This window comes from Schistocerca gregaria, chromosome 11 (genome assembly GCF_023897955.1).
Source record: "Schistocerca gregaria isolate iqSchGreg1 chromosome 11, iqSchGreg1.2, whole genome shotgun sequence".
NCBI lineage: Eukaryota > Metazoa > Arthropoda > Insecta > Orthoptera > Acrididae > Schistocerca > Schistocerca gregaria.
In genome coordinates, this window is record NC_064930.1 from 39334033 (window position 1) to 39478211 (window position 144179).

Genomic DNA, 144179 nt, shown 5'->3' on the forward strand with positions numbered 1-144179 from the left:
CTAAGGAAAATAAGCAGACGGCGAGGAGAGTATTAGCTTTCTGCTAACTAAACCATATGTAAGAAGGGCTCAGAAGTTTTATTATAACATTGATTTACTCAGACATTTTAGTGTAACACTAATTTACCACGTATTTTACGTCTACTTGACTGTTAAGGGTCGCAGATTGCGCTAGGCAAACGTATACAAGTGGCGTTAGAGTTCACCGTCAGTATCACTTTTCCTAATAAAACGTATAAAAACTGCTACCTTCAATGTAACGAGCCTAAATGACATTAATAAGCGTGAATACTGAGCATCCAACACTAACTTAACCTGATTAACCCTCGTATTTATAATGTAAACAAACGTTCACATACACGCGAAAAATGACCTAATAAAATGTATAAAAACTGCTATCTTCAATGTATCGAGTCTAAATGACACTAATAAGCGTAAATACTGAGTATTGTGCCCTACTTAATTGATGATACCGCGCATTTTACAATGTAATTTAAGAATGTAAATAAACGTTTGCGTACACGCGAAGCTGTCCTTCGCTTTTCCTATTCAGACGCAAATAAAAACTGAAACTTTCAATTTATCAAGTCTATTTCGCAAGAATACACGCAAATACTATAGAAAATACATAAAAAACTATTAATTACATATCTCGTAGCACTCACTGAAGAAGACGTATAATTCTGCTGTTGGCCACACGAGCGACAAGATTCACGCTGGTTTTGATTGCATGTGCTGGTTCTGCGATACTGTCACCCTTCGTGTACTGTGTAGTCAGCAGCAACATCGTGGTGTTGTGGAAATTTGTGTGTGACATTCTCCAAGTAATTTATAAGCGTTTATAAACTGCAAACAAGAATAAGCGAAGAAATGTGTTTCGGAAGTAAATTAACATGGTACTTAATTTCTATCACAGTAACAGTTGAGTTTGATGAGAGTAATAGTTCGCGAATATCTTGTGATGACTCTGCTGTTTGAGGCTGCTGTTTCTTATGTTTTAATTTTTAATGGGTATATAAGGATGAGATTTTATTCCGTATTTAATTGTGATCACATCAGCTATAGTGTGCTTGGTGACAGTGGGTGAATGTTGTAATTTTTCAGGTTATGTTCATAACAACTAAATACCTGAGTTGTTAGTGCTTGTTTTTGGCCTGACCGGTAAAATCGAGACGTGTATCTTCGTAAAAGAAACGGCTTAGTGTGTGACGTGCTGTCAGGAGAAGTTTGACTACGAGGTAATCTCCTCATATACTTCGTGGCTAACGAGAAAAGGCGGACAGTGAAATACAAAGGTTGTCCATGTTAGTACGGTTATTTTGACTTACTTAGTAGTAATAATGATTGTGATGATAATTATCTGTGATGTGATGTAGATATATAGCGGCTCCAGATTTTAGGGCTAACGTAAGCATTTTTTAAAGTGCCCACAGTTACTACATCATTTCATGGTTTGAGTATGTTCGCATGAAAGGAAATAATGTAATTCTGTTGCATTTTGTTAGTTTTCACTGTGCTTTGATTATTCGTGTCGTTAGTATTCGTGTAATAATATGTAAATACCAGTTTGTTGCAGTGTGTGGGTTTTAATGGAGTTCTGTATAAGAGTACTGTAACATCATTTACGAACTGGCGAAATACACTGTACAGATTATCTATAATCTGTCTAACATAAAGCATTACATGTCTTCAGAACTCAATAGATCATTCATCATATTTACAGTTAGTATGAAGTTGTTTCAGTAAATCAGTTTTGTTAGAAAATGCTAACCAATGTTTAATCTTGATGGTAATCAAGAATGAAAACTTTCGCATTGCAATGTTCAGTCTACAGTGCAGGTATTGGTTTCCTGTAATCGCAGGTAAAGATTCCAAAATGATGACGCTTCCTGTAAATTGAGCATACATCCGTGAATGAATACAGATGAAGTAAGTTTAAAGGTAACGCCTATGTTGAAAATGCATATTCACTGATAAACAATCCGTATGTCCGGATTTTCTTCATGTCCTTATCACACTGCAATTAACACAATGAACCAAGTATAGAATGAAATATTTGATGTTATTAAGTAATATCGCTGCAATCTATTGACTGCTGTGATTGTTTGTAATGCTGAAGTTAATGCATGCACACAAAATTACACATCTTCCATAATTGTCACAACAGGATGGTATCCATGAGACAGTGTTACAAAGAAGCAGTAGCAACTTTAAATGCTCAGTATCCATTGCATGTTATTTTGTTATTGTTCTCACTCTTCATGACCTGCAAAATGTGAATGAGTTTATATCAATGAACACACTTTTCCTCAGCCACTTTGAATCCGATTCCTGTGTAATCACCCATTTACTGCACTCAATATATGAGTGAAAATACTACCTTTGAGCTATACCTCATGGTAAAAACGGAAACAGAGTAGGCCAAAAACTTTTCTTATCGGATTGCTTTTTCTTTTCAGACTGCAGAACTGAAGCGATGGACCAGGAGCCAACTAAGTGGTTAAAAAAAGAGGAAACTGATGAAGTAAAAACTGAGTTTCACTTCATAGTAAGTGGTTTACTTGTAATTCTTAACAGGGTTTCATTAATTTCTGTGTGCAGTGTGATGCGTGAATACATACAATTGATGTCATACAGCTGCACACATGAATAATTCGGTTTACTAAATTGATGAACTTACTGTTTTAAATATGACATTTCACACAGTGCATTGAAATAAGCCTTGTATTAAACCTCACATAGAATTGAGGAAGAGTTTCAATTTAATCTTTAGTAAACTTGGAAAACTTTTTTAATGCACAACCCAACTATACTGATAAACTGGTTGCCATAAAGTGGGTATATTCTGCTCTAAAACACTTCTTTTAAATGACAACCTTAATGTGCAACTTAAGAAGAATTAGACTGTAGTGAATCTTAGCACTGCCATTAAATTTATAAATGGTATGGCTGCAGTTAATGCATTGTTGCAGTGTATCATGGTATGGGATGAGAATTGTAATTTATTTACTGATAATGTAAAATTCTGTTTAGCAAAAGTGACAAAAAGCAGATTACAGAGTACCTGACGGCTCAACACAAAAGTTTTGTCTCAAGTACAGATAGTGTTGAGGATCAGTGGACGAAGTTCAAAACCATCGTACAATATGCGTTAGTTGAGTATGTGCCAAGCAAGAACGTAAGAGATGGAAAAGAGCCACCGTGGTACAACAACCGAGTTAGAAAACTGCTGCAGAAGCAAAGGGAACTTAACAGCAAACATAAACATAGCCAAAGCCTTGCACATAAACAAAAATTACGTGAAGCGAAATGTAGTGTGAGGAGGGCTATGCGAGAGGCTTTCAATGAATTCGAAAGTAAAGTTCTATGTACTGACTTGGCAGAAAATCCTAAGAAATTTTGGTCCTATGTCAAAGCGGTAGGTGGATCAAAACAAAATGTCCAGACACTCTGTGACCAAAATGGTACTGAAACAGAGGATGACAGACTAATGGCCGAGTCTTCTTCCAAAGCTGTTTGACAGAGGAAGACAGCACTGTGCTTCCTTCTCTAGATTGTCGCACAGTTGACAAAATGGTAGATATCGAAATAGACAACAGAGGGATAGAGAAACAATTAAAATCGCTCAAAAGAGGAAAGGCCGCTGGTCCTGATGGGATACCAGTTCGATTTTACAGAGTACGCGAAGGAACTTGCCCCCCCTTCTTGCAGCGGTGTACCGTAGGTCTCTAGAAGAGCGTAGCGTTCCAAAGGATTGGAAAAGGGCACAGGTCATCCCCGTTTTCAAGAAGGGACGTCGAACAGATGTGCAGAACTACAGACCTATATCTCTAACGTCGATCAGTTGTAGAATTTTGGAACACGTATTATGTTCGAGTATAATGTCTTTTCTGGAGACTAGAAATCTACTCTGTAGGAATCAGCATGGGTTTCGAAAAAGACGGTCGTGTGAAACCCAGCTCGCGCTATTCGTCCACGAGACTCAGAGGGCCTTGGACACGGGTTCACAGGTAGATGCCATGTTTCTTGACTTCCGCTTGGCGTTTGACACAGTTCCCCACAGTCGTTTAATGAACAAAGTAAGAGCATACGGACTATCAGATCAATTGTGTGATTGGATTGAGGAGTTCCTAGATAACAGAACGCAGCATGTTATTCTCAATGGAGAGAAGTCCTCCGAAGTAAGAGTGATTTCAGGTGTGCCGCAGGGGAGTGTCATAGGACCATTGCTATTCACAATATACATAAATGACCTGGTGGATGACATCGGAAGTTCACTGAGGCTTTTTGTAGATGATGCTGTGGTGTATCGAGAGGGTGCAACAATGGAAAATTGTACTGAAATGCAGGAGGATCTGCAGCGAATTGACGCATGGTGCACGGAATGGCAATTGAATCTCAATGTAGACAAGTGTAATGTGATGCGAATACGTAGAAAGATAGGTCCCTTATCATTTAGCTACAAAATAGCAGGTCAGCAACTGGAAGCAGTTAATTCCATAAATTATCTGGGAGTACGCATTAGGAGTGATTTAAAATGGAATGATCATATAAAGTTGATCGTCGGTAAAGCAGATGCCAGACTGAGATTAATTGGAAGAATTCTAAGGAAATGCAGTCCGACAACAAAGGAAGTAGGTTACAGTACGCATGTTCGCCCACTGCTTGAATACTGCTCAGCAGTGTGGGATCCGCACCAGATAGGGTTGATAGAAGAGATAGAGAAGATCCAACGGAGAGCAGCGCGCTTCGTTACAGGATCATTTAGTAATCGCGAAAGCGTTACGGAGATGATAGATAAACTCCAGTGGAAGACGCTCAGTGGCTCGGTACGGGCTTTTGTTAAAGCTCCGAGAACATACCTTCACCGAAAAGTCAAGCAGTATATTGCTCCCTCCTACGTATATCCGCGAAGAGACCATGAGGATAAAATCAGAGAGATTAGAGCCCACACAGAAGCATACCGACAATCCTTCTTTCCATGTACAATACGAGACTGGAATAGAAGGGAGAACCGATAGAGGTACTCAGGGTACCCTCCGCCATACACCGTCAGGTGGCTTGCAGAGTATGGATGTAGATGTAGATGTAGATGTAAATTATTTATAAATAATTTTGAAGTTACACTTGCATGGACACTAATCTGAGAAGTACATTTTGTTTACTTTGAATATGTGAACCATATGTAAGTAGAACTCTCAGCAGTAAAGTTAAATTTTAGACAAATATCACATGGGAGTATAAATTGTTACACAGCAGAATGACTTTGTATGTTGGCAGCAAAGTTTTGATGAAGCCATGGGCCTACACATCAAATATTGACAGGTTTGTTCACAACCACTTTCTGCATTTGCTGCACATTGTTACGCATATTGTTTGTGAAACTGTCACAATGTTACAGTTACTGGTGTAAATAATATTACATACACGTCACTTGAAATCTGATGTAGTGCAACCGGTTGTCGGGCATTCACCTATCAGCAGCAAACAAATTCACTTGGTGCCACTAGTATTTTTATCCTGCAAATGAGAATTGAGCGCACTGACACAATCACACAAACTACTTGTGAACTATTTGTGCTGAAAAAATCTGTTTCAACATCCATCTTGAGTGCAACTGCAGAAGTACTGTGATAGTATTAATGCAGCATTTGCATTTGAATATATGCGAGTACTTCATTATAGATTATACGAACTATGTGAACAGCTTGCAATTCATTTGACAAGCATTATCACAACAGTAATCCTAAACAATCACTGTGAGGATATGATAGGAAAATAAATATACTAAATTTTATTAAATACAGTAAAAGAGTGGTTAGACCCAACACAGTTCAGGCTTTGGCTTTTACCCCTGATGTAATGATGGTTTGGCATTCAGGATGATATGTATGCACAACACACATCATGTAAATGAAAAGCAGTTTGAAGATCCATTGACTTTGGACCTAAACTGGAGAACTATTCAAAGGCTACAAGGTTAAAATGTGGTTCTAGACCCACTCCCCCCTTGTAACATTGGTTGTAGTGGGAGTCTGATTCATAGTGCATCAAGGCTTAGCCTATGTTCAAAAGTGGCAGTGTGGCTGTGAGCTGACAAAGTCTAGAAATGTGAAAGCCAAGTAAAGGATATGGTAACAAATTGATCAGTAGCACAGCCTAATGTTAACCAAAACATCCAAATGGTGCCCATAACATAACTTTTTACTACAAGAAGTCTTCTCATACACTGTGTGCTATGTTAGTTGATGGACTGAACTTCCCTATGACCTTAACATTTTATAATTTGAAAGCCACCTTCTTTGCCAAATTAATTAAATGTTAATTTTTAATTGGTGTATATTTTGGGCATGAGCACATGCTGGAAAGTAATGACACACAATTTCTATTCAGAAATTATTGAAGCATTTTAATTAAAACAAACTTAATATTTAACATATTTATTCTTCGTGTTTGTATATTTATTTCAAACATAGTCACCTTGGCACTGAACACCTTTCTCCCAGTGAGACACCAGGTTGTTTGTGTCATCACTGTAGAATGCTTGACTTCGTTGGCAGACCCACAGCCTCACCTACGCCCACACTAATTCATCACTATCAAAGTTGAGTCCCTGAATGTGTTCTTTAAGTTTTGCAAACAGTTGAAAATTCATTGGCTCAAACCGGGTCAGTATGGAGGATGATCAATAATAATGAATCAAAGGCGTCAGACTGTTGCAAGTGCAAAAAAAAAAAAAGTTGTGTATAGTCTGGCATTGTCATGCTGAAGGAGAGGGTGCTCCACATGTTGATGAACTATTTGAATTGGTGCTCTGTTGTCTGAGGGTTTTCTCACATGCTGACACAGTTACATAAAACAAACACACACACGCACACACGTTACACCCTGCAGTTCAGAACTGTTCATCATGAGGGTGCTGCATACTGTGTCAGCAAAGTGGTAACATCAACAGTGTCATATGCATGACAACTGATATTAAGAACAGAATCAAAATTATGGAGGCATTATTTTCTGGCACACCCTTGTAATAAATTGATGCATTTTACAATTGTCTCAAATGTTGCAGAATGGTTCCCTTGGCATTGCCCAGCATCCACTTGGAAGTCATAATACCAAATCCATGTACAGAGCAGCCAAAACATTATGATCACTGATCTTCTATCAGTATAAACTCATCCAGGCAATAGCATCTCACCTTGTCTTCTGGTCAGACACACACACGTTGATGGAGTATCAGTGAGCATCTTGTCTTGTTGTAAAATAGGAAATGCGCACAATCTGAGTTTGACCAAGAGCAGATTTTGATGGCCTGAAGGCTTGGTATGAGCGTTTTGGAAGCTGCACAGCTTGCCGGGTGTTGAAGTAGTACTATGGCAGTTGTCTTCAACACATGGCAAAACAAAGGTGAGACCATGGCCAGACATTATGGGGTGGGCAAGTACTCTTCATCACAGATGGTAGACATCATAGGCTGGGCTGACTGGTGAAACAAGACAGGCAACAAACTGTGGTGTAACTAACATCAGACATTAATGCTGGGCATAGTACAATTGTGTCTGAATGCACAATGCTCCAAACACTCCTAATGATGAGTCTGTGCCTCCGATGACCCACACCATGACATCGACAACAACTGAAATAGGTATGTAACTATTGGCACTGGATGTTGGCACAATGGCCGAGCACTGCGTGGTCTTATGAATGCTGATGCCTTCATCGTGCCTTTGGGAGGGTGCATATCCGTCACCCACAAGGGGAACAGTCCCTTGAGTCCTGTACTGTTGGGGCCTCCATTATACTCTGGGAAACAACCACGTGGGCACCCATGGGTCCAGTGGAGTTCGTGTGAGGCACTGTATCACAAAAGAAGTATTGTAAACTGGTTGCAAAGCACATCCACCCCTTCTGTTGTTGTTGTGCTCTTCAGTGGCAAGACTGGATTAATGCGGCTCTCCATGCTACTCTACCCTGTGCAAGCTTCTTCATCCCCGAGTAACTACTGCAAGCGACATCCTCCTGAATCTGTTTAGTGTATTCATGTCTTGGTCTCCCTCTGATTTTTCACCCTCCACCCTTCCCTCCAATACTAAATCGATGATCCCTTGATGGCTTAGAACCTGTCCTGCCAACCAGACCCTTCTTCTATACGGTGGCACACAAAATGTGTTACCATTTTGTTTTTGAATATAAACTTTATCGTCAATACAATCTGAAAGGAACATATACTACAATGAAGAGCCGTCCATGGAGATTTGTTCTAACTCAGTACATGCTCAATATGTCCACCATTTCATTTCCTAACTTTCTTCAAAGGAACGTTGAAGTTAGTGAGTACCCTACGGCACATATCTTCCCCAATTTCACTGAAAGCTTAAAGAATAAGTCTTCTGAGCTCCATTAAATCACATGGACGTTTCTGGAATTTTTTTTCCCCTTAGGTACCCCCAAAGAAAAGAGTCACATGGATTGAGGTCTGGACTATTGGGGGGCCAATTTTGTCTGTCATTGAAGCGACCTGGAAACCGGAGTGAAATCATCTGCATGTCGAAATGCTCGTGTAAAATCCCCAACACAGTGTTTGCAGTATGTGGCCTTGCTCCGTCTTGCATGATTCACTGTGTGTTGAAGGGCGAGGCAGTAGCAGAATCTGTGGAATGAATCTATTGCGAAGCATGCTCAAATAACGTTCGCTGTTCAGTTTCTTCAAAGGAAAAGGGTCCAGTAAGTCCGTGACTGGAAATTACTGCCCACACTGTAATCCCTGGAGCATAATGTCGTTCATGAACCACTTGTGGTTGTTCAGTGGCCCAAAAGTGTACATTTTGTTTGTTAACCACACCATATAAATGAAAATGCGCCTCATCTGAAAACCAAACTTTGTTGAGAGTTTCTTCCCTATCCTCCACCCACTGGGCAAACAGTAGTCTCTGCTGTTTGTGTTCTTCAGTGAGCTTCTGTGCACAGGTTATCTTGTATGGGTACATGTGGAGGCCATTTTTAAGAATGCATTGAATGGAGCGACTGGATATTCTTAGTTGCACTGCTGCGTTTCTACACAATTTCCGCGACTTCTCTGTACAGCAACTCGTACTGCTTAAATATTCTCTGGCGAACAAACAGGCTTAGGCCGAGGTTGCTTCGGATCCAATACTGTTCCTTCCTGTACAAATTTATCGTACAGCCCGTGAATGGTCTTCTTACAAGGGACCCATCGTGTGTTAAACTGCTGTCGAAAACGCCTCTGAGTCACAACAAGGCTTTTCGTATCATGAAAAAGTAACACAATTGCTGATCGTTGCTGTGTCATCTGTCTTCCATTGTCAGCCATTGCTGGTTACTAGTCTCCTTGTGGCAGTATCGTGAATTGCATGTCATTTCATAACTTATTTGTTTTTCCAAGCTCTGCTGGTACTGCTGTAGAGATCCCAGAGGAGTATCTAACGTGCGGCGTAAATTGTAAAAGAAACAATTGGTAACACATTTTGTACACCACCCTATAGTTAAGTTGTGCCACAAATTCCTCTCCTCCCCAGTTCTATTCAGTATCTCCTCATTAGTCACATAATCTACCCATCTAATCTTCAGCATTCTTCTGTAGCACCACATTTCGAAAGCTTCTGTTGTCTTCTCGTCCAAACTATTTATCGTCCATGTTTCACTTCCATAAATGGGTACACTCAATGCAAATACTTTCAGAAAAGACTTCCTGACACTTAAATGTATACTCAATGTAAACAAATTTCTCTTCTTCAGAAATGCTGTCCTTGGCACTGCCAGACTACATTTTATATTCTCTCCACTTCGACCTTCGTCAATTATTTTGCTTCCCAAATAGCAAAACTTATCTACTACCTTAATTGTCTTATTTCATAATGTAATTCTGTCATCACCACCCAATTTAATTTGACTACCTTCCATTATCCTTGTTTTGCTTTTGTTGATGTTCGACTTATATCCCTCTTTGAATGAGCTGTCCATTCTGTTCAACTGATCTTCCAGGCCCTTTACTGTCTCTGACAGAATTACAGTGTCATTGGCTAACCTCAAAGTTTTTATCTCTCCTCCCTGGATTTTAATTGCTACTCAAAATTTTTCATTTGTTCCCTTTATTGCTTGCTCAATATGCAGACTGAGTGACACCAGGGATAGGCTAAAACGCTGCCTCACTCCATTTCCAACCACTGCTTCTCTTTTGCTCCTCCCCTTTTATAACTGCCATCTGGTTTCTGTACAAATTGTAAATAGCCTTTCAGTCCCTGCATTTGACGACTGCCACCTTCAGAATTGAAAGAGAGTATGCCAGTCAACATTGTCGTAAGCTTTCTTTAAGTTTACAAATACTAGAAATGTAGGTTTGCCTTTTCTTCATCTATCATCTAATATAAATCATAGGGTCGGTATTGCCTCACATGTTCCAACGTGTCTACGGAATCTGAACTAATCTTCCCTGAGGTCAGCACCTACCAGTTTTCCCATTCGACTGTAAAGAATTCATGTTAGTATTCTACAGCCATGACTTATTAAGCTGATAGATGGTAATTTTCATGCCTGTCAACATTTGCGTTCTTTGGGATTGCAATTATTATATTCTTCTTGAAGTCTGGGGGTATTTTGCCTGTCTCGTACATTTTTCTGGCCAGATGGCAGAGTTTTTTCAAGGCTGGCTGTCCCAAGGCTATCAGTAGTTTTAATGGATGTTGTCTCCTCCCAGGGCCTTGTTTCAACGTATGTCTTTCAGCACTGCCAAATTCTTCATGCAGTATCGTATCTACCATTTCATCCTCATCTACGTTCTCTTCCATTTTCAAAATATTGCCTACAACTGCATCGCCCTTGTATAGACCCTCCATAGATCTCTTCAGTATTCCAGTAGGCAGTGTCTGTTCTACCCTAGTCATATATGCCTCTACATCCTTAAATTTGCCCTGTTACCATCCCTGCTGAGCCATTTTGCACTTCCTGTCGATCTCATTTTTGAGACGTTTGTATTCCTTTCAGCCTGCTTCATTTAGTGCATTTATATATTTTCACCATTCATCTACTAAATTCAGTATCTCCTCTGTTACCCAAGGATTTCTACTAGCCAAGTCTTTTTACCTACTTGATCCTGTGCTACTTTCACTAGTAATCTCTCAAAGCTACCCTTCCTCTTCTGCTCTTCTGCTGTATCTCTTACCCATGTCCTTCTTAATGGTTCCCTAGTGCTTTCTGAAACACTATACAATCTCTGATCCTTTCACTTTATCCAGATCCCATATCTTATAATTCCTACCTTTTTTGCAGTTCTTTCAGGTCTGGATAGATATCTGCCTATTACATATTACAACCTTCTCCAAATGTCGGCGGTATCTTTCAGTCAGCAGACAAGATTGGCCTGTATGCTTTTGTGCTGCATGTGTCCCTTCATGCTTCTACTTAACTATCTCATCAGAAACAGTGGATGTAGGAATGTTCAGGAGTGTGGAAAGCTCGCATACAGACATGTGACACCAATGACACTCTATCACCTGACCACATTCAAAGTCAATGAGCTCCGTGGAGCGCCCCATTTTGCTCTCTCACGATGTATAATGACTACTGAGGTCTCTGTTATTGAGTAGGTGGCAGCACAATGCACCAAATATGAAAAAGTAAGTTTTTGGGGGTGGCCCTATGCTTTTGAGCACATAGTGTATGATGAAGTTGTGCTCTGTACAAAATTCTACCAGACGGCTTCCCCTTTCATTCGTTACCCACATTCCATATTCACCTCCTACTTTTCCTTCTCTTCCTTTTCCTACTATTGAATTCCAATCCCCTACGTCTATTAAATTTTCGTCGCCCTTCGTTATCTAAATAATTTCTTTTATCTCATCATACATTTCTTTAATCTCTTCATCTGGTGACCTAGTTGGCATATGAACTTGTACTACTGTGGTAAGTGTGGGCTTTGTGTCTATCTTGGCTACAATACTGCATTCACTATGCTGATCATAGTAGCTTACCCGCACTCCTGTTTTTTATTCATTTTTAAACCTACTCCTCCATTACCCCTATATGATTTTGTATTTATAATCCTGTATTCATCTGACCAAAAGTCTTATTCCTCATGCCATCAGACTTAACCAATTCCCACCATATTTATCTTTACCCTATCCATTTCCCTTTTTAAATTTTCTAACCTGCCTGCCTGATTAAAGGGCCTGACATTCCATGTTCCAATTTGTAGAACAAAAGTTTTCTGTCTCCTGATACTGATGTCATCCTGGAGATCTGAATGGAGGACTATTTGACTTCCGGAATATTTTACCCAAGAGGACACCATCATCATTTAATGAACAGTAAAATTGCATCCCCTCATGAAAAATTACGGCTATAGTTTCCCCTTGCTTTCATCCGTTTACGGTACCAGCACAGCAAGGCTGTTTTGGTTAATGTTAAAAGACCAGATCAGTCATTCATCCTGACTGTCGCCCCTGCAACTACTGAAAAGACTGCTGCCCCTAATAAGGGACCACATGTTTCTCTGGCCCCACAACAGATACCTCTCCATTGGGGTTGCACCTACAGAACGACTATCTGTATCGCTGAGGCACGCAAGCCTCGCTACCAGTGCCACGGTCCATGGTTCATGTTAGGTCCACTCCTTCGTGACGATCATGTTTCCCACTGGCAGTGGCATTTTTCGTGAAAACAATGCACCATTTCACAAGGCCATGAGTGTGTGATAGAGTGGTTTCAGGAACACAGTGGTGAGTTCCAATTGATGTGTTGGCCACCCATGTCGTCAGCCCTGAACCTGATCGAACAGATGTGGGATGTGATTTAACATAACGTCAGAGATCATCCCCCCTCCCAGAATTTATGGGAATGAGGTGACCTGATTGTATAAATATGGTTCCAACTTCCTCCAGTGATCTATGAAGGCCTCATTGCTTCTGTGACACTATGTCTCCCTACTGTTGTCTGTGCCAGAGGTGTACATACCAGCTTTTAGATGAGTGATGATAATCTTGGGCTGATCAGCCTATGGCAGTTACTATTATTGAAAGAAGATTGTTTTATTGTAATGATTGTGATGGTATAATGATACTGCCACACAAAGTTCGCCTAAACAGTACGTGCTGCCCACGAGCCCTGCATGAATCACCCTCCAGTCCAGCTTCAAGGCACCGACTGCCCGTGAGATCCACTGCTGTTCCTCTACACCCATTGTTGCTTCACAATGCCCACTGGTGCCACGAGCTCTGAGCTGTGAGAAGTGACATCTGCGAGGCACATGGGGCTCGAATTCGAAGAGGGAGCCCACCATGGTTCAGCCTCCTCCTCCAAACCAAAATCCCCCTTCCCCACCATTAAGGAGCCCCTTACACATGCTTCTCCTTGATATGAATAATGTGCATGTGTGAGGCTTTACTCATCTATAAATTCAGAACCAGGTGGTTTGCCGAGCTGACCACCCTGACAATCTAATAGGGTCTCAACAACTGAGGAGCTAGCTTGCTATCGAACCCTAAGTCCCCCTTTTCAGCAATATTAGGGTTTCGGACTAACACTGTTTCCCCAGCCTTTCCAATGAACCATTTAGCCCATGACTGTAACAGATGGATAACAAGTGACAGGCAATTTTGGTATTACGTCTAGCCTGGCTCCAGTTGTGCTGTGTTACTGCTAGGGAGACTTGTTCTTGAAGCAAATCATTGAGTGACTACAGGTTGACAAGAGGAAAATTTACTGGATGTGATAACATAAGGGATACTGGCGCAGCCTCCAGGGACTTGGGTTGTGCAGTGTTAAAGATAAAATTGAGCCACATTGTCTGAGCCTTGTTGTGAAAGATAAGCACAGCCTTCAACTTGCAGTTCACCTGGTCAGCAAAGTATGCTGGGAAAAGGATTTGTGGTCACATCTTTAATTCCATTGTCAAAGCAGAACCTCATGAATAGCTGGGAAACAGAAGCTATCAAGCATCCTCAGTGGCCTGGAAACAGAACAAATTCATAACAAATGCTGGCTAGCTACCAGGATGGTCATTTCTCTGCTCAGAATGTGTCAAAGAAACGAGAAAAGTCGTCCATGATAACTAGTAGGTGCCTAATACACACACACACACACACACACACTTGATGAAGTGGACCTATATAATCCATACAAAGTTAATCCATCAGGCATTCATAACTGGTAGACTCTAAAAGCCACTTGAGGGAATTCGAGTTGGGCTCAGCTCCCTTACGGCTCTCACACTCCTCCACCAACCTCTGGACAGCCTTATTCAGGGAGGACCAGGTGATGTGTTATCTGATCATGACAACAGTTTTATAAATGCCTAATAGGGTATTATGGAAATAATGAGCCAAAACCTAACTAAGAGCTTGATTGTCAGTCTGTAAACAAAATTCCTGGTATTCAAAATAAAATCTGAATTTCTTAAGGGCAAACATAACTGCCAAGGCTTCCCATTCATACATAGAATATTTCATCTCCGCAGGTGAAAGTTCCCAAGGTGCATTGCTAAGGGCATCAACGTGCAACAACTCCCCTGCCATTCTGTTCCTGCAGGACGACAGCTACCACTTTCTACTCCAGAAGAATTAGGTGTCTGTGTGCAAGAAGATTGTGACCTCAAAATTTGGTATGTCTAATACTAGTGGGTCACTAAGCACCACCTTAATGGCATCAGATTCTGGATGACTATCATCCCATATGAAATTTCTTAAATTGTGAAGGCACCCCACTAATTTAATAAAATTCGGCACAGACTTTCGAAAAAAATTGTCATGCCTATGAACCGTGCCACACCTTTCTTATTTCTAGGAGCTGGAAATTTTAGCAAATCAGTAGTATGCTCCTGGTCAATTTCAGTCCAGTCAGTGAAACTAAGATGTCCCAAGGATGAAACCTATGTGCCAGTGTCATTTTAGATGCTTTTACAGTAAGTCCCACCTGCCTCTGGTGAACCAGAACTGCCTCAATATGTTGCAGGTTTTCAGACAGACTAGAATTGCAAACAACCATGCCATCTAGGTAATTAGACACACACTTGAATGTGAAATCACCAAAAACACAATCTAGAAGGCAAGACATAATGGCAACTCCCGTTGAAAAACCAAGGGGCACCCTGTTAAAATTGTGGAGGTTCCAATCTGTACAGCAGGCAGTGATATACTTGGAATCCTCTGTTAACATGATCTGATAATATTCGAGATTGAGACCCAGGACAACAAAATACTGAGCCTGACTGAACCAAGTAAAAGAATTATGCAGATTGGGAAGTGGCACAGATTCCAAAACTCTGTTCTCATTAACTGCACAATAACCCACAACAAGATGAAACACCCCACTGCTGTCCATAGATACTGAGAATATGGTAGAAGCATAGGCTGAAGTTGAAGGCCTGATGACCACATTGAACAACACATTATTAATCAAAGCACATACACATTTCATCTTTGATGGAGAAATCCTCTCTGGAATGTCATTTGTAAGGCAAATCTTGTACTGGATTTTATTGGTGATGTCCAATCTGTGAGTTAACATCTGTGGTAACCGATGAAAAACTTCCAGTGCCTGCATCACCTCTACTGGATGAAGGTGACTGAGCTGAAATGCCAAACATTGTGGTAACACACTATGAATTCCTGTGACAACCTGACAGGAGCACAATGTGAATGTTTCAGCTGGGTTGAATTTAAAATAAACAACCTTGCCTTGACAAGGTAGCAAAAACCCACTACCACGTACAAAAACACACTGTAAAATTAAGTTCACTGAAAGATTTTTAGTTACTATCCACTTCACAGGCCAAGAAAATTTTCCAATACTCAGTTTTGCCAACCAGAGGTAACATGTGCCCAGTGAGAGCTCAACATTGGTAGGACGGATGCAAACAAGGCAATCCACAGGTATGGCGGAACTTCAAATGCCACAGATAATCTAAACAAGAAACTGAACTACCAGAGTTGAGGAGGGCGCACATTCGTTCCTGGTTAAGTTGTACCCAAAAATAAGGCAGGGGTTCCCGTACTTCGGACTTGGTACAGATCCAGCCCTTAGGCAGTAGAACTCTACTGTGCCTCTTCCATTCTGTGTGATGTTGGCTGTTTGATTCTCCTTCCATGTAACCAGACATCACCATACAAAATGCCCCTCTTTGTTACACTGGAAACACATCCTACACTTTTTCCTGATAGGTGGTCCCCTTTTAAATTGCTTGGAATCTCAATCCCCGTCCTGATAATGACACTTAAACCCACATCACTGCTGGTCTGCGAAACTCAGACTTCAATAGCGGACACCAAAGCCTCTAAATCAGTAAAAAATGTGCATTTATTAGCGAAGGTAATACATGAACAGTCCTGTGGCCGCATTTTCTTTAATATATTAAAGTATTTGTATCTTTGTGACTTGAAATTCCAGGTATGGAATGGTCATATGTATTCATGTATGAACCTAGGAAAAGGTTCATGAGGAAACTGCAATAGCCAAAAATGTTTATGCCTGAGTAGCCTCTTAATATGAGGTGACAATTTCAGGCCAATAATTGATTTTTACAACTCCCTTGATGTTGCACTTTCATGTAAAATTCGATTGAAAACATGTCTTAAGACAGGGGGGTACAGCGTCTGAACAACAAGATTGTCAGTGATGGCCAAAGTGTCAACATGAAACATAAATTTGACCATGATCCATATGATGGATTTTACCTGTCTTTAAATTCTACATTAAAAGTTCCATTATAGCTTGCAGCAGTAAAATTATTTGATATGGTAATTCCCCAAATGAAATCTCCTGAGGTCCTTAAAGATGTCCGTAGCATTCCTGCTACTTCCAGCAGTTATATGTTGGTGGGAGAATCTTGTTCACTACCTATTGCTCCTAATTTGTGTAAATAAAGGCAGCTGTCCCTGTAACTGCAGAGCTAATGTAATGTGTTCAGAATAGAGATTACATTGTGCAATACCGCAAAGTGATTATCCCAATGGATCAATTGTGCCTGAATTATATGTATTTGCTTATGATGGGGCTGACTACTTTCTAAACACACTACATTCTGACACAAGATTGTCATGGCCGGAGCTCAGGCAGCTAGTGCAACATATACATCTATGGTGCAGTTCGTACTAATCACCAAGGGGTCGTCCACAAGTTTGGTACCACTGCCCTTACATGGAAGCTGACAAACTTTTAATTGGTAGATAAACTTGATTTTTCAATGAGGACAAACTGGGACAGTTGTGGGATCCCATGTTCCGTAGTGGATACCTGCAAACACACACCTCGTGGTGAATCACAGTATGACACCTTCCCCCTTTACTTCCAGGAAAATAACCATACTCTGTTACCAACCAAACATCCAGCAGGAAAAAGGGGAAATTAAGTGGAAGGATTGGATGGATTGGGGTTCACAAGTCTCCATTGTTTATTAAAATGTTTTTATTTCAGAAAAATAACTAAAGTCAAATACATTAGCAGGATTACAAACACCACTCCGAACTTTCGAATGTAAGACATTACGCACATTAGTTTAGTGACAATTTAAATAAGGCAATAGTTAACGACCAAAGCTGTGTCTGACACCAGTTCTTAGATTTTAGATTCAAAATTTCCATCTTCACAAACCGCAAATGAGAAAATGCTTCAAAAAATCGAACAAATAATTATCTGGAAACGTGGCTCTTTAAGACAACACAGAAGCATAACTCATCTCAAAGGTTAAAACTGAATAGCTATACTGGAAGACAGAGCTCTTTATAGCTGCCTTGGGACCCCTAGAAAAAGGAAATTCTTAAAATACACCTTCTATCTGCATCTACATCGACATGACTACTCTGCAATTCACATTTAAGTGCTTGGCAGAGGGTTCATCGAACCACAATCATACTATCTCTCTACTATTCCACTCCCGAACAGCGAGCGGGAAAAACGAACACCTAAACCTTTCTGCTCGAGCTCTGATTTCTCTTATTTTATTTTGATGATCAAGTGCATCTAGATAATTTAATAAAGTAAACAGGTGCACTGATTCCAAGAGCTACCTTCAGGCAGACAGACAGAGCAAGTCTCTTTAAATCTTGCACCATTGAGCAGTTAAGTAATTAACAAGAGAATGAGCGTGCATAAATCGATATAAATGGCTTCAGACACAGTGAAAATTCTATTAAGGCATACTGTAGAAAATCCCTAAGTAATTCAGTACGTGAATGTGCATGCATAGCAGCTCAAGAACACCCTTTAAAAAGAAAAACCGGTAATTAGTAGTGAGAACCTACTTGTAGCAGTAAATAAATAACAAGTGAGAAAAGCTCACTCCATGACAACTTTAAAATAACAAACACTTGAACAATTAAATCTGGTAAGCAGTAACTCACCCTGAGACGGAATCAATTTCTTTCACTCTCCACCTCACAAATGGCCAGTAAACGAACACAAAAAACATTCAGAGCTCAGTAACACTTGATGGTTTTACACACTTTTGCTTGTTCCAGTCTCTGAGCGTCAAATGTGCCTGTTACTTACCAACAGGCTATATTTTCACAAGTATGGGTGACATCTGAATGTGACGTGTGATTCACATAGACATGATCAGCATGTGACCATACTAACAGTGCTTGACAGTATATACAGTAAAGGCACTCAACCCAACAAACCCCTAAAAATCAAAATGTACAAAATTTTAGTACAAATTTCTAATAGTGATTTACATAACTTGAGTGAAGGCAGCCTATCGGTAGCTGGCAGTGGTGAATTCCTTGAGGCTGATATACAGAGGTAATGTTAACAGCTACAGCATGATAAGCATGCCCTGAGTCCAAGTCCAAAACAATCAAAGTGTGCCACAACAGTAGAAAACTGGAGCATACTAAGGAGCATCTAAATTCCACTGTCATTCTCACTTAATACAACTGCACGGCCATGATAGTTGGCTAGATCAATGGACTCGTCAGATGAATCTCATCAAAAACTCGGTCTAAGGCTAAACATGGTCACACTTAAAACAGTATTCAGGATTACCAAATCATCGAATCCACTGCTGAACATGGGGAATTGAATAGCAATAACAAGCTTGTCTCGTTGCTAGACACTACCCTAACCCCTTCCAAGGCAATGCCACAAGGTATTAAGTCATGCAACACAACTGAAATCGGGCAGTTTTTCAGATGAGAAAGCTTGTTGCATAATGTGACTTCCACAGAGAAGAACAAATAGCAAATCCAGATAGCCAAGACCACACCAATTTACTGTCTTTCATTAACACCTGTGCCTGCAATTATTAACTTGACAGAACTTTTGAAGGGCTACTAGTCACTCCATTCTGTCAATTGTGGCTGAATGGCAAATACTGTCGACGTACCCTGTGTAGCTCTTATCGTGCCCCATGGCGCCCCGAGCTCCAAGCCAAAGAAGTGACATCATCAAGTGCAGGATGGGAATTCAAAGAGGTAGCCCGCCATGCCTCAGATAGTAATAATAATAAAATCATAATAATCATTATTTGTACTAGTATATTAGTATTATTGTAGGCAGTTAATTAACACAAAGATTAATTAATAAGATATTGCTGCATTATTTCTATCTTTTGCCCAGCATCTCTCTTCAAGGCATCTTCTTTGCGTACACCATTTTGCTTCATTATTTTGTCAATATACTCTTTCTGAAAGTTAAGTGGTATACTTTGTTTCTATCACTAAGATGATTTCCAATAAAAAAATATTTTTTGGCTGCTAATTATCTAACATCCTCAACAGATCCCAATATCAGATTAATGATTTTCTTCCTATGCTATCAGTGTTTCATTTGTTCTCATTCCAGCACTGCCTTTGACATAATGGGTTTTTCGGTCTTGATATGCTGGTGCTGTTCCATAAATAATCTTCCCAGAACTTTGTCTTCTTTTGAGATCAGCAAGCAAAACCCATAGTTCAGATCCACAGAATAGGACTGGTGTAGCCTGTAGCCTACTCTCTCTTTTCGTTCTGTTAGAAACGTGTTTGTCCTACCAAAAGGAATTCATGAAGTTAGAATAGTATTAAGTAGTGTGCCAATGTAGGGTGTGTGCATTTAATAATTTTATCATCAATAAGCATTCAGTGCAACAAGGTTTTGATGCAACTGTTCTAGATATTTTATTATTCTGATCATAAAAGTAGTATGAGTGATGTGGCACTTGGCAGTTCAGTTTCTGCTCCCCCACACAGTTGGTGTAAACTGCATTGTAACTTGATATGAACAACATCGATATTATGAACAACATTGAAGTCATTGTTTCAGGTAGTAGCTGCATTATTTTACTTCATTACACTACCATTATATGCATATGTAGATAATGAAGCTAGAAAATATGATTGAAAACAATAGCATAGGGAGAAAGCTGAAATAAAAGATCATAATGAATTTTCAAAGGTGTTGTCATTAATCAGTCTTACAATTTTTTGCTGCCTTCCATTGAAGTATACCATAGTGAACTCATCACTCAGAATTTTGAACCCAAAAGAGAACACTTAACAATAACTACTATTTAGTTGTAAAGTAGTATGATGGTTGGGGTTTATCTTTGTGATACATTTTATGTAATATGGGAGGACTGTGACTGCTTAAAAGTACTTATTACAGTTTGTTATTTTTGCCACAGGCCCAAGATTATCCATGCAGCATGAATGTAAAAGAAGAGTTGGAGGAGGGTGTGAATAAAGAGGTAATTTTAGAATTTATATGACTACATGGAAGTAATCCTGTTGAGCTGTGGTGAAAAGAATGAGATGGTAATTAATTGTGTGTGCATTCACTTTAGCAGTCCTGTTTTTACTTTAGGGTAAAGATAACAAGGGTTACAGTATTACAGTATGCTCCAGATTGGAAACAAGGAAACCGCTAAAATAGAATATTTTGTTACACTTTACACATACGGATTTAAACATTATCTTCAAGCAGCTGAAGTAGTTTAGCTTTTGAGTTTGTAGAATTGCTTCTTTACATTATAAGTACAAATAAAAATTAAATGAGATAGCATTGATGAAGTTATATGAAAATTGGTACCAAGTCCCAAGACCCAAGCTATGATTTCCTATTTTAATGAGTAGTCCCCTTAATGGTTCCATGCATGTGAACTCCAGCGTTGGATGTTTTTATTCGCCATGTGATACTGCTGTGACAGTTACAGAATCATTCAAGAAAAATCTACACAGAGTAGTACAGAAAAAGTAGGTGATCCTAACCTACTGAGTAGAGACTAAGATGTCTGTGCATACATTGCAAGTGGTATGGACAGGCAGTCTTGTGAAGTACTTTAGAACAGTTTTCTGAAAGCTGTCATAAGCTGCTACTTTAACAGCCCACACAAAATTGAAATAGTTGAAATACTGCAACTATAAACAGGCTTGTCCTTACAGACGGTATTAGTACAGAGAGGGGCTAGTGATCATGATGCCAGCACAGCAACAGTGGTAAATGAAACTTGCTGGCAGATTAAAACTGTGTGCCGGACTGAGAGTTGAACTCGGGACCTTTGCCTTTCACAGGCAAGTACTCTACCATCTGAGCTACCCAAGCATGACTCATGCACCGTCCTCGCAGCTTTACTTCTGCAAGGTTCTCAGGAGAGCTTCTGTAAAGGTAGGAGACAAAGTACTGGCAGAAGTAAAGCTGTGAGGACGGGGTGTGAGTGGTGCTTGGGTAGTTCAGATGGTAGAGCACTTGCCCACGAAAAGCAAAGGCCCTGAGTTAGTCTCGGTCCAGCACACAGTTTTAATCTGCCAGGAAGTTTTATATCAGCACACACTCCGCTGCAGAGTGAAAATCTCAATCTGGGTGGTAAATGAAGTTAATGAATCCTTTAAGAGGGCTAGGTGAATAGATTTTCTAGAAAGAGCAGGTAAGTAGTTGTTAACATCCCATTTAAACAATGAAAATGTCATTTACTTCCAATATGATTTACATAGAGAAAGATGGACAAACACTAAATGCACTGTAGATCACACGCTGAATAAGTATGTGGTGAGTAACTGGATTACAGACAGGAAAGACCCACTGTGGTTTAATGTCAGAATTCGGAAAACACTGAGGAAGCAGACTGTTGTACACACAGTTCAAAAAAGTATGCACACTGGTGACAGGCAAGTGCTAATGGAAATTTTTCTGTCTGTAAAAAGATCTATGTGTGAATCATACAACTACCACCATCATACATGAGCAACAGATTTTACAGAGAACGTGAGACATTTCTGGTCAAAGACTTCTATCCAGGCAGTCATTGACCAGTCTGATGTGGCTTTGGAGGAAAGCAGTTTGTGCAGGAGGATCATACCAACATACTGTTGTTTCACTGTCACACAGACTCCTGTATTAGGAACATAGTAATAGGATCCCTGCAGTAGAGAAGCAACTGGAAGAGTTGAAAACATAATAGTTGACATGTTCAAACAGAATCACAAATCATTTGTCCAGAGAGTACTCTACAGCATTGGCCTCATACTTAGCTTGCATTTATTGCAAATCTCTTGCCTAGTGCAAAGACTCAGGCAGCTGGGAAAAAGTTCAGGTGGCTTCTGTATATAAGAATGGTAAAAGAATGTACCTGCAAAATTACAGAACAATATCATAATGATTATTTGCCCCAGAGTTCCCGAACATATCCTCAGTTCAAATATAATTAATTTCTTTAAGACAGAAAAGTTTTTATCCACAAATCAGCATTGATTTTGTGCAATACTCATTTTGGTCTTCTATCAAATTACATACTGTGAACCGTGGATGATGGGCAACAGGCTAGATTCCACATTCCTATATTTCCAGAAAGCATTTGAACAGTGCACCACTGCATACTGTAAATAGAGGTATGAGCATATGGAATAGGTTTCCCGATATATGAATGGTACAAAGACCTCTCAAGTAACAGAGGCCAGTATTTTGATCTCAGCAGCAACTGTTTTTTCAGAGACAAGAGTATCATCAATAGTGCCACAGAGAATGGTGCCATATCTATATATGAAATGATCTGATGAGCAGCATTCTGTGCCTGTTTGCTAATGGCATTGTGTGTGGGGAAGGATCATCACTAAGTGACTACGAGGATACAAAATGACTTGGACAAACTTTTTATGTGGTGTGATGAATGGCAGATGCAGAAATTCAAGTAACTGAAGATGAGTAGGAAAAACAATCCCATAGTGTTGTATACAACATCAGTACTCTACAGATTGACAGTCTGGTCAATAAAATGTTTAGGTATAACATTGCAGGGGCCGGCCGGAATGGCCGAGCGGATCTAGGTGCTACAGTCTGGAACCGTGCGACCGCTACAGTTGCAGGTTTGAATCCTGCCGTGGGCATGGATGTGTGTGATGTCCTTGGGTTAGTTAGGTTTAAGTAGTTCTAAGTCCTAGGGGACTGATGACCTCAGAAGTTAAGTCCCATAGTGCTCAGAGCCATTTGAACCAGAACATTGCAAAGTGATATGAAGTGGAACAAGCACATAAGGATGGTAGTAGAATGGGGAATGATCAACTTTTTTTGTATTTGGAAAACTGTGGTTCATTTGTAAGGGAACTTAGAAGTGCCTAGTAGTAGTACTTGTTGTTGCTGTTGTAATAGATGCCATCCACGATGCACCGTTTGGCGGCTTGCACAGTTTTAATGCAAACGTACATGCACAGCAGCCAGAAAGAAGATAATGAAGCTGCAGGTTCCATGTGAGATGCATTCACAAGCTTTATAAGTTTGGAAAGCCCGTTTGTAAGGCTAATAAGTTGTTAACTGGTGTATGTGACAGAGCCAAGGATCAGTCATCTGCTTGTGTCATGAAGAGAATACATGGCAGAAAGGTAAACATAAATATAAACTAGAGGTAAAGCTGTCATCAGCCTGGAGGTTTTAAACACCGGAGTTCTCTACTACACACAGTTCTACTGACTACAATGTGCTGTTACCCTCTTTCCACATCTGAACTGATTTACCCAACTAGTTACAAAGTACCTGCTGTTCAACGATTAAGGACCTTTGGATTTATAGTGTCACAATTACCCATTGAGCCACAAAGTACTAGAAAAACACAGAAGCATTTAGCAGTAAAGTCCAGCGCCATAATCCTTATAATTCCATATGGAATGCACTCCAAAAGGAGATGATGAATACACCAGAGGTCACATGACCGTAAAGTGTAGTTAGCAGATTCAGTTACACAAAAAACGTTGCTGAACTGACACCATTCTGCCATCCGAATTGTTCATTTATGGAACAGTGGTTTGCACATATATAGAAACAGGCAAAGGTCATTCCAGTTTGTAAGAAAAGTCACAGGAAATACGTGCAAAACTACAGACATACCTAGTTGGTGCAAAAATTTTCTTGAATGATTTTGTGATCCTGTATGATGGCTCTTGGAAAAAAAAAATCAATTCATCTGCAAGAATGGAAATGGATCCCATAATTACCGGTCATGTGAAACTGTTTAGTCTGCTTCTCCACAGTGCTGCCACAATGTAGTCAGCCTGTAAAATGAGACGATAGTTCTGTAGCAGTATCTGTGGGAAAGCTAGCAAAGTTGATGTGCCTTTCAATGACTTAGTACTTCTGCTATGCAGTTAGTCATTACTTTATGCCTTAAATTACGTGAAAACAGTAAGATACATCAGAACTGAATGGTACAAATGGACAGGTGTGATGTACCTGCCATTACCACATAGTAAACTATACAAGTACCTTCTCTTGTGATGGTGTCCAGCAGTCATAGCTAATCCACAAAACATATGGAATGAAAATGAATGTTTGCACAACTGCCTACTTATTTGTGGCAAAAAGTATTTTAAGTATAGTTATATATGTTGGCGATATAAGAATATTATTGAGTCTGAGAATCCTACTTTTACTACTGTTTGGGGGTTACCACCAATAGCATGAGATTCCATTTATTGCACAAATTTCACTCATATTCATTCTTGCCCTTCGTCTCCCCTCCACTCCTTTGATGCTACCATCCCACAGATGTGTCATCTGTCTCTTCAGTGTACATTCCATGGCTTCAAGGTTTTCTGCTCAATGTTTCAGCCAGCTTTGGTCCAAGAGTATTTTGAACATGACAACTTTCTTGGAGGGCATTACATTCAGGAACTACAAATACATCAAGAATTTACTGTTAACATGTTAATGGTAGTATGGTCTTTACTTGGTATGCAGTCTGACTAGCGTGCATTCATCAGAGGACCTCAAACAACTGCCTAGCTTGCTTCATGTAGCGCACCACTGACCCATCAAGTATTTCTACAATTCTCCACCTCATAATGCATTCCCAGCAGTCTGCAGTTTGGGCTGTCAGAGAGAATCGATGAAGCCTTTGGTTGAGACCCTCCACTCATGCCAAACCAAAGGACTTGAATCAATTCTGGAATGCTGATACAAACTGTGTGTGCTGCATGCACTCATGTGTGACACAGGGGCTCTTCGCCATTTGTGCTACCTCTCAGTGTAAACTGAAGGTGGCCTCAGAACCCAAATGGTGGGTATCATTGGTACCAACATCAGCCACAACCTGTAGACAGCCACACCCTGTACGTTTCATAGCTACAGGCAGGACATTTTCCACATCTCAGATGAGGCTCCATGGCAGACATATTCAGTACACATAGGATTCATTTCCAGTCCTGGATGCCATTTCCCTAAGGAGCTCCATAATGCGTTTGACGTCGGAGGTCCTGCTTAACTAGAAAACTTCTCTCCACTTGGGCCTGTGTGGACCTTGATGAATGAACACCTACCAGTCCACTCACAGGGTCAATGGGTAAGGCAGCCTCCACATCACTCTCTGCCTCAAACAGCACTAACTGTTAGGACCCATCCCTCACCATTTGGTGAGGACAACTCAGCCACATTGGGTACACCACAAGTTGTCTTGACAACAGAGGCAGTAGGCAAAATAGGTGGCACCTTAGGCAACCTATGTGATGAGCCAGGTTCTCGGCCCCCACTACTACAATAGGCAGCAAATGCTACTGAATGTGGCAAAACGCATCTTCAGCTGTTTGTGAACTGAGGCTAGCTCCTCCATCTGCACACAGTGTACACACATTATATCCATTCCAGTACTTCTATTCAAGAATTAACAGTAAAACACACAGAGAAAGCTATATATGTAGCTTGCTATTGTTCTGATGTTTCACCAGTGGAGGCTAATGCTTATTGCACTGTGTAGCTTTTCATTCAAAAGAATTAAGATCTGTGCAACAGACCATGAATACGCTTTAAAGTTACTAAAATATGGGATTGCACCTCTTTACTACAAAAGCATGGAAGGAATGTAATCGTAAAACGAGGGAGAGGTAGAGGGATAGGGAGAGGGAGAGCTTATGTCAATAGTGGTAAAAGTCCATTACCTCCACTTTTCTGCCTATAATGCTTCTGAAATTAATAATCCAACCAAAGAGAAAGAAAGGTTCGTGTCTAGCAAGAAGCCATATGCTTGAATATATTTGTGGTATCGCAACTGCAGATTTTTCAGCACTCATTTAACTTTAGGACTCTGTATCTCAAGATGAACAAAAATGGACTTGTACCACTATTGAAATAAGCCCCTCATATGTAACTTGATTCTGAAACAACCCTGATTAAATCATGGTATTGTTAGCAGTCAAATAGTGTACGGGCTTCACATTTGTTTAAAAAAACGGTAACCTAATGCATACATGCTAATTGATTTTGAGTGCTGTGGGTGTTATTTCAGGCAGAATTTGGCTGCTCAATAATGCTACATTCAACGAGCAGGGATTGTTGACTAAAGGTCTTGAAAGTTAGCCCAAGGTAAAGTTACATATTTTTGGTTAAACATAAATGGAAGGAATCACTATTACTGCAAAATAAATTTTTATTGATATCTAATCTCAACATGTCAAATATGCATGTGTTGTCTGTTCTTTTAGACATGTCCAAGGGGACAGACAGCATTCTGATCCTGCAGCCACAATGACTCAGGGACAAAGGAAGTAGAGACATTAGTTGTCTGTGGGCATTAATTTACATCAATGGGGAGAGTTGAAAATTTGTGCTGGACCAGGAATTGAACCCAAGTCTCATGGGGACCGGGCAGTTGCAGTGACGACTATGCCATCTGGACACAGTGGTCATCACATCTGCATGGTCTACTCTAGCATGCTTCCTGTCATACCCAAATTCTGAACTTACTCACCACTGATGCAGTGCTCATGCTCATGATCCTCCTTACACATGGTGTCTCACTGGTTCCTGTAAGAGATAGTGTGGTGTGCATCTACACTGAAAGGATCATTGGCTGACATCACCTTAATTGTACATGTGGTGTCCATTCTTTCGGATATGTCGATGTATCGTGACATTCTGTTCCAACAATCTGAACATGTTTTCCTTACTGCAATCATTTGTCCAGCATTGTGGACATGAACGTGTAATATCAGCATTCCCTGTTTGTGATCATTTCTTGGTAAGAACAATTGTCACAACATGGTATAATTTTGCTTGCTCGGATCAACCCACAACAATGGGGACAAACATTCAGCCAGTGTGATATTCCTCCTCTCACTGTGCCATTATGGTCAACACTCGCTCATTGTGCAGCTGCATCAACGCATCTGAAAGGGGCTACAGTGCATACTGGGAGCATTAAGTGATTGACTACCGATACCTAGTATTTTCTACTGGTTTGAATAAAATATGCATACCTTTCAGTAGGTAATTATGCATCCCCTACTGTGCTGTGCTGGTGTCACATACTGCAGTTTGAGCCTCTGAGACAAGCAGTTGCTGGCCACTCAAAACAAACAAAAGACAACTGTGTAATAGACTGCATGAAGCTATGCATTACAATTTTGTAAATGTGAGATTGCATCTCTGAAACTACCATTTTCCAGAGAATATGTAGTGGAGGTCACAAAACTAATGAAAGGCCTGATCTGAGTCTTAAACTCTGCTCAAAATGAGGTGATAGTAGTTCATCCACAGCTTGACTCTACAAATTAAAAGATGTTCTCTTGCCTCAATTACAAATGTTCATTGCCTCTTCAGCCAACAGCCAAAAAGTGAGCCTAGGATGTCCTCTGAGCCCAACCAACAGATTTTGTGGTGTCACACGAGCCTCAGTTAACAGCTGACCAATGCAACTTAAACCATATCTCATATGAGACAGTGGCAAATACAAAAAAACCTCAAGGAGGGCTCACTAAAGATATCTTGAGCTACCTTTACTTTTACTGTAATAAAAACTAATAAAGTCATATGAAAAGCGTAAGAAAGTTTTATTGAAACTGATTATACACATATACATGATATAAAAAAGTTAAGTTGTGGTTCTGTACTTTTAATGATGAATTCTATGCACCTACTCTTCGTGACAAATTGGTTAATTACATTGTCAGCATGACAAGCAATGTCAGGCTGAGTGTCCAACAGAGCTAAGCCATTAAGTCAATCCTCCTTCACTGTTGACATCAGCCATGTCTTTGTAAAACGCAGTGTTGAAAAACTTCTTTCTACTCCAGCAATAGATGCAGGTAGACAAATATTTTGTACAGCTTGTGCAAAGTAGGATAGTCAGATATAGTATACAGAGACAATGGTTGCATAACAAAAACACAATCATTAAGGGCATTTATGCTCTTCGCTTCTATTGAAGAGACTGTCCCATTAGTCTCTTTTTTAATCACAAAGTGTGAGTCGTCTTCAAAATACAGTAGTTTGGTTAAGCACTGATTTAGTTTGTGTGCAAGATAATTAGCATCATGTTCCAGTAATTGTGATGGAAAAAGGATGTTGAATGTAAAATGATAAATATTTTCTTCAGCAAAACGCTCTCTCATGCCAGTCATAACATGGTCCAGTGTTGGAATAAAAAGTTACTTTCTAATATGTCATAGCATCATCATTATGATCGCATTATGATGAATGTCGAATCTAATTTTGCTTTTGCCATTGTCCAACGACCTAGATATGGTCTTGTAAGATTTTGCTGACTGGAGATGTTATGCGCATGTCACTTATTGTAAATAGATTGATAAGAAACTCCCCTTTTCTCCCCCTTCTCTACCCCCACCCTCTCTCCCCCACGCCCCGTCTCCTCCACCGCCCCGTCTCCCCCACCGCCCCCATGCCCCGTCTCCCCCACCGCCCCCACGCCCCGTCTCCCCCACCGCCCCCACGCCCCGTCTCCCCCACCGCCCCCACGCCCCGTCTCCCCCACCGCCCCCACGCCCCGTCTCCCCCACCGCCCCCACGCCCCGTCTCCCCCACCGCCCCCACGCCCCGTCTCCCCCACCGCCCCCACGCCCCGTCTCCCCCACCGCCCCCACGCCCCGTCTCCCCCACCGCCCCCACGCCCCGTCTCCCCCACCGCCCCCACGCCCCGTCTCCCCCACCGCCCCCACGCCCCGTCTCCCCCACCGCCCCCACGCCCCGTCTCCCCCACCGCCCCCACGCCCCGTCTCCCCCACCGCCCCCACGCCCCGTCTCCCCCACCGCCCCCACGCCCCGTCTCCCCCACCGCCCCCACGCCCCGTCTCCCCCACCGCCCCCACGCCCCGTCTCCCCCACCGCCCCCACGCCCCGTCTCCCCCACCGCCCCCACGCCCCGTCTCCCCCACCGCCCCCACGCCCCGTCTCCCCCACCGCCCCTACGCCCCGTCTCCCCCACCGCCCCCACGCCCCGTCTCCCCCACCGCCCCCACGCCCCGTCTCCCCCACCGCCCCCACGCCCCGTCTCCCCCACCGCCCCCACGCCCCGTCTCCCCCCACCGCCCCCACGCCCCGTCTCCCCCACCGCCCCCACGCCCCGTCTCCCCCACCGCCCCCACGCCCCGTCTCCCCCCACCGCCCCCACGCCCCGTCTCCCCCACCGCCCCCACGCCCCGTCCCCCCACCGCCCCCACGCCCCGTCTCCCCCCACCAACCCACCCCACACCCCGTCTCCCCCCACCAACCCACCCCACACCCCGTCTCCCCCCACCAACCCACCCCACACCCCGTCTCCCACCCAATCCCACGCCCCACCTCGCCCCTTCTCTTCCCCTGTATGACAGTGCCATGTAGGAACTATAGACAGATGCGCTGATACGTCACTTTCTTGGTTTTTCAGTTTCTTGAAGACCCATTAAAGGTTTGCGACCCTAGTGCTTGCGTAAAGGAAGATCCCGAACTGAAACACCGTGGTGCTGGATCTGAGCATAATGTAAGTTTTTACACAAGCACTGTATTGTGCAGGAAGTGTAGTAAGAAACTCTAGTTAGATGTGTTATTTGTAGGGTATTGTTGTTGTTGTTGTTGTTGTTGTTGTTGTCTTCAGTCCTGAGACTGGTTTGATGCAGCTATCCATGCTACTCTATCCTCTGGAAGCTTCATCTGCTAGTACCTACTGCTACCTACATCGTTCTGAATCTGCTTAGTGTATTCATCTCTTGGTCTTCCTCCACGCTGCCCTCCAATGCTAAATTTGTGATTCCTTGATGCCTCAAAACATGTCCTACCGACCGATCCCTTGTTCTAGTCAAGTTGTGCCACAAACTTCTCGTCTCCCCAATCCTATTCAATACCTCCTCATTAGTTACGTGATATATCCACCTTATCTTCAGCATTCTTCTGTAGCACCACATTTCGAAAGCTTCTATTCTCTTCTTGCCCAAACTAGTTATCGTCCATGTTTCAGTTCCATACATGGCTACACTCCAAACAAATACTTTCAGAAACGGCTTCCTGATACATAAATCTATATTCCATGTAGGGTATTACCAATAGTATTTTAACAGCACTTGTAACAAGCATACCTTTATGAACCATTACTGTTGCTTTAAATTTTTATTGTGATTCTATGTAATGAATGCCTTAAGTACATATTTGTTGTAAACGGAGCAAGGAAGACTTCCTCTTGGAAGTAATTGTTAATCTTGTTACATCTGTGTCACAGTGCTGTAACATATGTGGAAGTATGACATGTGATGGGTGTATATTCTACAGTTCCCAGTCACTATTCACTGTAGTATTTACATCATCACTGAAATCCTGCTGTGGAATTCCGTATGATTTTCCTCAAGTACACATGACATAAATTTGCATTGTTCCCTAAAGAGCAGGCACTGAAAATACATGCTGATATGGCAAGAAGCTGTGTAAATAACATTAAATTTTGATAATTTTGATGATAATGTGTGGAATGCCACATTCATTTGATTAATGACCAAAAATTCCTCTTGTTTATAGGTTTACTGTTGCAAGATTATTTGCATATTTATATATCTGAATTTAATTTTGAAATGTTGCCACACATGTATATCAAATTTGTATATGGGGAACAACCATCCGATAGAGTAGACCATAGTGCTTCTGAAATCAGAGTGGATTATGTAACAGGAATAGAATGTGAAAGTATGCCAAATAAGTACTCCACAATGGCTGATAGCAAAATCAGGGGCAATGGAACTGATTTGGATGCATTCTGACACACTCCCTTCCCAATTGATAAGAATCTCTGCAAAGTTGGATGATACTAATGAGAAAAGAATATTGAGAGCTGTCATATACACACAGAAGATAGCAAGCAGTTATAATTCACAGATTGTGTTTTTCTTTCAGTCTGTTGAAGATCCATTGGGAATATCTTTGTCCACTGATTTTATCAAGGAGGATCCTGAATTAAATATAACTGAGAATACTGTAAGTATTTACATCTCTGATGTATTGCATGTATTCAAGTAGTAAGTCTTTTGTTAAGTGTGTAGAGTAAAGATGCATTGCAGTGGAATTGTCACAGATTGTCAGTTTTCTGGAATTTGTTGCTGTTTGTAATCGTAGAGTATTCTTGTACTCCTGCACTTGACTTTCAGATCACCTCTTACATTCTGTCTGTTTGAAGTGGAAGTGGACTAGCGGCTGGTATAATCCTGTTCTCAGTAGCCCTTATTGTTATCAACTACATTGTATAATGGTTGTCTGTGATGGTCGCGAAATTCACATTTAGATGAAGTGTAAGTTCTAATATTGTAGGTGATTTGAGGGATACTCCTACTTTCAACAACTTCTGATAAATAGACACTGGCTGTTCTTATCTTTTGTGTGAATCATAGTCATTCTTGAGTTTGCCCCAAAATATTTTTGGGATTTGAAAAACAGAGATGAAATTTGTGGGTTCTAGATCAGCCCCGATACGTTGGCCATAACCTGTACATATTGTGGCAGCTACTGTGGTACCAATTGTATTACTTATAAAATTTTCATTAATAGAAAAACTCTTATAGCTTTTAGCGAATGATTGTACATAGCTGAAGCCATGTATGGCCTCACCATTCAAGTCCTGGCAGATCTGAAGAAGAAAGACTATTTTTTTAAATATGCTTTATGACCTTGCTAAGGGAAAGAGAAGCTCACATTAATAAACATGTCACAAGAATGAAATTAGACAAATATTGGGGAACATTCAGCACACATTTGCGAAAGTTAGGTACTGGCTCACTCTTGATCTGATTGTTCATAAACAAACTTTCTGAAGCTATAAAGGATTTTTCAGGCACTGAAATGTTAGCTTCTTCAGACACTGGAATGTGTGGTGATTATACAAGCATACCGGTCTAGGATCTAAACTATCTTGCTAGGGACAGCTCAGAGAGTATATAAAGGAGTGTAGCTGATTCACAGCTAACAGGCCAAGACTTAAATGTCACAGGGACTCATGTTATGCCATTTTAAACAAATGAAAGGGATTCATTGGCATCACAAGTAGACAGGACAGTAAGTGAAACAGTAGTAGTGTTGTTCCACAAGAAGTGTTCTACATAAATGAGAATGCTGCACATAGTAGTCAAGGATGTGCATATGAGGAGTTTGGCTAAAACAGTGATCTGTAGGGTATCCTAGGGCATAGCTGTTGTTGTCAAAGTGGCTGGATTGTAGTTGGTGACCACTTACATTGAAAATACAAAAGACCATACTGGCCTTCATATGCAGCCCAAGAGATCACAGGTCAAACAAGATGTCTCCATGGCATCAAGGCCAGAGGTTCAGGGATAGTGTCCACTGCATGGAGTGCTGCACCCATAGCAGGTGTGAAGAACAGTGTGTTGCTGATTGTGTGGTCTGGAATACCATGTCATGTGGTAGGCACTGAAATCACTGATGTTGTACCCCACTTGTTACTTTGAAAATACGTAACTTAGATTAAACAGTGGTATACACCTGAGAAATCTACGGATAGGATGTGTGACCATAACAGTGATGCTGAGTAGTACATGCAGTTGTGCAGTAAATATCTTAGCTCTGTCAGCTAGAGTGGACATGCAACCTTTGTGGTCTCGGGAGCATAAAATGCAAGAGCTTAATAATGATGCAGAAAAATAGGGCTGACCATTTTGATACTGGCATATGGCCAGCAAGATTCTGTAGTAATTGTGGAATTGGGAATTTTATTAGGTAATTGCATGAGAAGCTAGAGCAAGATAGCAAGCTAATACTTTGTTGGAGAAGCAGTTCAGTGCCAGGCTGCTACATCTGTTACTGGTAGGTTCAAACAACACACAAGTGTAACGGAGATCCTTCAGGAACTCAAATGAGAATACCCAGAGGGAAGGTGATGTTCTTTCTAGAAACACTATTGAGAAAATGTAGAGAACTGCCATTTGAAGCTGACTGGTGAAAGATTTTGTTGTTGCCAACATACACAACACATAAGGACTATGAAGGTGAAATTTGAGAAGTCAGGGCTGATTGAGCGGCACATATACAGTCTTTTTCTCTCATATTTGTGAGTGGAATGGGAACGGATATCACCAGCAGGGTTATGGGGTACCCTTTGCGATGTGCCATTAAGTGGATAGCGGAGTATAGATGTATGTGGAAATTCTAGGCAAAATAAGTAGCTGACCAATGTAGTAGGAGCAACAATGATATTTTTCATAGTAGTAAATGTACATATACATACATATACAATAATCTATTACTAGTTCCCTTAATTAGCCATGTGAGTAGATTAGCACTAGTCACAAACAGCTGGTCGTCACTACACTTCACAGAGAGAAATCCCTGTGGGAGCTTATGCCTTACGATTTGCAGTGTGGCTCATCCCACATCCATCCATGTCTTCATTTATGGAATGCAATGTGTAAATTAAAGAATGAATAAATGAATAACATTCACACCATATCTCTAGCCAGGACAGAGATTACAGCGTTGAAACCAAATTTAATTTTCTGAAAAACATTGTGAAACATTCAATAATAGGTGCAAGCCATCAAGACAAATTAAGATAATCATATTTCACTGAAAGAAGTTATACCTGTGCAAGAAATTCCTCAAGGATGTTTAAAATCAGATTTCACAAGACTATAACTTTATTTATTACAAAGGTACAGAATTGGGGTCAGATTTTTATTTCTATACATGCCTGCAAAGCCTTTATTTCCAAAGGAACCATATAATTTTCATGTTGCTCACATTTTGTGTGTGTGTGTGTGTGTGTGTGTGTGTGTGTGTGTACTTTTCACAGCTATGTTTAGGACCAGATTTGTCATTTACTGATCACAAATATCAAAATCCTTTTCTACACATTTAAGCATCCAGACAATAGACTTGATCGATACATTTGCAAGCATGTCAGTTTAGGAAACTCAATGCTGTTCCCATGTAGCATCATAGTTCATCCAGTGTTATTGGTACACATAGGTGGAGCCTGTCACAAACACCCACCAATAAAAAAGATACCATACTGTGAGATGAAGAAATGGGGTCCAGAAATTGGTAAAATTGTCAAGTTGATCCCCTCAGCATTACTCACCTACAGGCAATTTCAATGGCATCTTTTGAAGTGTTCACTTTTGTTTGGAATTATATTCTGGGAAAGCCAAATAGAAATAAACACAATATCAATGTTATTCAATGTGAAAGGCAATAGGGAGCTCCATAGTGACATGTAGATGCAAAGTGTTCACATCACATTCCTACTACAAGCTTGTACAGGATAAATACTAATTTGTTCATTGCTGCCATATTATCCTATAGGCTAGGACTGAGAGAAAGCATGCTGGGAAGCATTTCTGCATGTAGACACTCTGGAGGAACATTCATTAATTGCAGGGCAGAGAGAGATGAGCTTTTTGGTTATCACATTGTCATGCTGGTGCCTCCTTAATTTATTATCTAACTAAATGCCTGAGAACTTAACTCTTGGAACCTCACCCAGTGTCTGTCATTGATATCGCTTGTATCTGTAAGTCATTTGAATTTGTTTGGAATTGCATGATGTATGTTTTTGTAAATATAAAGGTTGAATTTTTGTGCTGTTGCCTGTAAACCAGTTGCAAGCATGTTCCATTATTCTCCTGGCTGTTTCTAGTATGAATGTGTTTGCCATTATCAGTGTACTAATTATCGGCAAGCATTGCAGATTATGAAGGCACCTCCAATGGCTTTAGCACAACATTTATGTAGGTCAGTCCTGTGGGACTTCATATGTATTGTTTCCCCATTCTGTATTCAGATTTCCTCCGAAGGTATCATTTATCACTATGACCCAGTTTATTGTTGCTGAGCTAAGATTCAGTTCTTGTAAGTGTAATTCATTTAACATGACAACACTTGTAGTTTCCCCGAGTAAAGGGAGATTAAGGCTTCAATGTGATGCCAATAAGTTTTCTCCACTTCTATGAGACTTGTACAGTTACAGAATGAAAAAGCCATCCCAGCATTGGGAGACTGCTGTAAATAGTGAAGGAGAACATTTTGTTGTTTATTTTAGTATCTTATTTGTATCTATTATATATTAAAATTAAGTAAATATGCCATGAACCACATACCAACCAAATAATTGCTGGAAATGAGTACATATGCCTTACCTTTTTTTCATTTTATTGGTAAACTGTGTTTCCTTTAATCACTGTCTAACCAGTATGTATAATGTTCAAAACAAAACATACAGTGTCTGAATACAGATGTTGCAAACACGGATTGGTATTGTACATATCTTTTGCAACACAGTTAACTCAATGGATGTGTGTTAAGTCTTCAGTGATGAATCATATTGTCTTTAGTAGTCAAGTTTATAAAGAATTTAATATTTTCTCAAAACAATTCTGATCTACAAGTAATGTTATGGCTGAGTAAATGTCCGAACATTCTTAATTTCTTGTCATAAAATGATGTGGCTCTGTTGAGAGGTTAATGTAATCTGTCCACTATTGATTCTCATAATATTTGAGAAGTAGTGTTTGAGACAGCTGTGTTATGACAGTTAACCAACATAATAGCTAATTACTCTTGTTGTGAAGTATTGTTTAACTAATTTTAATGAACAACCCATAGGGTGCATTGAAATATTTTGTAGGTTATCAACTAAATTTGTTTACTTCATTATAGAAATGACTGAACTGCTAAATATGCACCATTTGATGTTGGAAATAATTTGATTTTGTTGTGTGATCAGTAGGCCTGGTGTGGATAGAGATACAATTATTTCTTAATGGAATACAACAGTATAGTTACTCATTAAATGTTAGTTGAATCAAAAGCACAATTCAGCTGAGGAAAGAGCGATTCCAAGTTTTCTCTTGGGCAATCACATGTTTGAAAAGTGAGTTTCATTCATTGTTATAGTAACAGTTCCTTTTATAAATTATTGATAATGGTTTCACACAATTGGCCGTGTGGAATTAAAGATAGCTCCTGAAAGAATTTCTTAAAATTATGTTTAAATCAGAAATTATTTTGATTGCATCCTTCCTTTAAAATTCAAATACATAGGGAATATGTTAGATTAAGCATGCAATAATTGAATCTAAAACTTGAAATCTTGAAGATAAAAGTAAAAAACTAATGGCATTTGGGACACCATAGATTCTATACATAGTTCACACAAATAGCATTATTCATAATTCAATTTTTGATACTCAAAAAAACTAAAACTATACATAAATCATATGATTTAAATACATGAGTCTTTCGGTTTTTCATTATATTACATTTTCTTCTTAAAAAAAAAAAATCATCTTGCAACATAGTCATAGGTCCCAATTCTAAAGACATAACTAATATCTGATGCTTTTTAAATGATCATTGGTTAATTTATTAATGTTCAAATTTGTTCAGTTCTAACAAAAAGTGCTGTTACTTTTGTATTTTATGAAAAAATTGTAGCCTTTGGAATGGGTTTCAAAAACATTACCATAGGTTCTGCATTTTCAGAGATGCCATAGAAATTGTTTTATACCTCTCATTTTAAATTTCTACAATGGCAAACAGTCCAGGATTTATCAGATAAATATGCACATTCTTGACAGCATCTATTGCTATTGTGTCTTCGTCTGCAGCATTTGATCCCCGCAAGAATCATTTTCCACCTGTGAATGCCAAGCACATCTTTGATGGGTTGCATCCTTAGTTACGAGAAGACGTTTGGTTTTTTCAAGCTTCAGGGTTGTTGTGACAACAATATTATGATAGCTTAAGGTAAAAAATAATAATAGTTTTGAATACGAGCAAAAACGTTTGACCTGAATTCGAGTTACACTCACTCAGTTGTCCAGAAACCATCTTCCAGTACAATAAAACATGGTTTTTACTTGAATCTGAGTTTGTGCCATTTATACAAATCTGTAGCTCAGACAGCATACCATTTTCTGTGTTTCATCGGGTTCCACATTCCTCTCCTCATTGTACCACAAATAGCATCCATGACGACTTTACCATGTCACGCAGCAAAGAATAACAGTCCATTTCCACTTTATCCAGTTTGTGTTCAAAAGTATTTAATGTGTACTTTTTTTTTCAAATATAGATGTACAGCCATCTCAACAAATTGTCAATTTTTTTTTTAGATGTGAGATCATCTTATTTACATCAGGTATTATTTATATGAGAACACAATAACAGAAACTTCTTCATGTGTTAGATCACATTATTGTTAGATATAGTGGGATTTAGTGAAGTTCAGTGGCAGGAGGAACAAGACTTCTGGTCAGGTGACTACAGGGTTGTAAACACAAAATGAAATAGGGGTAATGCAGGAGTAGGTTTAATAGTGAATAGGAAAGTAGGAATGCAGGTAAGCTACTACAAACAGCATAGTGAACGCATTATTGTGGCCAAGATAGATACGAAGCCCACACCTACTACAGTAGTACAAGTTCATATGCCAACTAGCTCTGCAGATGACGAAGAAATTGAAGAAATGTATGATGAAATAAAAGAAATTATTCAGATAGTGAAGGGAGACGAAAATTTAATAGTCATGGGTGACTGGAATTCGAGTGTAGGAAAAGGGAGAGAAGGAAACGTAGTAGGTGAATGTGGATTGGGGCTAAGAAATGAAAGAGGAAGCCGCCTGGTAGAATTTTGCACAGAGCACAACTTAATCATAGCTAACACTTGATTTAAGAACCATGAAAGAAGGTTGTATACATGGAAGAACCCTGGAGATACTAAAAGGTATGAGATAGATTATATAATGGTAAGACAGAGATTTAGGAACAGGGTTTTAAATTGTAAGACATTTCCAGGGGCAGATGTGGACTCTGACCACAATCAATTGGTTATGACCTGTAGATTAAAACGAACAAACTGCAAAAAGGTGGGAATTGAAGGAGATGGGAACTGGATAAACTGAAAGCACCAGTGGTTGTACAGAGTTTCAGGGAAAGCATAAGGGAACAATTGACAGGAATGGGGGAAATAAATACTGTAGAAAAGAATGGGTAGCACTGAGGGATGAAGTAGTGAAGGCAGCAGAGGATTAAGTAGGTAAAAAGACGAGGGCAAGTAGAAACCCTTGGGTAACAGAAGATATATTGAATTTAATTGATGAAAATATAAAAATGCTGTGAATGAAGCAGGCAAAAAGGAATACAAACATCTCAAAAATGAGATTGACAGGAAGTGCAAAATGGCTAAGCAGGGATGGCTAGAGGACAAATGTAAGAATGTAGAGGCTTATTCCACTAGGGGTAAGATAGATACTGCCTACAGGAAAATTAAAGAGACCTTTGGAGATAAGAGAACCAATTGTATGAATATCAAGAGCTCAGATGGAAACCCAGTTCTAAGCAAAGAAGGAGAAGTAGAAAGGTGGAAGGAGTATATAGAGGGTCTATACAGGGCAATGTTCTCGAGGACAATATTATGGAAATGGAAGAGGATGTAGATGAAGATGAAATGTGAGATACGATACTGCGTGAAGAGTTTGACAGAGCACTGAAGACCTAAGTCGAAACAAGGCCTTGGGAGTAGACAACTTTCCATTAGAACTACTGACGGCCTTGGGAGAGCCAGTCCTGACAAAACTCTAACATCTGGTGAGCAAGATGTATGACACAGGCGAAATACCCTCAGACTTCAAGAAGAATATAATAGTTCCAATCCCAAAGAAAGCAGGTGTTGACAGATGTGAAAATGCCAAACAATCATTTTAATAAGCCATAGCTGCAAAATACTAACATGAATTCTTTACACACGAATGGAAAAACTAGTAGAAGCCGACCTCGGGGAAGATCAGTTTGGATTCCGTAGAAATACTGGAACAAGTGAGGCAATACTGACCTTGCAACTTATCTTAGAAGAAAGATTAAGGAAAGGCATACCTACGTTTCTAGCATTTGGTGACTTAGAGAAAGCTTTTGACAATGTTTACTGGAATACTCTCTTTCAAATTCTAAAGGTGTCACGGGTAAAATACAGGGAGCGAAAGGCTATTAACAATTTGTACAGAAAGCAGATGGCAGTTATGAGTCGAGGGACATGAAAGGGAAGCAGTGGTTGGAAAGGGAGTAAGACAGGGTTGCAGCCTCTCCCCGATATTATTCAATCTGTATATTGAGTAAGCAGTAAAGGAAACAAAAGAAAAATTCGGAGTAAGGATTAAAATCCATGGAGAAGAAATAAAAACTTTGAGGTTCGCTGATGACATTGTAATTGTGTCAGAGACAGTAAAGGACTTGGAAGAGCAGTTGAATGGAATGGATAGTGTCTTGAAAGCAGGATATAAGATGAACATCAACAAAAACAAAACGAGGATAATGGAATGTAGTCGAATTAAGTCGGGTGTTGTTGAGGGAATTAGATTAGGAAATGAGACACTTAAAGTAGTAAAGGAGTTTTGCTATTTGGGGAGCAAAGTAACTGATGATGGTCGAAGTAGAAAGGATATAAAATGTAGACTGGCAATGGCAAGGAAAGTGTTTTTAAAGAAGAGAAATTTGTTAACATCGAGTATAGATTTAAGTGTCAGGAAGTCATTTCTGAAAGTATTTGTATGGAGTGTAGCCATGTATGGAAGTGAAACATGGACGATAAATAGTTTGGACAAGAACAGAACAGAAGCTTTTTAAATGTGATGCTACAGAAGAATGCTGAAGATTAGATGGGTAGATCATATAACTAATGAGGAAGTATTGAATACGATTGGGGAGAAGAGAAGTTTGTGGTACAACTTGACCAGAAGAAGGGATTGGTTGGTAGGACATGTTCTGAGGCATCAAGGGGTCACCAATTTAGTATTGGAGGGCAGTGTGGAGGGTGAAAATCGTAGAGGGAGACCAAGAGATGAATACACTAAGCAGATTCAGAAGGATGTAGGTTGCAGTAGGTACTGGGAGATGAAGAAGCTTGCACAGGATAGAGTAGCATGGAGAGCTGCATCAAACCAGTCTCAGGACTGAAGATAACAACAACAACAACAACAACATGAGTTCGTAGTACACATGAATTATCGGTAGACTACATGTTCCAGTAACTCCTTACCTTATAAAAAATGCTCTTTTCAGTGCATTCATCAGATAATAAGTGTTGGCATGATACCTTTATACATACATTTAGGTGTATTCAAAATGAACAAAATGTGTAATAAATCAAACTATTTTTTTATTTGTCATATTTCTGTATCTGCCTAAAATTGCTTATAAGCTCCTTCAACTGAAAATACCATGTAGTAATTTTTGCAAAACTCTTTGCATCTTTATCTTCTGATCTTTAAATAATCTGTCAGGTGCTTGACAGATTGTCATCTCTGTTGTAAAAAAATTCAACTGTTTGCTTCTCTTTTTCTGGAACCTTGTTATCCAGTTCGTGTTGTTAATATGTGCTTAAACATTATGGAAGTTGTTCCACTGGAACAATTAATTTGTTTGTTACTGCATATTTCCATGTTTGGCTCTCTGGATGTAGTTATTTCAATCTTTTCAGTGCTTTTCCTAAAGTTTATGGGGATTAGTATGAACGTAAATAGGGTTCTGATGATTACACTCCAGTGACATGAGTTGTTGTGCATTTACATTACTTGTACATACTCTTCACAACTCTTTTTCCTCTTTCCCTGTATTTTAAATCTAGACATTTGCGAAGTTGTTCTCTTCCCTTTCTTCTGGAGTCTTGTGATATTTGCTTGTCTTTTTCTCTACACTGAACCAATTGTAATTGATTTGCTTACAGTTTTGCAAAATCTCTCTCTCTCTCTCTCTCTCTCTCTCTCTCTCTCTCTCAAATTTTCTATCCATTATCTTTAACAGCAAGCTAGTAATAATAATGTGTAACAATGCACCAGCCTTCACATACAGATGTATTACTACGTAAATTATTCAGTAAATGAAACTTTTACTGTTTCATCCACAAAATAATTCCGCCATAAATTCTTTGCTTTACAGCACATCTCTTTTAAATTGTTTAGATTAAAGTTACCTAACAAAAAATTTAAACATTCTTCGTGACCTACCTTCTGTGTAGTAAGAATCCTTGGTGTTAAATTCTTCTTTGGATATCACAACTTAATTAGTATTTTTAGTTCCATATCTCGCAGCAAACATGATGAATTTAAACTTAAAATGCCTGTAACACTGTAGCCAAACTAAATGTATTTTGTAACATGGTCTACACAGTTCAAATCAACACACAGTAAGTGTCATACTGATCAGTACATCAGTACATCAGGTATGTAATGTGAAGACAAAGATTCTTCATATCATTGTAACCTCTACTTGTAACTTTCAAAAAATAATGTGGGAAATTATTTACATTTTCAGACAGGAAAATAGATACTACAGATAAACCTTGATGCAAAAACACAGATAAGGTTCAGAAAATTATATTTTACTCTCGTGTTCACATTTTGGATTGGCTCAAAACTACAAATTTGCCAGACAAAATGGCTGGTCTTCACTTAACTTCAGGAGTTGAAACAGCTAGTACTGACAATACATCCACACAAAGGTACAAGGAACTTCCCTAGCTTTTGGAATTATTATTTCCTTCATCTGGAAAGAGTTAGCAACAGATACAGGAATGTTAGGAAAGAAGGGCAGGTCACTGAGACCTAAAATGAGTCACTCACAAGGAAACATCACCAATTTGACTTTATATTTTATACAGAACAAAAGCATACAACGTTTTATGGAATACGACACACTTTTTTCTTAAAAAAATTCTTACATCATTCAGGTGTGTCTTTTACTCAAAATCAATTTTAAATGTCCAGTGTCTGATTTAAAATTCCTGCCAGGCTTAAAGAAGGCCATATATTCAATGCTGTGGGAAACCTATAACTATCTGGCAACACGATTCAACTGGCAGCAGCAGTGCACCGATGCAATGAACATGAGCTGTGGAGCTTAACAAGCTTGTTAACACTGTCCCCCTCCTGCCCCGCCATCACAAACCTAGAACACTGTCAAGCCTATGATGTATCACAGCAGTCTACATTGCCAGTGAACTTGAACTGAAAGTGATTTGTATTATTGTTAACAGGAGAGTATTTTCTTTAGTAGTTTATTAATGAAAAAATAGGGGTTTCATATGATGTGGGTTATAAATTGAAGATAATAGCATATGCAGAACAATATGGAAACACAGCAGCTGAGTGGCATTTTGGTCCTCCTCCAACAGAAAGAGCCATTCGTGATTGGCTTGCCAGTAATGAAGAACTGAAAAAATGAGTAAGACTACATGTGCCAATTGAGGACTGAATGCAAAATGGCCTAAACTAATCTTATATCCAGAATTAAAGCAACAAACTACTACTTCCCCATCTTGTGTTTGATTCACAATACAATCCTACAAACTGAAACCAGATGTCCGTATGATCGTGTTCTGCATAGAAGTTGGCATTCCGGTCAACTGACAACTTTGCCAATGATGCCAGGGGACATATGAAACGAGGTAGTGTTTGTTGGGTAACCCCAAATTCACATTCACCATGTACACAGCTACAGACAGTGCAGTTTGACACAGAGAAAATGCCTACTAGACTTGGCGTTGGATGGCCATAGAAAGTAACGAAGCAGGACTGTTAAAAATTGATGTGGACTTATGGCTTTGTGTGAACTGTGCTGTTGTTTCTTAGATGTAACAACAGTTCATAAAGACTGAAACTGTATCCCAAAGTCCAGGGCAGGGTCGACCACATGTGACTTCTGAAGAGAGGACTGTTATTTGGCTGTAAGGTCACAACAGACTGCCTTTGTACTGCACGGTAGCTGGCATATAAGCCTGCAGCATCTGCTGGACATGTATCAAGGGAAACTGTGTGCAGATGGCTTTGGCAGAGTGGCGTTTATTGTTGGAGACCTGCTGTATGTCTACCTCTGACACATCTTCACAGAAGAGAGGCTTGTGACTAAGGGCAGCCTGCCCTGTCTTGTATTTGATTGGTGGACTCCATGGTGCGTTCCAGGATGTCACTGTTGGTGTCACAGGTGTGTGGTGTTGGCTATGATAGTGGGACAAGTATCATACGAACTGCTTAGTACTTCTACACTTCAGATTATGTTTGTTTAGTGTTTAAGGCATGTATTGTAAATACTAATCTGGTGGCAAGTGATGAAAAACTTCTGTCTTTCCACTAGCATGTTGCAGCATTGGCTGTTGCTATACTATGCCCAGCTGGCCCTGCTTTGCAAAGCAAGTTGTCCATGTTTTGCTTTTCAATGCATAACACCGTCACCCATGTGCAGCTGGCTGTTCTTCTGCTCTAGCATATTTTTTGACCAGTTACGGTCAATAGGCTACATTGACCTTTTTATCAAGACTCCGTCTCTCGGATTGACCAAACTATACTACCCATTAAACCAGAGCTACTGGCGACAAGTATTTCCGGCCTTATTTTGCCACTTATGTATCGTTCTAACAATTAGTTACCTTAACCCTTTCACTGAATCTTATAAATTTCCATAGGGCCCCTTGCCCTGCACCTTGACTCAAACACCATGGTACTAATTTCATTACTATGCTTCTTGAACAATTTTTTTCCAACTCTATACGTCTCACTTAATAGCGAAAATAAATCGTTTGTTCTTCATACTATATCACTGTGCATTCTGCTGCTTTTATGCTTGGGCTATCCAGTGCAGTGGAACGTGAACTATGGCTGGGTCTGAACTTGGTCGTGTTCTTTGTCTTTTGTGTACTAGAACACCAGGCTCAGCAGAACAAGTGCTACTGCAGTGGTTGGTATGACAATGGTGAGTGTTGTCTCATTCTAGTGCTGATATTCACAATATGAATTTACATGTTGCAATAACGTTTCCAGAAAGATTGGTCCCTCCTGCCAGTTCAGAAGTGTGTTTACAGATTACATTAGTTCTGGCCCTAGAGTTTGATTTAAGCTGGATGGTTTGCGGCAGGTGGCGCTTCCATGGGCTCTTTAGGCCAGTACAAATGTGGCCGGGAAATGCTCAAGTGAGTTATCCCTGCAATCATGGTGGACAGGCAGAAAGTAGGCCCCATCACTTTGGACGATGTTCCATTTAATAAGAAAGCATTCACCTTTCATTCTACCCAAGTTGCTGATGGACCCCTCCACTTCTTGTAACAACTGGCTGCTACTACCATATTGACAAAGCCCGTGTGCCTCGACATGCTGAAAGTACAATTCTGGCTGGACCACTTTTTAATTGTATTCTCTTTCCTCCTTTCTCCCATTATCAGTTTCCCTGCGCAGGAATCCTGTCCCACTCATATTACCATACACAGACAGACAATGATTTTCTCTCGGTGGGATTTTTGTGACTTTGCTTCCTCCATTTCTACATATTTTCCTTCATCTTTTGCAGTTAATGATAGTCACTGAGTTTTTACTCCTACAAATTTGTTCAGTGTTCCCCTTGTGACGAGTTATGCATGAATTATGTAGCACTCATGATGTTCTTCTTTCCCTGCTACTGTTACAGAAATGGAAATAGAAACTTTTCTTCCATCAGTTCTCAATGATGCTGTGGCTACTCCAAATTAAAGGGCAAGCCAATGTGCTCAGGTTCTGAAACCAACCTCAACTTTGGCGATAGTACTTCTGTACTTTCCTTAGACCCTTTAAATACTTCTCTTCTTGCAACAAATTTACCCCTAGCTGGAACACTATCTTCTACGGGCTGCAACCATTTTAATAACTACTTCCGTCTCTAAGACTTCTACTTGGATTTGTAGTTCTTCGATATTCTGAGTAATATGTAATACTGCTGGTTTCTACTTCAGCTATCTGCATTCCCATGCTTCTTCTCAGTTTTATGAATAAGTTCAAAATCAAATTCGCTTAGCCTTACTGCCCATCATATCAACCTATTGGGAAGGATTCTTTAACCCCAACAACTATTTTAATGCCATATGATCTGTTATTACTCTGAATGTTTTACTGTACAGATAAAATTTGAAAGTCCATAAATAAGATTAACTTCCCATTCTCCATTTTGGAATAATTTCATTCTTCAGAATTCAGTTGCCTTGAGTGTAAGCTACTAGATGTTCTACACATTCTACCTCTTCTGATAAGAGACAGGCTGGTGCATGAATTTACGCATCACATAATAAAACAAATTCTGTATGAAAATCTGGAAATGCTACAATTGGACTCAATGTGTAAGCTTCTTTTAGCTCCTCAAAAGCATGCTGGCACTGTTCTGACCACACAAATTTAGTACCCTTCTTCTGACAATTGTCAAACTTTTGGCAGTACCCACACATCCTCTTACGAACTGGTGGTAATAGTTCACAAGTCCAGAGTGACTGCAACTCTTTTACAGATTGTGGTATGGGAAATTCACATACAGCTCTAATCTTGGTCTGTGTTACATCCATCTTTTGATATGACCCAGGTATGCTCTCTATTCCATCAAAAAGTCACACTTTTTTGTAATCACTGTTAACTTCACTGCTTTTAACCTTAGGAATACTACCCTTAAGCACTGCATATACTGACTGCTGTCACTTCCATAGACATTATCCCATCAAGATACACAGCATTTCCATGGTTTCAAACTTCTGAGAATTGTGTCCAACAATCTCTGAAATGTTATACAGGTGCATTTTTTAATGAGGGTGGCATCCTTCTGATTTGGTAGTGTCCCCATGGTTCCAGAAATGCTGTTTTGTGTCAGTCCTGTGATACAGGCTCTATCTGGTGATACTCACTCTGCAAATCCATTGTTGAAAAATATTAGGATAGCTCTAAATGAGCCATAGTTTCTGTGATGTTTGGGAAACGGTAGGCATCCATTATGGTTTTCTCATTTAGGTGTCTGTAATCAAACCAAACCTATATTTTTGGCACAAATATTCCTGCCTACTGTCGACATCACATTCTTCAAGTATTCCATCTTTCAGCTGTTGATCAATTTACAGCTTCAAAATTGGGTGAAAGTTGCTAGCTCTTCTGTATGGTTTGTGGTAGACTGATGAGTCATTTTGTATTGGTATGCAGTGTTGTGTAGTATGCGTACCTGATAATGGTCCTTTTGAAAAAAATAAACCATTGAATTCCAAAAGTAGTTTTGCCATATATTGGCTCTTGCTTCCCTCTAGGTGCTTCACTTTTGCTCCACTTACAGTTTCAGTGATGTCTGGCAATTCTCTGTGGCTGACACCCCATATGTTCCATTCTTCTTCCTCCAAGATATTCATATTGGAGATTAACAACTGGTGTGTTGATCATGTGCCCTCTGTGCTGAAATGATATGTAGAAACAGGTATGGGCATGATATGTCTGTTAAATAAACAACCCACCTGATCTAATACTTAATTCTCTTCTAATGGTTCCATCACACACAAAATTCCTGCCAGCAGGCTGGACTCAACACTGACCCAAAGAAATTTCCCAGTACCCTTAGATACATAATCATGCGAATCGAGTCTTAGTATAGTTTTCATGGTTTAATTGGTTCATCTTTCGCAATAGACTCTTCTTGCCACCTCTCTACCATGACTGAACCTAACTGAAGCATTTTTCTGTAATGTTACACCCTATGTAGCTGGAAGTTGAGTATGGCACAATGCTGATAAGGAAATATAATCCAGAATCATGTTGTACCCCACAATTGAATGTGACACAATCTCTAATCATTGTTTAACTTAAGCTGTATTCAGATGGACTGTTAAGACATGAGGGAATGACTTCCATGGTACTAGAGGGAGCTGTAGAGGGAAAAAACGGTAGAGGAAGACAGAGATTGGAATACGTCAAGCAAATAATTGAGGACATAGGTTGCAAGTGCTACTCTGAGATGAAGAGGTTAGCACAGGGGAGGAATTCGTGGCGGGCCGCATCAAACCAGTCAGTAGACTGATGACAAAAAAAATTCAGATGGATGTCTGTGTCCACAGTCCTAATTGTGTGATGACGTCTTTATTCCCACTCCATGCAGTCTGTACTGTGGTGGGTCCAATTGCATACATTTCACCAGATCACTACTGGTGACTGAAACATTCTCCCCTGTGTCCAATGATATCATGGAATCGTTTTTGTTCCTATTCTTCTTATACCATACAGATCTTATGGCATCCACATCTGCATACAATTTTGTAGGATCTAGCCTTACTGGGAAGACTATAGGTGGACCAGGGGTCCCAGCTATTATTCAATACCTTATTTCTACCTGCTCCTCTACTTTTAAAACTGTTACTTCTTCTTTCTTTATTCACATCACCCTGAGGCTGGCAACCCCTCGTCCTTACATGGCCTGTTTGTCCAAACTTGAAATGTTTTATATTAGCTGCAAACAGTGTTCATTTGCCCTGTATTCCAGTAGACAAATTGACCTCCTCACACACTGTAGTTACGGCACTGCTGTGCGCAGACTGTCAGACACCCTGTCCACACACATTCTGCAATTTCAGCATGCAGCCCTCTTAAAAAAGCTTTGAAGACCCTCTGCTATGCTTCTTGCAAAATAATGTCATTAACTTCAGCATCCTGCCCCAAAGCACAGGTATGTCCATTGTTTCTTCTTATCCTATCTGCAAATTCTTCCACAGTTTCTTTTTTTCTCTTAGTTATTACTGCAAATTGTTCCCTATAGTGTATGGCACTAATTTGATCCATATATCTTAGAATTAACCCTTCTTTAAATTCTTCGAATATTGTGGCTCCCTTCACAGCTCCTGTATACCCTAAATATGTTTTTACTTCCTTTGTTAGTATCAGTTTTGCAACAGGCAATAATACTTCATTAGACAAACTGTGCATCTGAGCCAGATATTGAATGTGAAGACATGCTCATTGTCAGTTGTTTTACCAGAGCAAGGACCAATTAAACTTTTGTCTGACAAATTTACACTTTGTTGAATGATCGTGATCCTGCCAACCCACAAAGTTCCTTATTTTCTGCTGGTAATTCTGTTACCTTCTCGAACAATATGCATACTACTACTGATTGTGGTACACCTTGTGTCTCTGGTTCTATTCAAGCTTTGTCCTTGACAACACTCACTTCGAGAACTAACATTCACAAGACAAGAAGACAAAATACATTAACTTAATTCTTACATGTAATTATGAGCTATATTGTCTCCTAGCACTGCTTAGCCGTATGGCCCAAATGATTACATGTGTAACATTTTCCTACAAGTGATTTCATACATTGCACTTACGACCCTTGAGGTTACACTGTGCACATCTAACAGTCACTAACTAGTCATACCTTCCATTACCTCTAAGAGTAGAAAAATCCACTGGTTCTCTATTCGCAATAAAATCTACGTCATAAAAGTCACCACTGTCAGATGGCTTTTCTATGACCAAAATATAAGGATTTTCTTTTTCTTTAATTCACTGTATCATAGGGTGTAGGTTCAAACATTGCTCTAAGAAGTGATGGCAAAATTCTGACATCAATGTTGCATGACCCTTGGATTGTCACATGTGGAGGGTGAAATGAGGTGTCAGGGCAACTAGATATGTTTAATTACCTTCTTTTTTCCAGCCCTCAGCTGTAGTAAATCAGGAACAGCTTGATAGAGGCTTCCAGTTGCCTCTTAAGTGAAGTAGTAGACATCTGTCATTGCTGACAGGTCAAGGAGCAAGGCTGAATATGGGGTCACTCAGTGTTGCTGTCAGCAGTCACTCTGGCTGCGACAGTGATGCAGCTGATGATGGCAGTAAACTTCCTCCAGTGAGCAGCCAGCTCCCTCGTACCTCACAGCAGGCTACCCTGTGTAGTGGTCAAACAGCAGACCCCCTAGTGCATTCTAGGATGTCACTCTGGGAGTCACAGGATTGTTGGTGTTGTTCGCTCTGATATTGAGACAAGAATCATTTAGTACACAAATAGCTGAATGTTTATTCGTTCCAGACTATGTTCATTTAGGGCTTCTGGCAAATATTTTAAACACGACTGGTGGCAGGTGAGGAAAGGCTCCCAACCTTCTGCTAATGTACTCCAGCATTGGCTGTTGCCACATCACACCCGACTGACTCAGCTTCACAACACCAGTTGGTTGTGTATTGCTTTGCAGCATGTAATACTCCCACCCACCTGCAGCTGGCACTGTTGCAGCTCACTTCTGCTCTGGCGTATTTTCTAACCAAATTCAGTTGACATGCTACAGGCGAAACCCAACAAGGACCAGAGGGAGCATTGAAAGGACCTACAATCACACCAGTGTGTCACTGGAAAAAAGCTGTTGTCTAGCGTAAGAGAATACATTTCGGTCAAATCTTTCAAGAAGTACTGCATAGGTAATGCTCTGGTGGGCAGTGAAGACCATCTCTTATATGAAGAAGACAGTTGTTATGAAGGAGAAGTTCAATTTTGACATTCATGGGGCTTTAGGTCAGTGCAGTTCTATACACAGAATTGTTGTTAGCCTGGCTTTGCAATCTAATATTACAAATTGTAAAAATGTTACTTTTTAAAAAGTGCTTGAGTATGAATGTGTACCCTATAGCCTGCAGCATCTTATAGTCTGTAAAATATACTGAGGACCCTCAATGATCGTAGTTATCATCCCAGCCTTGTACAAAAATATATATATCATGCTTTATCTTTCCAGTCTCACATTGTATGGCCACAGAGGATCATTCCCCATGTAACTGAGTACCACCCAGGACTGGAGCAACTGAATTACATTCTCCACCAGGGTTTTGACTACCTCTCGTCTTGCCCTGAAGCGAGAAATTTTCTGCCCACTATCCTTCCCACACCCCCCACAGTGGTATTCCACCATCCACCAAACCTACACAATCTACTCACCCATCCCTACACAACCCCTGCTTCCAACCCCGTACCTCATGGCTCATACTGCTGTAATAGATGCAGATGCAAGACCTGTCCCATACATACTCCCACCACCATCACAACCATAGCCTATCCCATCAAAGACAGGGCTATCTGTGAAACTAGTCATGTGATCTACAAGCTAAGCTGCAACCACTATGCTGCATTCTATGTGGGCATGACACCCGACAAGCCATCTGTCTGCATGAATGGCCAGCGAAAAAAGTGGACCATCTGGTTGCTGAGAATGCTGCTATTCGTGACATCTTTTGTTTCAGTGACTGCTTCAAAGTCTGTGCCATATGGATCCTTCACACCAACACCAGCTTTTCTGAATTATGCAGGGAGAACTTCCCCTACATTCACGTAACACTCTTGGCCTAAACCTTCATTAGTCATTGTCCTCACCCATTCAGCCTCCTGTTCCATATCTACACCATGCAGTCCTCATCATTCCACCTAGTCTTTTTACTTCTCGCCTTTGCTGGTGCCCCCCTTCCCACCTCTCTCCTGCCTACTGTCTAATTGCCTGACAGCACGTAGCTACCCTGCCCTCTTTCCACCTCATCCTTGCCGGCACTGCACTGTAAGTCACCCCTACCCAACTATCCCTCCCCACTCCAGCCTCCTCGTTACCCCTCCCCGGTCACCACTCTCATCATGCAGTGGTGCTGCTGCTCACAGTGTGGCTAAAGTTTCCGAGACTGCAGTTGTGTGTGTGTGTGTGTGTGTGTGTGTGTGTGTGTGTGTGTGTGTGTGTGTGTGTGTGTGTGTGTGTGTGTGTGTCATCTATTTTGACGAAAGGATTATGGGCCAAAAGTTTTATTTGTCACACTCTTTTTGTTGTTCCTACCTGCAACTTAGTATCTGTGCATTATGGCAAATGTCAGCTTTGCTTCCGCCTGCATGTCTGGGGGGTTAGAATAGGCTTAAGGTATCCCTGCCTGTCGTAAGACATGACTAAAAGGAGTGTCTCACTCTTCGACCCTATAACTTCAGGTTCCATTTTATGGTTTGACCTGCCGCTTTCCAAATTCTACAGAAGTGCGGGCCATATGGGGAACAATGCCTTAAGTGGTGCATGAGTTATCCATAGTTCCCCTAGATTGGATGTCCTGAGCCTATTGTCTTGGCTTTGCATCTCCACCTGCAATTCAACTATTTGGATGAACACACTTACTTCTTCTTACATTTTCTCCTATACTCTTTCACCCTCATGGCGGTTTGGATTTCTCTGCACCCAATATCCAGCAGTTCCCACCAACCAGCCAGAGAAGCAACAGCCTCCTCTGGCACATCTCGTATGGAAGCGGTCGCTTGGGACTCTTTCTCCCAAGGTCTCCACTAATGCTACAGCTGACACTCACCAGTGGCTAAACGAGCGAAAAGCTGCTGGTCAAAGAGCTGCACGATCTTCTTCCATGTCTGAAGCTACTTCAGAGAAGTCCTCCCAGCAAGCCCCTAAAGAGAAGTGAGAGGGCAAAAAAAAAGAAGTCTGCTATGAAAAAGAACCCTCAGGTGGCCTCAGCACCACTACTACCTACCAGTTCTATACCTGCAGATGAGATGGAGATCTCAGCATCTACTGAGGACCTGGATCTCACTTGATGCCTCATCCACAATAGGAATGGATACAAATACTCAATCGGTGGCAGCAGGTGACGCTGAAGTGTAACCTGCCTCCTTGCATGCTTCATGCCTTCCCAGCCTCACAATAACCTCATCCTCCAGTGGAACAGCAGCGGCTTTTTCCACGACCCGGCTGAGCTACAGCAACTGTTTAGGTTTACACCTGCTTTCTGCATTGCCCTCCAGAAAATCTGGTTCCTGGCGATGTGGACCCCTGCCCTTCATGGCTATAGGGGGTATTACAAGAACTGTAGCAACTATAATAGTGCGTCATGTGGAGTTCTTGTCTATGGCCTGAACTCAGTATGCAGTTAACCTGTGCCCCTTCAAACCACTCTTGAAACTGTGGCTGTCAGGATAAGGACAAAGCAGGAAATAACTGCCTGCAACATATATCATCATCCGGATGGTGCAGTACCCCTGAAAGCATTGGCTGCACTAATTCATCAACTCCCTAAACCTTTCCTACTTATGGGAGATTTTATCATCCATAACCCCTTGTGGGGTGGCACTATGCTTACTGGTCAAGTTAGAGATGTCAAAACTCGACCTCTGCCTCTTAAACACTAGGGGCCTCCACACATTTCAGTGTGGCTCATGGCACTTACTCGGCCATTGCTTTATCCCCTCTGCATCCCACGACTTCCGTCTGTCCACTGGAGAGCCCATGATGCCTTGTGTGGTAGTGACCACTTCCCCATCTTCCTGTCACTTCCCCAGCATCATTCCCCCCAGATGTCTATCAAGATGCTCTTTAAACAATGCAGACTGGAAGCTTTCACCTCTGCTGTCACCATTGAAACTCCATCACATGGTACCATCAATGTGGTAGTTGAGCAGGTCACTTGAGCGATCTTTTCTGTGACAGAATTAACGATCCCTTATTCTTTATAGTGCTCCAGCAAAAACCTTGATGGTTGCCAGAAATCGTTGAGGCCATTAAAGAGCATCGACAAGCTCTACAGTGATGTAAGTGACACTCTTCCCTAGTACAGTTAATAGCTTTGGACAGACTCATGCTCACATTCTCCAGCTTATAAAAATATGGAAACAGGCATGTTGGGAGAGGTACGTCTTGACCATTGGTGCCATACGTCACCTTCCTAAGTCTGGAAAAAGATCGGACATGTATGTGCGTACCAGACCATGACAAGTGTTACTGGCACTAACATCAATTGTGTGTTATCTACAAAGGCAATTGCTGAGCACTACGGTTGAGCCTCTGCACCATCAAATGGCTGATGGAAAGGAAAGCACTCTAGTTCACTGAATGTCACATTGAACCCTATAATGCTCCGTTTATAGAGTGGGAGTTCCTCAGCGCCCTTGCACATTCCCCTGACACTGCTCCTGGGCCAGATCAGATCCACAGTCAGATGATAAAACATCTATTGTTTGACTAAAAGCGCCATCTCGTTATCATCTTCAACTGGATCTGGTGCAATGGCGTCTTTCCATCGCAATGGTGGGAGAGCACCATTATTCCAGTGTTCAAACCCGGTAAAAACCCACTTGATGTGGATAGCTATTGGCCCATCAGCCTCACCAACGTTCTTTTTAAGCTGTTAGAACGTATGGTAAGTCGACAGTTGTGTTGGGTCCTGTAGTCGTGTGGCCTACTGGCTCCATGCCAGGGCAGTTTCCGCCAGGGTCACTCTACTATTGACAATCTAGTTTCCCTTGAGTCTACCATCTGAACAGCCTTTTCCAGATGCTAACACCTGGTTGCCATCTTTTTTGATTTATGAAAAGCTTAAGACATGACCTGGTGAAATCATATCATAGCCACATTATATGAGTGGGGTCTCCAGAGCCCATGCCAGATTTTTATGCAAAATCTCCTATCGCTCTGTACTGTCTGTGTCCAAGTTGGTGCCTCCCGTAGTTTGCCCCACATTCAGGAGAATGGGGTCCTGCAGGACTCTGTATTGAGTGTATCTCTATTTTTAGTGGCCATTAACTGCTTTGCAGCAACTGTCAGGCCATCGGTCTCGCCTTCTCTGTACACAGATGACTTATGTATTTCATACAGCTCTTCCAGTACTGGTGTTGCTGAGCAGTGCCCACAGGGAACCATTCACAAGGTGCAGTCATGGGGTCTAGCCCACAGGTTCTGGTTTTCAGCAGCGAAGTTGTGTGTCACACCCTTCTGTCGGTGTCTTACCATTCATCTGGAGCCAGAACTTCACCTTAAGGATGATCCACTCACTGTAATTGAGACATATCGACTCTGACGACTGGATTTCAACACGTGATTGATGTGGCTTTCTCATCTTGGTCAGCTCAAGTGGAACTACTGGCAGCACTTCAATGCCCTCTGGTGCCTGAACAACACCAACTGGTGGCAGATTGCACTAAGCTGCTGCAGCAGCTAAGTTGACTATGGGAAACTGGTTTATTGTTTGGTGGCGCCTTCAGCGATATGTTTACTCTACCCAGTTGACTGGCAACAGGAGGTTTCAGGTCGAGTTCAGTGACCAGGTCGGAGTCCCTCCATTGAAGGTTAGACATGCACAACTGCTCGCCAGGTATGTTGCACACAGTCATAGTTCTCCAGAGCATCCACATTACCGTCTCCTTATCCCATACACGGTATTTCATCTCCTGCATCGGAGGCCCAGGTCAGGGCTTATGACTGCAGTTCGCAACTGATCTTGTCTGTCTGAAGTGGAGTCCTTGCTTTTACCACCTATGCTCAAGGTCCATTCATGTTCATCTCCATGGTGCACACCGAAGCTGAAGCTTTGCCTGGACCATTCACAGGGTGCTAATGGATAAGTTAACTCTGCAGCTCTCGGCTGTCACTTCCTCTCGATTCTCGACAAGTACCGGGACCGTGAAGTGGTTTACTCGGACTGCTCCATGGGTGATGGTCACATTGTCTTTGCATATGTTCATGGAGAACATACTGAACAGCACTCCTTGTCAGACGGCTGCAGTGTTTGGATTGCAAGGCTGGCAGCCATTGCTCGTGCTCTTGAGCACATCCAATGTGCCGTAGCAAGTCGTTTCTTCTCTGTGCTGACTCCTTGAGCAGCCTACAAGCTATCAACCAGTGCTACCTGCACCATCATTTGGTAGCGACCATCCAAGAATTCATCTATACCCTGGAATGGTCCAGTCATTCCGTGTTGTTTGTGTGGACCCCAGGCCACGTTGGAACCCCAGGAAGTGAACTTTCCAACAGGCTAAATGGAAACCACTTATGGAGGTCGGGATCCCTATAACTGACCTGTGATCATTATTACACCACAAGGTTTTTCAGGTTTGGGAAACCGCATGACATAATCTCAGTATGCACAACAAACTCTGCGCCCTTAAGGAGACTACAAATGTGTAAAAGACTCCATGCAAGCCTGTTGCATGGACTCTGTGGTTCTCTGCTGGCTTCACATTGGCCATACATGCCCTAAATCGCTCCAGGCAAATGCCGGGATGGTTCCTTTGAAAGGGCACTGCCGACTTCTTTCCCTAATCCTATGAGACTGATGACCTTGCTGTCTGGTCTCCTTCTCCAAAACAAACCAAACCAAACAAATGCCGGCCATACGTGGCTAACACATGGCTACTTCCTCTGTCGTGAGGACCCACGTCTGTGTCACTGTGGCTCACATATGACTGTCATCCACATCTTGCTGGACTGCTGACTTTTAACTTCTCTACGGCAGACTTAACCTTCCTAGAACCCCAGCTTCGGTTTTGGGTAACAATGTTTCAAACCCCAGATTTAATTCGAGGTTTTATTTGTGAGGGGGTTTCATCATACAATCCAAGGGTGGGCATTTAGCCTTCTCTCTGAGGTCGCCACCCTCCCTCCATTGTAACTCTGTCAAACTTTCTTTGCAATTGTTTGTCTTCGTCTTCGTTATCATCTTTTCCCTACATGTGCTCTTCTCGCTTTGTCTTTTTGAGGTGGACGTTTTAATATGTTTCAGAGTGGCTGGCTCATCCTCATTTATTATTGTGATCAGCCAGCCCAGACTATATGCTCTATGGTTTTAATGCCGTCTTCTACTTTTCTTTGTGGTGTATGTTTTCCCTATTTTTTATTCATTCCATTCATTTTCTTTTTAGGTGTGATGCTGAGTGTTTTTGTACACCTTGCCTTGCTTCCGTCAGGAAAAAAGGGTGTGATGACCCTGTGGTTTGGTCCCTTTTTACTCAGAACCAACCAACCGATCAAGTTTGCTCTTTATAATATTGTTACATTCCTTCCCGGATTTTCCATTACTTGTTGTTGATCCAACATTGAAATTTGTCCCATAATTCTAAGACCATGAATAAAACTAACTGCAGTTCTGTCTTCATCAGTGATGAAAAAGTAGAAAACACACTGCTATATTATTGAAAGAGAATGTGGAGTATGATTATTCAGTTGAATATTGGGTAGTAGTATTGACAGCATGATTCAGGACCATGTGTGCAACACATAAGTGTGTTCAAAAGAAGGATTCTAGGACATAAATATGTAAATTAAGTTAAGGCTGTACAGAGAATACCATGCCTTGATGCACAATGAAAAGGCAATTTACTCGATAAACTCTATGTAAATAGGTGTGCCAGGCAGACGAAAGGAAGGTAAGACAGACAGTACTTCATTGAAACAAGCTGCTTTCAAATATGAAGTCCAGTCAAAAGGAGTGTGTCAAAAAACATTGCTTGACATATTTTGCATCACCCACCAATGAAAACTTTCTCTTCAACATAAACTGGAAAGTGGAGTGACCACTCCTGAAGATGGTTGAGGAAAATATTTGTGTAGGCCACATGTCATAGCAAATGATGACAAGTCCCTGAATCAAGAACTCAGTTTGAGTTTCTCGAACTAAGAATAAATCTTCTAAATAATGTCTGTACCACAATCTCAATCTGTGCAGAAATGGATTCTTTATGATCACAGCTTCAGTAGAGTTACAAATGCACAACATAGAACTTAGTCAGTTGTCTTGCAAAAGCAGACTGAGCATACAAACTGCTAAAAAACAACACAGAAATGGCTACAAAGGAACAATATATATGTTACATGCATGGACATACAACACGTTCTACTTTGTCATAAATTGGCACATTCCATGGTACTCTGCCAGAAACAGTTGCCGTCATATAATTTCATGGTTCATGACTTCGGTACTTAACTAACATGGTAAATGTAGGGGATGGATCTGGTGCAAGGTGTGGTTCAGCCAAAATAGTTTCCTGTCTGATTAAATTTGTGATGCTTGAAAAAGATGTGGGACACAAACTAATTATATGGTCTGACGACCATGTTGGGCAGAACAATAACTGGAGAATTCTAGCACTTTATTTCTATCTGGTCAACTGCAAGTACTGTGTAGAAATACATAAAAAGTTTTTGTGTTAGAGTGATAGTTTCCTGCCTTGTGACAGGAACTTTGCAGTGATTGAGCAAAGAAAGTGTCAAAAGTTGTGGCTCCTTTAGAATGGAAGCATGTCATTGCTTAGGCCAATGTAGAACCTTCGAAGTTGACCATACAGGAGATGATGTAAGACAAGGGCATTGGATCTGTTGAGCTGGTTGCCAAATTGCCACCTACTTCGAAAATTACTGCTTTGCTCTGGTTGAAGCTATGCAGTGATGATCCTCAAGGCATAAGCGGTTTCATCCATGTGAAAGACATTGTATTGTGAAACATGTTTTTGAACATGAAGTAAAAGAAATTATGTTGCATTTTGGTGTTTGGTTGCTCTACAATGGGGTACTGAAACTTGTAAGGAGAAGAAAGGCAATCTATTGGATGTGACGAAATACAGGGAATTAAAATCCAGACATTTTATGAAAACATTCAGTGTGCAACTGAGTGTAATGTGCCAGCTTTGTGCTCAACTTCATAACAAACTCATATTCTATTACTTATTTAAGACCAAAGCAATCAGTTTACTATAAATATTAGTTTGTATCTTGATATAATTTTTTTATGTAAAACTTTGAGAATCTAGGCAACCTTATAGTTGTAGTGGAGTGTGATATACAGCAATGCTGTATATCAGTTGCTATACACTGTTTTTCCATTTTAATAGTTATGTATTTTCTAAAAACTATCCTTAGTGCAATTTTAAAAAGAACAACCAACTATTTTCAACAGTCTGCATCTGCAAACAATAAATATCTGCTATTACATTTTTATTAACGGTTTTTGCCGATTTCCAAAAAACTTGGAAATATACCATACAGCGTTATTCATGCACATGCTTCATTTTGCTATGATTATGTGCATCTATCAGGTGACACTAATTGAGAATAAGATTGATTGGTACCTTCTTCCAGCCACTAGGAAACTTCCATGGGCTCAGAGATGTTTGATATGGTGCTGTTAGAGAAGGAACAAGTTTAGTGTAATATGAGTGGTATTGTACAGTCTTCTCATATTGCCCAGGTGCCTTTTCTCTATTAAGTGAGTATACAGTGTAAAATCAACAAAAATTGATCATCTCAGAAACTGTCATTATAATGTTTATGCTGGTACTAAAAGGAGGAACTCCATTATGATATTCCATAATAAAAAAGATTTGAAAGAGAAAATTGAATATTTGGCCTTGTGTCTGTTATCTTCAGATTGTGTGCCAATAGGGCAACTGATAGTGATTTCAGTCCAGCTACTGTCACTGTGTGCTGATTGCTTACTGTGAAAATTCAATCAAGATGCGTAATGTTAATGCTTTGAAATTGGTCCTATGATGTACTGAGTTTCAGGGTAGTGAACAGAGCTGATTTCAGCATCTCTCTCTACAGTCCCATGCATGGGTCAAGGCCATCTACCACTGAGTATCTACCCTGTTAAAACCACCAGATGCCTGTCAGTCAAGCAACATCTAAAAGTATGAAGTTAGGCATATATTGTAATAGTTAATGTATACTTAAACAAGTTGTTTAAACGAATTTAAATGCAGTGACAACCAAATAAGGAAATGTAAACACAGTGACAAAGTTCAGTTGAATGGTACACTGTCAATGTAAGACACAAAAATAGAAATGGCCATCCTTAAAATCATTAAATTGAATTATATAGGATCACATAGCAAGGTTGAACACTTCAGATTGAAGATAATGCAGTTCAATTATGTGAATAAGTCCAGCTAGGTGTTAATCATCAGTGATGCTGTGTCACTGTCAATCAAAGTATAGTACAAAACAGAACTATCAGTTGCGCAAAGTGAAAGTTCGTCAGTCACAAAAACATACAAAATACAATTTTAGAGCTGAAATGACACTACTGGTTGGCTGCCCAGAGACTTCAGTTCAACTACTGTCAAAACCTATGCAGACTTAACAGCAACAGTTCACCGGCCCAAACTATGTGAGAAACACACATACATTACCAAAGACTATGAGGCACAGCAGCACTGTTTATTTAAAACCTCAAGAAACCATACCATGCTAGTCATGTTCAAAACATCTTAGAAAACTTAATTAAAATAAGTGATTGAAAGTACATTGTTTTTATTGAAACTAATCAACTTGAAATAAACACTTTCCCATACTGGACACTTTGGAAGCTTACCAAACATTCTAAGATAAATATTTACATTAAATATCAGTGAAAACATGATAATAAGCCATCATATGCAACTGTTAAAATAAGTCAATACAAGGAAATATTACTATAGAAACGAGTTTGTCATATCAGATGAGATCATAGTGCTTTAAGGTACTATATAGCACATACCAAATTCAAAGTACAACCAGTTGAACTGAACCCATCTTGATCACATTGCATAATAGTTAATTTGTCAAAAATACTTGAACACAAATTCACTAAGGATGAGGGATTTTATTTGATTTTGGCAGAGAAGCTAAGACAGCTTTGGTCTAACCTGGCACTGAAACAGTTTATTGTGCAGTATTGCTCCCTGTATATCTAGTAAAGCCAACCAGTGCCCTTAGATAGTGCAAGGAGTCTCTCTACCCATTATTTGTTAGACACAATTTCTCCACTTCTAGTTGCACTGAAAATTCTCTCTGTTTGCTCTCCCATGTCATGCATTGGAAGATTAAGTGCAATGCAGTTTCTTCACTCTCATCACAGATGCTACATTTATGGTCTTCTTCCATTATACCCATTGTATGTAGGTGTTTATTTTTTATTTTTTTATATTCCCATGACTGGTCATCAGTCAAAACATGAGTTTAATCTCTTTCCCCTTTGAGCCCAGGGTTACAGAGCATCTTTTAAAGCACAACTTTGGCATTGTTACCATACCATGTTTTTGCTTATAGACCTTGGTCTAGTATTCTATGTGCTTCTTATAAGCCAGTTCCATAGTTCGTTTGATCATAGCATTGGTGATTATCAGAACAGATACCGGTCCACTGAATGGAGTCTTTGCTCCCATCCTGGCCAATCTGTCAGCTTCTTTATTGCCACTGATCCCTGAGTGACCAAGGACCCATATTAAGTTTCCTCTATTGAATCCCCTAACTCCACCCAAGCCCTGTGACATTCTGCAATAATAATATATTGTGCTGCAGGAGCTCCCAATTATTTCAGGGCTACCTTGGTGTCTGAATAGATGTAGATGCTATGGTCCTTGTAGCACCTGTATATATTCTCCTCCATACACACCTTGATTGCAGTAATTTCAGCTTGGAATACCAAGGCCAGTTTTCCTAGAGAGATGATGCCCTCCAGTTTTGGCTGAACCCTGTACACCCCAGCACCTTGGTGTGATTTTGACCCATCAGTGAACCAGACAGTGTCCTCTGCATGGTGTCATACTGTTTTCCCACTGCTCCCTACTTCCAGTTATTCTATTGTAAGGCTTGTTGAAGCAGTTGAGAGTTGTTATATTGTCAGGCGGCATTTCTCAAGCCATTCCTATATTTGCCTCACTATTTTAGTGGATATCCCAATGTGATCCAGTTTTGAGTGTGTGTGCATCAGCTGCTGCCTTCATCTTAACCCAAAGATGTGGTGGAGGCATGTCCAGCATGACTTACATCCCAGTGGTTGGTGCGCTACTAATTCCTCCTTGTTGTGGCAAAGCAGGCAAGTTTGTGCACCTTAGCAAGCTCCTTAGCTTCATCCTGCTGTTGTACATTCTTCCACGACACTACGGCTCCATAGGAGATCCTAAATCTAACCACTGTTGTGTGTGTCCAGTGCATACATCAGGATCTTAGGCCCCAGTTTTTCCCACAAGGCCTTCTGGTACTCACTAGAGTACAATTCGCCTTGGAGCAGATGCTCTTAATGTGAAGGGTCCGTGTTAGTTTCTCATCTAAGATTGTCTCTAGATATTTCACTATCCCCTTCACAGATAGTTTCATCGAAAAGCTTTAGATGTGCTTCTTCATGACTGGTAACACAACAGTCTTGTTAGGATTAACGTTTAGGTCCTTTGTAATGTACCAGTCTTGCACAATGTCCAGTGCGCCTTGTGCCATATTCCTAACCCTGTCAGCAAATTTGCCGGGTATTACTATGACTAGGTCATCTGCATATCCGTGGCAAAAGCATTGTCTGTAATTTTAGTTCCTCAATGAGTTCGTTCTCCAGTAGATTCCACAATAAAGTGGACAAAACTCCTTGTGGACAACCTCTAGTGGTGTTAATTAATATTTTTTCATTCATTATGTGGCCTCTACCCTCCTTCCACTATGCATGGCCCTAGTCCACCTATATATAGTAGGTACATTAACTCGACTGATTGGTCTCATATCCTTGGCCTTCGTATGATCAATTCTCCTTGGCTTTGGAATAAAGACAACCTTCACTACCCTCCAGGCATTGGGAATGACTCCCACTGCTAGGCTAACTCTGAATAACGTGCAGAGGACTCGTATATGGTTGTCTCCTATTTGTTTTGAGAGAGCTGGAAGGACTCCATCTCGACCAGGTGACTTGACCAATTAGAATGTTGGCACTGCCCATTGGATTTTACTGAAATTCACACACTCCTTGGCTGATTCCCAGTCCTCTCTTAGAGCAGAATGTGACCTCTGAAAGACAATGGTTGTCAGGCACTCTGTTATCTGCCAGAGCATATTGAAGAAAATGAGTTTTGAGGAGCAGTTCCAGTGTCTCATGTGCTGTCTCTGTATTTTCCCCATCGTCCTTCCTCAATTAACCTCCTGGATTAGTTGGTACTCTGGTGAGGATTTTGTGAAACCTGGCTTGAGATAAGCACCTTCCCATGCTGGTCACTTTAGAACCTTAAGAAACATTCTGAGATAAATATTTCATTAATTATCAGTGAAAACATGATAAATTGCCATCATATGCAACTGTTACAGTGATTAAATACAAGGAAATATTTCTATACAAACAAATGCGTCATATCAGGTGAGATTGTAATTTCCTGCTCATTTACATGGTGCTTTAGGTTACTATGTAGCACTTACCAAGTTTGAATTACAACCAATTGAACCTGACACATCTTGATCACACTGCATAATAGTTAATTTGTCAAAAAAGTATCTAATACACATTTGATAAGGATAAGGGAGTAGTGTAAAATATGCTGTCTTTTGGTGTATGGAATTGTGGAGTACATTTAGCTCTGGTCAATTTAATTGAGTAGTTCTAATCAAATTGTAGATACCCTGGATCCAGTTGAGTTCCAGTCAAACTATGTATTCACTGTACAGTTTAATGTATTGTTTATGCCTGTGGCAGTTTTGGCTTACATGTAGTACTATTTAGCATTATTGTAATCAGTATTTATAAAATAAATTAATGAAAAACTATACAGGACTCTATTTAACTCCTGAAGTTGGGCTGCATAGTTTGAAATAGTACTGTTGAATTCAATTTTAGTGTTTTTCTATATAATATTTGTGAATAATATTTTATAGCTGGAAAGTGACAAATTAGCAGTTGGTTATGCATCTGATTTTTTGAGAGATCAGTCAGCAGAGTTAGAATATTTGATTTGTTGCATCCTTTGTTTATTGCTGCCCCTCACTAATTTTGGCCGCATTCATCTTTTGTTTGTCAATGAGTTTATGATTATGTTTAAATGTGTGACAAAAATTCTACTTGCCATCATAGCACTGACCTTCGGAAAGTCCTAAAATTGCTTAAAGATTCAAGTGCAAAAGTTAGATGAATGTGAATTTAAATACTGCCTCACAGTTGTTGGCCTTTTCTCACAGGAAAGTAACCCCAATGGGTAGTAGGTTATGGGCATTTCTCTTGACTTAAAAGGAACATAGTTCACCAGAGCAAAATATTAAATGTATAGATTTTCATGTTTCAATGTTAAATGGGAAATGTTCAGTGTCATCAATCCTGTGCATTTGATGGTAGATTCATATTACTATCTCACGTATAATATTTGAAAGTTTGAATGCAAGACAGATTTCCAGTTACCTTCATTATTTGTTCAAATTAATTTCCAGTGGTGCTTACAAAGACTTGATACCATATATTGCAGTTTATAAAATTCATTTGTTTCTTCAAAAAATTGCTTCCAAAATTGAGGTGTGTTATACTCAAATTTAATATAAGAAGTCCAGTGTTCCAGTCAAAATTCCCGGTTGCCTTAAAAATGGCCATATATTCAATGCTGCAGGAAATCTATTTCTATCTAGTAACATTGGATTCAGTTGGCAGAAGAAATGCACCAGTGCAACAAACATGTTACAGGGATTCACAAGCTTTCTCTTGGAACACCAGCTGATTGCGTACAAATCATGCTGTCTTTCCTCCTCTCTCTTCAGGGATGACCTGACCTTGGCTTATTGTTTACTGTTGTTTCATGTTTTTTGCTATTGACTGTGCACACTTGTTTGTGGTTGTGATATGCCATAGTCCCTAGAAGTACTCACAACCTTGAAGAAATGCAAAACACTTTGTCTCACATCAAGCGAGTGTTCTGTTTTGCTATACTTCTAGTTCTCTGGAAGTAAACAATCACTGAGTGAATACCTCAGTCGTAGTAGTTACTGGATACCATACCATAAAGGCAAGTTACAAACTTTCGAGCGAAAGGAATACATATGTACATTGTTGTTGTATGATCTTATTTGTTCTCTAGATATGTAACAACAGCAGTGTGCAGCTCTTGATGGAGCGACACTTGAATGCATTGCTCTTTTTTTGACTGCATGCAAGCAGTACTGACAGCATAACACCACCACTGCAAAATATTTCTGATCACTTCTGTAGCCTAACAAAACACTCCAAATACTGTTATCTGCATATTTGCAGAGTCTCTTTGAGCTGCTTGCTGCAACTTGTTTGCAGTACATATACGATTGCTATGCTTTACTGATAAGGTACTACAAATATGGAACTTCTTTTTCTTCCTGATCAATTACAGGCCAGCTAAGGTTTTACATTTATTTATGCTACTCCTTCTTCTGTACACATTTTTCTTCCCACGCACCTGAAGTTCAATTTGTATTATGTCTTTCTGTAACTGTTATGCCGTGGAGAATTTACCAGCTCAATCCAGTTTCTGTATTTGGTTTGGTTTTAAATATCTTACTAATTTATACAAGTTTCTTGTAGGTCTTTGTGCACTCTTGTAAGGCAATGAGATTTTTTAATGGTTTTAGTACTGCTAAACAGTTTTTCTTTTCAGTATGCTAAGACTCATTAACCTTGTATGCCAAATTTTGTCTCCATTTATTTTCCTACATATTTATCTATACTTCTGTATTGGTTCTGACTTTAAATGTTTGTGGTGGTATTCTGTTTCCTAATATCTTTACTTTATTGTAATTTTCACTATCTTTTGTTGATTCTAAAATTATTATTTGTGATACAGATGTGTATTCTGTGTGATACAGATGTGTATTTTGGCCAAATGACTGCCTTGCAAGTTGGAGGTTCTGCAATTTTGGAGAATGAATTTTTACTATAAACCTCTTCTGTTAACTGAAATGCAGAGTCCATCTTTTATAGTATTCCTCTTGTGGTTCCATTTTCCCTACCATTTGGCTACATGACTTCTCATAGATCCTTAAATTTGTCTTCCCCTGACCCTCCCACACTTTGTATTTGATAGGGATGTTGCAGTCCTGTAGTTACACATTACTGCTTCACTGCTGCTTCTCAGAGGAGACGAGTAGTCATGCTTTTCCTACTGTTTTTCTTTCTCTCTGTTCTGTGGTTTCTCTACATTGTCAGCATTGCTAAATTATCTACAAAAGTTGAACAAACAATTTTGAAATTACCAATTTTCTAACCAAGTTAGGTAGTAGTAGATTCTGACAACTGCTCCATCTGTTCAATATTCACTTTTCTAGTATACTCTGAAAGAAGAATGGAGTTAGTACATTGCCTTGGCTAAAGTCTGTTCTTATTCTCAAATGAGGCTGTAGTTCTTTTACGAAGACCCGTGTTGTCTTCTGTATTTCAGATTCTTTAAGAATTTTGAAATAAAGCAGTCTTGCTTTATAGTCATAAGCCTTCTAAAATGTTACAGATGTGTTCCAATAGTATTTTGCTCCTTTAGTCCTCTATCAATTTGGCCTTCACAGGACCATCCTGTCCTAAGCCATCTCTGATATATCTTCTATTTTAGAATTTTGCTGTTGTCTCCTTCAACTTTTCATAGAATTTCATTGAATCTAATGTGAACATGGTTATCAGTTATTCTAGGCCAGGAATTTTACTTTTATTATTCAGTGGTAATGGTCAATTTCAGCAGATATCCATGTCTGACTCTGGAATTCATCATCTTTTTGGAATTGTGCTTTGTTACTGGCACACAAGCTGTCTGATATTCTCAAATCATATTATTGTTGTCCTTGTATCTTTTTAGTGGTGTATGCTAAATGTCTTTTTCTTTGCAGTTTTCCTTTTTTCTTACATCTAGTCAGGCAGACATTCATAAATGAAAACATTTTCTACCAGGACTGATATGGAATGTACTTATTCAAAATTAATTTGGCAGTTGTTCAATTCTCAAGTGGTAGCTCAATGTGATCTCTGAATCCCTTATAATTCCTTTTGAGGTAATACTTTCCTTGTGTTAACCATGTTTACAAATTCCATTTTCTGTACAAGATGGGAGTCTTCGTAATCTGTATGCCTAGAAATTGGTAGTACTTCATGTACTAATTTCTGTCAAAGTCATGTCATACTGCACATCTTAATATCTACTCCCCAAGCACTGACTTAGTTCATAGTAAGCTGTCGCTTGAGAATGGCATAACAGTCAAACTTTCAGTTGTAAATAAATTCATTTAATAGCAGTTTAGGCAGATAATGTTCTCATCTCCATTCTGTACAAGTCTGAGGATAAACGTTAAATAAAATCTCTATGTTTTCCTCTGGAACTTCATCAGATGCTTCTCAACATTGTTCTGAGGACTGTTTTACCTTCTGCATTGTTATCCTGATCTATTGGTGCATGTGCATTAATTATTGTGTACCTCTCACCTAAATATTGAATTATTGCAGAGAGAGAGACTTCTGGAGGTAATGAAAAATTTGGATTTTGGATTGTTTGGGGGAAGAGGCAAAACAGCAAGGTCATTGGTCTCATCGGATTAGGAAAGGATGGGGAAGGAAGTCGGCCATGCCCTTTCAAAGGAACCATCCCGGCATCTGCCTGGAGTGATTTAGGGAAATAAGGGAAAACCTAAATCCGGATGGCCGGGCGTGGGATTAAACCGTTGTCCTCCCAAAAAATTTGGTACCGTTTGCAACATAATTGCCATTTATGAATGCAGAGCCTAGTTCTGTAGTAGTTTCACGAATTTCTTCCCTGTGTTCTCCGTGAAGAATCTACAGTTCTCTGATTGTGGTGTTTCTTCATCTGTGAATGTGATATTTTGTAATGCCAATTTTAACTTGTCCATTTACAATGTGTGAAACTATTTTGAATTTGCCAATATTTATTAATGTTTGTGTATTTAATGGTCCAAGCCTGTATGTGTCACTCCCCACCTCTGCAAGTTGGTATGGGCTGTCCAGAGCACAGAGGTCCAAATGTGTCACTTATGATGATGGATTCATCTGTCATTGCATCGCAGTTTTCATAACGGAAAAAAAAACTGAAAGAAAATTTTACACAAAGTGTAAGTGCATAACAGATTAAAGATGTTATTGATCACTTTCCTTTGTGAAGTGTCTAGTAGGAAGTATGGCTACAACCAAATTACTGGCTTGTGGAGTTATTTACAATACTGAAGACAGTAAGAATTCATTCTCCATTTTCTCACTAACATTCTGTTTCATTAACTGCAACAGTTTATCATATCCTCTTTAACAATATTTTCAATCCTAACTTACAGCATTTTGTGGACCAATCGCATGTCGGTGGGCGTTAATAGAATTCTATGTATTTACTGTCTCATCAGTTGTAAATCACTGGCCATTTCTTCAAATATTTCAGGTGGAAACCTCAACAAGATATGCATCTGGTAGTGCAAGGTAAGTTTTCATAATTCACTGCAGAACTTTTTCAGAAATATAAATTTTTGTTTATTAATTGTGAGATTACTTCAGTTATAAAATGCACTACTGTAATGATTCATTAATACTATTCTTTGCAACAATCATTATGTGACTATTCCTAGATAAATAGAGCAAATGTCTGATATCCATACAGGAAAATAAAAGTCCAGGTGGCATATCAGCAGCTGTATTGTGTTTAATGCAGAATGTCACATGAAATCACTTAAATTCAACAGATTCATCTTGATGGGCACAAGCTAATATCATACTGCAGTAGAACAAGTTGGATGAAAGGGTGAATGGCTATATATCCAAAAATTGGAGCTGATTTCCAGCCTTTCAGATTAATGAATATAGTGCTGAACACCCCTCTCAATGCGGTGCCACAGTGGTGCTCAGGTAACGCACAAGCTTGTAGTGGTTTACAGGCCACCATCAAGAATAAACATAAGTATCTGGTGCCACTTTCAGTAAGGCCGTGAAGACTTAACTGGTGAATCCTCATTCTCTTTGTTTCTCCTTCATCCTGGTGTGTTCCTGAAGGCTGTCCCATTCGTTAGACACATTACAGGTGACAAGGTAATGCATAATTGGCAGCTCCAGGTCAACGGGTAGGGTTCTCATGTACCCTCTGATACAGGTCAGGCCCAGAAGGGTGAGTCCCTGAGCTGTTGCCTTCCCAAATGCCAATTGGTCCCTCTGTCAGGAGTTTGGGGGGTGTGACCTGAGGTGCGAACAGTCATTTACGGTGGGTGAATCCCCCTCTGAGGGGGTTCCCAGTTGGAAAGAGCATGCCATTGGAGATGTTGGCAATCATGGGGGATTCTTTTGCAATGTATCAATCACCATCTTAGCGTGTGTCTACTAAACATAAACAAAAACATAAACAGAATGAGGCTATAGATTTGAAGGCCCTCCCAAATACACCTTGGTTCCTCATGATATCATGTACTGAAGACAGTCATTTCTTTGCAACCGTTAATGCATGCCTTGTTCTGGAAGGTGTTGCAGTTGGAGGCTCTGAAATTTTTCTAATTTATGAAAAAGATGGATGCAAACTTAATGCCCACATGCACCCAAAAAAAAGAAAAAAAATGGTTCAAATGTCTCTGAGCACTATGGGACTTAACATCTATGGTCATCAGTCCCCTAGAACTTAGAACTACTTAAACCTAACTAACCAACTAACCTAAGGGCAGCACACAACACCCAGTCATCACGAGGCAGAGAAAATCCCTGACCCCGCCGGGAATCGAACCTGTGAACCCGGGTGCGGGAAGCGAGAACGCTACTGCATGACCATGAGCTGTGGACCCACATGCACTCATTTTCTACCATTTGCTCGAGTAGTTTTTGCCTCAAAGATTAAGTGAGGGTGTGAAGTAATCACAGTCCAACCATACATTCCAAACCAGATGAGTTCATACAAGTGTCAACGTTATAATAAAACGTGTATCCAGTCAAAGCATGACCAAGTGTGTTACTTTTGGCAGAGATGCTCACGAGGGCAGGTGTTCGCCGCCTCTCTGCTGTATCAATTGTAATCCTGTGAATATCCCAAGTGTCTTAATGAGCAAGCATCCAGGAGATGTGATTGAAGGACATCAAACACCACCCTGTCACTTGTAACTGTGAGCTAGTCAATACCCGTGCATTACAGCACCATTTTTGATATGCCGTGCATAACTGAGGATATGCCCACCAAGACTTCCAACTTCAAGTCAGTGTTGCAGTAGTGAAATCACACAGGTCACAATAGCATCCCTGTCTCCTAGTACAGCTACGCAACAAGAAATCAGATCTTTACATTTGGTGGCGAAATCACGTGCTACACAACTGCCAGGCTGAAAGGACAAAAGCAATACTCCTGCAAAGACTTTCTACAGCTAAAAACATACTCTTCATCTGTCAACTAGAAAGTTCTAAGAACTCTAACAAAAACAAATGGTCTTCTCCTTCCCTGACTTGGAGATCCACTTCAGTGGTGTTGGCATATGTACCCTTACCTGGCTGACCGCCATTTTGCTGGTGCCCACTGCCTACCGATTTTCTGCCGTGGAATTCAGACTGACCCGGGGAGAGCTCCAATATGTTTGTAGATCTCATGGAACAGGATTCTCCAGCCTCTTCCCCCTGTAACAGTGGATTTTTGAAGCCACCAAGGTGACAAATCTTCATTTGTTCCCTCTTCCCCAATCCCCATTATGACTTCTCCAATAGAAAATTCATGGCATTAGATCCCAGGAGGGATTACAGCTGCTTTTGGAATTGCAGTGTCCGCTTGTTTTCTGCTTCCAAGAAAAAAAAAATTATCCTCACAACCCATTTGACCTTTCATGTTTCTTTCTGGTCCTCTGTGACCTTTGCCGCCAAGGACAGCATTCCACCTCCTGTGGGAGCCATGCTGGCCCTCCATCTAATTTAACATGTGACTGCTACCTGTAGCAGTCAGCATTGCCCTTCCTCATTTCACCTTTCGTCTTTGCAACATCTACACCTCTCCACCATTTGCTGTTACCAAGTCGGACTTACTCTAGCTCATCGGTCAGCTCCCTCACTCCTTTTTGCTGCTTGGCAACTTCACTGCCCACCATCTGCTTTGGGGCTCTTAGAGAACCTGTCCAAGAGGTTCTTTCTTAGCTGACCTTCTGAATCATCTCTTACCACTAGAGCACCCACGTTCCTTTCAGATTCCATGCACATTTCTTACCATTTGGACTTCTCGTTCTGCTCTGTCCAGCTCGCCTGACATCTTTGGAATGTGTGATCTTATAGGACAACTGTCCAAGGATTTCCACCCATTAATCCCCAAACAGTTTTTAGAGTTTAGCCAAGAGACAAAATCCAATAATAAGTTAACTTGCAATACAACTTAAGATCATTTACAAAAACCTTTAAGAATGATGACAGTTGGCATCATAAAATCAGAAAACATTAAAAGCACCAATAAACTAAAAAACATTAATAATAATGGCAACTTGGCATCGTAAAATAAGAGAAATTTATTCTGCAAGAACAAATTACAATGTTGCCTAAAACGATTTTACACCTGAGACCAAGATCCAATAATAATTTGACTTGGCATTATAATTTAAAACCATTTATATAAAAGAACTTTGAGAAAGATAATGTCACTTGGCACCATAAAATAAAAGAAGCACAACACACAACCAATAAATATAATAACAAAATAATAATTTGATATAACCAAAGGGCAAAGGCAACTCCCAACACAAGCACAGACAACCGGCCTCTCACACTTCGGAGCCTTCCCACTAGAAACGATCCCCGAAATAAATTATGAGAGCTCCCCGACATGGCTCCCACAACTGCCCATCACTTACGCACCTTGGTTATGTTCTGCAACACGCGACAGATAATATCAACACAAGATAAAATTCAAAAATGAAATAACAATATAACATTCCGACAGCACATGATAACCACAGTGCTGTTAACTCAAGCGCTCTTAACAGATGCCAGAAGCCCACACACACAAATCTTAATAAACAAAACAATAAAAGCCAAGCGCACATGAATAGACAAACCACAGTCTTAGAAGTGCCTTAACAATACCAAACGCGACTATTCCACCAAGTTAATAATAACACAGTAAGATAAAAATACGGAACATACCACTAAATGCTGTGGCACAAACCAAATTGATGAGATCGTGTTGTTCAGGTCGCAGAAGACCATATATACTAAGCAGAAGTAATTCACTATGTGTATACTGTCCAAAACTGCCTTCCTTAGGCAGACTTTACCTAACATGTCAAATGCCAAATATACCATACATGAATGCAACTCCGGGCAGGTAACAGGAACCACCTACATGAATTCCTTCAAAAAGGAACATACAGGCACCACCAAAGTCTACGCTGAGCAGACCGGGTGGGTAACGACCCACTCACCGGTATAAACAAAAGATACTCCAGTTGAGCAAATAAATTAGTACCAATGAATATCGTAATGTGCCACACACACACACACACACACACACACACACACACACACACACCATAAACTTCCAATAACGCCGTCCCACATCAGAATGTTCAGAAACCACAGCTGGAGCTTCCAGCGGAAAATCTGACGAGCCAACCGAGCCCACACCCTAACCTGGCAGACGACTCCAAAATTTAGCAACTAGTTGTCTTTGGGCCAGAGTATCACAGGACACCACCGGACCTCCACATCGGACAGGCAGGCAGAACTAGTACACCGGCGCCAATTGATCACCACCGCATGGCCAGCACAGTGCGACGAGTTGATCCGCCCCAGACCACTCTGCTCATATTGCGAGGTACAACCACCTTAGCACTAGTCAATAGCAAGTCAGGCAGATCGAACTTCACGTTCTGTGCAATATCCAGAACCCGATTACCCTCTCACTTTCCGCCAGCCACCACGAACACACGCCAGCGACATAATAGCAAATCACCACCGGAGCGCCACCCGTACTACAACAGCGAACTATAATAGATAACAGCACGCGCTCTAAACAAGATCACAGGATAGCAGCGCACACCGTATCAACCTGGAATGACCCATTCCCTCTGATACGTGCTCAAGTGATCATTTCCTGTGTGCTATCCATGAGCCAACTCCTACCCCACCTGAGTGAAAATCCAATTGGCAAATTTCTACATGTACATTATACTCCGCAAGCCACCCAACGGTGTGTGGCGGTGGGCACTTTACGTGCCACTGTCATTACCTCCCTTTCTTGTTCCAGTCGCATATGGTTCGCAGGAAGGACTGCCGGAAAGCCTCAGTGTGCGCTCGAATCTCTCTAATTTTACATTCGTGATCTCCTTGGGAGGTATAAGTAGGGGGAAGCAATAATATATTCGATACCTCATCCAGAAATGGAACTTCTCGAAACCTGGACAGAAAGCTACACCGTGATGCAGAGCGCCTCTCTTGCAGATTCTGCCACTTGATTTTGCTAAACATCTCCATAACGCTGTCATTTTTACCAAATAACCCTGCGATGAAACGCGCCGCTCTTCTTTGGATGTTATGTATCTTCTCTGTCAACCCGACCTGGTACGGATCCCACTCTTATGAACAATACTCGAGTATAGGTCGAACGAGTGTTTTGTAAGCCACCTCCTTTGTTGATGGACTACAGTTTCTAAGGACTCTCCCAATTAATCTCAACCTGCCACCTGCCTTACCAATTGATTTTATATGATCATTCCACTTCAAATCGTTCCATACACATACTCCCAAACATTGTACAGAAGTAACTGCTACCAGTGTTTGTTCCGCCATCATATAATCATACAATAAAGGATCCTTCTTTCTATGTATTTGCAATACATTCGTGTGTCTATATTAGGGGTCAGTTGCCACTCCCTGCGCCATGTACCTATCTGCTGCAGATCTTCCTGCATTTCGCTGCAATTTTCTAATGCTGCAACTTCTCTTTATACTACAGCATCATCTGCATGGAACTTCCGACACTATCTACTAGGTCATTTATATATATTGCGAAATGCAATGGTCCCATAACACTCCCCTGTGGCATGCCAGAGGCCACTTTGTCTGTAAACGTCTCTCCGTTGAGAACAACATGCTGTGTTCTGTTTGCTAAAAACTCTTCAATCCAGCCACACAGCTGGTCTGATATTCCGTAGGCTCTTACTTTATCAGGCAATAATGCGGAACTGTATCGAACGCCTTCCGGAAGTCAAGGAAAATGGCATCTACCTGGGAGCCTGTATCTAATATTTTCTGGGTCTCATGAACAAATAAAGTGAGTTGGGTCTCACACGATCGCTGTTTCGGGAATCCATGTTGATTCCTACAGAGTAGATTCTGGGTTTCCAGAAATGACATGATACTCGAGCTAAAAACATGTTCTAAAATTCTACAAGAGATCGATGTCAGAGAGATATAGGCCTATAGTTTTGCGCTTCTGCTCGACGACCCTTCTTGAAAACTGGGGCTACCTGTGCTCTTTTCCAATCATTTGGAACCTTCCGTTCCTCTAGAGACTTGCTGTACAGGGCTGTTAGAAGGGGGGCAAGTTCTTTCATGTACTCTTTGTAGAATCGAAATGGTATTCTGTAAGATCCAGTAGACTTTCCTCTGTTGAGTGTATTCAGTTGCTTTTCTATTCCTTCGACACTTTATTTTGATGTCGGCTATACTTTCGTTCGTGCGAGGATTTAGAGAAGGAACTGCAGTGCGGTCTTCGTCTGTGAAATATCTTTAGAGAAAGGTGTTTAGTATTTCAGCTTTACGTGTGTTATCCTCTGTTTCAATGCCATCTTCATCCCAGAGTGTCAGGATATGCTTTTTCGATACACTTACTGAATTAACGTGAGGCCAGAACTTCCTAGGGTTTTCTGTCAAATCGGTACATAGAATTTTACTTTCGAATTCACTGAACACTTTATGCATAGCCCTCCTTCCTCTAATTTTGACACCCTAAGGCTGACTGGAGGCTATACCCATCCCTCACGACCTTTACACAACTGTGATGACCACGTAAAGTATCTTCCAAATGTTATCCTTATCGCCAAAGAATGTTCCATACTGTGGACTTCAAGTTTACTGTATTGTGTCCTGGTTCCTGGTGGACTGAGGCAAAAGCGATATGATTCGCTTGCAGAAATATGCTCTCCACATTTTGAACCATCGTCCTGACACATCTGCTAGAGGGCTGGTATCCTCTGTAGTCCGTACATGTGGGGCTTTAGAAGATGTCTGCCCCCTTTACTAGAGGAAGTTTTGAAAGACAAAGTTGTCTCAAGGGTTATATGGTTTGACTTGTCAACACATTTATCGACGAAAACGGATTGCCTGAATGCTCGTCCTGGGTATCATTGTCTTTGCTATCCCAAGTAACCATATTATGTAATCAGCCAACAGGCGTCTCGGCTCCCTTTTCGCCAAGGATTTTACACTCTGTTACAGTTCCACACAAACGTGTCTCCTTGTGTGGCGTCTTCAGCTTTGTTCCTATCTTCTTTTCTCGTGAAGCAGGGACAGTGGCTTTCACTTTTCCACTGTCAAAACGTTTTGTATGAATATTTGGCTGCGTAATAAGTTTCTTACACCATCTTTACATCTTGCACCTTTCGTTCTTCCGCTAATTTCTGACAGGAAACTTACTTTGTCCTCCCATGTATTCTTACCTGGCTGTACATGGTACTAAGTTCCTCAGTGTCCTACATCTCCTAAGTGGTACTTCCAGGGGAGCGGATCAGACCACCCTCCTCCGTTTTTTAAAAATCCCATGTCCATTCATAACTAGACTGTGGGTGTTTAGTTCATTCCTCTGCACTTCTGTTCATCATTTGCTGTCTTAACACACTCCACCATCATGGAATATGTTTCACCACTGTTGGCTTTTATGCGAGCATAGTTGAGAGTCTTTGCAGAAGATGCTGAACAACTAGTCATACTGGCATGATGTCCTCCTCAGTGGATAGGCATGCCATTTCTATTTCACACCTGACCACTCATCTTGTTCCATGACTCCCTTGCCTTCTAGTATGGTTCATACCATCCATATCAGTGACCTCGTGGAGTTTACTTTTGGCTTCTGCTTTGCAGCTTAACTTCACAGTACCTGCCATATTCCTGATGGTTGTGAACCCTTCGCCACCTTGGCTTCATGTAGCAGCCCATGTTCATTGTGGACGTCATTTTCTTTACTTTTATAAGCAAGACTCACTGTGGGAAAAAAATGCATAAATAATATGGACTAATCTGTCGTTGAGGTACAAAATTCATTACAATATTACTCTCTACACGAATTTTACTGACTGGCAGTTGGTTCATCAGTTGATAACTCAAAAATTTTATCAATATTATGCACCATCACTTGTCCGTCAGAGAAACCTAGTAGGCATCCTATTAAATATTTGTGACTGAAATCCGCAATGTGTTTTGTTTCTATCTTTGACTTAAACATATTAATGTTTGCCTTCACATCATACCCCAAATCCCTTAACAAAACGTTTCTAGTATACATATGAATTGTCAGTGTTGCAAGTGCCAAGAGGTATTGACACAACTTCCCAATTCTCTAGATGCAATTTATTATTAATTCAGTGACGTTAGCTATGCTTTCGTATGGTTCCAGCCAGTCAATGCTGTACGTCGCTAACCCCTGCACATATATTGGAGGAAAGTAGTTTGCTTTAAATTTAAACCAATTAGGATTAGAGTGAACATAATTACATCGCAGATTCAAATGATGTGAAGACTTGCATACTGCTTGTTTTTATGCAATTTTAGGAAAAATATCATGCAGAAATATCCTCAGAGATATGAACTGAAGTCATGGTAGCGTCGAACATTGTACATCAGCTGGTTCCTATTGGTGAAGTGACAACACAGTTCTTCAGGTGGCCTTAAATCACCAAGAGCTCCATACCCCAAAAAACATCTAAATTGACAGTTCCATGTTTCTTGGATTTCCACATTGTCTTAGGCAATGTATACTTTATAAACATGCTGTAAAATCTCGTGATTTTAAGTTTGCTGACGGATTAATAACACAGATATGGTTAAACTCTTTTTTTCCAGTATCATTGCTGTGGGCCTTTATGTACAACCAAAGCCATGTAAATATAGGCCTTTACCTACAGCAATGGCCTCCATGGTCATATTATGCCTTTCAGCTGCTTTTAATTACTTTTTGCTTTTTCGGGTGTTCTGTACTGCATGGATTATATCAGCTCTCCTAGCTATTGAAACCAGTAGCTGACAGCCCAGCAAATGCAGGTATCAGAAACTGAATTATTCCACCAGATGTCTTTGATATTTGTTGGAACGTGGGCGTTTTAACACATGATTTCCTTCCTTCTTTCTGCCTAAAGGCAGCTTTTGCAGCTGTCACCAATTTTTTTAAATATCCCGTAGCTTTTTCTTCTTCTTTAGTATATAGTGAACTGAATTCAGTAATGCTTGAAGGTTAGTCCAGTACCCAATTTAAGTTCGAGCAAACATTGCCTTATCAACCACATATTCAGAAATAGCTTGTGCTGCATGAGTATCTGTTGCTTGACATACCTGTGTAGCCTTATCAATGAATATTTGCTCTGCAATATGGTGAACTTTGTCTGTAGTGTAGGCAATGATCTGCACTTTGTATACATTGTCCAATACATTAAAGCCCTTATCACCATAAGCTAGGTGCTATTTTAGTTTTGTTCCAGCTCCACATAAATTGTATCCAGAGATATACACTTCTGATGGCAGATTCTCGTGAATACCACCTCCAACTTTGTTGATACGTTTCGTAGCACTCGTGTCACACTACTGCATGGTTTCAGCTTTGCTTTTCGAATTACATAGCAAATTGTGGGTGTTCACCCCGCTGTTGAGCTTTGATGAGAAACTGAGCCATTTCATCAATGCCCTGTTCCTTTAACATCATATGACCCGCTCTATGAGGAACATAATGGGTTCAAAGCTTTCCTGTAATTCCTTTGTGACTTCAATAGGTTTGCTCTTAATGGTGAATAATGCGATTATACTCGTCAATGATTTTTGGCTGTATGTTCAGCCATTTGCACATACATTGAAGATTAAATTGCTTCCACATTCCATTTTTGATGGTCCAGTTGAACCATTTGGCGATACTGGTTTCCAAATATGAGAATGTTGAGTAGTGGTTTATCCCACTTAATTCGAATTCTGCTTTGAAATGTCTATCAAAAAATTCACTTCCATCATATGTCTTCAAGGTTGATGGACATTCAATTTAGTCCTGTCTGCAACAACTGTTCAGAAACCTCTCAAACCTCCTTCCCTGTCTTTACATTCAAAGGTAAGGCCCAAACGAAATTGGACTGTGTCTGTGACTGCGAGAACATACTTGACGCCATTATTTGATTGTAAGTAGTTTTGCACATCCAAGAGATCAGCCTGCCATGCATAATCCATTCCTCGTATTATCAGATATATTCTGCATGCAGGTCTGTAAAGCTCATGAACAACTCTCTCCACACATAATTTTCGTAGCTCAGGTAAGATTGATGATAATTTGTTCATGTGATCTACAATCTCTTCACCAGCTAAAGCTGTAAACAGTCATAATCGATCTATGATTCCATTTAGTTACCACAATTTATATATTCTAGACGTAGACTGTTTGGTCTTTCAGGCTGAACTTCGACTATTTTACCTGCACTAGGTGGAGCTGCTAATGCTGGTTTAGTTAAAATCCTGTATTTGTCACTCTATGAGACTTCCATTCATCCTTTTGGGGTTTTACATGCGTTGGTCATATGTGATATTGAACCACATGTTTTTATAGTTTCAGGGCATATTTTTAACAGTTGACATTTTCAAAATTATTAACTGTAACAGCCTAGGCAATCTTTCAAATTCCTTGTTCCCAATTCTCATTGCCTTGTTGGTTAAACATATTGAGTGCTTACCTAACAAATGCAGTTTTGCCCTGATGACCCCATATGTTCTTTCTTAACTCAGCCCCTCCTCCTCCTCCTCCTGTTTCTCGTTTCATCCATAGTCCATGACTGCTCTTTCGGCCCGTCAGTTACTGGCTTAAATGTTGCTGAAGGACACTGGTCTCGTTGCAATTGACCTAACTTTCATGAAAGTAACTTCTGTCAAATCGTCTTCCACACCTCAGTTTTTAACATTACACTTTTTTGACAACATGCTGCTGCATACTAATCCATTTTTCAAGCAGTTTACAACTTATGTATATTCTGAGACAGTCGGTGGTGATGGGTGTGAAGTGCCTTAGCTATCACATTCTTGTTCCACATATGTGTTAGTTTTACATTGACTCCTTCAATTTTCTCGTTGACACACTGGTCATATTGCTGAATTTGAGCAATCAACACCTCACCATTCATAGCACCTTCCTTGACAAGGCATTCAGTTCCATTACTTTAGTGTTGATTACTTCCATTTTTTTGTCAAATGTACGTGCTTTGCATCCTCTGAATGAATGTGCAACACATGTGTGAATTTGTACATAGTGTACAATATACTGCCAGGTGCATTTTGGTGCATTGCCTTTTTGAAGAATCATTTTGAAGTTTTGACTCTCATTCAGTTTAGTAGTTTCATCTGTAACCAGCAAGTTATACTGAGAGTTACTCCAGCAATCCTCACATATAACGAATTCATTGAGTGCCATGTCAGTTCCTACATGTACTTGGAAAATATGCTTTAAATTCAGATTGTCCTGTTCGATTGTTATAAGGTTGGTGTATCCAAGACCAACAGCTTTGGTATGCTTAAGTATGTCTCACTCAAATAAATTATATTCACTTCTATATGGCGAGCAAAGCAGAAATGTCGGCGGATATCCTGATTTTCCACAGAGATGTTGCCAAAAATGAATATGCTGTTTGGTTTTACGTTTTCAGGTGGTGGAATATCAATGCTTTTGCTGGCAGTTTAGTTTGTTAGTAACTTAACTCCATGCAGAATCTCCTGCAGTAGCTGATGTTTTGATTGAAACAGAATTTTTGAAAAATGTGTACATGCTCTAAGTGGACTCCCACAGGATATGTCAACAGTGTAAAAAGTAATTGTTTTCCGCAGCATGAAACCCCAATAACCAAAGCACCTCTAATATCAGGAAGTAATGGTCCATTCGTCTCGTTCTTCAGGTTTCTACCTTCATCACTGCAGGATCCGTCATTTAAAAACCCTTGTGGTGAGATAGTTTCGTCCACTTGGTTATGGTGGTAACTGTTTATTTACATTTAAATGAAGGGTTTTTATAAACTCTTGCTTACAGCTGGGTATATAAACAAACTTAAATTAGATCGTAATTCAGTGCCCACATCTGGTACTGATGATTCATACATTTCCACTTCCATCATTGCACAGAATGCATCAGGGAGTCGAGCTATGGTAGTTTCCAGTGAGTGGAGATTTTGGCAAGCTACCGACAGTAAATTACTTGTAGAATATGTGACTGCCATCTTTGCCAACAATCTAGCTCATCCTGTACCTCATTTCATTAAAATGTTAAAAATCAACTCCTGTAGATCTGTGCTCCCTCTGTTGTTAAATATTTTAACAGTACCAACTCTATCCCCTACAGACATGGTATGATCACCTGGTAACAGCAGGGGAGAACAAACTTTTCTGTGGAACAAGGCTGACATCTGGTCTGTGACATTGCATTGTCAGTGTCATTGATGCAAAGGGAATATTACTTTGTCATCACTAAATTGATGGTTTTCAAGAAATTCCACTTACTAGACCTCCCTCTTCGATATTACACTGACAGTAACATGCTTACACCCACTGGTATTCAAACAGTAGGTTTGATTGAACAGCATTATGTTGACACCAGATGCCTCTTGCTGCAACAACTTCACCTTTGCTGCAAGGAAAGCATATAGTGTTCGTTAGAATCTTATTTGCTCATTTTCTGTTCGGCAGCATTAATACATAAAATGGCTCACAATGGGGACTTTTGATGCATGACTTGACGTCCTTACCCTTGATGTTTGTCACAAGTGAGCAAATTATTTATCAATTGCTGTAAGTATATTTTCGCGACATCTACTACTATTATAGTTGAAATGGTATTATTATTGTTAGTGTTATTATTGTTATTTAGCTTCAAATCCCGTATTTTGTGCACATGTGTGTATTTATCAGGCACATTTATAAGCTTTATAAACTGTGTGGTCCATAGAACCATTGGCTGAATTGCATCACTCCTTTGTTTTGTGTTACTTGCAGCACTTAGATCGCCCAATCCAGTGGAAGCTCTCATAGTACCAGCAGTAGTACACAGAGTACTGTGAGCTGACATCTTTTCATAAGAAGCGACTTATTTTAAATATTGTCTGTGTTCCTTACCTTCAACTCCTATACTTCATATATGTCTGTTTATTTACCATGCCAACTCTGGTAAGGACAGATATAGTAATTCCTGTGTTCAGATGTGAATGAAGTTGGTGATTCTTCACTCACAGCTCCAGGTAGTGTTGTCCACCAATTGGTCCAGTGCTGCGGTCACCTTGGGTACTGCCCATACTGAGATTAACCTCTCACTTGGTTCGCAGCTCGTGGTCATGTGGTAGCGTTCTCACTTCCCGCAGCTGGATTCCCGGGTTCGATTACCAGTGGGGTCAGGGATTTTCTCGGCCTTGTGATGACTGGGTGTTGTGTGCTGTCCTTAGGTTAGTTAGGTTTAAGTAGTTCTAAGTTCTAGGGGCCTGATGACCATAGATGTTAAGTCCCATAGTGCTCAGAGCCATTTGAACGTCTCACTTGTGGTTGAGTGGGAAGTCATTCCAGTGTGTGGGTGGCAGTGAAAGAATTTCCATGTTGCTGATCGGAGTGCCTGCTCAGTTTCTCTGATGAAAAATTTGATTTCTGTCTATGGCTGATGAAATCCATGAGCCAGATGAAGTCGCTTGCCATGTTCCAGAGAAAGCCTCTGTGTGCAAGACAGGACAGAGGGTAGTATTACTGGTGATTGGAAGCTCCGGTGTTAGGTGTGTAATGGCACCATTTAGAGAAACGACTGTATAGGAGGGGAAGGAATCCAATGTGCATACTGGGAGGAGTCTTTACAGATAAGAAATAGGTGCTTCTGGATGCCATGAAAGGCATGGAATAGCTAGCAGTATTTGGTGGCTCACGTTGGTGCTAACAATATGTGCCATATTGGATTGGAAGAGGTTCTCTCAGGTTTCGGGTGACTGGCTAGTAAAGATTTCCAGATGAAGGCAGAGCTCACCATCTGAAGCATCATGGGCAGAACTGAAAGTGGTTCTTTTATACAGAGTGGAGTGAAGTGTGAATCAGAGTCCCAGACAGTTCTGCAGCTGTGTAGGTTGCAGATTCCCCAAGTAGCGTCAGAAGGTGGTGGCTTTACGGATTCAGCTAAATGGCTCAGGAGTCAACTACACAAAGGAAGCAGTTCCATGAGTATGCGGATGTGTTGAGGGGACTGCGCTTTTTTTTTTTTTTTTTTTTTTTTTTTTTTTTTTTTTTTAGATTAGAGGGTCTCAAGTAAGTACAGAAAGTGCTTCAGTTCCAAAGGCTGCAAGTACAACACCGAAAGAGGGTAGATACAACACAGTAAGTATTGTAGCTGTAAATTGTCGTAGTTGTATTAGAAAAGAACGAGAGCTCAAAGCGCTAACAGAAAGTACTCAATCTCAAATCGTTATAGGTATTTAAATAATTTTAGCTGAAATTTTTGAAGAGACCTAAGCATGTTCACAAATAATAGATGAAATACATTTGGTGGTGTAGTGTTCATTGCTGTTCGATGTAGTTTACCTTGTAGTGAAATTTAAGTAGATAGCTCCTGTGAGGTATTAAGGGTAGCGATCAATTAAAAGTTCTGATCTCACATGTCATGGTCTATCTGTAAAACTACCTCTTCCTGACGTTTCGTTGCCTACTGCAGCCAACATCTTCGGAGGTGAGTAAACAATGGCTGCCAGGCCATGGATTTCCCGTTTACATAGTGTGCATAGAAGGCACCAACATATGTCACGTGGGGCGGAATATAAGTCTGTCTCTGACTAACATCATTATTCTTCAATGAATGTAATCGATCGTCACATCATTGGAACAAAGTCTACCACAATATCCTGTCTAACTTTAAACCGTCCCCTTTTGTGTAGAAATCATTGTGGTGTTCCAGAATTTCTATAGCTTTCCTATACATAAATGCATAGTAATCGATGTTCTGGCTAACACGCTTGTCTCAGTAAATTTTATTTCATGACCACCTTCCTTAAAAATATGTTTCGGTACAGCTGATTTGTCGGTATATCCCAATCTACAGTTCCTTTTGTGTTCGGTTGGCCAAAACTTTCCCAATGCAGTACGTAATATTGTGAATAAATGGAAGAAAAACTTTTCCAGCTGACAGTTGTTGCTGCATGTTGTCACATACTTTTCTTCTGGGATGAAGTGCTCACTCGATGTCATTGTCGGCATATCCATTTTTCTTAACAGCCATTCACAAATGAGTTAGATCAACTTGAAAATAAACTTACTAGCTATGTCCACCAATGTTTTAATGACACCTCTCTTGTTCCTGGGATGATAGTTCGAATGCTTATGGAGGTGATAGTCGATGTGTGTTTCTTTTGTATACACCTTATACCCTAGAATCCCATTGCCTGTTTAATTGCTGATACGTCCAAAAAATTTAGTTGCCATTTCTCTGTTTCTCCATAGTAAATTGTATCTTTGGATTAATACTATTCAGATACACCAAGAAACTGTACAGTTCCTCTCTACTTTGATTCCATATCACAAAAGTCCCATCCACATACCAATACTACTTTCAAGGACTTTTTCTGCCTGACTGCAGCCCTTACTGTTCAAAAAATTCCATGAAAAGATTAGCAACAGCTGGACTCAGAGGGCTGCTCATGGCCATGCCTTCTGTTTGTTCATGAAACTCATTATCATACTGGAAATAAGTCATGGACGGCCGCCCGTGGCCGAGCGGTTCTAGGCGCTTCAGTCTGGAACCGCGCGACCGCTATGGTCACAGGTTCAAATCCTGCCTTGGCCATGGATGTGTGTGATGTCCTTAGGTTGGTTAGGTTTATGTAGTTCTAAGTTCTAGTGGACTGATGACCTGAGATGTTAAGTCCTATAGTGCTCAGAGCCAAATAAATCATGGACATGCAATGTTGGGACCTCCATAGCATGGCAGCCAGTCATTGACTCGCTGCTGCCCGCAGTTGGTAATGAAACGTCAGGAAGTAGTAATTTTACAGATTGACCATGGCCTCTCAGGCCATAATTATAACTAATGGGGATGCTGACTGTGAAAGCCTATACAGTATGATAAGTACGGGTGGAGCTTACACCTACAAACTGGAATAAATTAATAAGTTCCCTTCACCAATGCTCTGACTTGGATGAAACATGCTGAACAGTTCAAAGAAAACTTGTCATTTGAAATAGGTATGCCACTCGTAGAATTAGAGTTGGTGGGGACTTTAGTCTACCCTCGATATATTGGCGAAAATACAATGTCAGTGGTAGGCATAAAACGTCGTCGAAAACCTAACTGAATGGTGTGTCTGAAAATTATTTTGCACAGTAAGTTCAGAAACGCACTGAAAGTGTAAATGGTTGAGAAAACATCTTTGACATCTTAATAACCATGGCCAAACAGGGAGCGTAACAGGTACAGGGATTAGTGACCACAATGTTGTAGAGCCATGAAAAGTTCACAAGAGTGAATACTCTAACATCAAAATTCACCAAAATAAACGCATAATACATGCCCTTGAAAAAACAGATAAAAATTCACTTGACACATCCCAAAGAGAGAGTTTCAACTCCTTCAGATAAGTCTTTCTAAACATAGTCCAGATGTGGTTTAAAGTAAAATAAGTAATAACTGAGACATACAAATGAAATAAATTAATAAGTGGTACTGACACATAACAGGTTAGACCAGTGTTTCAGAAGCAATGAAATACATGACCAGTCTCTCCCTGTAGCTTACCCCCACTTTTTTCAGAATCTCGAACAGCTTGCACCATTTTATATTGTCAAACGCTTTTTCCAGGTCGACAAATCCTATGAATGTGTCTTGATTTTTCTTCAGCCTTGCTTCCATTATTAGCCGTAACGACAGAATTGCCTCTCTCGTGCCTCTACTTTTCCTAAAGCCAAACTGATCGTCACCCAGCGCATTCTCAATTTTATTTTCCATTCTTCTGTATATTATTCTTGTAAGCAGCTTCGATGCATGAGCTATTAAGCTGATTGTGCGATAATTCTCGCACTTGTCAGCTCTTGCCGTCTTTGGAATTGTGTCGATGATGCTTTACCGAAAGTCAGATGGTATGTCGCCAGACTCATATATTCTACACACCAACGTGAATAGTCGTTTTGTTGCCACTTCCCCTAATGATTTTAGAAATTCTGATGGAATGTTATCTATCCCTTCTGCCTTATTTGACAGTAAGTCCTCCAAAGCTCTTTTAAATTCCGATTCTAATACTGGAGCCCCTATCTCTTCTAAATCGACTCCTGTTTCTTCTTCTATCACATCAGACAAATTTCACCCTCGTAGAGGCTTTCAATGTATTCTTTCCACCTATCTGCTCTCTCCTCTGAAAGCAACGGTGGTAACATTAAGAGTGCAACGGGAATTCCACTGTTAAATGCAATGTCACCAAAGGTTGTTTTCATTTTCCTGTACGCTGAGTCTGTCCTTCCGACAATCATATCTTTTTCGATGTCTTTACGTTTTTCCTGCAGCCATTTCGTCTTAGCTTCCCTGCAGTTCCTATTTATTTCATTCCTCAGCGATTTGTATTTCAGTATTCCTGGGCCGGCCGCAGTGGTCTCGCGGTTCTAGGCCCACTGTCCGGAACCGTGCGACTGCTACGGTCGCAGATTCGAATCCTGCCTCGGGCATGGATGTGTGTGATGTCCTTAGGTTAGTTAGGTTTAAGTAGTTCTAAGTTCTAGGTGACTGATGACCACAGCAGTTGAGTCCCATAGTGCTCAGAGCCATTTTTTGTATTCCTGATTTTCCCGGAACATGTTTGTACTTCCTCCTTGCATCAATCAACTGAAGTATTTCTTCTGTTACCCATGGTTTCTTCGCAGCTACCTTCTTTGTACCTATGTTTTCCTTCCCAACTTCTGTGATGGCCCTTTTTAGAGATGTCCACTCCTCTTCAACTGTGCTGCCTACTGCGCTATTCCTTATTGCTGTGTCTATAGCGTTAGAGAACTTCAAACGTATCTTGTCATTCCTTAGAACTTCCGTATCCCACTTCTTTGCGTATTGATTCTTCCTGACTAATGTCTTGAACTTCAGCCTACTCTTCATCACTACTATATTGTGATCTGAGTCTATATCTGCTCCTGGGTACACCTTACAATCCAGTATCTGATTTTGGAATCTCTGTCTGACCATGATGTAATCTAATTGAAATCTTCCCGTATCTACCGCCCTTTTCCAAGTATACCTCCTCAAGGCTCTTGTGATTCTTGAACAGGGTATTCGCTATTACTAGCTGAAACTTGTTACAGAACTCAGTCTTTCTCCTCTTTCATTCCTTGTCCCAAGCCCATATTCTCCTATAACCTTTTCTTCTTCTCCTTCCCCTACAACTGCATTCCAGTTGCCCATGACTATTAGATTTTCGTCCTCCTTTACTTACTGCATTAGCCTTTCAATATCCTCATACACTTTCTCTATCTGTTCATCTTCAGCTTGCGACGTCGGCATGTATACCTGAACTATCGTTGTCGGTGTTGGTCTGCTGTCGATTCTGATTAGAACAACCCGGTCACTGAACTGTTCACAGTCATACATCCTCTGCCCTACCTTCCTATTCATAACGAATCCTACACCTTTTATACCATTTTCTGCTGCTGTTGATATTACCCGATACTCATCTGACCAGAAATCCTTGTCTTCCTTCCACTTCACTTCACTGACCCCTACTGTATCTAGATTGAGCTTTTGCATTTCCCTTTTCAGATTTTCTAGTTTCCCTACCACGTTCGCTTCTGACATTCCACGCCCCGACTCGTAGAACATTATCCTTTCGTTGATTATTCAATCTTTTTCTCATGGTAATCTCCCCCTTGGCAGTCCCCTCCCAGAGATCCTAATGGGGGACTATTCCGGAATCTTTTGCCAATGGAGAGATCATCATGACACTTCTTCAACTACAGGCCACATGTCCTGTGGCTACACGTTACGTATCTTTAATGCAGTGGTTTCCATTGCCTTCTGCATCCTCATGTCGTTGATCATTGCTGATTCTTCCGCCTTTAGGGGCAATATCCCACCCCTAGGACAAGAGAGTGCCCTGAACCTCTATCCGCTCCTCCGCCCTCTTTGACAAGGCTGTTGGCAGAATGAGGCTGACTTCTTATGCCGGAAGTCTTCGACCGCTAATGCTGATTATTTATCAAAATTTAGGCAGTGGCGGTGATCGAACTGGGTACCGAAGACGTTTTGATTATGAATCAAAGACCACGGGTACACCCGTCCTTCAGATAAGTGTTTCTAAACATAGTCCAGATGTGGTTTAAAGTAAAATAAGTAATAACTGAGAGATACATATCAAATAAATTAATAAGTGGTAGTGACACACAACAGGTCAGACCAGTGTTTCAGAAGCAATGAAATACACATGGCAAATTTAAAAGAATGCAAAATCCACAGGATTGGCAAAGTTTTACAAAAGCTCGAAATTTAGTGCAAACTTCAATGAGAGAGGCTTTTAATAGTTTCCAGAACGACACTCTGTGTCGAAATCTGGCAGAAAACGCAAAGAAATTTTGGTTGTATGTAAAGTATACAATCGACAAGGTGCATTAATACCTTCTTTGCGCGATAACAATGGTAAAGTTATTGACGACAGTGCTGCTAAAGCGAGTTACTGAAGATGGATTTTTATCAATTCCTTCACAGGAAAAGCAAAGTATTCCAGAATTCTAATTAAGAATAACTGCTTATATGAGTAACTTAGAAGTGGATATCCTAAATGTGTTGGAGTAGCTTAACACTTAAGAATGGCAATGCCTCTGGGGCAGACTGTACACCAGCCAGGTTCCTTTCAGAATATGCTGATACAATAGCTCCAGACTTAGCAGTCATATGCAACTCTTGAACTGCAGAAAGATCAGTACCCAAAGACAGGAAAGTAGCACAAATTAGACTGGAGCCCAAGAAAGGAAATGGGAGTAATCCGATGAAATGCCCACCCATACTACTAACGTCACTTTGCAGTAGGATTTTGGAAAATATAACCTGTTTGAACATTGTGAATAACCTTCAAGATATCATTTATGGACACATTCGGAGAACATAATTCTTGTGAAACAACACATGCTCTTTATTCTCGCAAAGTAATGACTGATTTGGGCAGATGACATTACATTGATTCCATATTTTTTGTTTTACAGAAAGCTCTAGACTCTATTCCTCACAAGTTATTTCGGATTACGTTGTGTGCCCCTGGAGTATCATCCTAGATGTTTGCACTTACTCGTGATTTTGTACTAGGAAGGCAACAGTTTGTAATATCTGACAGAAAGTCATCGAAGTAATGCCTTTAAATGCGAAAATTTTTAGGTTAGGCTTTACCGTGACTGTTACTGACATTAAATGAAACAACAAGTTCACTGTTACCAGTCACCGTTTTATTCATTTCCACGACGCGTTTCGAAGGTTTAAACCTCCATCATCGGGTAGATTTACATGCGTAAGTATTACATTTGTGTGTGTGTTGTGTTACAATTTTTGGAGGAACTTGTGACACTGCCTCGTGGAGAAACAAGACACTATTTCAGAATATGGTTTAGGATTACTTTTGACAAAAAAATTAAACGGATATCTAATGGTAAACATTAAATAAGTAAACTACAGTACCTTCAGTGGTCACAGGTTCCTTTTGCTGTCGTAACACATCACATATATACTGCCACATTTGTAAACAAATATGGCGTCAGAAATCAGCTGGGTGTAAGGATCGTATAGCAGAAGAGAAGACATAATCGCAAAGTGCAAAGAGTATACATCGTAAAAACATTATTAAAGGATAATTGCTTTAAACTTTTGGCGGTGTTTGTTTTGAGGTGTCAAATGTATGTGTGTGTGCTTCAGATGGCATATAAATCCAATTCTGACAAGTTAAAACTGCTAAACATTCATACTCGTTTATACAATTGTGCAGTGTGGTGTGGAACATCAAAGAAATTTAAAGGATAGCAGCTGTTTTTGTATTATCACGAAATCGGAGAGAGTGCTATGGATACGATACATGAAATGGGATGGCGCTTTTCGCTAGAGCCAGAGATTTTCGTGAAATTTCAAACACGAATTTTGTCGTCATAGTTTGATAATATTTTGTTGGCGCCCATCTATGTAAGGAGAAATTATCATCATAGTGAAGTACGAGAAATCAGAGCTCATATGGAAATATGTAACCCTGCACGCAGTGAGAGTGGAATGGTAAGAAGCAAATTAAAAATTATGGTTCGATGCCCATCTGCCAGGCCCTTAATCGTGAAATTGCAGAGTTATCATGTAGATATAAATCAACAGGCATCATCGTCGTCATCATGGAGGTATGTGCCGTCTATGCAACTAAATGAAGGCAGTTTGTTTGTTGCCATACGCGTTTCGCCTCATTTATTTGGGAAGCATCATCAGTGGCCTGAAATACATGTTTCTTTTTATATATACAATAAGCGTATTATCTGCTAGATATATTCTGTTGATATATTACATTTTGTCGGGTTTTTTAGGTTAGAAGCAACTTTTGTAGCACAAGTTCCATAAAATGATGTATCTTTCGTTTTACTTACGATTTCCAGCGCTGCTAACACATGTATGTGTTTCTGGTGATGTATTTGCTGGTCTCCATGCTCCAGTTAGCCGAATCAGGTGTTGTTTAGCCATTTGTCACATCACATTTCACTTTCACTGCCATTTGGCGATCAACATATGTGTGTTTGCAGTGTGTAGTGTTGCCAACTGTTATGTGTTTCTTTTGTGTTTTGTGGTTTTCATTTGTTGTGTGTGTGTGTGTGTGTGTGTGTGTGTGTGTGTGTGTGTGTGTGTGTGTGTGCAATCCTCACTTTTTTTTGGGTATGAGTTTTTTTTTTGTGTGTAATTTGCTGAGTGCATTACTTTTCCTTTAATCTGTGGGTTCATGTGTTTGTCTGTGAGTCTGTGAGTATATGTGTGTGTGTATGGGGGGAGGGGGGGTAGGAGAGAGAGAGAGAGAGAGAGAGAGAGAGAGAGAGAGAGAGAGAGAGAGAGAGAGAGAGAAAGAGGGGAAGGATATTCATTAATTATTTATCCTGGTTGCACTTCAGTTTGTTATTGTTTTGGTGGCTAGCATGATCAGCGAGTTATTGTTTATATGGATTTGGTCATTGAGTGTCTTCTTTTCCATTGCAATGGCTCTTTGTATGTGGAAGTTTTCTTGCAATGTCAGGAGGTTTTTGTTGTGATTATTCACTCTGATAACTGTCATGTCACATTCCATGTTGGATGGTTCATGTCCATGTTTTATCAGGTGTTCGGCAAAGGTAGAATGACTGTTCTCATATTTCCAACTTCTTATATGTTCTTTATACCTAGTTTTAAAGTTCCTGCTTGTCATCCCCAGATATACTGCTTTACATTCTTGGCACTCTAGCTGGTATATACCTGCTCCTTGGTATTTGTCTGGTTTTTCTGTTGTTTGTAAATGTGATTGGAGTGTGTTTCTTGTTCTGTAAGCTATTTGTAATCCCTGTTTCTGTAATATATTTGCTATCTTGTGTGTTGTTTTGTGTTTGTATGTGAGAGTATACAATTTTTTTCTGTTGTTCATGTCATGAGTGTTATTGCTTTGTGTTTCTGTGTGTGCTGTAGTGTTTGTGGGGTTCTGTAAACTCTCTACCCTCCGCCACACACCGCCAGGTGGCTTGCGGAGTATAGATGTAGATGTAGAACTCTCCCACCCTCCCTTCCTTGCTCTGTCTCCCATGTGTCTCCCCAGCCCTATAAGCAGGTAGGTTGAGATTCCTAAACTGCCAGAAAGTTCTATACAGGCTTATAAATCCATAACCATTCAATGGATTGATAAGATTTACAGCTCCTGTGGAAACGATACCATCTTTTAACATGGAAAAATGTACTTCCATCCAATAAAAAGTTTTTCACTTTAGTAAGCGCGTTTCTAGCTGGGAAATCAGGAAATTTTTTCTTGGTTGTATATACACCCAGTTAAGAAGGTATCTCTTTCATATGAAATGAAGTGCCTATTGAGAAGAAATGCCGTGCACAGGTGGTACAGCTGTTTTATCAGAACAGCAGCACTGCATTGCAGGAATATCATTGAAATAAATGGCTGTGAAGAGGCCCCATGTCAATAAATGTGTTGAAGAATACAATCAAGGAATTTGAAGAAGTAAGTGAATTGGGTGGTGCAGCAGATTGCCGTAGCGGTTGTGGATGTTGATTTTAGCTATAGCTAATCATGCAGCAGATGTCTCAAATTCTGCTGTAAATGTTAGCGTTCTCACAGTCTCTCTCTCTCTCTCTCTCTCTCTCTCTCTCTCTCTCTCTCTCTCTCTCTCTCTCTCTCTCTCTCTGACACACACACACACACACACACACACACACACACACACACACACACACACACACACACCCTCCCTACCTCCTTCCCCCACCGACCCACGCTCCACACACACGCCAGCTCTGACTGCCTCACCCCCAGTCAACAGTTAAAAAGATTTGGTGACACATTTTACACTAGTATCTCTACAAGGCTCTGAATGTGCTGCTAAAGAAGCCCCAAGATAGGCTACAACACTTTCATTTTGCCTTCATTTTTGGCACACATGGAAATGAGCGAATTTTGGCTGGGGAATATTCTTTGGATGGACAAGGCATATTTTACACTGCATGGGGCTGTGAATGCACAGAACTGTCAAATATGGGTGTTTTTCTCTCAAATCTTGTGCAGGAACATCCACTGCTCCCAGCTTATGTGATAGTGTGGTGTGATTTAACAAGCCCCCTTCATTTTCAGTCAGTGTTCCTAGAAGATAATGACAAGTCACGCACCTCTTAGGAGTACAGTGACATCTGAATTTAATAAGGACCTTGTTATGCAACGTGATTCCAGCATTTCATGAAAACACATGTACCATTATTTTGATGATATGTCATTTATCGAGTGAACCATTGGTTTCATGTAAACTTCAGTGTCATCTGCGTCGTATCTCGGCAGTTTCAAGATATGTGGCCTTCAAGATCCTCTGATATAAATTCATGTGGCATGTGGATGTTGGGATATGTGAAAGATTTATTGGGGATGTATCCAGATACCCCTGATCAGTAAGCTATCATATGATGACAGTCAATCTGCTTACACTGTATATGATGTAGACAACTATTAACTACGTCATGTCATGGATACATCAAGCTGCAAAGGCAGTAGACCATTTTGAATATGTAACTTCTGATCATACGCTAACAAAGGTACCAGAACCACCATTATCATTGGTCTGATCGTTCTTCTCTTTTCGTGCTTGATACCTCATTCTCACTGCTTATAGCGCCGTCTTTTCACCTGGTGGCCGAAACTGAAAAATTATTTTTCAGCATGCTCGTTGAGGAGACCAGTTAATATACATACTACAATGTTACAGCATCCTGCAAAGTATAGAGCCCACACTGCAGCACCCAGAACACTCTCAGTTTAATTAAAATCAGCTAAAACGCCTTGGATCGATTTCTTGTTATGAAAACAGGGTGCTTTTCAGACAATTTAACGCTCAGTAAATTCCTAATAAAGTTGCTATGACGTCTAGCAGATACCACACTCGTTTTATGATTGCCACTCAGCAGGGGTTTTTATCAACAGCTTGTGTTTATTGTTATTACAGTGTAATAATTATGGTGACCTCTGTCAGTGTCTCTTACAATATGCAGTGTGTCCCATGTCTCCCTAACCATTCAAACCAGTCGGCTCGGACTTCTTATTCTCCATGAATTCTGTCCACAGCTCGTGATCTAGTAGCTAACATTGCTGTTTCTGGATCATGGGATCCTGGGTTCGATTCCTGGCTGGGTTGGGGACCTTCTCTGCCCAATGACTGGGTGTTTGCATTGCCCTCATCATTTGATCATCATCATTCGTGACAGTGGCTATATTGGACTGTGTAAAAAAAGACTGTAAAAATTGGGACTGATGACTGTGCAGTTGAGTGACCCACAAACCAATCATCATCATACATGACTTCTGAGAGTAAGAGAACTGTACTTCAACGTATATTTCGGCAAATGATTTATGAATTTGTGGATGACACTAATATTCATCAAGATTAAATGATGGAAATTGGTGATACAAATTCAGAAAAGGGCTTGGTGGTGGTAGTAGTGGTCGTTGTGAAAATGATAACAGAGGACATACTCATATCACCATGACTCCTTCTTTTATTGTAGGGGAAAGTCAAATGGAGACATGAACAATCCAAGCAATGTTTATGCTAGACAATACAACAATGCTTTGCAGATTCCTGCCCTGTGACTTAGTGGTAATGCGTGGGGGCAGGAATCGAGACATTGAACAAGAAATCAGGTGTACTTTTCCCTGAAGATATTTTAGATATTCAACAGTAATGAAACAAAATCTTGATAATATAAAAACGTTCAAAAGAACATTCCTTCTTTGCATGATATTAATATTTCTGAGATAAGATTTAATAGGCTTGCTTGTATTCACGACAGTCTCCAACCCTGGCATCAAGTGCACTGACAATCTTTCCTTAGTAGGTGGAACCAGATGTAATAGTTTCACAGTGATGTAAGAAACGACCCACCAGGGTAGCCGAGAGCACTAACACACTGCTTCCTGGATTCGAGCAGGCATGCTGACTCCAGATCGAATCCACCTGGCAGATTAACAACAGTGTGTCGGCCAGCCTGGATGTGGTTTTTTAGGTGGTTTTCTATACCCTGTTAGGTGAATAACAGGCTGGTCCCTACATTCCACCTCAATTACACAGCTTGCAGACAGTCGTATTTTCCCTTGGATTACACTGGATGGGAACAGTTAGGGTACACTAATTCACTAATTATGTCCTGGAATAGGGGGGGGGGGGACGACGACTTTGGGAATGGTGACCCCATCGTAATACTAGCCTGTATAATATGTAATGGCACTTCGCAACCTTTACTCAGTTATTGGTCGAGGCTGGTTGCAAAGTCTCATTGATCCCGCAACCCAACTAGTTGCTGGGTAGAGAAGTACTGGCGTAGATAAATCGAATGTAAGAAACTGTTTTTGTTCATAATGACAGCCCTTTGGTTGGAAAATTGAGAGAACAAAGGAAGGAATAAAATAGAGGTAACAGCTATCATGCCAAAATTTTTAACAAATATGGTGTAAACCATCAGCAGTGTTACTGTGCAGGCTGTAGTATGTGTGTCGATAAAATACATGTGCACTTCCATCATCACTGCAACCATCAAAAAGAAGCACAAAGTATATCTATTTAAAAAAGCTGATAAAAATGCTCTTAACGCCCTCTTAAGGGACAGTCTTCTCCTTCTGATCTGATCATGTAAGTGTAGAAAAGTTGTGGTATGTTTTCAAAGAGATCATATCGCCAGCAATTGAGAGATAAGTACCACATAAATTAATAAGTAGTGATGGCACTCATCCCCCATGGTACACTAGGTGGGTCAGATCGTTGTTGCAGAAGCAACGAAAAAACCATGCCAAATTTAAAAGAGCGCAAAATCCTCAAGATTGGCAGAGTTTTACAGAAGTTCGAAATATGGCGTGTACTTCAATGCGAGATGCTTTCGATAATTTCCACAATCAAATTCTGTCTCGAAATCTGGCAGAAAACCAAGAGAGATTCTGGTCATACATAAGGCACACCAGTGGCAACACGCAATACAACGGTGAAGTCCCTGAAGTCACTGAAGATAGTGCCACTAAAGCAGATTTATTAAATACGGTTTTCCGAAACTCCTTCACCAAAGAAGACGAAGTAAATATTTCTGAATTCCAATCAAGAATAACTGCCAAGATGAGAAACATAGAAGTAGATACCCTCGGAGTAACAAAGCAGCTTAAAGCACTTAATAATGGCAAAGCCTCCGGTCCAGACTGTATACCAGTCAGGTTCCCCTCAGAGGAGGCTGATAAAATAGCTCCATATTTAGCAATAATATACGACAACTCGCTTACCGAAAGATTCGTGCCTAAAGACTGGAAAATTGCTCAAGTCACACAAATACCCAGAAAGGGAAGTAGGAGTAATTCACTAAATTACAGGCCTATATCACTAACATCGATTTGCAGTAGGGTTTTGGAACATATACTGTATTCAAACATTATGAAATATCTCGAAGAAAACGATTTATTGACACAGTCAGCATGGATTCAGAAAATATCGTTCTTGTGAGACACAACTGACTCTTTATACTCTGAAGTAATAAGGGTTATCCACAAGGAATGTCAAATTGATCCCATATTTTTAGATTTACAGAAGGCTTTCGACACTGTTCCTCACAGTTGTCTTCTAACCAAACTGTGTGCCTATGGAGTATCGCCTCAGTTGTGCGACTGGATTCGTGATTTCATGTCATAAAGGTCATAGTTCGTACTAATTGATGGTAAGTCATCGCGTAAAACAAGTAATATCCGGCGTTCCCCACTATTGTTCCTGCTCTATATTAACAACATAGGAGACAATCTGGGTAGCTATCTTAAATTGTTTGCAGATGATTCTGTCATTTACCGTCTTGTAAAGTCATCACATGATGAAAACGACTTAAAAAATGATTTAGATAAGATATCTGTATGGTGCGAAAAGTCGCAACTGACCCTGAATAAGGGAAAGTATGAAGTTACTCACATGAGTCCTAAAAGAAGTGTGCTAAATTACGATTACACGATAAGTCACACAAAACTGAAGGCTGTAAATTCAACTAAATACTTAGGGGTTACAAATAACATAAATTCGAACGATCACATAGATAATATTGTGGGTAGAGAAAAAGGGAGAGAAGGAAACATAGTAGGTGAATATGGATAGAGGGTAAGAAATGAAAGAGGACTTCGTCTGGTAGAATTTTGCACAGAGCATAACTTAATCATAGCTAACATTTGGTTAAAGAATCATAAAAGAAGGTTGTACACAGGGAAGAATCCTGGAGATACCAGAAGGGATCAGATAGATTATGTAATGGTAAAACAGAGATTTAGGAACCAGGTTTTAAATTGTAAGACATTTCCAGGGGCAGATGTGGACTCTGACCACAATCTATTGGTTATGAACTGTATATTAAAACTGAAGAAACTGCAATGGGAATTTAAGGAGATGGGACCTGGATAAACTGAAAGAATCAGAGGTTGTACAGAGTTTTAGGGAGAGCATAAGGGAACAATTGACAGGAATGGGGGAAAGAAGTACAGTAAAAGAAGAATGGGTAGCTTTGAGGGATGAAGTAGTGGAGGTAGCAGAGGATCAAGTAGGTAAAAAGACGAGGGGTAGTAGAAATCCTTGAGTAACAGAAGAAATATTGAGTTTAATTGATGAAAGGAGAAAATATTAAAATGCAGTAAATGAAGCATGCAAAAGGAATACAAATGTCTCAAAAATGAGATTGACAGGAAGTGCAAAATGGCTAAGCAGGGATGGCTAGAGGACAAATGTAAGGCTGTAAAGGGTCATCTCATGAGGGATAAGTTAGATACTACCTACAGGAAAATTAGAGAGACCTTTGGAGAAAAGAGAGCCACTTGCATGAATATCAAGAGCTCAGATGGAAACCCAGTTGTAAGCAAAGAGGGGAAAGCAGATAGGTGGAAGGAGTATACAGGGTGTTACAAAAAGGTACGGCCAAACTTTCAGGGAACATTCCTCACACACAAAGAAAAAAAATATGTTATGTGGACATATGTCTGGAAACGCTTACTTTCCATGTTAGAGCTCATTTTATTACTCCTCTTCAAATCACATTAATCATGGAATGGAAACACACAGCAACAGAACATACCAGCGTGACTTCAAACACTTTGTAACAGGAAATGTATAAAATGTCCTCCGTTAGTGAGGATACATGCATCCACCCTACATCACATGGAATCCCTGATGCGCTGATGTATCCCTGGAGAATGGCGTATTGTATCACAGCCGTCCACAATATGAGCATGAAGAGTCTGTACATTTGGTACCCGGGTTGCATAGACAGGAGCTTTCAAATGCCCCCATAAATGAAAGTCAAGAGGGTTGTGGTCAGGAGAGCGTGGAAGCCATGGAATTGGTCTGCCTCTACCAATCCATCGCTCACCCAGGCTGTTGTTCAGAAGTGCACAAACACTTCAACTGAAATGTGCAAGAGCTCCATCGTACATGAACCACATGTTGTCATATTTGTAAAGGCACATGTTCTAGCAGCTCAAGTAGAGTATCCCGTATGAAATCATAATGTGCTCCATTGAGTGTAGGTGGAAGAACATGGGGCCCAATCAAGACATCACCAACAATGCCTTCCCAAATGTTCACAGAAAATCAGTGTTGATGAAGTGATTGCACAATTGCGTGCTGATTCTCGTCAGCCCACACATGTTGATTGTGAAAATTTACAATTTGATCACGTTGAAATGAAGCCTCATCCGTAAAGAGAACATTTGCACTGAAATGAGGATTGATACATTGTTGGATGAACCATTCGCAGAAGAAGTGTACCCTTGGAGGCCAATAAGCTGCTAATAGTGCCTGCACACGCTGCACGTGGTACGGAGACAACTGGTTCTACCGTAGCACTCTCCATTCAGTGACGTGGTCAATGTTACCTTGTACAGCAGCAACGTCTCTGACGCTGACATTTGAGTTATCGTCAACCGCACAAAGAATTGCCTCATCCGTTCTCCTCATCGCTCTAGGTCATCCTCAGTCGCGAGTCATAGGCTGGAATGTTCCGTTCTCCCTAAGACACCGATCCATTGCTTTGAACGTCTTCCTGTCGGGACACCTTCGTTCTGGAAATCTGTCTCGATACGAACATACCACGCCACGGCTATTGCCCATGCTAATCCATACATCAAATGGGCATCTGCGAACTCTACATTTGTAAACATTGCACTGACTGCAAAACCATGTTCGTGATGAACACTAACTTGTTGATGTTATGTACTGGTGTGCTTGATGCTAGTACTGTTGAGCAATGAGTCGCATGTCAACACAAACACCGAAGTCAACATTACCTTCCTTCAACTGGGCCAACTGGCGGTGAATCGAGGAAGTACAGTACATACTGACGAAACTAAAATGAGCTCTAACAAGGACATTAAGCGTTTCCGGACACATATCCACATAACACATTTCCTTTGTTTGTGTGAGAGGAATGTTTCCTGAAAGTTTGGCTGTACCTTTTTATAACACCTTGTATAGAGGGTCTATACAACATTCTTTTGGCACCACTTACATAGGGATAAATGATAATCAGGATAAAATAAGAGAAATCAGGGCTCACACAGAAAAATTCAAGTGCTCGTTTTTCCGCGCCGTTCGACAGTGGAATGGTAGAGAGTGAGTTTGAAAGTGCTTCATTGAACCATCTGCAAGGCACTTTATTGTGAATAGCAGAGTAATCGTGTAGATGTAGATGAATAGTTTATCATTGTACCTGCCACACGAAATGCTGTGTTGTAAAGATTAGGGATATGACACAAGCACCCAGTATCTTCACAATGCTTACACGGTGATCTCTAAAACAATTGATAAATAAAAACCTCAAAATTTATTTATTGCTAAAGCTTTCCAGAAATTCTGTTTCTTATTCAGGTTGGTTTATGGTTGACTGGCATATTGTAAAATCTTAATTGTAAGTCTTATTTCTAGTTCTTTGACAAACTGAAAGGTATTTGTTTCAAATCTTATTTGCATATTTTTCTGATGTGTTTTATGATCATTAGTGTTCAGTTACTTCACTTACATGTGTATGAAAATAAAATTTGTTTATTATTGAGTCCGCAGCTCGTGGTCGTGCAGTAGCGTTCTCGCTTCCCACGCCTGGGTTCGATTCCCGGCAGGGTCAGGAATTTTATCTGCCTCTTGATGACTGAGTGTTTTGTGATGTCCTTAGGTTAGTTAGGTTTAAGTAGTTCTAAGTGACTGATGACCATAGATGTTAAGTCCCATAGTGCTCAGAGCCATTTGAACCATTTGTAAATTATTGAGTTATAAAAGTTACAATATTTAGTGATGCAGTTGTCAACTTCTAGAATCTGACACACCATGATACCAGTTATATTTAAAAAAAATCGTGTGATCCAGACCATGCCAAACAAAACTATACACTCAACAGAATGCAAAAAATTGAAAAGGTACAGTCAGAACAAAAGAAAACTCTGGAGCCTACACACCTTCAGTACTTTGTAATCTTTTATATCCAGCTACATACATACTGGGGACCTGAAAACCATTACAGTTTTTCTCTGTGGGAAAGGGTTTAACTGCACGTATAATAATGAAACCCAGATACTACAGGTGTAGCTCATGCATCAGCTGTTATCACTGCCACTCAGTATGTAGTGTTACCCTTCAGTATTTAATGGGTGATGATGTGACCATTTATGTGTGTGTCCTTCAGTCAACGGTGTTCTACAATGGCAGGAGACCAGATATTGGGAAGATGTAAAAACTTTCAACAAGGCTCACTCACAGTGTACTGGTAAATTTGCAACCATTTCCATCTGTTCAGACAATATTTCCATTTGTGGAAGGCTTCACATAAGTTGCAGTGCCAAAAACAGTTGTAGATTAAAACAATATGCAAGTATGTCATTCACATTCCTTCAAAAGTATGCAAATTTATCCCCTTGATTGATGTCACATTGATTCTTGTTCATGAACAGTCATTGTCCAGCTGATCAACATCCATTGTAGATAGCGAATGAAAATATTGATGCTTGGACTAGAAATTGATTTATTTGGAGTCAGACAAAAAAATTGTTTACCAGGTGAAATAAATTTACCATTTCTAGAGGTAAAAGTGTTGGCGAAACAAGAAGAATGCAAAACCTCTCTTACCTCATCAGTTCTTTACTTCTGGTGGCATATTATAATTTTAAATCAGTAACAGTTACTGAATATGTCAATTCTTATGCACTTTTATGACTTGTGGCCTATAGTACTGGATTTATGGTCACTCAAATATTGTTTCTTTGTTGTATATCTCAATATTTAACATTATCCTCCTCACTCTTCAGATTTACTCAGACTGCTGGTGGGAGTTGCAGCATATCATGTGAAGAAACTTGTCACCATAGACTGGTCCAGGATGAGTTGGTGATAGACGTGGAGAAGTCAACACATGGGTTCAGTACCAATACAGAAGAAGTGACTATTGATAAGGAATGCTCAGTTGCCACCCAGTATGACTGTAGCACGAGGGAAAAGGAATTACATGTATATAGCTGTAATTTCTGCCAACAGAGTTTTTCTTCAAAATACAGACTCATAATGCATGTGTTTATGCACATTGATGGAACGCAACCACCTTCGTATGTTTGTAAGTGGTGTGGTGAGGTATTTCACAGTGATGTTAACTTGAAAAAGCATATGAGAATGAGTGAGAATTGTCAAGTTTTAAGTGCTGACAGTCATGAAAAGTATGGACATAGTGATGAGCATCAAACCGCTACCTCGATGGATAGTGAGGCAGAAGTTTCTGTCACAGAACACAATGTGCAGTCATCATGTAAGGAAACTTGGAAAGGTTCAAAGAAGCCCTCTAATGACATGTATAACACACATATGACAAATGATAGAGAGAAAACAAGTAATTATAGAACTTTGTCTATAGCTGTTAATGTCAGTGCTCAGGCTGATCTACTTACTGCAAACAGAACTGACAGATGTGGTATTTGTGGGAAATTGTTTGCTAGGTCAGGTGATCTTGAGAGACATGTTTCCATTCATACTGGGAAAAGACATCACAAATGTGATATTTGTCAGAAATGGTTTGCCAAATCACGTTATCTAAAGGCTCACACATTAATTCACACTGGAAAGAAACCTTACATGTGCGAGATTTGTGGGGAATCTTTTACTATGCTAGGTAATCTCAAGAAACATTCATTAATTCACACTGGAAAGAAACCTCACAAATGTGAGATTTGTGAGAAAACTTTTGCTTGGTCACGTGATCTCAAGAATCATGTTTTAATTCACACTGGAAAGAAACCGCACAAATGTGAGATTTGTGGGAAATCTTTTGCTAGGGCAGATCAACGCAAGATACACACATTAATTCACACTGGAAATAAACCGTACAAATGTGAGATTTGTGGGAAATCTTTTATTGTATTAGCCAATCTTAATAATCATATATTAATTCACACTGGAAAGAAACCTCACAAATGTGAGATTTGTGGGAAATCTTTTACTGTTTTAGGTGGTCTCAAGAGACATGTATTAATGCACACTGGAAAGAAACCTCACAAATGTGAGATTTGTGGGAAATCTTTTACTATGTCAGGTGATCTCAAAAAACATGTATTAATTCACACTGGAAAGAAACCTCACAAATGTGAGATTTGTGAAAAATCTTTTACTATGCTAGGTAATCTCAAGAGACATGCATTAATTCACACTGGTAAGAAACCTCACAAATGTGAGAATTGTGGGAAATCTTTCAGTATGTCTAGCTATCTCAAGAAACATGTAGTAATTCACACTGGAAAGCAACCGCACAAATGTGAGATTTGTGGGAAATCTTTCACTATGTCTAGCTATCTCAAGAAACACATAGTAATTCACACTGGAAAGCAAACGCACAAATGTGAGATTTGTGGGAAATCTTTTGCTAGGGTAGATCAACGCAAGATACACACATTAATTCACACTGGAAATAAGCCTCACAAATGTGAGATTTGTGGGAAATATTTTACTATATTAGCCTATCTTAATAAACATCTATTAATTCACACTGGAAAGAAACCTCACAAATGACAGATTTGTGGGAAATCTTTCACTATGTCTCGCCATATGAAGAAACGCGTATTAATTCACACCAGAAGTAAACCGCACAAATTTGAGATCTGTGGGGAATCTTTTGCTACATCAGGTGATCTCAAGACACATGCATTTGAACACACTGGAAGTGGACCTCACAAATGTGGTATCTGTGACAAAAGTTTCACTTACTTGGATACTCTCAAGACACATGCATTACTTCACATCAGAAAGAAAATGTAAGTATGTGTTAGATTACACAAATAGGTTTTCGTGGTTGGTGCCCTCAAGGCCTATAAAATAATGTATATACCAGGGGACAATAAATTGTACTTCTGGTGAAATAACTTTAAAATCTGGTAGAATAGTGAAAAAACTTGTAATGATGTGTACTATGGAGTGCTAACAGATAATGCGACAAAAAATTCATATCTGTAGCTTCAGATGTCAAGGAATGGTATTACGAAATACTCAAGAAACATGAATCAAATGTGTTTTTGTCATTAGCACTGCTGCTTTTTCCTATTGATCTTGCGACAAGAAGATTGTGAATTGTGATAAATCCTTACATTTGTCAGTAATCATAAGTATCCTGCAATATTCAGTATAAGGCCAAGGAAATGTGATGACTTGCTGCTTAATATTCCAAAGTAGTACTTGTAACTCTGTATAGACACAGTGACAGTAAAAATATATTCATGGCACTGGCTTCAGTGAGACTAGTAAACTCAATACTGGAGAAACATGAATATAACAATTATTTTACTCTGATATGTTTTCTCAAGAGACTTGATTTGTCATTAATAGTGTGTACATTTATGTTCTGTTGGTACTAATCCTGCATTAGTAAACATAACAAATATAAGAACGTGCTTAATAGCATGTTTGGCCACCTTTGGAATACAGTACTTTGGCAATTATACATGATATGGACTTGACACATCATTTACATGTTTTTGGGTGTATGTTGCACCAGTTGTATTCCACACATTCACATTAGCTAAATGGTATGGTCAAGACATCAGTGTTAGTTACCATGCTACTCAGACCATGCACATGTGACATGGACAGTTAGCCTGCTGAAAGATGCCTCCACTATGGGAGAGCACACCAGGAATGAAGGAATCCATGCAGTTCCAATAAATGTCACATAGTCTGCAACTGTCATGATGTCTTCTGTTGCCAACAGGTGTCCCAAAGGAACCAAACAGACTGCCCCCAAAGCATAATGGGCCCTCTATTTGGTGCCATTCATTTAGATGATTGCATATCTGGGTGTGCAACTGACCTGGTGTAACAGGAAATGTCACCCATCCTGACAGTTAACATTTGAATTGACCTTCACTCCAGCCTCAATGATCCCTTGCCCACTTCAGTTGCAAGTGAACATTTTGGTGGATCAGTATGGAAACATACAGTGACCATATGTTCCAGAGCCACACATTCAACAATGTACATTGATCTGTGGGTTCCAAAACGTGTATGGCTGCCCCAGCGTTTTTTTCTGTCATTAGATATGCCACATATTGCCACATGTCCAGCTTTACAGAGCAGGCAAGCTTATGACCTCCATACTTTGTGAAAAAGTATAGATGTATTACATCTTCTCATAATGTTATGGACTCATTACCTTTCAGCCACTTTCCTCAGATGTTCACAACAGTAGCATAGATCCATTGTACCAACTTCACCACTGTTGAGGTGCTAGTTCCCAACTGCAATGCCACTTTAACTTGCCCTTTGCTAAAGTCACTTACATAATTAAATTTACATGTTCGCAACTCATCTTACTGATAGAACATAAGGTGTAAACCTTTGGTCTGCTTATATACTTGTAATCTGCTTACCGCATCATGTGAATACAACATGGAGTTCATTCTCCTCATGAACAGTGTTCATGACATTTTTGCCCATCAGTGCCTTTTCATGTAAATGGGCCAGATGCGGAAATGTGTAATCTAAGAAATTCATCATGCTTGGTTGCCATTTATACTAGTGCACAATAGCTATATGTTTGTGAAGTATTTTTGTTTCACAAAGCTCTGTACATAATTCAGAGATAATATACGTAAGTGTTATCCACCAAAGCTCTTAATTACTTGTTCAGCATCTAATACTGCGTAAGTTCTACAAAAAAAAAGAATTAGGTAAACAAACATTAGGTGTTATTATTTGATTCCAGTTTTCTGTATACACAAGAACACCACATGGGAGAACTCAGAACGTGAGCACTAAATATTTCTTGTGTTATATTCAAAGATGTTTCCATTGTGGGTATTTTTCTTAATTTGTGTTAAATATACATGAGGTTTTAGGAAAATTGTACCTATGCTTCAGTTTCAATTTCAGAACGATTGTTTTTAATTTTGATTTCCTACTTATTTGTTATTGTTGAAAGTGGTGTAGTATGTTACATCATATGTGTAACAATTGGAGACAGTTATAATTAAGTGATTGGCACTGTTCTGTGTTGCTAAACTTAAGCTGTGACACTTTGTAGTGATATGATTACATTGTATTTCATCTTTCCCATGACAGTACATCCACAACTGCTGTATGGGTTATTCATAATAGACAACATCCCCATACATTTGGATTAAATATTATTTTCCAATAAAAGGAAAGAAAAACCGGGTTTCTGGACAATAGCCTTATATTCCAATGAATCTGAAAATGTACTACAAAGTGTGGCGACTAAACATATTATGAATCTCTAAGAAACAGTAAAATTTGTAAAACATGGTAAAAAAAAGGTACACAATATGGACTGAATATCTATAGGCGTCAGCTAAAGATGGGTCATATGGTGTTTCTCTGGTACACGAGATGTAAGCAGAAAATAAACATGTTCAGTGGTTGTGTGGAAAACCACCCAAAGAACTGAGTCCACATAAACACTGCACATACCCATAAATTAAAGAGTGTAACTGCACCTATTAAAATAATAACCTAAGCTAATCACTCCAGAATAAACTGTTGTATAAGAATTGTCAAGGACAAGTCAGTTGTAGGTTTTGGATCCAGGAGTAAGGGTAATCAAGCATATTGTTTAAAAAAAAAAACAATGAGGAGTACTATAAAACAACTAACTGGTATTTACATCAGAACTTTACTTCTAAGGCCGCTAACAGATTGAGGGCATAGTGTTGGAGAATGGGATAGAAGCACACCTCTGATCAGACTGAAAGCTGGTTGCCAATAGTGAGCCAAATTTATCCCGGCTATGCCCTATGACCCCATGTGACCATTAACAGTGGTCTCATTGGTTGCTGGATGGTTTTCTAGGTTTTCCTCACTAAGGATGCTTCTTGGAAGTGTCTCCTCATCAGTATTTTCACTGTAAGAATTGTATGAATGTGAACAAGGCATATACAGCGGTAACTGATACAGAACTAGCCCCCTCACTAGCCACAGCTCTGAAGTGAAACGTATTTCATGAAGTGTTCCCCACTTGGTCTATCAATCTACCACACACACTTTACTCCCCCTCCATAGCAGCAGGCTAATTATTTTCAAAATTACAAAAGTAGTAGTTTGATATTTGAAAAAGCTCCTTTGGACTGGTGGCTCTTGCTAAAGGATGCAACGTTCAAATAGGGGAAACAAATAATTTTCAAAATGCAGTAAAAAAGTGGACAGGAATAGAAAACTAAAAGCAATTAAGAAGTGACAAATAATAGTACAATAATTTAGAGTTCGAATTAGCCAATTTTGGCTATTGTAGAAATATACGCAGCCAACTGAAATGATGCACTGATACAGTGGTGTGGTGGTGCCGAGGTAACATGTTTGCTGACCATGTACTGATCCAGCAGGGTCAGCTTGAGGGCTGCCAAGATACATCAGCTGGGCAGTGGCTAAGCTGGTGCAATGGTGATGCCAGTGGACAGTGATGGAGTATTGTGGTTCAGAATGACAGCATTGGGGCCAGCAAATGTTGTTACCAGTTGTGAAGGTCTAGCCTCGCAGATTATGAAAGGCTGTAACACTGCATCAGATGGGTGCATCATCGAAGGCTGGCTAGTTTTTTCCATACAAAAGGTGGTCTAGATCAATAATATTAATAAGATTTATTAGTTTTCCTATAATCTGTGCAGTTTGTAGTATAAAAGTTAAAATTACAAAGTTATTGAAGGACACATTACAAACTGATTATATATCCATAATAAAGTAACCTCATTAAGACAACTGTAACACTTTCATTGTTTTATTAAATCTTACTTCATGTACTTAGGTTGACAGCCCTGTAGCCAGGCAAATGTGGGTGTATGAAGCTCTCACTAAGTTAAGCAATTAATATTGAAATAGGAGCTAATTTAGTTAATATTACATTTTAGACTAGTGAATTTACTTCTTATCTAATCTATGTATTGAAGGTTTTGCTTTTCTAAACGTAATTACATCGAAAAGGAAATATTTTCTAAAGGCCAGCAGTTGTGTTGTTGTTTACATATTTTGGCATAAATTTCGTACGAGTATAGATATTTGTTTTTGACTAGACTTAGCTCTTCAAAGTTAAATTAATTCGTGTCTCTCATCCATAATTTGTGTGGTTGATTATAAGTTTCTGAGCCAAGTTTATAAGTTTGTTTACATTAGTGTTTAGTTACATACTAGGACAGGTTAAAACCTATCATGCTGTTGAAGTTATTTTTTGCTTTTGTGTCACGTTTTACTATCAAACCATGTGTGACAGGTGTGGTGGTTGCCATAGAAATTTGAAAGAGGGAGTGTTCTGTATAGACTGTAGGTTGTGGTTTCATTGGGGAGAGTGTAGCGGAGAGGAAACAAGGATAGATCATTAGGCTCTTCCATGGCAGTGTAGGTTACATAGAACGGATAGAAAAATTGTGGAACTGGCAGCAAAGATTTGTGACCTTAAGGCTGAATTAGAAATCACGAATTTGGAATTATGTAAACTAAGGGAGGAAAAGGACTCTGGGCGCTGGTAAAAGGTTGCAAGCAAAGGGCAAAAAAGGGAAACGGTTGATAGAACTTACATAATTCAGTTAGGAAATCAGTTTGGCTTGCTATCTGAAGTAGTGGAGAAAGGGCCTCATTCAGATTTAGTTGAATGTAGGTTGAAGCAGAATATTAGCTTAAATTAAAAAGACAGGTCGGGATCAAACCAGAATAGGAAAAGAAAAATTCTGCTTATAGGTAGCAGTCTTGGGAGGGGTGTGGGCCAACAGCTACAGGAGAAATTAGGGACAGAGTACCAGGTCACACGTTTTGTAAAACCAAGTGCTAGCCTTAGCCAGGTGACAGAAAATTTATGTCAGCTATGCAAGGACTTTGAGAAGGAAAATCAGGTAATTATAGTTGGGGGAGCAGTAAGCAGCCTGGGTATGAATTCAGGGTATAGTATTAGGAGTGACCTGGATAAAATAGGAGCAGAAACTGGGCACACGAATGTTGGGTTTTTGGAGGTATTTCAGCACTATGATCAGCCCTGGGTATCACATGTTAACACTGAACTGAACAGGATGCTCCACACACCGGCAAAGTCTCACATGAGTGTTGGTCCAGTTGGTGCTATTGGTAGGTGGGGCTACACTACACATGGCCTGCACCTTATTAGGAAGGGGGAAGCTAAATTAGCTTCTCTATTAGCAGATACTGTAAGGGGGGCACTGTCACACAAGGGGTGATCCCTGTGGTTATTGTAACCAAGGCAGACAGTTTTTTTTAGGTTAAAGTCAGTTTCCAGACAGACAACAACCAAGGAAAATATATGAAAAGGAACTTCATGCACAGCAAATAAGGATAAAGCTAAGGATGATATCAACTTCGCCAAAATACCAGAGGAATTTTTAAAAAAAGTAGGTGAGCTGATAATGTATTTAGATGATCTCGAAAATAAGAATAAGAATGAGATTGATATACTTTGTCTGTCTGAGCATCATGTAACTGTGGGGATGGAAAATGTCAGTATAAATGGGTATCATTTAGCATCTTACACTTTTAGATCTAGTATGGATAAAGAAGGAGTTGCCATTTTCATAAAACAAGGGTAAAAATACAGAACTGTTGAAGTGAGCAAATTTTGTGTTGATCAGCACTTTGAGGTTTGTGCATGTTAACTTCAGCTAGAAAATGTTGTTATTAGCAACAGTGTACAAGTTTCCACTAGGAGATTGGGAGCTATTCATAAAAAAGTTTGACTCCCTATTATGCTGTCTGTCAGATAAAAAGAAGAAGTTATTAATCTGGGGTCAGATAAAAAGAAGAAGTTATTAATCTGGGGTGATTTCAGTGTTAACTTTTCTAAGCAATTCTGATAGGAAAAGTGAACTAGAAGTGTTGTTAACAACATATAACTTAGAATCAGTAATCAGTATCCGTACACGTATAGCTCAAGACAGTAGTACTCTAATAGATCATGTATTTGGACAGCAAGAGGATGTAGAACAAACACATGCTTTCCCTGTGGTAAATGAATTATCTGACCATGATGCACAACTGATTAACTTACAAAACATAACTGGGTGTACACTGCAGAAACCATTAAGTAAAAGAGTGAGGGTGCTCAACCCGGTATCTATAGATCACTTCAGAGAAAGTTTAGGAAATGTAAACTGGGAAGATATATATAATGATCCAAATGCTAATGATAAATGCAGCATATCTCCTAATAAATTTATATCCCTTTTTGAACATTGTTTCCCAAAGAAAATTACTAAATGTAACACCACAATATTTTTAAAGAAACCTTGGATTATTGTAGGTATTAATGTATCTTCAGAAAGAAAAAGAAAACTGTATGAGACAGCAAGAAGTAGTTTTACACTATAAAAATTATTGTAACACACTGAGAATAGTTTTAAAGAAAGCAAGAAATATATATTTTAGAGAAAAAATTAACAACTCCAGCAATAAAATCAAATCAGTGTGGAATGTTGTTAGAAGGGAGGCAGGAAAACTAACCAGTGGGGTAGGTAGTATTACTGATAAAGAGAATGAGACCATCTTAACCAACATTACACAGGTAGCCAATGTATTTAACAATCACTTTTAAAGTGTAGGAGAAAAAATTGGTGAGAATAGTTCAAAAGAAAAAGCCAGGCAGCACATGGAAGAGTGAGTTTTGAAAAATTTTAGTCACATTAGGTTTCATCTAACAAACTCTTGTGAAATAAGGAAATCATCGAAAAATAAATGTTCTGCACGAGTAGACGACATCAAAACAATTTGGAGCAAGTACAGCTGATATTTTGAGTCACATATGTAATGCATCACTGACTCATGGAATGTTTCCAGACAGGTTAAAATATATCCATTGTGAGGAATTTTTCCAAAAGGGGGAAACCACAGATGCCGATAATTACCAGCCAGTATCCTAGCTTACAGCATTTTCAAAAATGTTTGAGAAAGTAATGTACTCAAGAGTGGTTAGCCATCTCAACAGTAATGGGATACTTAGTAAATCACAGTTTGGATTTCAGAAATGCTGTTCCACTGAGACAGCAATATGCAATTTCACTGTCTACATAATAGAGTGTTTAAATAGTAAAATGTCACCAGTAGGAATATTCTGTGACTTATCCAAAGCATTTGATTGTGTTAACCATGACATTATGTTAGAGAAATTACAATTCTATTGTATAAATGGAAAAGCATATGAGTGGTTTAAGTCACATCTACAGAACAGGAAGCAAAAAGTCTCCTTGTATGCTTCTAGTTATTGAAGGAGTTTGCCACTTCATCTAACTGGGATGAAATTACATTAGGATTTCCACAAGGTTTAATTATGGGTCTCCTCCTGTTCTTGATTTATGTGAATGACCTCCCTTGTTACGTGAAACAAGATGTTGAACTGACACTGTTTGCTGGTGATACAAGCATAATTATTAATCCAGTAAAAGAAAGTCCAATAGAAAATGATACAAATAAGGTCTTTTGAAAAGTTATTAAATCGTTTTCTGTGAATGAGTTTCCTCGGAACTTCGAAAATACACAGTACAAACAATTTTCTCCTTTGAAAAGTTTAATTCCTTCAATAAACATAACATATCAAAAGAAGTCTGTAGCCAGGGTAGAGCATACTACGTTTTTGGGTGTACATATAGATGATAATCTTAATTAGAAAATTCGTGTTTTGATCTCCTAAAGCGACTAGGTTCAGCAACTTTTGCAATCAAAATAATTGCCAATTTTGAGGATGTAGAAATTAGTAAGCTAACATACTTTGCATACTTCCACACTCTGATGTCATACAGAATAATATTCTGGGTGAACTCAACACTTAGGCAAAAGGTATTCATTGGTCAAAAGAAAGTAGTTAAAATAATGTGTGGGGTTCATAGTCGCACATCTTGTAGGCATCTGTTTAAAAGGTAAGGAATTCTTACAACTGCTTCACCGTACATTTACTCAGTAATGAAATTTTTTCTCAAAAACATGGACCAGTTTAAAATCAACAGTGGCATTCATGATTACAATATCAGGAGAAAGACAGACCTACACTATCCTTTACTTAACCTATTTTTGGCACAGAAGGGGTAAAATATGCTGCGATAAAACTTTTCGATTAATTACCAGATGAAATAAAATGTCTGACAGAGAGCAGTAATAGTTTCAAAAACAAATTTAAATCATAACTCCTTGACAACTCCTTCTATACCATAGATGAATTCTTGAATATGATTAAATAAATCTGGAGATATAATATATGTATTTTGTGCCATTTAAGGGAATGGGGTAAATAATAGAAATATTTAGGTAATGTAAACACTATAATGTAAACAAAAAAAGCAACTTGTTTCCTGTGCGCATTTCTTGTGCATTTGACACGTTCCACATCATAATAGTTTTTCCATGCTATTGATCAATGGAACACGTAACTAACTCAATAACTAAGTAACATAATTGATATTGGTTATAAAATCCTATATCATTGGTTTGGTCCTTAACTAAGTGGAATTTAATGCTCGCCCATGTTGCAAAATACGCAAAATAACAAAATTATACAATGAAAACAATCTAATACATATTAGCATCCCATCTCCTCATGCTTAGTCATAAACGAGAGTCATGACTGAATTGCGCCAGGATCCAAAATCTACTTAAGTATAAAATTACTTAACAGCTGCTGCTTGTGCACCACTGGTTCGGTGATCTGAATAGTTCACAGTATCCTGGATTACGTATGATCCATATAACCATTCTGAGGACAACTACAGTGACTGGAAGATACATGACACCGGGGCAACCACTCTATGTAGGAATTCCAGCTTACTCCACTCAGTGATGTATGCAATGCCATGGTCAATGGTAACTTGCAATTTCTCCAAGCTAGTATTCATCAATGGTTTTGCAGAAGGTGAGTCTTCGATTTTTTTGATAGTGTAGGCAGACTGTGGATTGGGTGCCAGCACAAAAGATGTTTCAGGAAAATTAGAAGAAAAATTTAAATGCTATTCTGTATGTAAGTTAAACGAGCAAATAACCTAATGGTGGGTGTGATACATCATAGTAAGAACATTGAATAAAAATCTACTGTTAGAGAAACTCGAGACGTCTGGAGTGTAAATGCATGGTCATAGCAGAGAACTGCTGCTATATTTGACTGTGCTACCAAATACAGTAATCTTTTCCCAGTGGGCATAAATAAAGATTTGTGCATTGAAACAACAATGTGAGAGCAAGGGAATTCTGTAGTTTCCCCTAAAAGCAATGCAATTTCACAATGCACTAATGTAGAGTAATAAGGTATGAGGCTTGTAATAATTAGTGTGAGTGCACAGTTGAAACTTGAACTACATGACAGTGTGATGGACAATCCTTGGAAACAATCAGGATGCCCCTTTGCCAAACATTGCGTTCATAGGCAGCCACACAGGCGACAGAGAAAGAGAAGGTGATAACACTCAAATTTGCGACTGGTGCAAGTTATGGACAATGATATCTGCACATTTAAAACATCTGTAGATCATGACAGTTGTACAACAGCAGCAGTGCAATAATACAGAAAGGTTGATTCCTAGATGGAGTACATCATTTGCATGTGTACTGATGTATGAAATGAATTATTAGCTATGGTTTGCTGTAAGGTTTCAGCTGGCACTAAGTTAGGGCTGAGGCTCTGTTACAGTCTTGACTGAATGGAAGTATGCACAGTGTTAACATGCAAGTGTTGCGTGGGTGTTATGCAACAAGATCTGTAAGGCTTTGGTCCCTTCCAAAGTAGCAGTCAGTTTGCAGAGTTCCCTGTGTGCAGTTATTGAGTCACACTGGATCGCATTTTTAAGTTCTTAGTATTTCAGTATTAGCACAGCGGCTATATTATGGATTTGTCAGTTGGTAACCAAAATTTGTCTTCAATGTGATTGAGCTGCACATGCCAGGATACTAGGATTTCATGATACTGCGTAACAAAGAACGAAGCTCGCTGGGGAGCTTTATCACAGCGATCATCATCAGTCTGATCAGGGGTACCAAATTTGTTTTCAACACAGCTGCACCTCTATTAAACCAAACTTGTATAGCAATGTGGAGTGGTACTGTGACTGTTTGTTCACAGGATGAACAGTGTTTTTAATGCAGTGAAGGAGAATTAAATCTGTGAAAAGACAGAGATGGTAGTACTCATTGTCTGGTCGTTTCTGCTTGCATGCTGCAAGAGACAGTACTCGTGTAGAGGCAATAGCAACAGGGTACCAAGGATCGGCGGCTTCGCAATCAAGTTGATTGATCGGCAGTATTTATAGAGTGTTCACAGGTGCTAGTTGTCTTGAAACGGCAAGGTCCATGGTTCATGGGGGGAGGAACGAGATTGCTATAGAACCTCAATATAAGTTAGATCTAGTCTTAGTAAAACAAAATCTTCAGAGCTCTGCCTTGAAGAGAGAAACGCATAAATTTTTTCAAAAGTGTGTGGAGCCTTACCGAGTACAATGGGTAATCCACACAAAAACCTTATTCTTAGTGAATCATACAACTGGAGAAGAAAAAGGAAAATATAGTGTTAAAGATATAATGTGGTGTATTCCCCAGGAACGTTAACATTCTGTGTTAATGGGGGAGTGACGACCATCGAAGCTGAGTTGGGTGCAGTGTTACTTCCACAATTAGTTTTCCTACACTGAATTCCCTTTAAATCTTCGACAATTTTGTAATCTATTTATAACCTCATAAACTATCCTATCATATTAGTATTTAAGTGACTGATTGTGACTGTACTGTTATGACTACTTTAAGGAGTCACAGTAAACAGTAACACCTAAGCATGAGGTAAAACTAACAGAATAACATTCTAGAAGAAGATATGTTATGATGGTACTGTATAATACCTAGATGAATAAAGTGAACAGGGTATCTTATGTGTGTATAAGATATAATGTGAAGTGACTAACTGGTAAAATAACTATCTGACTTAAGTCTATAAATGTTCTATTTTTATAGAGTATTTTATACCTTTTGGTGAGATAGCATATGAATGGGGAGGGATTCTACCAATTTTGAAAGGGGGTTGTTAGTGTAGGTACACAACGTTAACGCTACACACACACACACACACACACACACACACACACACACCACACCACACCACACCACACCACACCTTTCACACAACCCTCGCAGACAAGTGTGACTGATTCTTCACCATATGCTATTCCACAGGAGTTGCTAAGATCTTTCTTCGGGGACTTCAAAGGTGAAGGTGAGAATGTCCATTCTTTAGGTGACGTTTAACATCATACACTCTCCGGTTCCTCACTTAAGTATCGGTGAAGTGGGGATCCTGGGGAAGGGCGGTGGGAAGAATTTCCTGTCTTTAGGGCTATCTTCTTTCTCTTCTTCGATCTTAGCAACCATTTCTACTTCTCCCTTTCTTACTTATTTTCTGAGTACCAGTCCACCTTTCCCTCTTTCCATATGCATACACTTCTATTGCTAAAGTCCTTCTTACTTTCTGTGGTTTCCTATAACCTTCAACTTATTTAAAATAAGTAGGCCAAAGAACCAGGCTGCATGAAAACATATCGACATACACACAAAATTAAACTTAGATGCAAACATGAAAATTTCGAATTAGAAAGCTAAAAGCGATGGCAGACCCGCCAAGATATGTAGAGAAATATAGATATATGTCCATCTGAATCGATGCTCATACTACATTGCTGATATGTGATAGTACTGCATCGTTAATTATGTAGCTCTAACATATATTTACATGTTCAATTGGAAGAAAGTAAGTAAATACACATAGACATAGCATCTACTAGGTGTGTGCATGATCTCTATTTATATAGCAAAAGTGAGGAGTGAAAGAGGACTCTAGAGTATAAGATGATGCATTAGAAAATGGAATATGGGTGTAAAGTAGATTGGTAATCTGACCAGAGAATATTTAAGAATAGTATACATAAAGATGTGTGCTAGGGCAATGAACCAGGAGGCCTAATCAGGAAGGAGAAGGAGGGCGCACCAAGCATTTATTGGATGGTAAGGCGCAGATAGGCAGACCCAAGAGAGGCTAACCTATACTGTGCAGCAGTGGCACCAAGATGGGGATGACCTGTGTACCATAGATTAGGAATTAAAAAGGGGTGTACCTACCCAAACGGAAGTAGAAAGGGCACTCCTAGGATCAACTCATGTGAGATATCAGTACTGTTCCAAAAGGAAAAAAGGGGCAGTATCGTGACAGAAGTCGCATGTTTATAGAGATTATTCTGGTAAGTTTGAATTCTCTATTCCACTAGCCTTGTCAGGTTTACAAATATCCAAGAAGGGAACACTTTTATTCTACCCAGAGTTTCTCCAGATTACAATAAGTTATAATTAAGTACATACTTAGAAAAAAGAGTAGTACAGGAAGTAAGAACAAAGCAAAAGAATGTTCGTGAATCATGTGCACCTGGAATTTACTATTGGAAGAGGAACAAAAAACAGAGGTAACTCCAACCTGGACTGAAAGGTTCACAGTTTGTAATTGTGGTATCATCTTGTGTAATTTTAATATGTAGAATGCATATGTGTAAAATGTTGCGCGTTCGATCTAAAAGGAGGGATATATAGTGCTTCGAGAATTTCGGGGTAAATTCTAGAAACACTTGGCTGTCCACCATTTCGAACACCCAGTATTTTAACGACGAAGGTGAGAGAGCCTTTTTTACTGCGCCACCGGTATTTGTGTGCGCAGGTAGGACAGCTGTCACGAGAAGCCTGGAGCGCCGTCAGATGAGCGACCCTGACAAGTGGGGACCGCGTATGCCTTGGAAGCCGTATGTCCGGTCCAAGGAGTAATCAAGGGACACTCTTTGACAGTGAAATAGTAATGACTGTTCGGAACAAAAGAGCTTGTGCCACTGTTTCTGCCTGTTAGTTTGACATTGTGACAATTTCAAAGTATCATGAAAAATGATTTATGATTATGAGTATGTACTAATTCCCTGCAGGTGTTTTTTTCAATGGACCGAAACATCTATCCTCAGAAAAACCTTATGCTTCAGGTAACCCTGCAATGGTACTCTCGTTGGACACAAATCCGCTCTCTGTGTGCACTGTATGCAGTTCCACACATACTGGTTTACGTCTATGTGCTTGTGCCCCTATCAATACCTTTTCACTACTCTTCTGTTGGTAGATAGGCAACCTCCATGACCCGCTAATATGTGATTTTGAGCTTGTTGTAGCATGCTATTCCTTAGCTTCACCTGCGGCCCCAACTTGGTTTCTTTATATAGCAACACATCCTCCATACAAAAATATGACTGCTTAAAATACTGCTTAATGCTTCATCTACTTTTTGTGCAGCTTGCCATTCTTATGCTTATTCCCCCAATATGTAATGCTGCTACTTTTCTACTTAACGTGCCCATATTTCTGTGATTCTTCCCACATTTATGCATAACTTCAAAATCAACTTCACTTAGTCTTACTGCCCAACGTGACAACCTATTGGAAGTATTCTTTAATCCTAACAGCCATTTTAATGCTACATAATCTGTTACAACTCTAACCTTTTTACGGTACAGATAACATTTGAAATATGTTGTTCCTTAAATAAATCTTAACTTCTCTTTCTACATTGTGGAATAATTTCTTTCCAGAGAATTTAGTTGCCCTGATACATAGGCTACCAGCTAATTACAGTATATGATGTAGCTTCATTCAGTAATTCAAAACTACCCTCCAAAGTTGTGCATACAGTTAATGACTCAACAATAAGAAATTTCATGGCAGATCCTTCAGCAGTTAGACAGGGATGAGGTGTACAAGGAACCCAATGCTAATTTAAAATAGAACTTTCATGATACACTTCTAAGATAATTTGAAAACTGTTTCCCCAAGAAAATAGTTAAATCTAATCATAAGAAACCATGCAAAAAACCTTGGCGTACTAAAGCAATAAAAATATCTCGTAACCACAAAAGGGAACTGTATCTAACAACAAGAAAGAGTAATGAAACAGAAACAGCCAAAATTATAAAAACTACTGTGCTACATTAAGAAAGGATTTTACAAAGTCCAGAAGCAAGTGCATCATATCTGAGATTAATACCTCTGATAACAAAATCAAAACAATTTGGAATATTATTGCAAGAGAGACAGGGAAACCAAGAGTACAAGATTATGGCATTACCATCAAAGCGAATGGAAACTTGACAAACAACAAACTGGAAGTCGAAAACCTTTTGCCGGCCGCGGTGGTCTCGCGGTTCTTGGCGCGCAGTCCGGAACCGTGCGACTGCTACGGTCGCAGGTTCGAATCCTGCCTCGGGCATGGATGTGTGTGATGTCCTTAGGTTAGTTAGGTTTAAGTAGTTCTAAGTTCTAGGGGACTAATGACCACAGCAGTTGAGTCCCATAGTGCTTAGAGCCATTTGAACCATTTTTTTGAAAACCTTTTGAATAATCATTTCATAAATGATGTAGAGAAAATAGGATCTAAATGTAAAAAAAAAGCAAGACAGTTAAAGGAAGAGGCCTTACCCACACAATTTGATACAACTGAAATTCCACCCACCTCTCCTTCTCAAATTAATAAGATAATGAACTCTCTCAAGAATAAAAGCTCACATGGAATTGATGGCATTTGCAGCAGTATAATAAAAGCTTTTTCCCGAGAGATAAGTGGGATTCTTAACCACATATGTAATAGCTCTCTGAAGCAGGGTATTTTCCCAGATAGACTGAAGTATGCCTTTGTTAAACCACTGTGTAAAAAAGGGGATACATCTGATGTCAACAACTACCGCCCATTCTCCCTTGTAACTGCCTTATCCACAATTCTTGGAAAAATAATGTATTGTACAGTAGCTTCACATCTTTGTAAAAATAAAGTTTTAACATAATGTCAGTTTGGTTTCCAGAAAGGTTTTTTGACGGAAAATGCTATAGATACTTTCACTAATGAAATATTAAATTCTGAAGTCACCCATTGGGTCTTTTGTGATCTCTCAAAGGCTTTTGATTGTGTATATCGTGGAATACTCCTAGATGAGCTCAAGTACTGTGGTATGAATGAGACAGCGCTCAAATGGTTTAAATCATACCCAACTGGAAGAGTGCAGGAAGTTGAAATAAGCAGTTCACATAATATGCAAAAAACTGGCGATATCCCAAAGTGGGGAACAATCAAGAATGGGGTGGCACAAGGTTCGGTCTTGGGTCCTCTGCTGTTCTTAATATATATTAATGACTTGCCATTCTATATTCACGAAGATGTAAAGCTGGTACTTTTTGCTGATGATACAAGTATAGCTATCACCCCCAACTGACAAGAATTAACTAATGAAATTGTAAACGATGATTTTCAGAAAATCATTAAGTGGTTCTCTGCAAATGGGCTCTCATTAAAATTTGGCAAAACATGGTATATATAGTTCCACACAGTAAATGGAAACACACCATTAATAAATATAGACTTCGATCAGAAATCGGTAGCTAAGGTAGAATATTCAAAATTTCTAGGTGTATGCATTGATGAGCGGTTGAACTGGAAAAAAACACACTGAAGATCTGCTGAGACGTTTATTAGGATCACTGCAAATTTTGGCGATATGCATCTCTGTAAATTAGCTTACCACGCCTATTTTAATTCTCTGCTTTCGTATGGCATCATATTCTGGGGTAACTCATCGGTGAGTAATAGAGTGTTCATTGCACAAAAGTGTGTAATCAGAATAAGTCCTGGAGCACACCCAAGATCATCCTGCAGACACTTATTTAAAGAGCTAGGGATCTTCACTGTAGCCTCACAATATATACATTACTTACGAAATTTGTTATTAACAATCTGAACGAATTCAAAAGCAATAGTAGTGTACATGGCTACAAAACTAGGAGAAAGGATCATCTTCTCTACTCAAGGTTAAATCTAACTTTGGCTCAGAAGGTGATACATTATGCTGCCACAAAAGTCTTTGGTCACTTGCCTAATAGCATCAAAGTCTGACAGATAGCCATATAGCATTTAAAAGGAAATTAAAAGAATTTCTGAATGGTAACTCCTTCTACTCATTAAATGAATTTTTGGATATACTAAGTCAGTAATTTTCCCACCCCTTACCCACAAAAAAAATTAAGTCTCATGTAATATTTTGTGTATTTTAATATCTTGGATAGACACCTTTCATTAACCTGATACATTTCACATCATTACGAAGTGTCGTATTCATGATCTATGGATCAAGTACTAATCTAATCAAATGTCTAAACGACTTCTACCTGTTTTACAATACACAGTTTAGTATACGGTTTCATGCATCACATGATAAAAGAAATTCTCTATTAAAATCCGGAAATACCAATATTGGACTCGATGTTAAAGCTTATTTTAACTCATCCAAAGCACGCAGGCACTCTTCTGACCACAAAAATTTAGTACCCGTTTTTAACAACTGAACTGTGTCAATGGTATGGTAGTATCCACAAACCCTTTTCTGAACCACTGGTAATAGTTTGCTAGTGCCAAGAACGATTACAGCTCCTTTACAGATTATGGTACAGGAAATTCACATACAGCTCTAATGTTGGGTATGCCGTAAAATCATTTTTACCTATGATGTGACATAAGTATGCTACCTGTTCCCTCACAAAGTTGCGTTTTGCTGTACTCAGTGTTAAGTATGCTAAATTTAATCTTAGGAAAGCTTCCTTTAATTGCTGCATATGCTGTCCCTTATGACTCCCATAGACGATTGTATCATCAAGATACACTAACAACTGCCATGGTTTCAAACCTCTGAGTACTCGGCCCAACAACCTCTGAAATGTTGAAGGTGCATTTTTTAATCTGTATGGTATTCTTCTGAACTGGTACTGTCCACACTATGCTGAATAAGCTCATTAATGTCGATCCAGGCGTGAAGCTTCTATCTGGTGAAATCCGCTCTTCAAATACATTGTTGAAAAAATTTGCATTACGCTAAGTGATCCAAGGTTCTGTAATAATTGGTAAAAGGTAAACGTCTATTATAGTTTTCGCATTTAGGTGTCTGTAATCAAAGGAGAACCTGTGTTTCTGCGACCCATTGAATGATTTTTTTGACATGACTACTGTTCCTGACCCCCATGGACTATTACTTTCTTCAATTATTCCATCTTTCAGCTGTTGATCGATAAATTCCTCCAAAACTGGCTGTAAGTACCTTCGTATTCTGAATGATTTGCACCAGAATGGTGATTTATTTCCAATTGGTATGCAGTGGGGTGTAATATGCATAACTGGTAATGATTCTTTCGGAAAAAATAAATCTTTTAATTCCTAAAGAAATGTTTCCATTTATTATGCATTGCTGCTCTTTAGGTGCTTCACTTTTTCCATTATGCAGTTTCAATAACACCCCTCATATCCCATTCTTCTTGCTCCAGACTAGCGATTAGCAACCTCTTTGTTAATCCTATGTCCTCTGCGCTAAAATTATCTATAGAAACAGATACTTCTCTTCATGCCTTATTTTTGAATGTATACAATACCTCTTTTAACTAAGCAGCACACCTGACCTAATTCTTCATTTTTCTAACGGTTCCACCACTCACAAAAGTCCTACTGGCAAGCTAGATTCAGTACTCACCCAAAGCGGTTTCGCAGTACCATTAGGTATACAATCGTCTGAATCAAACTTTAGTTTGGTCGTTTGTGGTTTATTTATTTATTTTTATTTATGCATTTATTTTACCTGGCAAGATTAGGGCCTTCATATCCACATTCGATATAATAACTTATTTTACTGAAAATTATTTCTGAAGTGGCACACTTCCACAACAGAGCAGTTCCTGCGTCAGTGAAATTCTTCACTTTTTGTCATTATCCCACTAAACATGTATTATAATAACAAAAGCATAAAAAATAATGAAAATGAATCTTTGTGAAACAAATGACATCGACTTTTCTTAACTTGCTGCGATCCTTACATAGTCACAGTGCGGAGTTTGTGGCCTCTGCTACTAGCTAAGCTGAAAACCCTTGGCGTAAGACATCTTCCCTTTAGCAGAGTCAGTTACAAAAGAACTCACAAGTATGTGCACGTAGGTATGGGAGGCGACCTCCCTATCCATTCTGTTTTGTTACTGAATAAATACTGAGCCATGCTGTAACTTTTCTAGGTCTCAGTGCTGCCCTTGAGCTTTGATACACCCACAACAGAACTCATGTAGCGACATATTTCCCTCGCTACAACAATTGGGCACAGAAGATGAAACTTAATGAGAAACGAAAAGATAAAAATTATCTTTAAGGAATCACTGTTTCGACGACTGACATCTAGAGTTGCTCATCGTTCAGATTTTCGAAAAGACATGTGAGACATAGCTGAAGGGATCCTGTAAGTAACTTCTATTTAAAGTATAACTGAGTTTGGTCAGACTCAGTTCACTTCACTTTGCAATAACAGAAATATAAAAACGTATGAGCATTACAGAATGGTTTACTCGCCTTTACAATACCTGGGTTAGGTGAGATGATATTCTAAAGTGAATTCTAAAGTGATCTCCTGAAAAGGTACAATATCTCAACTTGGATGATCATAATGAGGTTCGTTATAGAAAGGCAAATAAATACACTATGTCAACACGAATGAATAAGAATATTAAGCAGTTTCTATTTTAAGAGTGGGAATTAACATTAATCAAAACTAATAAGGGGCCCATGCAATAGACATAAAACGCTCAGAATACTTTTCACTACCCAGAAGGTACAGTACTTTTAAAAAATGGCCGAATTTTAAGATTTTGTATCCGGTGTTTAGTCCATGATACGTTAACATGAAAGTAGAAAATCTCACTGAGCGTTCACAGAAACTGAGGAACAAGTATATACGAGTATGTCTCGCCAAACATCTTGACCTTAATAGCTGCCACGACATAAGCATTATATAATTAGATCCCTGGAAATGAAAAACAAGAATTATTTCAGTCCAATGGTAGCACAAAGAAAAGTTGCACCTCATTGTGAAAATGTTATCAAATCCTGTTGCGGTAAAACCTAATACTCAAATGAAACTAGACCAAGCACAGTTGAACGGAGCATTTAAGTAAAAGGAAAACATCATTATAAGTATAAACAAGTACAAAAAACCATCAAACATCTTTATCAATCATCGTAACCATTATATATCACATAGTCACATTTAGGTAGATAAGTAACAAATAATGTAATCCAATAAAGCATACAACAAATAGATGACCACAGTAGTAGTCATAGAATAAACCATTATCATTTTTTTAATCATGTGTCACAAAAAAATGAAAAAAGGAAAGTAACGTATTACCTTATTCTGTCTTCAAAGCTCACCTTATTCTGTCTTCAAAGCTCACCTTACAGAATTGCTTAGGCGTTTCATGTTTTCTTTCATATTTACTTATTTCTCAAGATCGAAGGCCTACGGGATATTAATCACAAAATTCTTTGAAATAAAAATGAACTTGAAACGGCTATAATGAAAACAGAAACACAATCTGGTTTCCTACAGCACAGCAATAAGTTACTTGAGCGCAAATTTCCAATTAGAGGAGAGATTTGTGCCAAACGATGACTAGCAACGGTACAACGATTTGCAGTGGTACGTAACAGAGATGAGGCACTTTCTGGCATAATTTATGCGCGTAATCAGAGCGAGCAGGAGATTCAAGAAGACGATGGCCACAAGCCTGCACTTTCTATTGTACTTGTAAGCAAAACAGGCTGAAACAGGGCAAGCAACTTTAAATTAAAAATGCCTCTTCTCTGTGGGAATATACATAACGGATATTCGAGTGCAGATTGTAGACACATGGTTGACGACATATGGAGGTTTGGGTTTGGCTGTGACTCGTGCTTGCATAGCCTAATGGTCAGGTGACTGCTTGCGATGAGCGGGAAATCCTGCTTTGAGCCGAGGTCTGCCACAAATTTTCCCTGTTGTCATTCGGGTATGCAGCTGACGGTTGCCCACATTTGCAACTGTGAATGAATTTCATGTATTTCATAACTGCTTTAGTCGCTCCAGTTCCTGTTCCTAAGACATGCATACATGTCCAGAGGAACTCTGTATCCTATTTCTGAACAACACAGGCATTGTAATATCGTACAAACAGTAATACAGAGAACTGAGAGAAAAATAGAGATCAAGCAGTACTCATCTGTTTAGAGAAAGGCTATACCCCATAACCTATAAGAAAACGTGTGCTATAAATCATAAATATTCACATCTTACAGCATGAAGGAGAAGCTTTATGAGCTAAAATAATTTTGTGAAATAAAATCTGTCTCTATTTCTCACCTTCTCTTTCCATATATCCCCTCCATGAAACCTGTGCTGTTGCAATAAATTTCTTTTCCTAATTGCTTGTGAGAATTATTTGAATATATTTAGTGTTTACCAAACTTCTTATTCTATTCTTTTCCTCTAATTTTTTACCTCTACGTCATATTATTTTTATAAATGTCTAAACAGCCTATACTACAGCAGAGAATACTGTGGCATCCTGGTCGTAGACAGAAGGCCGCTCCTTGTCTTCTATACAACTCATAGCTGCCCAATTTATTAATGATTTCACTTGCAAATGCAATTTTTTATTGTTCATTGTTAAAGGTCCCGTAGGTCGTTATAAAATTCATACTGATTACGTAAAGGAACCCGGGTTGTTCTTTTCTAAACAATAGGATCCTTTGCATAATCAAAAACTAATTTCCTTCTCACAACGATCAGGAGCCGACCAGAAGATGGATGTCTTCGGCCTCTTCCGTGTTTCCCGTGACAAAGCTGTGCCAACCAAGACACCTGAAGAAGTGCACAGATAGGTCCATAGTCTGTTGCAGATGTAACCCAGAACGGACTTAACTTCCTCCTGTGTTGGTGATGTGTCAGCAGCATCAGTCTGTTGGCATTGAACTATGAAATTTATATATGGTAGCAAATGCTTTACTAAGAGCTGTAATGAATTACATATTTATACTGTTGCACAAGTTACTTAGGACATCATGTGTTGATCACTTATCACCAGAAATTTCACATATTCTTGTTTAAGAGTGATGAAACATCATTATTATGAATATAACAGAAAAAATTCCTATATGCTAACACTTAAAAATATAAAAGATAAATATTCACATCTTACAGCTTAATGGATTAAATTTGTTAGCCAACACAATTTTATGAAATATAACAAATATCTATCTCTGTGTCTCTTTTTCTCCTTCAACACCCTCCCCCCTCTGCTCCAAATATCTAAACACTACAAATGTCATTTCATTAACATCCAAACCTGTTCAAAACTTCTCACTCCACAGATCAAACGTGATAGCTATAGAAGAGCACAATTGTGCCTGTAATCTGTTGCAGGAACCACCCAGCACAGAATTATTTCCTCATAAAATGCACTAATGATGTGTAAGCAACAACAAGTGTCTTGGTGTTGCACAGTGAAATTTAGGTACAGCAGTATACACTTTGTAAAGAGATGTAATGTATTACATACTGTTTTGTTTGCATAAGCCACTTGGAACACCATGTGTTGAACACTAACCACCACAACCTTAACCTCCATTTTCGTATCTGTGACGTTCATCATATGTTTGCTATATACTGTGTTGGACATTAGTCAACTACCCGAATTATCACCCCTCCCCCTGTCAAACACACACCTAACACCAAATTTCTTTTAGCAGCTTCTAGACCAAGTTAGTTCTGTAACAAACTGATCTTCTCTCATATATTTCTGTCAGCTTAGGACTTGGAGTAGAGAGAAAAACAAAGATTCTCCCAAACCCATGACCTAAACATTTTTAATTTAAAACATGGGGCCTCCATTCTTATCAATTATAATGTAATTGCAGCGACATATCCAGTATTTTTTAAGTTAAGATGTGTAAGTCCCTCCTCTCTTTAACATTAGCACAATCATCAAAAATTTTCTTCACAAAATCACTTAAAAGCGTATTTGTAGAAAGAAGTACAGGTCTTTTAATATTCTATCTCAGCTATCATAAAATTACCTCAAGAAAATATGCATCATTCCATAGTGGAAGGTATGAAGTGCATGTACTCAGAAACAAACACATATACTCTAGTATGATAAAAGAAAAAAAATTAATTAAATTTATTTTAATTTTTTCAATTTTAACCTGACATACACACACACACACACACACACACACACACACACATATATATATATATATATATATATATATATATATATATATATATATAAAATAGAAAGAAACTTCCACATGGGAAAAATATATTAAAAACAAAGATTCTTTCCACATGGGAAAAATATATTAAAAACAAAGATTCTTTCCACATGGGAAAAATATATTAAAAACAAAGATTCATCCACACAGGAAAAATATATTAAAAACAAAGATTCTTCCACATGGGAAAAATATATTAAAAACAAAGATTCCAAAGTGAAACTTCTTGTACAAACGAAAAGAGAAAGTAAGACGATAGAGAAGATTTCGAAATGCAACAGAGACAATAACAAACGTAATTGTTGGGTTCAAATTAATGATTATGTAAATTGGAATGACTCCTTACCCTCTCCCTTAAAACCCACATCCTTTCGTCTTTCCCTCTCCTTCCTGAAGAAGCAACCATCGGTTGTGAAAGCTAGTAATTCTGTGTGTGTGTTTGTGTGTTTTGTTCGTGTGCCTGTCTGCCGGCGCTTTCCCGCTTGGTGGGTCTTGGAATCTTTGTTTTTAATATATATATATATATATATATATATATATATATATATATATATATATATATACATATATAGTGTTTCATACTAGATTGTTGTGTTCCCAGTTTGGCACAGCTTTGTCACCGGAAACACGGAAGAGGCCAAAGACGTCCATCTTCTTGTCGGCTCCTGATCGTTGAGAGGAGGTTAGTTTTTGATTATGCAAAGGCTTCTATCATTTGGAAAATAACAACCCGGATTCCTTACGTAATCAGTATGAATTTTATAATTACCTAAGGGACCTTTAGCAAGTAACAATAAATAGTTGCATTTGCAAGTGAAATCATTAATAAACTGGGCAGCTATGAGTTGTATAGAAGACAAGGAGCGGCTGTCTGTCTACGACCAGGATGCCGCAGTACTCTCTGCTGCAGTATAGGCTGTATTGACATTTATAAAAATAATATGACATAGAGGTGAAAAAAACATAGGAAAAGAATAGAATAAGAAGTCTGGTAAACACTAAATATATTCAAATAATTCTCACAAGCAATTAGGATTTATTTATACACAATATAACTTACATAAGTAATTTTCTGACTGTATAGTGCGATCAGATTTCAGCCTGTCCTATGTTAGCTTCTTGGTTCACATTTTTGTCACAAACTACAGTCATTACTTTTCTCATTCTTTCGGAACAATTCTTGCACCGTTCATCACCTTCATAACAATAACTTGACGATTTACAGTACGAACATAAATTATTTGAATTTTATTAATTTATGACTATTGTCTGCACACTGGTAAGACCACTCACTTTTATGGCTTAAAGACGACCTTCTTTACGCTTTCGCATTACAAACAGAAGTACGATAAAATCTGAAGATCTACAAAGTTTTTTTTATTTATTTATATCGAAGCAGAACGCTCAGTTAAGCTTCTGTTAAAATATTTCTTTGACTGCGCAATCGATGTATTAGCATTAGCGCTAGATGTGAATCTTTATAGTTACGTAAATTATTTAAAACAAATGTCTTTCAAAGGGTAGGTCTCATCTCACAAGTCAATCATTTAATACACAGCTAGGTGAATGCCTTTCCAAGGGTACTCACAGCTTTCATACGACGGGAAGTCCAATAATATTACAACACCTGTTCATAATTTCATTTTACCAAGTAACTCATAGAAAGATGGCCAGTTTAGAAATTTGACTAACAACAATAAAAGCCACAAGAAATGAGCAATCATGTTCCTCTAAAACCTGTAAAGTTTAAACATTAAATTAGGTAAGAATTCCTTTGTTGTTGCCAAGTTTTTCAGCAGCTTTTACACAGGAACTGATGAGTGGCATTCCAAACATGTTCCCTTCTCAAACAGGTATCAATTATTAAAACAGAGTGGATCACACTCTTCAGTGATCTAAAACACACAGAAAAGCAAGTATAATGAAATTACCTTAAAATAGAATAAGCAATTAAAACCTTTTACACTCTAAAATAAAGGAACTCTTTAAACAAAACCCCCTTGGGAAAAGACTGTGAACCTTTTTGTGTAATGTAATTTGAAATACAAGTAACGGTGCTAGAATGGATCTTAAAAGGGATAAAAATCTGACCTTTGACTATGACTTAAATGAAAAAGATTTTAGCAATAGCTAGAGAAAATACTATAGATAAAAGTAATAAATAAAACTTTCGCAACATAAGATTTAAAAAGCACCAAGATTGAAATAAATCGTAGGCTACTCAAAATCCTTCTCTCTAAAAAGATTCAGTACACTAATCTTAGCCAAGACGAAAATTACAAGAATTTATTTCCTTTTTATTATAGTTGAAAACATTTGCAAGAATAAAGGTGGCTGATTATACATAATTTCAAAAACACTGCACCTGTAAAGACCAAAATGAGTAATCAAGATGCAAAATGGCACTCATTCAAAATCAAACACTCAAGAGGGCGCTGAACACTCTGACAACACAGTCTACCATTCACAGTATACAACTTGGACACAAACGGTCCCATACACTATCAGGGTATTAAACAGAGTTAATCGGTGGTATACATTAATACTAGAAGCTAACAAGAGTTTCCATGCTAAACAATGAGGTCACCATGTATTGGTTTGTGTTCTTCCTTCTTTTCATATTATGAAAATCCACAATCTATACATTGGAATCCAGCGTAATTAGCAAATGGCAAATGCTGTACTTCTTGCGCCTGTTGAGCTTTAGGTAATCCAGAGAGCCTATTCAGCAATGGTTAAATAGCTCGTAATCTCGTCGGAAAACTAGATGCCCCGCCAAGCGTAACACCCTCACCTCAATGCTCTGTTTAGACTCAAGATGTATCTTGAAATTCCATTTCACTTTCAGGTGACACTGCGACCATACACTCCAACTGACGTCACTGCGAATCTGTCCAAAGTAACATTGTGCAGACATCGCTGCATCAACTGCACATGCAAAAAGCTACCCAGCTGTCCACCAAGATTCACTAACTCTTTCATTCACTGGAGATGGCAAGACCACAAGCCAGTCTCCTATGGCGTTTTATAGCCTTATAGCGCGACTCTGCTGATGTCTAGCGAGACAATGACGAATGTGTTGCCTAGGGATGCCTCAGTACCTTTGGATATCGAAAGCGGACTGGCTCACTGTTTTTAGACTGTTCATTTTTACAAGTGAAGTGTGGTAGGAAGGAAACTCTTCTGTTCACATTGTCTGTTTTCAAAAGAACTACAAGTTCTCTCTCATTACTATGTCCCAAGAATTCAGCCATACAGATATTTTCAGTTAGCTTCTGTACTGTAATTTAGTGTGCCTAACTGCACTCACCAAAGTGTGGGTATGGCAGGGCTCCCCTATGCATGTCTGCTATTGAAGTACTATATCCAGTACTATCTTTAGCTATTGCATCCTTAGACAGAATCATGACTGAAGCACAAAACTGACATTTCAGTCCCTACAGAGCTGTCAGAGCACTGTAGCCATATACATATGTAAGAAGAGGAAGTAGTTTCTCCTACTCCTTCACATCTGTGGCACAATATTCAATGTGAACTGTGTCACTAATGGTAGATGTAGAAGACAGAGTAGTAGTTTCCAGATCACTTGGTTGGACATCTAGGAAAGTTGCTTTCACGAGTAGTTGTCTGAGAAACAGCTACCTTCCCAAAGAAACTGAACAGAAATGTTTTGTCTTACATTCCGTTTCAAAAATTTATCTTAAGGATACCAAGTACTATGAACGCGTTATATGCACTGAAATTGCCAAACGTTGCCTTAAGGGGATCCTTCTGTACTTTACCTCATAATTAGTACCTGAAGCCGAGTTCATTAATGCAATACTTGGTTATATCATCTAGGCCATGAGAGGTGTTTGATAGGGCCTCATGGACATCTCATTGCAGGTCGTTATACTTTAACGCCATCTTCTGGTCCCAAACATCTTGCCAGTTCAAAATCTTATTCATAAACAAGAAATTTTCCTCATTTTCTTTTCACTGTCAGTGGACGCTTACATGAATCTTTCAGACCTTCATATTTGTATTTTGTTTTAAGTCTCACTGATGACTAACACTTTAATGCAATGTAATGAAACCTCCAGATCTCTGATATTCACACAGACTGTGTTCCTCATCTAATGTTAGAAGCTCTAGCAAACATATTGACTGAAATAATTTATAGGATATATTACATTCCGCCTTTCAAATTTCGATGGACACATAGATTTCATACAGACGACAACGGAGTATTTTATGACCAGTTTACTTTCCAGGGTAAAGAGCTTAGTTAAGGTAGAAAATAAAACAACTTTCAATGCCAATTTTTTGTGTTTTTCTAAAATTAGGATATATGAAGACCTGCAGGAGACTTTCCTGGTTGGTCCTGTTGTTACGAATGCTTTTTAACACGTGCACGCTCTCAATGATAAAAATTATGCTGAACAAGATTCTGAAAGATGGGGATAAACAGTAGTCTCTTTGGTGGTGCTGAGAAATCTTGTCATACAATCTCTGTTTATGGAAATGTTACCAGTCACAACACAACCCAATTTCATTATTAGAATTTTAACATAACTGAGATCACATGCCAGAAGTTGTTTATGGACAGATTGTGCATAACTTCTTTAAATGAAGCCAGAAAGCTCTGTGTAATGAATACATATAAAGAGCTAGCTACAGTGTCTCCATTAAATGTTGTACCTAGAACATTACCCTATTTATAATTCAACTATTTAATGTGCATCTGATAAATCATTAATGAGACAACGTGACCCTATGTCTAATAGCTAAACTTAATGTTTACAGACTTGGACAGAGATGTATTGTAAGCATACTAGAGTGAGCTAGAGCTATCTCAGAATGCAGAAAACTGAAGTCTCAGTAAATACCAGCCACAAAGAGCGTCCACACACACAGTTGCCATGACATGTTTCTGCCAGCTTGCAGAAGTAGGACTGTTCTCAACGTGTGTTGTTTTGACGTGGAATTTATGTCGTTTTCAGCTCACAATGTAGTTTTGACGAATCCGTATTTATTCACGCTAGCCTGTGAGACACAGTTATGACTGATCGGCGTGGCGAGCGCGTTGTTACAATCGTTCCTTTGGAAATAAAGTAGTGGTGCTTAGTAACTCGGTGCTCGTGCATTTCTGTACTCAATGACAGCATAATCGTGTCAAATCAAGGGAGGCCATAAGCTGAGGACTCAAAACCCATAACCACCTTATAGGAGTAGTGTCAGCATGGGGATCAATTACGGAAAATCCTACAGTCCGCAGACAGTGCATCGATTTGTGAATTTCCGATGATTTCTTGCCATATCTCCATGGCGATTAAGAGGCAGCAGCAGCCTGGACATCACCTGTATATCATCTGGCAGCATGGGGCATCCAACACGAGAATTCATGTTACTCTAATCAAATTGGACTGTAATAAGGAAAGGCAGTGATAGATTTTTAAAACATTTTCTGTAACATAGTGTTTTTGACAGTGTACATAAATCGACATTGCAGATTCCAGCATGAGTAGCACCACCAATCACCAAGACCTTGTAAACGAGTCACGAAATGAGATGCAGTGGTTAAATCACACAGAAGTGAGCGCATCCTTCCACCTTACCTGTCAAATGATGGCTCTTGCAAAGTTAGCCCTATAAAGACCCTTTCATTGTTGTCATCAGTACCAGCGTTTAGCATGAAACCCGAGGAAGATGTAAAAGCAAGTAGTGGAAGAAAGCCAAATAAATGCCACTTTTCCATTTTTGCCAAATTTATTCAAGATGGTGGCAGGAGATGTGGCAATGTCACATTGATGCCAACACCTGATGATATAACCAGATGATGTCACAGGTTTCTCACTCCTCCCCCTCTGGCCTCCACCCCTCCATCTGTACTCCTAGGACATGTCACAAATGCTGCATCAGACCACAAAGTACTCAGACACCCGCATAGGATCCAACACAAGTGTGTGGTTGAATTCATCAGATCCAATTCCAAATTTCAGACAATATTTCTGAAGTTAGTGGCCAATGAGTCGTTGGATTTTGTACCATTTCTTGCGACTCCACTGCAGTTAAAGTGACTCTCCACCCAAAAAAGCTATTTTCCTTGTTAACGAAATTCCTGCCTAGAATGTTCCATGAACACCTGCTATCCACTAATCGTTCTGGCTTTTAGCTATGGCTTCAAAGACATTCCTGGATGCTGAGGGAAATGCTTTCTGCAAACCGAAACATGCCAAAAATGCCGATCCCAGTCTTAACAAGTGTCTGCGCTTGTAGAGATGGATTTTCACATGTTCCCACTGTCTAGAAACGTTCCTATTGGTTCCTGTCAAATTCTTACTGACTTCCCAAACAGGGAAATTCTCAGCCATCCCCGCCCTTCTCCATAACCATCCCATCCCACATCTCCTCAATGCCCCTTCCTCATCTCCCCATCTGGAAATTGGCGAGAAAAGCTGTGCTGAGCTTTTTGTGTGGAAGCAGTTGTGGCTATGTGCAGTGTGTTCGACTGATGAGATGTTTGTGTCAGACAGAGTGCACTTCAATGACTGTATTACCTGTAATCATACAGCCAACGACTGTGTCCATACCTTCCTACAAGGGGGCTGGAAAGTTATGATGACAGAGAAGTGTAATAAAATTATTTTCATTAGGTAATTGTAATGCAGCAGGATAGCTTGAAAAAGCATTTCGGAACTGATACCGACGACTGCTGGTGTTCAAACTGCCGACATTGAAGTGACTAGATAATTTACATCTTCCACTGTACAAGAGGCGTTTCCCGCCTGGTCATCAGGTACGTCATATTACTCTTATGTGCTACACTGTGTGTTCAGCACTACACACATAGTAGTAATATGCTGAACTAATAATGGCTCTCCCTGGAGCCACACAGACAGTGTTACAGTGAACTTTCTTCTTCCACAGCCCTAGACCAACTGGTGCCTGCGCGAGATCCCACAATGTGATATGGAACATCTGAGGTATAAGGCTGGCACAATTGCTCGCCAGTTCTTGCTGTAGTCAGTGGAGGGATCATGACATGTCAACGACAGCTGAGATCATCCACCACCTCCCAGCAGCATAGGGAGAAGCAAAGGAGTAGGTGCCCCCTGCTTAATAGTATCACATTGGTATCTGTTACATCTATGTCAGTAGTTGCTGTTATTACTATCACAAGTAATGGTTCTTCTTCTTCTTTTTCTTTCTTCTTCTTCTTTGTTCAGTGTCACAACTGCCTTCCAGCTTGTCGAGACCTGCAGCAGTACAACAGCCAAGCTTGTCAGATTCTTCTCATGAAATCTCAATCACTATCTTTCTTATCTGAAGAAGAAATTATTTGTTTGACACCGACCTTAATAGGGAGAAACGATTATCATAATAAAATAAGGGAAATCAGAGCTCACACAGAAAGATATATGTGTCTTTTTCCCATGCACAGTTCGAGAGTGAAATAAAAGATACTTATTGTGAAGATGGTTCGATGAATCCTCTGCCAACCACTTAAGTGTGATTTGCAGAGTAGCCATGTAGATGTAGATGTAAGGGGAGACCTGCAGCAGTGGCAGTAACCTCTGGCACGTGGGGTTCTGTAGCGGAACTGGTGAGCATGTTGGAGCCAAACAAGAATCTGCTATCGTCTGTGCTTTTCATTCATGAAGACATCGCTGGCCGGTGTGGCTGAGCGGTTCTAGACGCTTCAGTCTGTAACCGCGCTACCACTACAGTCGCAGGTTTGAATCCTGTCTCGGGCATGCATGTGTGTGATGTCCTTAGGTTAGTTAGATTTAAATAGTTCTAAGTTCTAGGGAGCTGAAGATGTCAGATGTTAAGTCCCATAGTGCTCAGAGGCATTTGAACCATTTTTTAACAATGAGATTTATTGATACATTTAAATTAATGGCTTTAAGCCTTGATGAACGTTCTTCAAATATGAAAAAAATCAAATGATCAACACTAGAAATTTATTCCCAAAGGAATAAGTCAGGCTAGTGATTAAGAAAAGCATTTATCCTTGTGTGTACATGGACCTTGGAAGGAATTTGATGAAAAGCTCCTTCCACCACAAGACAGTAAACAGAGTAGGTGTGATATAAGCAATAAAGGCTGAAATCATGCACAACAGATTTGCAAAAATTTAATATCAAATAGTTCGGTGAAAATCATGATTTATACCTTAAAAATGATTATTGTTGTTGACTGATGGCTTTGAAAACTTTCGAAAAATTAGTACACAAGCTTTCAGCTTTGATTCATGCTGGAATTTTACACCACCAGCATTATATTTGATATTCATTAATATGTCATGACATCGAAAAATAGGAAAATTATTCAACTTTGTTATGAAGACTCTGACAGTTAAATGTATAATAATCTAAGACGTTTATGAATATATGAGAATGATCATTGAGTACTTTGATACAAGTGGTTTTTCAACAAATGATGTGTACCTTATTCCTCTAATAAATAAAAAATACTAGGAAAAATGAAAAATGAATGTGAAAGAAAAGTAATGGAAGAATTTTGTTGTTCTTGCAGTGAAAATATATCCTTATAAAGTTAATGATACAGAAGAGAAAAAGTTAAAGAGAGTTAAGAAATGTCTCCTAAAGAACAAAATACACCTTCAGGACTACAGCGATAATCTGTTCAACAATACTGAAAAATATAGAACAATTAACATGATTCATAGTGAAAAAATGAAGCCTAGACAGTTGAAGTCAATAAGAAAGGAATGAATCCACAAAACAAGAACATATGTCTTGGAAAATAAAAAAAAGATTATTACCATATGGATATAATTTAATTAAATACTTGAATAAAATTTAGGTTTGATTTTTTACACAATTCACATGTAATATGTTTATGTTTTCCGTTAAATTATAAAACATTTAAATGCTCTTTCGTTCCTAAGTTATCATAATCAGCCTTTGAACTCATAACTTCAATAAAATTTGAAAATTGCTTTTTATCAGTATTCTCAATGTATAATATGTATGTCATAGTTAACATTACCATATATTTATCAAATAACTTTTCATATTTCTTTTAAAATATATTCTATCAAAAATTTACTAACACTTTCAGAACTTTAAATATTATCATTTTTAGATATTTATTTTTTTATTTTTGTTATAATTTGGAGTTCATGTTTTACACTTCTTTCAATACTTTTCTTTAGATTTCGGATTCAATTCAGACCTTTTGTTACCTGACAATTTGCTCATCTTTTGACTTCTCAGAAGCCAAATCAATTTTTTTATAGTTCCTGTAGGTAATAATACTTTTGTTCTTGATATGCAATTCGTTTTAAAAGCTCTTTGTAATAATATTTAGAATTTTTTCCAGAAACAGAGAGGATTTGATTTTTGCTATAGATTATTATGATAATAGTTCAAACAAAGTCTACTCATTTTTCAGTAACCATCCTTTGTAAATTTCTGTGAAGTATTAATTGCTTTCTCAATCCTGTATTTTGTATGAATCTTGGATTGAACGCCTTTTCTTAGATAAAATTTATTGGAAAAAAAATTCAAAAATAATCCTTTATTACAACATTGTTTTTTGAACCCAGCCATTATGAAAGTTATCAAAGGCAAGCCATTGAAAAAAACTTTGTTTTTCTTTTTTATAATTCTTTATACAAGATATAATATCTGGGAATTTTGTTAATGGAAATTATACTTACACAATTTCCTTGGATTTTTTCTCCAGTCACTAACTTTAATTTGTATGTGACTGTTTAGAATGAATAACCTCTTCATTATCAGAAATTTCTGTTGATCAGAAAGCTGTACAACCCTTCTCAAAATTGGCTTGAAGTTTACTAATTCTAATTTTATCATCACCTTTGCATTTAGCCTTATTGTTACATACAAAGACAACTTTGTTAAAATTGTTTAATTTATTTTGCTGGCTTAATTTTTTATTTTTGAATGCTTTGTGTTGTTCTGTTAAACGACTTATTTTGAGACTAAATCTATCCATTTTAACATTGTATTACATCTTTCTACAACAGATGCTTTTAATTCTGTAAGAATAGAGTAGTGATTAATGCTACATTTATCATTATTTCTTGAAAATCTCTATCATTAAATTCTTTTCCATTATCTGTTTGTAAATATCTTGGAGCATTCTCTACAAATTTTTTTTTTATAAGCATCAACTACATTTTTAACAGTTTTATCTTTAACTGAATAACCTAAGCAAATTTTGAGGAGACAACGATTTCAATTAATAAATATTTATTTTTAAAATTCCATTCAATTTCCAGAATCCATTTGTACTAGATTTGTGAACATAAATCATCTACACCAAATGAAACTATGTGTCTTTATTTAAAGGTCTTTCTCATCAGTTCATGTGATTAATTAATAAATTCTTCATTAGCGTTCAGACCAGACCGTCGATCTGTTCATGCTCCAGCTGACACAGCACCTACAAAATTATTTTAAAAATTTACTCTTTGCAGTCTTGCATATTCTAAATAAATCATGGTGACTCTATGAGTGTAATGAGTCTCAGTAAATTATCTGCACTTCAAGCACCAGATGTGATTGTCCATTTGTATAGAATAAATATTTATTAAATTCGACACTTCCCTTGTTGAGAGCCCTTCCTGGCATAAAGTGACAATGGGTAAGCGGTATTGACCGCCTAGGCATGGTTGAACTACAGACAACGTGAGCCGTGTACCTCCTTCCTGGTGGAATGACTGGAACTGATCAGCTGTCGAACTCCCTCCATCTAACAGGCGCGCATGGTTGTTTACATCTTTGGGTGGATTTAGTGATATCTCAGGTGAGTCAAAGGGACTGTGTTGGTGATAAAATATACACAACGCCTATATTCAGGAGTTCTGGGAACCAGACTGATGCAAAACTTTTTTTGATTTGTGTATTTAGTTGTACATTCTCTGCCCTTAAACCTTGTTGGGTGTCATAATTACTGGATTGTGTGAGCATACTCATATACTGAACCTTCCTGGAAATATCTTTTAACTGATTTTCAAAATATTGGTTAGTAATGGAATTATAACCGGTTTTTGTATATTGTACATTGACTAATCTTTCTTTAAAAGTAGCTTAATTATGGTCATTTGCAAAATTTTAATTAATTCTTTCTATAATTGTTTAAACATTTTTCAATTTTTGTATGAAATGATTTTAAAGTCAGTTTTACTTTTTATTATTCTAACAAATTTATTTGGCGGTCTTTTTTCCAGTAATTTTCCTTTACTTTATTCAGAATTTCATTAAAATAATTATCTGACAATAGCCTTAGCACAAAAAGACACAAATGACCACATATGGCTTCAATAAAATTCGGTAACCACTATAATATCGCAAAATAGAGCCAAGATATTTAAATAATTCTTTGGGAAGTTTTCCTCCAAATGAATCAAACTAAAGTTTTTTAACGTTGCTCTCATAATGACTTACACAATGAACGTAGGTTGATTAGATTCATGAAGATATAACGAATGTATTCAATTTTTTACCGTTTAACAAGATTTTCTGTATTAACATTTGATAAAGGTGTATTATATTTTATGAATATTTTTGGAAATTTTCTTGTCTTCACTCTACTGCCAGTTGAAGCCTTCTCAATGGCTAAATAATTTCTACTGTGTTATTCTAATTCATGATCTTTTTGTTTACATCTATAATAGCTTTTGTTACTGTACCAGCTACTGTACTTGCAGTTTATACATATGGTAATGCTATCGATTGTAATGGAAGAAATCCTCCTTCATGTTTTGTTAATCCAGTACCTCCTTTTTTCCTTAGGTATTCGATAATTTTTTTCGCAACAGAATATCTAATGTTGTAAGCAAATTTCCACCTGTCATCTCTCTTTTCTTTTTGGGCATCAGTTAAAATTTGGCAGTATTAGGTAATTAATTTTTATTGAGTTCAATTTTAATTAATTCTGTTTTAGTCTTGCCACTAGGTAGTAAAGTATAATCAACGCTGAAGTTTTTCATTTAAGCAAATTAATTTTTTTTTTACATATCAGTGTTCTCATAGTCGCTATCCATTATTGTCAGCATCTAAATTCATTCCTAATTTTCGCGTTCCATACATTATTCTTCTTACTACAATCACAGCGAACTTTCCTCCCATTCATTCATTGGTAGTATGCACTTTTTATCTAGCACCAAGCAGTAGTTCCTTACTGCTTTGTGTCTCTTTCCAAAGTCTTTATGATCTCTATGTGAAATATCATGTTTTTTCGCAAGCTTCATCTAGTGGATTTATTCCTAGATCGCCTCTAGCTAATCTTTCGTCTAATTTTGTTCCTAGACCACAGTAAACCACTTCAAAAGGTAATTTATTAAGTATAGTATTAACTAATCTTTCCCATAATTTTCATTTTTCCAAAACGTGTTTGGCAAGCTATTGAAAAATCTAATCAGATATGATATTCCTTTTGGAGTGTTGACGAGAAGACCACAGCTTTATTTCGATAACATCTATTTATTTCAACTTTTTCATTATGATACTCTCTATTTCGAGACATTTCTCCTCCGTGAATCATTGCTTCTATATCGATTAAATCTTTAACATCATTCATCCAGACTATATTATTTTATTATTCCTCCATTTTTCTCAGCTGCAGAATCTGATGATTATCTTAATTTGGAAAAAAAACCATCTTCAGCCATTTTTTTGATCAAAGTTTTATACTTTTTGCCTTTATCTGATTTAATTTTATTTGGATTTCTTTCAGAAATATTTGAGCACAGTACACCTGTGTAATTTGATAAATAAACACCACCCATATCATCCATAGTAATACTTTTGTTAGTTCACACACTCATTAATCCATCTGTGACTACATATACTTTTCCATTGGTTGTTCATCTGTTGTTGTTGTGGTGTTCAGACCAGAGACCTGTTTGATACAGCTCTCCATGCTACTCTATCCAGAGCAAGCTTCTTCATCTCCCAGTACCTACAGCAAACTCTATCTTTCTGAATCTTCATCTCTTGGTCTTCTATGATTTTTGCCCTCCATCTGCCCTCCAATAGTAAATTGATGCCTCAGGTCATGTCCTACCAACCGATCACTTCTTCTTGTCAAGTTGTGCCACAAACTCCTCTTCTCCCCAATTCTATTCAGTACCTCCCCATTAATTATGTGATTTACCCATTCTTCTGTAGTACCACGTTTAAAAAGCTTCTATTGTCTTCTTGTATATATTTATCGTCCATGTTTCGCATCCATACATGGCTACACGCCATACAAATGATTTCATCAAAGACCTCCTGACACTTAAATCTATAATCGATGTTAACAAATTTCTCTTCTTCAGAAATGCTTTCCTTGCCATTGCTAGTCTACATTTTATATTCTCTCTACTTCGACCATCATCAGTTATTTTGCTCCCCAAATAGCAAAACTCACCTACTACTTTAAGTGTCTCATTTACTAACCTAATTCGCTTGTCATGACCTGATTTAATTCGACTAAATTCCATTATCGTCTTTTTGTTTTTGTTTATGTTCATCTTATATCCTCCTTTCAAGACACTTCTCTTCCAGGTCCTTTGCTGTCCCTGAATTACAATGTTGCCGTCAAACCTCAAAGTTTTCATTTCTTCTCCATGGATTTTAATTCCCACTCCATATTTTTCTTTTGTTACCTTTACTGCTTGCTCAATATACAGATTGAATAACATCGGGGATAGGCTACAACCCTGTCTCGCTCCCAGCTCGACAAGTGCTTCCCTTTTGTGACCTCTGACTCCTATAATTGCCGTTTAGTTTATGTACAAATTGTGAATAGCCTTTTGCTCTCTGTATTTGATCCCTGCCACCTTCAGAATTTGAAAGAGAGTAATCCAGTCAACATTGCCGAGAGGTTCCTCTAATTTTAAGCCTTTCCTTTATCTACATTCTAAGATAATTCGTAGGGTCAGTATTGTCTCACATGTTCCAGCATTTGTACAGAATCCAAACTGATCTTCCTAGAGGTCAGCTTCTACCAGTTTTTCCATTCGTTTGTAAAGAATTCATGTTAATATTTTGCAGCTGTGACTTATTAAACTGATAGTTCAGTAATTTTCACATCTGTCAATACCTGCTTTCTTTGGGATTGGACTTATCATATTCTTCTTAGAGCCTGCGGTTATTTCGCCTTTCTCATACATCCTGCTCACCAGGTGGTACAGTTTCGTCAGGGATGACTCTCTCAACGCTGTCAGTAGTTCTAATGGAAACCTGTTTACTTCTGGGGCTTAGTTTCGACTTAGGTCTTTCAGTGATCTGACAAACTCTTCATGCAGTATCACATTTCCCATTTCATCTTCATCTACATACTCTTCTATTTCCACAGTATGGTCCTCAAGTACATCGCCCTTGTATAGACCCTCTATATACTCCTTACACCTTCCTACTGTCCTTTCTTTTCTTAGAACTGGCTTTCCATCTGAGATCTTGATATTCATACAAGTGGTTCTCTTTTCTCCAAAGGTCTCTTTAATTTTTCTGTATGCAGTATCTACCTTAACCCTAGAGTTATATACCTCTGCATCCCTGCTTAGTAATTTTCCATTTCCTGTCGATCTCATTTTTAAGCCGTCTATATTCATTTTTGCCGGCTTCATTTACTGCATTGTTATAAGAGGATCCGACCTTTAATAGTGGCAACTATTTATTTACAGCTCTTACGTAATAGATACGAGTTTAAACCTTTTACTGAGCTTCAGAGTAGTCACCAGCATAGTGTATAACCCATTTTCAGCGACGTGGAAGTCACAGCCAGTTGTGTTGACAGTTTGAGCTAAGGGGTCTATTGCCTGACGAATGTGTAGCAGTTCTGAAGCGAATGCCGCGAAGTATTTCCTTCAGTTTAGATATCAAGTTGAGCTAACAAGTGTTAAAGTCATGGGAGTGCAGTAGGTGGTATAGCACTCAGCAGTCCCACAAGTCGAACAAATCAGTAACAGCTTTCACTGTACGTGCTTTTCCGTGATTTCCCTAAATCGCTTCAGGCAAATGCTGGGATGGTTCCTTTGAAGGGGCATGGCCGATTTTCTTCCACATCCTTCCCTCACCCGAGCTTGTGCTCCATCTCTAATGACCTCGTTATCGACGGCACGTTAAACACTAATCTCCTCCTCCTCTACTAGCCCTCGTCATTCCACCTACTTGGTCCTCTGCTGCCTTCACTATTTCATCTCTCAAAGGTACCCATTCTTATTCTACTTTATTTCCCTCCCCTGATCCTGTAAATCGTTCACTAATGTTCTCCTTAAAATTCTCTACAACCTCTGGCTCTTTCAGCTTATCCAGGTCCCATCTCCTTAAATTCCCACCTCTTTGCAGTTTCTTCAGTTTTATTCTACAGTTCATAACCAATAGATTGTGGCCAGAGTCCACATCTGCCCCTGGAAATATCTTGGAATTGAAAACCTGGTTCCCAAACATCTGTCTTACCATGATATAATCTATCTAAAATCTTCCAGTATCTCCAGGCCTTTTCCATGTATACGGCTTCCTTTCATGATTCTTGAACCAAGTGCTAGCTACGATTAAGTGACGCTCTGTGCAAAATTCTACCATGTGGCTTCCTCTTTCATTTCTTATCTACATTCCATATTCACTGAATACTGTTCCTTCTCTTCCTTTTCCTACTGTCGAATTCCAGGCACTCATGATTATTAAATTTTCGTCTCTCTTCGATATTTGAATAATTTCTTTTATCTCATCACACATTTCATCAATCTATTCATCATCTGCAGAAATAGATGGCATATGAACTTGTACTACTGTGTATTCGTGGGCTTCATGTCTATCTTGGCTACAATAATGCGATCACAATGCTGTTCATAGTAGCTTACTTGTGCTCCTATTTAGTTATTCATTAATAAACCTACCCGCTGGCTGCTTTGGCTGAGTGGTTCTAAGTGCTTCATTCCGGAACTGTGCGACTGCTATGGTCGCTGGTTCGAATTCTGCCTCAGGCATAGATGTGTGTGATGTCCTTAGGTTAGATAAGTTTAAGTAGTTCTAAGTCTATGGGAACGGATGACCTCAGAAGTTAAGTCCCATAGTGCTAAAGACCATTTAAATCATTTGAATTAAAACTACTCCTGCATTACCCCTATTTGATTTTGTATTTATAACCACCTATTCACCTAATTCAAAGTATTGTTCCTTCTGCAACCAATCTTCACTAACTACCATTATATCTAACTTCCACCAATACGTTTTAATCTTTAAATTTTCTAATGTACCTGACTGATAGGTTCATTCCACACGCTGATACCAGAACGCCACTTTTCTTCCTCCTGATAATGGCATCCTCCTGGGTAATCCCCACCCAGAGATCCAAATGGGGGCTACTTCACCTCCAGAATATTTTACCCAAGAGGACACCATCGTCATTTAACCATACAGCAAAGCTGCATGCCCTCAGGAAAAATTACAGCTGTAGTTTCGCCTTGCTTTCCGCCATTCACAGTACCAGCACAGCAAGGCTGTTTAGGCATCCAGACTGTTGCCTCTGCAAGTACTCGAGAGGGTGGTGCCCCTCTTCAGGAACCACACGTTTGTCTGGCCTCTCAACAGATACCCCTCCATTGTGGTTGCACCTTGGATATGACTACCCATATTGCTGAGGCATGCAAGCCTTCCCATCAACAGCAAGGTCCATGGTTCATGGGGGTAGGGTTTAACCCATCTCCATCAAATTTTACTGAATATTTATTAACAAATTTAAATGTACCAACAGGTTTTAATCAAAAACCTGATCATCACTATGGTTGAAATACTTTGTTATTCTTTCACTTATATTTGTTTTCCTTTATATTTTTAACCTTTTTCCTATTTTTAAAATCGTCACAATATTTTTTCAATAAATTCTGTATTTCTAATTCACTTAAGTGTATACCCATAATGAAACCAACTGTATTTTGGACTTATGCATCCTGGTACATCCTCCATTTCTTCAAAATATCTATAATGATATGGAACCGTCTGCTTTTCGAGTTTTCCGTTTTCTTTTATAACTTCCAGAACATCATCACCTAAAACTTCCTGCTTTTATTTTGCCAGTTCCATTTATAACAGCGTGATCTTCTTTTTTATATTTTTTGTATTGTGTTCTGTGTTGTTTATTCCATTTTTAAATTCCTTTTTTAATCGCTTCTTTTCCTTTCTACTTCTTTCAGACTTTTTACCAACCTCTGGGTTGTATGCAGAATGTGTACTCTATCCTTTGAGATGAATGTATTTTATAAAAATTTAATAAGGATAAAAATCTTTTTATGGTTATGATTTATTTTCATGTTCATATTTAAAAAAAATTTAATCTTATCAATGTACTTACCATTATTAATTTTTCTTTTCACATCTGTTACAACAAAAACTAATTTATCTTCATTGCAGCATTTACTACACATTTCCTTAACATCATCAGATTTTAAATTGCCTCTGACAAATTCGTTATGAAGGTGATTTAACACTAGTACCGCCAGAACATATTATTTACCTAGAACTGCTGATGCAGTCATTTTGACCTCTATATGTTCATTATTATGTTCATTCTCAGTATCATTGTTTCAAATGTTTATTTTAGGTTTATGAAACTAAAATGGGATGAGTAATAAAACTTTCCTCAAATTAAGTAGTATTCCTTTTATTAGAAACGAGAATAAGTTGATACTTCCTGGTAGATTAAAACAGTGTGCGAGACCGACTCTCAAAATCGGAACCTTTTCGTTTTGCAGGCAAGTGCTGTACCATCTGAACTACCCAAGCACGACTCACGACCCGGCTTCACAGCTTTACTTCTGCCAGTACCTCGTCTCCTACTTTCCAAACTTCACAGAATCTCTTCAGAGAAACTTACAAAACTAGCACTCCTGGAAGAAAGGATACTGCTGAGACATGGCTTAGCTGCAGCCTGCGGGATGTTTCCAGAAAGAGATTTTCACTCTACAGCGAAGTGTGCGCTGATATGATATTTCCTACAAAATTAAAATTGTGTGCCTGTTCGAGACTCGAACTCGGGACCTTTGCCTCTCGTGGGCAAGTTCTCTACAAGATGGTAGTTTACGATCTTCACAAAGAAGATGATTTTGTCCTAACTTTATCTCAATCAATCGCAGTACATCATCAGGGCTGCTTACCTATTGCTGACCCATCTGACGCTTCGCTACACATCTAACCTCACAAATTGCAACTCCACATACTCACCATGCAGTCTCTACTGATTCAGAATGGTGTGGCGGAAAGGCGTATTCAGCGGCCTCTAATGGACGACTGTACTAGTTTGCAGATAACATGTATCACCCGCGCAGTAAGGCACCTTTAAATGATGCCACATGGGGTTATGGTGTATGTAAATGTGTTTGTTCGATTACGAATACGTCCCTAGCCAGTGAGAAGTGAAACACATTAACTATATGGGGTAGGCTATAAGAGGCAAAGCAAACATGAAATTGAATTTTCTGTTGCATGTATTAACAAAAGGTGTTCTCCCCATGTTGTAACAGAAAGTCACAATGAATACCAGTGTGACCATACAAACACAAGCAGCCAGCGTCAACTGCCATTTATGTGTTATAAAGTGCCTTAAGTTTTTGTTAATGTAGCTCCTCATGAGTCTCTTTCCAAATTTTTGAAAGGCTGTATGCGTATAGGCTGATGGAAGATGTCACCCAGGAGGGTGTCATTCTTGACAGGCCATCCGATTTTTGAAGTGGGCACTCGAATTCTCACTGCGAATGGTAGAGTCGTCGATGGAAACGCTGGAAACAGTGGAATAACTTAAGGCACTGGTCCTTGATGAATCCAGGGACTTTGATTGTGTGTGGAATGATGGCCTTGTGAATGAGCTATTTGTATTTGTGTTGCTGATGCTGCATGGGGTTCTCTAAGATGGGACCTATCTGGCGAACCTCCCATGTTAGGAAGACTATGATACGTCCATGGATCATCATATACGTGCAGGGGTTCGGCAGGAGTCGGTACTCGGCCCTCTGCTGTACAAAGGCAACAAACAGAGTTTATATAACTTTGCCAATTTCTTCTTTCTAAAGCACTAAATAATGTAACAAATAACACTGTATTTTGTGTTGAGAAAGCGTTATTTAATTAAATTCACTTCATAAATTTATATTCGTATTTTTACATGGTGTAGATCTTTCCCTCCGACCTAAATTATATTTTGTTTTCCGATATCTGGCCACCGTTATAGAAGAATATACAACAGAAAAAATGCCCAAGTCATCATGGAAAATCTGTAAAGTGCCGAGAAGAAATCCATTATTACCATATGAGTGGGCGCAACGAAAACAAGTTTCCACGTGATGTCAGCAGGAGACGAATCAGCCTCCCGCCCCTGCCTACCGCCCCTGCCCACACCGACGTCGACGCCTTCCCGAGATACACTGACGGCGGCACAGTTTTATGTCCCTTTGCCGGTCTGTGTGAATGCTGTCATTTAAAAGTAATTGCGCAACACTTTGATGTGCCATTCAGTGAGGGGTGAACTGACTTTTCGGACTACATGATTGATGAACACGAAGTATCTAAGTTGTGAGGGGAAGTTTCTTCAATTTATATTTCCTCTTGCGCCACACTCAGTTGGTTCACTTTCTTACAGTATTTTCGTGTGTCTCATGCGGTACTGCACTCAGGGACATTTTGTAAAGTGTAAGGATCCTCTACAATCCATGGGTTCTTAAAACTGTGTCTTACAGAAGTCGATTACGAACTCTCTCTTGACATATACTCCACAAGTGTTATTTACTATCTGGTGGGGAGAGTTAGGTTAACTGGACCACATTTAAAAAAAATGGCCTGAATCATTTTCTGTACAACTTATCTGTGTTTAATTTTATGGGAAGCCTAGGATACATGTTTTCTTTGCAATGTATTGTTCAAGGACACTATATTACTTTCAGTTTGTGTGAAATTTGAAGTAATAAACTTCTTCGCAAAATGACCACTTAACCTAACCAGTAAGGTTAACTGGTCTGAGGTGGTATGGTTAACTGGTCCAGGTAGTAAAATCAATAGAAATACAGTAAATACATTTAATTTTGAGTTTTACAATGTTTTAAAGTATATTTCACCAACATTTAGTTTTTATTACATTACATGTCAAATGTACTGATTGAAATTTTAAATAAAAGCAGTCTTAGCGAAGGCTCTATCCTTATAAATCGACATTGAAATAAATAATGTCTTCAAATCTTTGACGGAAGTCTTTAAGGGGCTGGGGTAGTTTCATAATAATATCTGCAGTGGCAACAAATGCACTTTCATCTGTTATGGAAAACCTATTAGACGATTTGTGCCGCTTATAGAAAATCACTTCAGCCCCAGAACTAAGAGATTTTTTCACAACAGCTACGTAATTGCTACCTGAGTCTTTTTTAATTCCATGGACTTTAACAATTAAGAAGTCACCAGCTTTAATTTCTGAAATATCCTCATCTGCTTCAATGTCTTCATCCAATGAACAATCGGATTTTTCTAAAACCAAGTGAGTGCTGTCTTCTGATGATGAATCTGGTCCTTGTGGAGTAGGTTTCTTTTTTTTATTCTTCTTTTCATTTCTGGCTGAGGCTTCTTCTTCCAGGCAAGCCTTCACTGGCGAACGTGTAAGAATAAGAGATTATCCTTTCTTTCACCCACGATTACCTCTTTTTTG

The 144179-nt window shown here is 39.2% G+C and overlaps 1 protein-coding gene across 13 annotated transcripts; it reads left to right on the forward strand.

Moving 5' to 3' along the window:
- Positions 1-708: 708 nt before the first annotated feature.
- On the forward strand, positions 709-114488 carry LOC126295173 (zinc finger protein 492-like). Of its 13 annotated transcripts, none has more exons than XM_049987475.1 (9): positions 740-896; positions 1105-1304; positions 2460-2548; positions 20612-20674; positions 30065-30157; positions 31555-31635; positions 67362-67399; positions 99154-99455; positions 114048-114488. In XM_049987475.1, the coding sequence occupies exons 3-9, from the start codon at positions 2477-2479 to the stop codon at positions 114149-114151; spliced, it is 753 nt and encodes a 250-aa protein (XP_049843432.1). In that variant the 5' UTR covers positions 740-896; positions 1105-1304; positions 2460-2476; the 3' UTR covers positions 114152-114488. The 13 variants fall into 13 exon arrangements, with proteins under 13 accessions (XP_049843425.1, XP_049843430.1, XP_049843431.1 ...); XM_049987476.1 differs by lacking the exon at positions 114048-114488 and adding an exon at positions 97919-98027 and having other exon boundaries at positions 745-896; positions 99154-99224; XM_049987477.1 differs by lacking the exon at positions 114048-114488 and adding an exon at positions 97919-98027 and having other exon boundaries at positions 746-896; positions 1105-1238; positions 99154-99224.
- The last annotated feature ends 29691 nt before the right edge of the window (positions 114489-144179 follow it).

Bases quoted from the DNA above. Each gene is read 5' to 3' on its own strand.
- LOC126295173 (XM_049987468.1), top strand. From the start codon at position 2,477: ATGGACCAGGAGCCAACTAAGTGGTTAAAAAAAGAGGAAACTGATGAA. The intron at 2,549-20,611 runs GTAAGTGGTTTA...TTTTTGCCACAG, and splicing joins AAACTGAGTTTCACTTCATA to GCCCAAGATTATCCATGCAG. The intron at 31,636-67,361 runs GTAAGTATTTAC...CAAATATTTCAG, and splicing joins TAAATATAACTGAGAATACT to GTGGAAACCTCAACAAGATA.